This window comes from Mustela nigripes, chromosome 2 (assembly GCF_022355385.1).
Source record: "Mustela nigripes isolate SB6536 chromosome 2, MUSNIG.SB6536, whole genome shotgun sequence".
Lineage (NCBI taxonomy): Eukaryota > Metazoa > Chordata > Mammalia > Carnivora > Mustelidae > Mustela > Mustela nigripes.
In genome coordinates, this window is record NC_081558.1 from 117,017,528 (window position 1) to 117,161,706 (window position 144,179).

Consider the following 144,179-nt stretch of genomic DNA (forward strand, 5'->3'; position numbering starts at 1 on the left):
ATCACCTATTATCTACCAGTGTAGTAGGCACTTTACATACGTTGTCCCAGTAATCTTTACAACACTACTGGGATACGAAGATCATCATTTCTTTTAGAGATAGGGCTCAAAGCAGTGATGGCAATTTCCCAATATAAGATAAAAGGGAAGATTAAAGTTTCTAGTGTAGTGTTGGCACATTAGCAGATACCAAGTAGATGGTAGTCATCATTACTATCCTTGCAATTAGCAAGCTCAGGATTTAGTCTGAGGTCTGCTCAATTCCAGTAAGCCCATGCCTTTTTATAACACCATGCTGGGCTCTGTAGAATCCCAGAAGAAAAAAAAATAAAGATAACTCAAAACAATGTTAAATCCATGTATCATCCACTCACCAGATCTTTACTCAGTGTCTAGTATGGTCCAGATGCTATGAAATGAGCATATAATCATTCCATGTTGCCTTAAGCTAGCTTGGGATCTCACAGGATCCTATAGTGTCATTCTTCCTGTCAAACCCAATGCATGTAACTTCTGCTTTAACATCTACCATTTATTCTGAAGACTAAACTTTTTGGAGGAAAAATGTCTACTGTGATGACCTCTTTATCCCTTGCCTGTGTCATACTAATATATAATAAGCTTAAATATTTGAATTACAAAAGAATTAAATAAAAATCAACATACACAGACACAGACACACACACACACATTAAAATTTCCCTTTAAGAAACACATTCAAACCTAAAAAAAATTCTTATGATCCCAGCTATGTTAAAAGTAGGAAGACTGAATTTCTCAAATTTCTTTATGGATGATGGCATTAAGAGTATTTGCCATACTTTTGATATTTCTATGTTCTGTTTTCTTACATCTGTATTAGTAGAAAGGAGAAAATAAAGAAAAACCTAATAATGCCAGAAAATAACCTGTAAACTCCTAAAAGTGTTAACATAAATATACATACATGTAGCATCATCTACAATTACCATTCTCAAGACCTATCTGCTTCCATTCTCCTTACCCCTCATGTAAACAGAGATTCATGTAACAGATGCTTAGAGACAGCATGCCCTTCCCTCAAATCCTTTGTTAGAATTATGAGGTGGTAATTAGATTGCATAGGGAAACCGAATAAAATCCGAAGTAGTTGGGTGAGGCAGCCCTCTTCTGGCGAAATAAGAAAATGCACCTACTCCAAAGGATCTTGACGGACTGAAAAGGGCACGAAGTGCCTCCAGGGGATGATACTGAAAGATATTTCCTGAAAACAATGGATTTTTTATGCTAAAGGTCATTGTGAAAGCTGAAGTGTAAATATTTATTTCTGTAAATATTGATTACATGTTTAAAATCTCTGAGCTTCAATTTCTTATCCATAAAACATAAGTAATAATACTTCATAAGGTGACTGAAATTACTGTGAAAAAATACGATCATTTAACACAGTGCTCAGCAGACAAACAATGCTTAATAAATGATAGCCATTATTTTAGCTGTTACTCACATTTTACAATCTTGGCAGTAATCATTTTACCTTGTGCAACTTTTCCAGTATTTACAAAAAAAGGACTCTAGGAATCTTAAGAGATTGCATCTAAGAAAACGGGTGCAAGTGTGTATGCATTTAAAAAGCATAATATACTACACTACATCTAAACTAATATAACATTATATGTCTATTATACTTCAGTAAAAATCACTTTAGTGACAGACAAAAGTTTTAAGGCGGAAAGCATGAAAATATTCAACTGAGATTTGTTCACTGAAAAATTGTTTATTAAGATGTTAATGTTTTATATAGTTAGTTCAGTAATTATAGAATTTAAAATTCTGAATCACCTTTGGATAATCTAGACATGTATGTAAACTACTGTATTTCCTGATATTTAACATCATTAGACTTCTCTAACTTTCAATTATCAGACAAAATATTAAACTTTCAAAGTCACATCCTTAGGAGTTCATAAATTCCTATTTGCCCCAGTTTTTTAAATATATGCTAAACCTTAGAGGAAGCCAAAATCCACAAATCCAGTCTTATTCTGCCTTTCACAATGTATATCAATAAACACAATGTACACTTTAAATATCTTCATTTTGTCAATTATGCCTCAATAAGGCTAAAAAAAAATTGAAATCCCACACAAAAGTCTTAATCTGCACCAATGCTGAGAAATAGTGCAATGAAAGATGCTTTATTCATCATGTGAGCAAAAATACAGAATACATTTACTGATTAATTTTCCCCTAAGAGAATATACTTTGTATTTAGAGAAATAAATGGTTAATTGTCGGGAGTTGCTTTTGGAGAATAATCTATCAGTGCCTTATCAACAGTCGGATACTGAAACCAGGGACCATCACCTCTCGCACGCATTAACCTTCGCACTTCCAGCTCCTGTAACCTGTAACAAACAGGATAGCAATATTGTGAGTCCAGTATCTCCAACTGCAAAGTTATCTCCATAAAAAATAACCACTAGAGAGTATTTTGCTTTTATGTAAAGTATTATCTAAAGAATTTATGTATTCATGTACCTCAATAGATCCATGTGTATGCATATATCTGATACACACCTATGAGCAAAATTTGGTACTTATTTTTGACTTTCATTATCTTGCTTAGGTAGTTAGCCAACAAATCCTGTTTTTAATCACCAGAACACCACCTGAGTTGATAATCTATTCTCTCCTCTTGTCCCTGCTCTTTATCTGGACAGATCACTTTTACATGAATAATGGTAATGTGTTTCCTGTCTTCCTGCCTTTGAGAAAACCTCTTGGAAACCACATACTCCTGAAATAGTCCCTCTCCAAAGCAAACCATAAGAGACTCTTAACTATAGAGAACAAAAAGGGTTGCAGGAGGCTGAGGTGCGTGGGGGATGGGCTAAATGGGTGATGGGTACTAAGGAGTGCACTTGTTTTGAGCACTAGGTGTTGTATCTAAGTGATGAATCAATAAATTCTACTCCTGAAACCAATATTACACTATATGTTAACTAGAATTTAGAGAAAAACTTCAAAAATAAATTAAAAAATGAAAGTCTCTTCTCCACCAAACCTTTTTCCTTCCATTTTTACAGATTATATATTAAATTTTTCATATGACTGAAAATTTATCAGTTAAATAATTCACTTTATTAACCTTAACCAGCTCACTAACCCTATCTCCTGTCTATGAGAAATTACAAACCTTTGTGATTGTCATCTAAGAGAGTACACATATTTCCTTTTTTTTTTTTTAAGGATTATGTATCTTCATATTATCCTTTTTCTTTTCTATTCTTTAGAATGTAATTAACCAAGGGGCACCTAGGGGGCTCAGCCATTAAGCAGCTGCCTTCATCTCAGGTCATGATCCCAGGGTCCTGGGATTGAGCCCCGCGTCTGGCTCCCTCCTCAGTGGGAAGCCTACTTCTCCATCTCCATCTCCCCCTGCTTGTGTTCCCACTCTTGCTGTCTCTCTCTTTGCTAAATAAATAAATAAATAGTCTTTAAAAAAAAACCAGAATGTAATTATCCAAAATCAAATATTAAAATACTCATCAAAAGGACTGGTTAAATGACTAATCTTTCCCCCTTGTAAGAGACTACTGGGCACCTGTTAAAAAGAATGAGGAAAACCTATATATAGTAAATACAGATGCTACATATATGGTTAAATTAAAAATGCAGGGTCTATAGTAGCAATGTCCACAATAGCCAGACTGTGGAAAGAGCAGAAATGCCCTTCAACAGACCAATGGATATATAAGATGGGGCACAGATTGCATGTATCACTACACCAAATAATAAATCATGGAACACTACACCAAAACTAATGATGTACTGTATGGTAACTAACACAATAAAAAAAAAAAAAATGCAAGGTATAAAATGAGGGTGTATAGCATCTTCTCATTTCATTAAAAAATAGAAAGTAATTATCTGTGACTACGTAGATGTACACATGCAGAGAGTTAAAAAAAACTGGAGGGTCATAATAGTTATCTCTAAGGAGAGCCATTATGGGAGAAAGTCCCTTTCTATTTTGTATCTTTCTTTTATGCTTCAGTTTTCCAAATACCTAAATACACTTTTTTAAAAAATGTAGGTACTCTCATTCCATCCTCACAATGGCATCGTTTCTTCGGGGATATAAGTCAGGGTTTTGATTTTGTTTTTACTTTGTTTTGTCTGGAAATTTTATCTAAGGAATTCTGGGATTTTTTTTTTAAGATTTTATGTATTTGACAGAGAGATCACAAGTAGGCAGAAAGGCAAGCAGAGAGAGAGAGGAGGAAGCAGGCTCCCCGCAGGGCAGAGAGCCCGATGCGGGGCTCTATCCCAGTACCCTGGGACCATGACCTGAGCTGAAGGCAGAGTCTCAACCCACTGAACCAGGTGCCCCTAAAACATTATTTTTTTATAAGATTTTATTTGGGGCACCTGGCTGGCTCAGTGGGTTAAAGCCTCTGCCTTCAGCTTAGGTCATGGTCCCAGGGTACTGGGATGGAGTCCTGCATCGCGCTCTCTGCTCGGCAGGGAGCCTGCTTCCCTTCCTCTCTCTCTGCCTACTTGTGATCTCTGTCAAATAAATAAATAAAATCTTAAAAAAAAATTTTAAACATATACCATTTGGTTTATCAGTGCCACTGCTAGGAATTTATATTTCAGATACACTAAATAAACATGCGTATGAGGAAATCTACGTATGAGAATATTCACCATAGCACTATGTACATTATCAAAAAACTTGGAAAGAACCTAAGTACCAACAACACGGGACTAATCAAAAAAATTAAGGCACATCCATCCAGCGAAATATATGAACAGCCATTGAAACAAATAGGGTATATATACTATTATAGAAAGATCACCAAGATATATTTAAGAGAAATGAAGACAGGGTGCAGAACAGTGTTTATAAGAGGATTCTATTTGTGTTAATATATTTTTATTTTTTTATTTAAATTCAATTAGCCAACATACAGTATATCATTACTTTCAGATGTAGTGTTCAATAATTCATCAGTTGCATATAACACCCAAGCCTCATCAAATCACATGCCCTCCTTAATACACATCACCCAATTACCCCATCCTCCCACCTCCCCACCAGCAGCCCCCCGTTTGTTCCCTATAGTTAAGTGTCTCTCATGGTTCTTCTCCCTCTCTGATGACTTCCCATTCAGTTTTCCCTCCCTTCACTTATGGTTCTCTGCACTGTTTCTTATATTCCATATATGAGTGAAACTGTGTGATAACTGACTTTCTCTGATTGACTTATTTCCCTCAGCATAATACCCTCCAGTTCCACCCACATTGATAAATGATAAGTATTAGTATTAATTCTTATAAATAAAAATACTAGTGTATTTTTAATGCAAAGAGTTTTTTTTTTTTTTTTAGCAACAGATGTAAGAAATAACTAAATAGTAGTCACTTTTAAATATGAGACTAGGTAGAAGAGGAAAGGAAACTGGGGAACGGGGCAGAGGGAGGGGAGGGCTGCCATGCACTTAAGAGTGGGATTTAAAAAAGAATTCCTTTTATTCTGACAGATATTATCGACTAATAGTCTCTCAGTCTCCAACTTATAAACTCCACTCCAAACAAGCTATTCCCTCCCTATCTTTACCTTCTACATGGAGCATCCTGTGCTGATATAGTTTATTAAATTTTTTCTCATGGCTTGCAACAGTAAAAAAGGATTTTCTTCCTTGCTCCCTTTCCCTTTTTACCCTTTTTTTTTTTTTTTTTTTTTTTTTTACCGTAAATCAGCCTTCTCAGCTTCAACCTGAAGAATAGCCATTGTTTTTTCATAATTCTTTTCAGGACTATCAAAGAAAGTTCGGGCAATCCATCTTGATATAGGATGCTACAAGAGAAAATTTGTTTATTTTTATGAACAGTACTTTGCTCTTCCAGTTTCCTATTCTTTAAAATGGCCATCTCAGTTAAACCAATAATATTTACTAAATGCCAACTACTTTATATGTAGTTTAAATAATTTTAATCCATTACATGGATACTATTTTTGTCCCCATTTTATAGACAAGCAACTTGCACAATGTTATACAGTTACTAAGTGCCAGCATCTGGACTCAAACCAGGTCTGTCTAACTCTAAAACCTGTGCTTTTGCCATTATACTACATGGAGTACCTTAAGTGGCAGATTTAGGAACCAAACCCAGGGTTTGGTGATCAAAAACTGAAGCTCCTTCTCTCAGCACTCCTTCTCTCTGTATGGCCTGCCTTAAGGTGCGATAATGATACATTTCTTTTCTGAAATACAGTTCATTCAGGTAATAAAACACAATAGTATTTAATCAAGGCCATCTCACTACAATACTTATAAAGACAAGTAACAGACTTAACTTCAGGTTTTAGTAGCAGTGATAGCATAGTAAAATGACTAACAGTATAGGCTGTCGGGCCATGCCTACCTAGGTTCCAATACTGGCCCTACTTCTTGGACAGGTCATTTATCCTCTTTTAAGCCTCAGTCTCTTCATCTCTGAACTGGGAATAATAATAGCACATTTCACATGGAATAAGAGAATATTTGCAAATTACTACCATAATGCCTGCTACACAGCAGATGCTCAATAAAGAACTGCTAGCATTAGCACAGGTAACATCTTTCCTCAGGCATTGAACTGAGGATAAATGCTGACTGTTACTCTGCTAGGATAAGAACACACTACAGAGTCATTCTTTAAAAAAAAAAAAAAACCACCATGAAGATTAAAGTAATAAAACACAGAAAATTACCAAAAGAAGTTGCTTGTAAAAAGTTAGGACAAAATGTATCATCTACTTGTTATCGAAAAGAATAAAAAACAGTATTGTAATTGCTAAATTAAGACATTAATCAGTGCACTGACAAGACACCCAACAGAAAGTAACTTTCAATGGCCCATACCCACCTTGAAATATTCCCAGTGTTCTGGGATGTAGCCTTCTGGAATCTCTGCTAACTCAGCTTCACCTAATAAGAGAAAACAGTGATGTCCAATTTTAGTATCAGGAGTTTATAATATTAATTCTTCCCCATTTAAGTAAGAAACCAACTTCTTGTGATTTTAAAGGAACTTCTGTTTGTACCAATGAAGATTAAAACACAGCTGACCCTTGAACAACATGAGTTTGAATGGCATGAGTCTACTTACACATGGGATTTTCTACTGTATAGTACTGTAAATGTATTTTCTCTTCCTTAAGATTTTCTTAGTAACATTTGTTCTCTAGCTTACTTTACTTTTTCATTTAATTTTATTTATCTGAGAGATAGAGCATATGCATAGGTGGGGAGGAGCAGAGAAAGAGGGAGAAGGAGAGAAGCAGACTCTCTGCTGGGGAGTGGCCGAACCTGATGTGGGGCTGGATCTTACAACCATGAAATCATGACTTGATTGAAACCAAGAGGTGGACACTTAACCAATTGAGCCACCTAGGTGCCCCTCTCTAGCTTACTTTATTAATAAGAATACACTATATAATTAAAAAAACAAAGTATGTGTTAATCCACTCTTTATGTTATTGATAAGGCTTCTGGTCAACAATAGGCTATTAGTAAAATTTTACGGGGAGTCAAAAATTACATGCAATTTTTGACTGAGCAGGGGGTTGACACCCCAACACTATTCAAGGATCAAGGAGCAACTGTATTTTAGTCACTTTAATGTGGCTGAAAATCATTTAATTCATTAGATATTTTTAGATGTCTTCTATGTGTAAGGCATTGCCTATAGACGTTATGTAAGAGTTTCAAACTTTGTTTTTATATAGTATAACAAAATATAATAAAGAACACATTCCTTCTGGTTTTTCCTATCACTGCCAGACAAAGCATTTTAGAATTCAAGATGTTAGAAGTACTTTGGGCAGAATTTCCCATGGAATCCTAATGTTAGCTGTCTTTCATAGTTTCATTCTTTATTATTTAGAAGATTATAATTTTATGTGTTCCAAGAAGAATAAAAAAAATTCTTCCATCACTCAGCCTCTCTTCCACCTCTCTTTCTATTTTCCTTATTCAGATTTGTCAAAGCTGGTTTGGAGAAATAATGAGGAGGAGGTTAACAAGGCTTTCTGAAGCCTTTTATAGCCTCTACAGAGTTGATGACCTTAAAGGTTTTTGGAGGGAAAAAAAAAATGTTAAAAAAACATTGTATAGTATTGCAGATTGTTATATGGTTACTGTAAAATAAAATCTCATGCCTATGTTAATATTTAAATAATTTTTCTCAGGGCACTTGGGTGGCTCTGCCTTTGTTTGGCTCAGGTCATGATGCCAGGGTCCTGGGGATCAAGTCCTGCATCAGGCTCCTTGTTCAGCAGTGTCTGCCACTACCCCGTTTGTGTTCCCTCTCTCTGTCAAATAAATAAATAAAATCATAAAAAAAAAGAAAAAAAAAGATTAAAAAACAAATAACTTTCTTTATAATATCCATAACTTCTGTTATTAATGTACAGAGGTCTTAAAATTTTACCAATTCAGTTAGAGAGGTACTTACCAATGAATATATTCACCAGAGTTATACCAATGGCTACTGGAATCCCAGTCAACAAAATGTAGAATTTCTGTTGAGATTAAAAAATGGTTTTCAAATAACCATTTCCTAACTCTCTTTCCCCACTCTCAAACTATCATTTTTTAATTCCTTACACTGTCTTCCTTACAGTTTATTTTACAAAATAAACTGGCCAAATTGGAAATGTGGTACCAAATTACTTCTGAGATTTTCTTTTACTCTAACTTCTAGATGCCTATGTTTGGCACTAAAAATGAAAAAAAAAGGAAGGATGAATTAATTATATAAGACCATATCTATTTAAGTGGTTTTTCATTTTTTGGTTGACACAATGTAATAATAGTTGAGAAGTTTTTGTAGTAAGATGAAAATGGTAAAAACATCTGAGTGATTTCAACCACTGTAAAGTTTGAGTTGGTGATGACAAGAAATGTGGGAGCTCAGCCATGAGGATGAAGAGGGACATTGAGCACAAAGGGCAAGCAAGAGATCTAGAGGGCAGCCACTGCTCAAACGATCACAGCTGAAGGAAGCGTGACAAGAGTCCAGACACTCTTCCATCTTCCAAGACTCTCCTTTTCCTTATAGAACCTTGAAATATAAATATACAGCCAGTAGCCCACTTGATCCTCTGAAATCAATGTTCCTGAACAATACAGAATAAAAAATTATAACCCAAAATAATGGAGTTACTTAAAGAAGTTTTTCAGTGAGTTCCCTGGTAATTTAAAGAATATTTAAGTAATACAGATAACTATCCCCAAGCAAATACATTTTCAAAGTCCTATAATTTATAGATTTTGGGGTGTGTGTGTGTGTGTGTACATGTGCAAGGGACCACAGATTATATTTCAAAACCCTACAATCTTAAGAATAAGGGAATGGCTCAAATTTTACCTCTAATGCATATGAGTCCTTTCTATGAAGAAGTAAAGCTTCACTAATTTAAAAAGAAATTCAGGAACAAATCAGACATTACTACAAAATCTCAGTATCAATTGAGAAAAGAAATATGAATTTACAAAATAACATCTTTTTAAAACAAAAGATGTTCTCTAAATAGACAAAAAAAAACCCCAAAACCCCACATTCCTATTTGTATGTAAAGAGTTTAGTTCAGCAAAATTTTTAACTCACCATTAAACTCAAAAAACGCTTGTCATAGAATGCAGATGGTTTGATGATAAATAGTCTTTTCCCATGGTCTCCACTATGTCGCACAGGAGCTGGAAATATTAAACTACCCTGTTATATGCAAGGCTCAAGTTATACTGTTATATTCTGAGATCAAAGCAGGTTATAAGAAAATATACACGCATAAATGTTTAATGTGTATTAAGATAAAAATACATATTTTTATTTGAGTACTAAAGGCAGAGTAGCTATCTTTAAACAGAGACTGGTGTACTGTTGTAAACTATAGTTCTCTCCATTTTTCAACATTAAAGAAATATCTAAATCATTGTTTGAATTTGTTTCCATTGCAGGCAAGAAGGTCAGATACTCTTGGCAGACTACTTATCTTTGTTTACCTCTACAATAAATATTTGCTACAGTTATTAAGTAAATAAACTTAATTTACATTGTGTCATTTCACATGATGAGACAGTATACATTAGGAGCTCACAGCAAACTAGATAGAAAGACATCTATTCAACATATCTCCAGCAGGAATTTGAACTTGTTCAAAAGTAAACACTCTAACGTATCTCGATAAAATCACTCGGATTGTGAGTATCATCCTCTTCATATTCTCACTCAGATGATATGTAATCAATTCTCACTGGAGAGAAACTGAGACAGAATTTCACTCCTGATCTTTTTTCTACATGATTTCCCTTTCCTGGATGTCTGGAAGGACCACTGCAAACACTGTAAGCCCTTTCTCCTGAAAGCAAGAAAGGATCTTACTGTTACTGGAAAGTGAAGTTACTGTTTCTGCTGAGTGTGACTGTATTCAAGGAAATTTCACGTGAAAGTCATTGTGGGAAAAAACTACTTTCCATTAAAGGAATTTCAGTCATCACAGAGCTCATAAAGATTTGTATCCTTTGTTCAAGCTTAAATGTCTGGAATGCCCTCCCCTCTCCTGAAATGTATTCTTTAGGCCCAGATGACATTTTATCCTCCAAGAAACCAGCCCTCTTTCCAAGCATGTGAGATCTCCACCTTTCAACTGCTGTATATTCTAGTGATATTCATACTTGCTTTCACTGTTCCCACTGAAACATAAACGTCCCATTGAAATATAAATGTCTTGAAGTTAAGAATACAGGAACTGTATTCTTAATTTTGGCATCACCTACAGCAGCTTGTAATGAATTTAGGAGCTTAATTCATAGAAGAATTAGAAGCTGGCATGAATTTACTGGGTACAATTCATACTATTAAGGCTTCTAAAATAACAAGAGCATGTGACAAAGTAATTATGTATATCAGAAAACAATTTGAAAGATACAATGGAATTCTCTATGGACTACGTGGGGGGAAAAGGGCTGGATAACAGTATAAACCACCCATTAATTAAATAAATATCTAAGTGCCTACTATGTAGAGGTCCTATGCTAGGCCTACAGTCTCAAAGGGATATAGATCCCGCTGGGAGAAACAAATAAACATAATTAGACATCTGTAAGGACAAAACAGAGAAGAAACAGGATGCAATGTCAGAGAAAAACAGGCCCAGGAGTTCCTATTTACACAGGATGGTGAGGATGGGGGAGTATGAAGAAGGTGCATATTAAGCTGAGCGAAATAGCAATTTAGGTGAATTTGTAAGGTGTAATTGATTGATTGATTACACCCAAGTGCTGCTTACTTAATTCAGTAACCTGCCAAAAGGCTCTCTCCACAGCCCTGAGAGGTCAAGACGTCTATACAAGGCCTGGATGAGGTGAAAATGACATTCCTGATGACACAAAGCTACTACTACCAGAGTGACTTCTACACTGATGATGAAGTGGGATCCCAAAAGTCTTCATACTCATTTTGTAAAATTTTATTAACATATAATGTATTATTTGCTTCCACAGTACAGGTCTGTGAATCATCAGTCTTACACAATTCACAACCCTCACCATAGCACATACCGTCCCCAATTTCCATAACCTAGCCACCCTATCCCTCCCACCCCCCACTCCCTGCAATCCTCAGTTTATTTCCTGAGATTACGAGTGTCTTATGATGTCTCCCTCCCCAACCCCATGTTGCTTCTTCATACACATTTACAAAAGGCTGATTCTAAAAGGATTAAATAGAGTAAGTGGAGTACCTGACTGCATCCTCTGAAAGTTGCTCACATGTTTAAGAATCATTGGTGTGGTGTGGTTACCAAGAATGCCAAAGACAGTTCAACCTTAATCTTATGTTCTAGAAGCATAGGGTCAAAATAGGAGGAGCACCCACCCCCATCTCCTAACCACACCTGCAGAAGTGTATCCATCCCAGAGCACACTGTTCTAGAGAACAATCTGGAGGACACTCCAATTTTAGCAACCAGGATGGCAAACAACCTGGAAACTGATACAGTGAACCTTAAAGAACTGAAACTGATTGGCCTATAAAAAAGAAGTCTGGGTAGAAACCAGATAAATGTCTTTAAATAGCGAAAGGGAAAAAAAAAAAAGCTAAAGGACTGTCCCATGACAAAGGGCTTATACTAGTCTATGTTGGCCTGAAAGGAAGAACTAGGATCAATGTGTGAAAGAAAAATTTTCAGCTTAATACAAGGAACAAATTTCTAACAATTTTACTGGTTCAAAATAAAATTGGACTATATCTCCAGTTCCCCTTTATGGAGTTATTCAATATCAACAATGGGAGGTAACAAGGATACTCTGGGGGTTGGCCTAGAGGATTTCTAAGGTCCTTTTCCTCAAAGAATCTGAACATATGGCCTATCTTAGAACAAAAGGGCATACCATTGGACTTTATTAGTCTGAATGATTCCCTTCCAACTCCGAGAACTCTTTTTTTGGACTTAACATTTTTGGACTTACTTTCCTCTTTTCCGAAAGGTTTTCCCCCAGGCTCTTTGAATAGTTACCTCCATACCTCATGCTTCAGGGTCAAGATCAAATGTAACCTCCTCGAAGAGGTCTTCTCTGGCTACCCTATTTAAAGCTGGCCTCCCACTTACCCTCCTTAACATCATTTGGTTAGTTCCCTTAGAACAATACACACTAGGCCTGATTTTTTTTTTAAGCCTGATTATTTTGCTTTAGTCCAACAGGTGAAGGTATATTCAGTACTTTATCTACAGTACCTTTAGTGTCTGCCACATGGAAGGTGCCCCATAAATATTGTTCAATTTACATTTCTTAAGTAAACTAAATGTTAGTTAGGATCCTTCCTTGCCTTCTGAAAGTAAATCTACTCAGAAGAGATAGTGTCCTCCCAATTTTCCTTTTCAATCAGGCAGACAGGCAGACAGAAAGACAAACACACACAAACACACATACTCCACAGAAAGTGAGATGGATGACACTCTGCACGTTTTAAGGACAACTGATTATGAAAAACACTATTCATAGATATGGAAAATGTAACAAAAAACTATGGGAGAATGCTTGGTCTGATTGCATTCTAGCAATATTAATGCAGTTAGGAAAGTGAATTGCTTGCTTTTTTTACATATAATACCCTAATGTTAAACAATAATTATTTTTGTCATTAAATGTGGTAAATAACTATTATTACTATTAGCTGTTCTAAAGTATACTTCATAGCACTAAACTCTTTTCAAATATTCTAAACCTTCATGATTTGTTATTGATATAGTAAGGCCATCTGCTTACAATCTAAAAATATTAGGGTGAACATTGCTTACAACCAGGTGACTGCCAGGATTTCTGGAACTCAATTCTCCTTCCACCAAAATACACACCTTCTACCATTCTCTAAAGCCTGAAATTTCTCAACTAGGTTTTCCTTTAGCTTTATGAAACTAATTTAGCTTTATGAAACTAATTTTTTTTTTTAAGATTTTATTTATTTGACAGACGGAGATCACAAGTAGGCAGAGAAGCAGGTCGAGAGAGAGAAGGAAGCAGGCTCCATGCTAAGCAGAGAGCCCGACACAGGGCTCGATCCCAGGACCCTGGGATCATGACCTGAGCCGAAGGCAGAGGCTTTAACCACTGAGCCACCCAGGCGCCCCTCAATAACTAATTTTTTTTAATGCAAATAACCTCAGGAAAGTTATGTTTTTGACAACTGTGGTATTTGTAAGGAACAAATAAGATAAGGTAGATTTTGTGTCTTCATGACAATAATAGAAAACTGGCCATTTTCTTTTTCTCATTCTCAGACTATTCCCAGTTAATGACTCCAACTCAATTACCCAGGATAAAAATCTCACTCATCTTCCTTGCACCTACTCCACGTTCATCAGCTGACAAGGCCTCTTGATTCTAAGATTCAAATTTTGTATTTCTTTCCATGCCGTCTTCACCTCACTCACTGGCTAAAGTAATCAACACCCCCTTAGAAGTCAACCAATATTCAGAAGCATCTTCCCAAAACACTACTGATGTTGCTCTCCCGCTAAAACATTCTCTCTCTGCAGCCTACAAAAGAGTTCAGATACTTTGGTTTCATATTCAGTCCTTCCACTCCTCCAATTTAACCCCAACTTTCCGTTCTTAAGCCTTTTCTCTCAACACTTACCTATCCCGAGAGTCCCACATTCAGATCTATCAGAAAATACATCCTTGGGGCACCTGGGTGGCTCGTGGTTTGGGCCTCTGCCTTCAGCCCAGGTCATGATCTCGATGTCTTGGGACTGAGCCCCACATTGGGCTCTCTGATTAGCGGGGAGCCTGCTTCCCCCTCTCTCTGCCTGCCTCTCTGCTTACTTGTGATTTCTCTCTCTGTGTGTGTCTCTCTCTCTGTGTCAAACAAATAAATAAAATCTTTAAAAAAAAAAAAAGAAAGAAAGAAAGAAAAGAAAATACATCCTCTACTTTTCTGCCAATTGCAATTTTAAAACTATCCAGAATCTAGTTAAAATGTCTCACCTTCTATGTCTGAATTAACTCCATACTCTTTTGTTTATCTAATCATTTAAATACTCTCCTCAGTTTTTTTAAACCATAATATGCACACATCAGTCTTCAAGTTAAAGCTCCTGCAGCTGAGGGAAGAACTTAAGCTTATTTCTCGAATCCTTTGATATAAGACAATAAATAATTTAATAAAATAGAATACTTGCATCTACTTACCTCCTGATTAAGGTTTTCAATGACAGTGAATGAAGATAACGGGACAGTACCAGATGTTTAAGAAAGGGGTAGCCACAGAGCTCTGTAGAAGGCTAATGCTTCTAAATCCAGGTGCTGTAGATTTTCCCACTCTCTCTCACAACTTTCTTATGAGGTAGGTTAAAACTCACCCTCTTTTTTTTTTTTTTTTAAAGCAGTTCTTATGGTAAAATAAGTACCTTTCAAAATGACACTCTAAAAAGACGCAAACTTTTGCAGAAACGTATAAATTCTTGTCAGTTATAAATTCTTTTTTTTTTTTTAAAGATTTTTATTTATTTATATGACAGAGAGAGAGATCACAAGTAGGCAGAGAGGCAGGCAGAGAGAGAGAGGAGAAAGCAGGCTCCCCGCTGAGCAGAGAGCCTGATGCGGGGCTCGATCCCAGGACCCTGAGATCATGACCTGAGCCGAAGGCAGAGGCTTAACCCACTGAGCCACCCAGGCGCCCCTCAGTTATAAATTCTTGTCAGTAGGAAAGAGTTTAGATTTATTTTATTTCTCTTGTCAACAGAATATAAGCATAGGTGTAATAAACATCCTCTTTTTTTTAAAGATGAAGAAACATAGGCTCCAAGTAATTGCCTTCCACTTGGCTTCCAAGATATGATGACCCAAAGCCACATAGCTACTAAACTCTGAAGGCAGGATTTGAACATAGGCAGTCTAGCTCCAGGCAAAACAAATCAAGGCAAGGTTCTCTTCACTGCTGGATCTTACAGTCTCATAGGAGCAGACACAAGCAGTAATAAATTAAAACCTTTTATTCCATGGTGAGAGATGAGACTACCTGCAAAATACCTTGGAAAGCAGGTAGAAGACTGAAACACAGTAACTCTAGCATAGCTATTAGATCCTTTCCTGCTCCCAGGTGTAGATTATAGATCCTTCCAGAATTCCATGAATGGGGAATAATGTATAAAGAGGATTTGGGAATGAGATTTGACCTGAGTTTATCTCCAGCAAGGCATGATTAAATACTATCCCCAGCAAGTATATGAAGAGGATTATTTGTAATCAGAAATGGCTTACAAACAGAATTTATCAAAAAATGTTTGCACGTGTAGTTTTTTAACAGGTTCAAATTTCTGCTGGAAATTTGTTCAATACCACTGGTTCTTCCCATCATTTTTGCAACAAGTCTCTGTATAATGCTTCATCATGTGAAGTGACATAACTCAAATTAAACTGGGAGAAGAAAAAGGGTAAACAGATATTTTGAGGGTGGAGACCTTTTTGGCTTCACTTCCTCTCTACCTGCTTGTATTGCATAGAGCAGATAGCTTATGGTATATTTTTTACCAAGAGCATTAAATGAATTAATACATTTAAAATCTTGGGATGGCACATGGCACATAGGTGTTCGATAAATGTTAGCTACTGTTACTATTATTAAATTTGATGCAGTACTGCATTATTTTTCTAATAATGAAGTCACAGTTCCTTTATTAGTAAAATGGGGATAATAACATTGTACGTACTTTGCAGAGTCTTTGAAAGAATTAGATTGAATACAAGGCATTGAGGCTTTGCTATTACGATTATTCATTCTCCTATACGTCAATACAGTCTCCAAGAAGCTCCAACTAGCCTTACCATGCCCTTCTTGGACCTAGCGACTTTCCTGCATGAGCCCCTTCCTTTCTAAGAAGTTATTAAAACTTATCATTTTATGACTCTGTTGCTATCAAACGAATACAATCCAGGCCGGATTCATTACCACATATCATTAACATTAACCCTAAAAACATGGGTCCCCCCCGCCTTTGGTTTTGAAAGAAATATAAATTAAAACATTCTCATGGATCCTAAAAATATCGTGAAGGCACTGTGCCTACTTAAATGAGTGAGCCCTGAGCCTCTCCACCTACGTTATCTATTACTTAGCATCGGTGGGCTTCTGGGCAACGTGACTTCCAATTTTGTGGGACTAGTACGTGGTGTGGGTGGAACATACAAAGAATCTGGTGCCTGAGAAACAGAGGACTCAGCAATATGTCCTTTTAACCCCTACTTCATCCGCAAATTAGCACCAAGTGGAATGCCAGAGAGGCAAAGTGCTTCACAAATGCTAATTAACAACTGAAACGCGAACGCTCTCATTACTTCAGAAAAACCCTTGTCTTCTCACAAAGACCACGCTCCGTCTCTTCTCTCAAGCCCCAGGCCCTCAATTTCTCCCAGATCTCACCAAGGTCACCAGGGAAGACTTCTCCATCTCTCACCCCACATCCCCTGAGCGCGCTTTCTCCCAAAGCTAGCACCCACCGACAGTCTTCGGAAAGCCACGGGTGAGGAAGCCCCCGAATCCGAGCCGAGTACCAAGCCGGCGGCCGGAGAGAGCAGCCACTGCAGTGACCGAAACCCGCTGCAATAAGCTCATGGCCGCCATGGCTACTACGGGCAGTTGACAAACTGGGGGAAGTAACGGGAGCCGAAAGAGCCAATTTACGAACCAGGACGAAGGCGGAAGGTGACCATGTTGAGTGAGGGCAGAGCCTCTTTCTGTTTTCTCCATCCGGTCGGCGTAAAACGCCGGAAGTGACGTCATGGGAGGAAAAAGGGATGTGCTTCCGTCTGTGGAAATATGGCTGTGGCCAGTTTCGGCCTTCTTTGCCGAAACGTCTTAACCAGCCTGAAGGCTTCCAGGTCACTTATAAGTCCTCAGGCTCTAGCTAGCACAGGGTAAGTGATGTGAGGAGTAGGCTTGTTCTCCTCTCCGGTTTTAGATCTTGTTTGGCCGCCGACATGTTGAAAACCACTGAGAGGTCGTGCGGATGGATGAGACCGAAAACACTAGCGTGAGGAGGGAATGACCTTAGAAAAGTCGCCCACCTCCGACATTTCCGTTCCTTTCTCAAACATTTTGTTGTCATTTACTGAGAACCACGCAGTCCATGGAGTCTGTGGATACCCAGTATTTGTTGAATTGAACCTAAAGGTGCAGACGCATCCCGTTTGGCTGGGTGAGTTGGACTGAAGAGTTTTTGGTTATGGAACGGAACCAGGTTTGGATGGATGAAAAAGAAGGGGGCCTTTGTAATTCCAGAGTCTATCACAAAGAGACTGTTTAATAATGTTCAGTGGATAAATGAAATTCAAATGAACGGAAAGTAGCCCTGCAGGTGTGAAAAAGGAACATCCTACATATGTTCATTATTTCTGGAAAGAGTTTGTTTTTTAGACAGACGAACTAGAGTTTATGGTGTATGGTTTCTTCATTTATTTTGGCTTTTATGTGTAATGAGTTGAATTTTATACATAGTTGGGTATATCGGATTTTTAAAAATTATTATTTTATTTATTTATTTTAAGTAGGCTCCAGACTCCTCTGGTGATGGAGCCCATCGCCCGGCTTGAGAGGAAGTAATGTACGTGCCCTTGAATCCAGCACAATAATGAGCGTCTGTTATGTTCTACAATATTATTGCTTACGCTTTCCTTAGAGATAATACTTTTTTTCATTTTGTAGAGACTCAAAGGTTGTAACTTGATAAAGGTAACAAACTTTGATCAGTTGTCTGTTCCTCATCCTTTTTAAGATTTTTATTAATGAATACCTGTTCATTTGCGGACAACTTTGGAAAATAAGACAAGGTGTTTTGCCACTCATACATAAAGATTTCCTTCCATTCTTTTTAATTTTGCATATATACACATACAATGTATATATACAACATACACATGTAATTTTAGAATAAAGCCAGAATTGTATTTACATATATGCAGTTTTGTGCTTTATTCTTGTTTCCTCAACTTTTTATTTTTAAAAATTTCAAACCGCCAGAGAAGTTGTAAGAATAGACAAAAAATAACCATATGCTCTTCATCTTCATTAAGCAATCCTTAGCAATTTTGTCACATTTTCTATGTCTCTGTATCTCCATGCCTTTATATTTTTTTTTTCTGAGCTATTTGAGGCATGTCAGAATTGCAAACATCATGACACTTCAGCATATATCTCCTAAGAACAAGAGCACTATCTTAACTACAGTGATCACGCTGTAGTTAATGTAATGTAATGTAATATCAATATACTACAATTACTGTTCTTTTATCTAGCATACAGTCCAAATTGAAATGTCATCAATATCTTGCTAATTTCTTTTTCTTTCTTAATTTTTTATTCAGGGTCCAATCAACAATCACAGATGGCATTAGTTGTTATGTCTCCTTCATTATCTTTAATCCAGAACATTTTTTATAAAATCAGCCTTTTTAGATTATCCCTCCATTTGAATTTGTCTGATTGCATCCTTGTGTTTAGATACAGGTTAACTTTTTTGGGAAGGAATACAACACTTGTGATGTAATTTGCTATTGTGTTTTCAGTGATTTCACCTGGTTATTAAATATTCTTTAAAAATATGATTTTTAGGGACATCTGGGTGCCTCAGTCAGTTAGGTGTCTGCCATCAGCTCAGGTCACGATCCCAGGGTTCTGGGATTGATTCCGTTGGGCTCCTTGCTCAGTGGGGAGCCTGCGTCTCCCTCTGCCTATCGTTTCTTTTGCATGTGCTGTGAGTGTGTGTGTGTCTCTGACAAATAAATCTTTTAAAAAAAAAAAGCCATGATTTTTAAATTACTGCACAATAATGTCATAGAAATGAACAGTAATTAAGGCACCTAGGTGGCTCAGTCTGTTGAGTGTCCAACTCTTGATTTCTGCTCAGGTCATGATCTTAGGGTTGTGGAATTGAGCTGCCTCTCCCCACCCACAGGCTCCACACTCAGTATGGAGTCATCTTGAGATTCTCTCTCTGCCTCTCGTCCTGCACAAGTACCTATGTGCATGCACACACTCTCTCTCTTAAATAAATTAAAAAAAAAAAAACCCAAACGCACAATTAATTTTTTAACCATTTCCTGGTTGCATACCTACATTATTATCTACTTTTGGATATCACATATAATGCTTTAATAGACATTTTTACTTATCAGTTTCCAGCTATAGTATTTTTAGTTGAAATTTCTAGATGAGGAATTATTGGATTGAAGGGGGAAGCATGGAAGCTTGTGATATATGTTGTAAAATTAACCCTCACAATGTCTTTTTCTGCTCATAGAACCACTATCAGTGTATGAAAGGCCTAAAAATATTACTTTGAAATATAATTATATCAGTGGGGGGGCTGACTTTCTTAGTCTTTAGAGCATGAGTTTAAGCCCCATGTTGGAGCCTACTTAAAAAATTAAAAAATAGGGGGCACCAGGGTGGCTCAGTTGTTAAGCATCTGCCTTTGGCTCAGGTTGTGATCCCAGGGTCCTGTGATTGAGCCCCGCATCGGGCTTCTGCTTGGTGGGAAGTCTGCTTCTCCCTCTCCCACTCTCCCTGCTTGTGCTCCCTCTCTTGCTGTCTCTCCGTCCAATGAATAAATAAAATCCTTAAAAAAAATAAAAATAGGGGCGCCTGGGTTGCTCAGTGGGTTAAGCCTCTGCCTTCGGCTCAGGTCATGATCTCAGGATCCTGGGATCAAGCCCTGCATCCGGCTCTCTGCTCAGCCGGGAGCCTGCTTCCCCTCCTCTCCCCTCTCTCTCCTCCTGCCTCTCTGCCTATTTGGGATCTCTCTCTCTCTGTCAAATAAATAAATAAAGTCTTAAAAAAAATATATAGTTTTATCAGTATATTACCTCCAAATCATGTGAATATATTAACCTGTGAAATTAAAGGGTAGTAACATCTGTAATGCAGTGTTAAAAATAATTTCTAAAACATTTTATGTTTGTTTCTTGTGCAGAAATTCTGATTTTCTTAACATTACAGATGAGGAAATGATTCCAGTTATTGCTTATAAAATCCAAATGTTGTAAAACATTAATCACTTGTTTATCTATGTTCAGTTGCAGGTTTTCTCTTAGTCTTTTGTCTAAGAACATACCAAATATCACATCTTTTCACCAGTGTAGATTACTTCATACCACATTGTCAAGGAAAGGACTGGAAGAATTTTTTGATGACCCAAAGAATTGGGGGGAAGAAAAAGTAAAATCTGGTAAGATATTTGGGTTGATCAATGTTAAATGTATTTATTGAACCCTTTATCATTTGGGGATTATTTATGCACCTTGGAAATCATTTAGGTATTTCGTTTTTTTCTTTCCTTTGGCTCAAATTATGATCTCAGGGTCAAGAGAGTGAGCCCCATGTCGAGGCTTCCTGCTCTTCAGGAATGTCTTTAGATTCTCTTCTCCCTCTGCCCGTCCCTTCACTTGCATGCACACATGTGTTCTCTCTCTAAACAAATAAAAAAAATACTTTAAAAAGAAAAAAGAAATTGTTAATTGAAGTGAGATTAAGGTTTGTTTTAGATTTCATTTTTTAGAGATAATTGAATATTAATTTATGATGATATAAGATATTTTGGCATTAAGTTTTGGAAATATATTCTTTATTAATACAACATTTTTTGTATGTTTTTGCCAGTCACATTACTAATATTTTCATGTGTTACCTAATTTAATGCAAATTTAATCCTAGTTATGTTTTATACTATAATGTGATAAAACTATTGTATTTTATAGATAAGCAAATAGGTTTAGAGAGTTTAAGTAATTTGCCACAGGGCACATAGCTAGAATATTTTCATGTTGTGAATTTCATAATTTTAATAGGAGCTTCATGGACCTGTCAGCAGTTAAGGAATAAAAGTAATGAAGATTTACATAAACTTTGGTAAGTATACTGAGTACATTAATATGTAGGTGTTCAGGGAGTGCTGGAGTGGCTCAGTAGAGCATGTAACTCTTGATCTTGGGGTTGTAAGTTCAAGCCCAACATTGGGTATAGAGATTACTTAAAAATAAAATCTTAGGAAATACATATGTGTAAGTGTTTGAAGCAGTTAAAGTATAACAGTGAGGTATAAACATTATATATATTTGATGTAAGAAATATAGTAATGTAATTTGTCTTATAATACTATGGGTGATGTATAAAATCATAGATTTTATAAATATGACATGTTAAGTTACGTTAAGACAAATGTAATAGTGTTCTCAAGTATTTGGGGATTTAGAAATTTTACTGTTACTGCTACTAATCATACTAGCCTATTTATACTAACAATTTTAGTAAACTAATGAAATAGAGTTTGTTACATTTAGGCCTTCCTCCTTTTTATTACCTTATGCATGGTCTGTAATCTTTAGCTTATTTACTCTGGGGAGTGTGTTGGAGAGTGCATTTAATTGGGAATTTAGCTAGATACTTCTGGTAGATTTTCCTGATGAATTAGAGAGGGTTGAGAGAATTTAAGATAGGGTTGCATTTTTAATGGATTATTTATTTACTTACTTACATATTTGTATTTATTTTTACTAAGGAGCAATTGACATAACATTGTATTAGTTTCAGGGGTACAACTTAGTGATTTGAGACTTGTATGTATTGTAAAATGATCCCCTTAATAAGTACAGTTCAAATATGTCACTGCACATAGTTAGAAATTTTTTTTTCCTTGTGATGAGAACTTTCAAGATCTGCTTTCCTAGGTATTTTCAAATGTACTGTACAATATTAACTAATCATTATGCTTTACATTACATCCCCTTGACTTACTCATTTTATAACTGGAAATTTGTACTTTTTCACTCCTCTCGCCCATTTTTTTTTTTTTAAAGATTTTACTTATTTATTTGACAGAGAGAAATCACAAGTAGATGGAGAGGCAGGCAGAGAGAGAGAGAGAGGGAAGCAGGCTCCCTGCTGAGCAGAGAGCCTGATGCAGGGCTTGATCCCAGGACCCCGGGATCATGACCTGAGCCGAAGGCAGCAGCTCAACCCACTGAGCCACCCAGGCGCCCATCCTCTCACCCATTTTGCTATTAACCTTAAAAATAGTTATTTTACCAGCAAAATGGGTTTATTCAGGAATAATGGAATTGAATTTAAGGACAAGCAAACTATCAGAAATTACTGCCTGTGCTCTCTTGAATTAAAACCATAGGCCAATCTAACAAAGGAATATTATTTTATGGAGAAAGTCCATTTGAGTGAAAGTCCATATAAGAAAAGTGGAGAGTTCAGGGTGATGGTTTCTCATTGGCTTAGCTGCTGACATAGTCAGTTTCTTATAAGAAACTGAGATGGCAGTGTATGTCTTTCCCTGTTGGGGTCTGTAATTGATTCTTTCCTGTTGAAGATTCTTCTGTTAGGGATCTGTAATTGACATTTTTTCCTGTAATTGACATGGCATGCTATGGCTCCCTGTTTCAGCAACCCCTTCCATCATCTCCAGTCCACTTTAGTTAAGTTTCCTTTTATTAATTCACACTTTCTGCCTTTCGGTCAAGATCTTTCCTTAAAAGCAGTGGTGTTCAAGACTCAGTTTTTCTATTTAGTGGTGTTGTCCTTCAATGCCGGGAAGGATCTTTCCTGGTTGTCATGTCCTGCCTTGGAGGGAAAGTGCCTAACAGTTGGGAACGTCAAAAGCCCACTTTTTTTTTTTTTTTTTTTTAAAGATTTTATTTATTTATTTGTCAGAGAGAGAGAGAGCAAGAGTGAGCACAGGCAGAGTGGCAGGCAGAGTCAGAGGGAGAAGCAGGCTCCCTGCGGAGCAAAGAGCCTGATGTGGGACTCGATCCCAGGACGCTGGGATCATGACCTGAGCCGAAGGCAGCTGCTTAACCAACTGAGCCACCCAGGCGTCCCCAAAAGCCCACTTTTGAGTAACAAGGAAGGTTAAGAGAGAATTCTCTGGCAGTTCCCATCTAAAGTTTATACTTCTCAAGGCCTAACTATTAAAGATCATCTCCTTATTAGGTGCATAATTTTTTAAAATTTAAACTTCAGTGTAATTAAAGTATTATATTAGTTTCAGTTGTACAATATAGTGATTGAACAATTCTATATATTACATAGTGCTTGTCACCGTAAGTGTACTCTTAATCTCCTTCACCTGTTTCACTGTCCCCCACCTCCCTTCTGGGAACCATCAGTTTGTTCTCTATAGTTAAGACTTTTTTTGTTTGTCTCTTTTTTTACTTTGTTTTGTTTCTTAAATTCCACATATGAATGAAATCGTATGGTATTTGTCTTTCTCAGACTTACTTCACACTTAGCATGATATTCTCTAGATCCATCCTCGTTGCAAATGGCAAGATTTCATTCTTTTTTATGGCTGAGTAATGTCTATTGTACATATATATATACCACATTTTCTTTATTCATCTATCAGTGGATAGTTGGGGTGCTTCCATACTTCAGCTGTTGTAAATAATGCCTCAATAAACATATAGGTGCATATATCTTTTTTGATCTGTTTCAGTATTTTTTGGTTAAATACCCAGTAGTGAAATTACTGGATCATATAGTAATTCTAGTTGTAATTTTTTGAGGAACCTTCATGCTGTTTTCCACAGTGGCTGCACCAGATTGTATCCCTACCAACATTACACAAGAGTTTCTTTTTCTCCATATCCTTGTCAGTACTTACTTCTTATGGTTTTTATTTTAGCCATTCTCAGAGGTATGAAATGATATCTCATTGTGGTTTTGATCTGCATTTCCCTGATGATAAGTGATGTTGAGCATCTTTTCATGTATCTATTGGCCATCTGTATGTGTTCTGTGGGGAAATGTCTGTTCATGTCTTCTGTCCATTTTTAAATTTGGTTATTTGTGGGTTTTCTGGTGTTGAGTTCTATAAATAATTTGTGTATTTTAGATACTAAACACTTTATCAGATATGTCATTTGCAAATATCCTCTCCCATTCTCTGTGTTATCTTTTTGTTTTTTTTTATTATTCCCTTTGCTGTGCAGAAACTTTGTATTTTAATTGTCCCAATAATTTATTTATTTATTTTTTAAAAAGTAGACCACACCCAATGTGGAGCCCATCATGGGGCTTGAACTCACGACCCTGAGATTAAGACCTGAGCCACCCAGGCACCCCCTAATGGTTTATTTTTGCTTTTGTTTCCCTTGTCTGGGGAGACCAATCTAGAAAATGTTGCAGTGGTTGATATCAGAGAAATTATTGCCTGTGCTCCCTTTAAGGATTTTTTTGGTTTCAGGTCTCACATTTAGGTCTTTAATCCACTTTGAGTTTATTTTTATGTATGGTGTAAGAAAGTGGTCCAATTTCATTCTTTTGCATGTGGCTGTCTAGTTTTCCTGACACCATTTGTTGAAGAGACTGTCTTTATCCCATTGGAAAATCTTGCCTCCTTTCTTGAAGATTAACTGACCACATAATTGTGGGGTTTTTTTCAAGGTTTTTTGTATTTATTTGAGAGAGAGAGAGCCAGAGAGCAGGTGTGTGAGGCAGAGAGGAGCAGAGTGGGAGGGAGAGGGCAGGATAAAGAATTTTAAGCAGATTCCCCACTGAGCACAAAGCAGAACCCTGAGTTCAGGACCTGAATTGAACCAGTTACAGGCTTAACTGACTGAGCCACCCAGGTACCCTTCATGAGTTTATATTTGAGCTCTGTGTTCTGTTGCATTGATCTAGGTGCCTGTTTTTGTGCCAGTGCCATACTCTTTTGATTACTACAGCTTTGTAGTCTAACTTGAAACCTGGAATTCTGATAACCTCTGGTTTTGTTCTTTTTCAAGATTGCTTTGGGTGTTCAGGGTCTTTTGTTGTTCCATGCAAATTTTAGAATTGCTTATTTCTAGTGCTGTGAACTATTGGTATTTTGATAGGGATTGTGTTAAATCTGTAAATTGCTTTGGGTGGTATGGCCAGTTGAGCAATATTTGTTCTCCAAATCCCATGAGTGTGGAATATCTTTCTGTGTGTGTTGTCTTCAACTTCTTTTATTGATGTTTTATAGTTTTCATAGTATATATCTTTCACCTCCCGGGTTAAGTTCATTCCTAAATACCTTATTATCTTTGGTGCGATTGTAAATGGGATTGTTTTCTTAATTTCTTTTTCTCCTGCTTCATTATTAGCATATAGAAATGCAGCAGATTTGTGTAGATTGATTTTGTACCTGTGACCTTACTAAATTCATTTATTCTAGTAGTTTTTTGGTAGAACCTTTAGGGTTTTCTACATATAGTATGTTATCTGCAACTAGTGAAAGTTTTATTTCTTCCTTACCAATTTGGATGCCTTTTATTTCTTTTTGTTTTCTCCTATGGCTAGGACTTATCGTACTGTGTTGAATGAAAGTGGTGACAGTGGACATCCTCATCTTGTTTATGACCTTAAGGGAAAAGCTCTCAGTTTTCCCCCATTAAGTATGATGTTTGCTGTGGATTTTTCATAGATGGTCTTTATTATGTTAAGGTATATCGTCTAAATCCACTTTGTTGAGGGTTTTTATCATAAATAGATGTTGTATTTGTCAAATGATTTTTCTGCAACTATTAAAATGATCATATGGTTTTTATCTTCTCTCTTGTTGATGTGATGTATCATGTTGATTGATTTGTGAATATTGAGCAACCCTCTCATCCCAGTAATAAATCCCACTTGATTATGGTGAATTTTTTTTTTAATGTATTGTTGGATTCTTCTTGCTAATAGAGGATTTTTGCATGTGTAGTCTGGAGTTCTCTTTTTTTATAGTCTTTATCTGGTTTTGCTATGAGGATAATTCTGGAATCATAGAATGAATTTGGAAGCTTTCCTTCCTCTTCTATAAAAGAATAAGTATTATTCTATAAAAGAATTATTTTATAATAATAGAATAAGTATTCTATGAAAGAATTCTTTTTCTATATATTTTTTTAAATTTTTATTTATTTATTAGACAGAGATCACAAGTAGGCAGAAAGGCAGGCAGAGAGATAGGGAGAAGCAGGCTTCCCGCTGAGCAGAGAGCCCGATGCAGGGCTTGATCCCAGGACCTGAGATCATGACCTGAGCCGAAGGCAGAGGCTTAACCCACTGAGCCACCCAGGTGCCCCTTTTTCTATATGCTTATTCTGTAAAAGAATAAGTATCAACTCTTCTTTAAAAGATAGAATTCTTGGGGCACCTTAGTGGCCCAGTCAGTTAAGCATCTGTCTCAATTTCAGCTCAGGTCATGAGATCAAACCCCACGTCAGGTTCCTCACTCAGCAGAGCGTCTACTTGAGATTTTCTCTCTCTCCCTCTGCTTCTCCCACCTGTGTGCATGCGTGTGGCATCTCTCTCAAATAAATAAGTAAATCATTTTAAAAATAAGTAAATAAAAAAAAATAAAACGTGGAATTCCCCTGTGAAGCGATCTGGTCCTGGACTTTAGTTTGTTGGAAATTTTTGATTATTGCTTCAGTTTCTTGGCTGGTAATCAGTCTGTTCAAATTTTCTATTTCTTCCTGATACCGTTTTGGGAGGTTATATGTTTCTAGGAATTTATCTGTTTCTTCTAGGTTGTTCAATTTGTTGACAGATAATTTTTCATAATATTCTCTGACAGTCCTAGTCATTTCTTTGTTGTCAGGTGTTATTTATGATTTTTTTTTTTTTTTTTTTTATGAGTCTGGCTAAAGGTGTATTTGCTGATCTTCTCAAAGAATCAGCTTCTGGTTTCATTGATCTGTTTTCTCTGTTGTTTTAGTTTCTATTTCATTTATCTCTGCTCTAATCTTTATTATTTTCTTTCTCCTGCTGGTTTTGCGTTTTGTTTGTTGTTCGTTTTTTATTTCTTTGGGTGTAAGGTTAGATTGTTTATTTGAGATTTTTTTTCTTGCTTCTTAATATAGGTCTATATTGCTGTAAATTTCCTTCTTAGAACTGCTTTTGATGCATCCCAAAGATTGTGGACCTGCTGTTTTCATTTTCATTTGTCTTCATGTATTTTTTTTATTTCCTCTTTGATTTCTTGGTTGACCCATTTCAGTTATTAGTAGCATGTAATTTTAACCTCCATATATTTGTGGGTTTTTTTCCAGATTTTTCTTGTAGTTGACTTCTGGTATCATAGCATTTGTGGTCCGAAAAGATGCATAGTATGACTTTGACTTTTAAAAATTTGTTAAGACTTCTTTTGTGGACTCAGTGATCTGCTCTAGAGAATGTTCTGTGTGCACTCGAAGAAAGAATGTGTATTCTACCATTTTAGTATGGAATGTTCTGAATATATCTGTTAGATCCATTTGGTCCAATGTGTCATTTAAAGCCACTCTTTCCTTGTTGATTTTCTGTTTGGATGATCTCTCCATTGATGTAAGTGGGGTATTAAAGTTCTCTGCTAGTATTGTATCATTTCCTTCTTTTACCTTATTAGCTGCTTTATATGTTTAGGTGCTCCCTTTTTGAGTGCATAAATAATCACAATTGTTATGTCTTCTTGTTGGATTGTTCCCTTTGAGATTATATAGTATCCTTCCTTGTCTCCTGTTGTTATAGACTTAAATGTTTTAAAGTCTATTTCGTCCAGTATAAGTATTGCTGCACATGTTCCTTTTGTTTCCATTCGCATGATACATATTTTTCTATTCTTCCACTTTCAATCTGCATGTGCCTTTAGATCTGAAGGGAGTTTCATGTAGGCAACAGATAGATAGGTCTTGCTTTTTTATCCATTCCATCACCCTTTGTCTTTTGATTGCAGTGTTTACTCCATTTACATTTGAAGTAGTTATTGATAGCTAGCTATTTTATCGCAGTTTTATGATTGTTTTTCTCCTGTGTTCCTTTTTTCTCTTGGTCTCTTACAGTTTGCTGGCTTTCTTTCGGGATATATTTGGATTCCTTTCTTGTTATTTTTTATATATTGATTACTGGTTTTTGATTTGTGATTTACTCTTAGGTTTATATATAACCTCTTGTGCATATAGCAATCTATATTAGGTTGATGGGCACTTACGTTTGGAACCCATCCTAAAAGCACTACATTTTTACTCCTCTTCTTCTCATATTTTATGTATATTGTGTCACACTTTATATCCTTCTATTCTGTGAGTTTCTTAACTGATTTTTCTAGATATACTTACTGCTTTTGGGCTCCTTACTTTTATTCCTGCTTATGGTCTTTCTACTCAGAGTCCCCTTTAACATTTCTTATATGTTTTAGTGATGAATTCCTTTAACTTTTGTTTGTCTGGGAAACTCTATCTCTTCTTCTATTCTGAATAACTTTGCTGGATGATACAGGTTTTTTTTCTTTCAGCTCTTAAAATACATCATGCACTCTCTCTGACCTGCAAATTTTCTGCTGAAATCAGCTGATAGCCTTATGGGGTTTCCCTTGTATGTAATTGTTTTTTTTTTAGCTTATTTTAAAATTCTTTCTTGATCACTATTTTTTGCCATTTTAATTACTGTGTGTCTTGGTGTGGACCTCCTTAAGTTGATTTTATTGGGTGCTCTCTATGCCTCATGGATCTGAATTTTTGTTTACTTACCCATGTTCAGGAAGCTTTCAGCTATTATTTCTTCAGATAAATTTTCTGACCCCTTTACTCTGTCTGCCACTTCTAGGATCCCTGTAATATGAATATTATTATACTTGATGGTGTTCCTGAGTTCCCTAAGTCTATTTTCATTCCCCCCACCCCCCCACATTCAGCATAATTGTTTTCCATTATTCTGCCCTCCTGGTCACTGATCTGTTTTTCTGTTTCCTGTGGTCTACTATTTATTCTCTCTAGGGTATTTTTAATTTCAATTACTGAGTTGTTCATCTCTGATTGGTTCGTTTTTATACTTTCTGTCTGTTTTTTGAGGGTCTCACTGAGGGTCCTCCATTTTTTTCTCAAGTCCAGTGATTACCTTTATGACCATTATTTTAAATTCTCTATCAGGGCACCTGAGTGGCTCCATTGTTTAAGAGTCTGCCTTCAGGGCGCCTGGGTGGCTCAGTGGGTTGAGCCACTGCCTTCGGCTCGGGTCATGATCTCGGGGTCCTGGGATCGAGTCCCGCGTCGGGCTCTCTGCTCGGCAGGGAGCCTGCTTCCTCCTCTCTCTCTGCCTGCCTCTCTGCCTACTTGTGATCTCTCTCTGTCAAATAAATAAATAAAATCTTAAAAAAAAAAAAAAAAGAGTCTGCCTTCAGCTCAGGTCGTGATCCCAGGATCCTGGGATCAAGCCCCGTATCAGGCTCTCTGCTCAGCAGGAAGCCTGTCTCTCCCTCTCCCCCTGCTTGTATTTCTTCTTTCGCCATCTTTCTCTTTCTGTTTCAAGTAAATAAATAAAATCTTTAAGTAAATAAAATAAATTCTCTATCAAGAAAATTACTTAACATCTGTTTCATTTGGGTCTCTTGCTGTGATTTTTATCCTTTTCTTTCATCCTTGCCCCTCCAGCATAGGTCCCAAGATTAAGAAACAAATCTCCCTCCTGTACACTCTAGGATTCTTTCAGACTGATGCTGTTTTTCAGTGGAACTATTTGTTGTACTGTCTCTTTAAGAATGGGGACTCTAGGGGCACCTGGGTGGCTCAGTGGGTTAAGGCCTCTGCTTTCGGCTCAGGTCATGGTCCCAGGGTCCTGGGATCGGGCCCTTCATCGGACTCTCTGCTCAGCGGGCAGCCTGCCTCCCCCTCTCTGCCTGCCTCTCTGCCTACTTGTGATCTCTGTCTGTCAAATAAATAAATAAATAACCTTTAAAAAATATATAAAAAAAAAAGGGGGGGGGACTCCATTTTCTCTCATCCTCAACTCTCTTGGACCTAACCCTGCTGCTTTTTAAAGTTTAAAGTGTTAAACTCCAGCGATTGTAAGAATTCGAGAAATTAAGCCTCTCTGCTTGTCAAAGGCAGATGTTACAGGGATTCATCTTCCCAGTGTGGGTCCTCCATGCCTGGGGTGCCTGGCATAGGATGCAAGAGTATGCAAGCCTGGTCTGGGCATGTTGAGAAAGCTGTCTCATCACACATCTGCTTCAGTTCCAGGAAATTCATACCTTCAGGTCACTGAATGGTGTGCAGGTCCCAGGGTTTAGTGCTTTCCCTAGATGTGTCATGTGAATCCAAGATCCTGTTCCTTGGGGTTTGGTGGCACAAGGTTGAAGAGAGTCTTTCTGGAGGTGTGTTTTTCAATAGATGAAATCTTTAGGTTACAAAATATAATACTTAAGGTTGCTTCCTCCAGGGAGTGCACTGTGAAAAGCATTTTTTTTTTAAGATTTTATTTATTTGACAGAGAGAGACAACACAGGCAGCAGAGACAGACAGAGAGAGGGAACACAAGCAGGGAGAGTCGGAGAGGGAGAAGCAGGCTAAACAGGGATCCTGACACGGAGCTCAATCCCAGGACCCTGGGATCATGACCTGAGCCAAAGATAGACACTTAACTGCCTGAGCCATGTAGGTGCCCCTCCATTACTATGTCTTCAGTGGCCTTAATTAAAGGGATGGTGGCAGGAGTGGCTCTGAGACAAGGGGGATCCCCATGCCACAGGGTCTAGCTGTTAGCTGTAATACCCTATAGGTTGTTGATGGTCCCCATGTTTTGGCGTGAGTACTCTCAAGGGCATTTCCTTCTCTTTTAGAAAGATGATTAGGATGTCCAAGGGCAGGGTACATTACTAGGCTTTTTTAAAGTTCCAAAGGTTACGTTTTCCTGACCTTCCCAAATAATAAGGTCAAATTTGTCATCTTTTAGTAAAGCATATAGAGTTTGAGTCTTAAGAGAGAAGTTTGGGATGCCATTTCCAACAGTAACCAGCAAGTCCAAGAGAGCCTCATAGTGGATACTTCGTTTTAGGTTTGGGGAAGTTCAAGATGTCTTGAAGTCTGCCTGGATCCCAAAGTCCTTGTTCTAAGATCCGGTGCCCTAAGTATCAAACCTAAGTTTGAGTAAACTGCCGTTTATTTTGGAGAGTTTATGTCCCTTTAAGGCCAAAAGTTGCAACAGTTAGATGTTTTCGTCCTGTGAAGAGTTTTGAGAAAGGGAGCAAAGAGGCAAATCATCTACATATTATAACAACATACAAACTATATGATAGTTTACAGCAAACTATATGATCTAAATCAGTTTTTAAGGTTTGTGAGAGTAAGAAGGACTCTCTGTAGGCCTGGGGCATTTCTGGCTTGGTATATTTCCCATTCTTCCCAAGTGAAAGCAAAAAAATTAACTGTCCTTATCAGCTGGAATACTAAATATGTACAGCAGAGGTCAGTTACAGTGAACAATCTGCTTTCAGTGGAAATGAATGTCAGTAGCAGATGGGGGGCGGGGAGCCCTTAGGAACAAGGTGCCAAGGGATAACGATGTTATTTATTGCTTGGGCTAACCTCCATCCTTAGCCATTGGGTTTTCTTACAGGTAAAATAAGGATATTACAGGGACTAGTGTAGGGATTAATGTACCCGAGAGCCTGGTTATCTATTATGGGCTTCTTTATTTACAGGTTATTCGTTAATTCCGGGGACAGATTTTGAGGGATCTTTTTGAATCTTGATGGGAGATGCACTGTGGATTCTGCCAATAACAGTTGAAGATCTTACTCATAAAGAGGATGGTAGGGGTGCCTGGGTGGCTCAGTGGGTTAAAGCCTCTGCCTTTGGCTCAGGTCGTGATCCCGGGGTCCTGGGATCGAGCCCCGCATCGGGCTCTCTGCTCAGCGAGGAGCCTGCTTCCCTTCCTCTCTCTCTGCCTGTGTCTCTGCCTGCTTGTGATCTCTGTCAAATAAATAAATAGAATCTTTAAAAAAAAGAATGATCAGTGTCCACAGACTCAGTTATAGTGCTGTCAGAGATGGAGCAAATAATAGATGTCAGAGGGCCATTTAATTTACCTAGTTGGCAATTTTGATTACTATCTTCAAATTCCAGAATTATTCCCCTGTTTTGGAAGAAGAGAATTCTGGTATGGTATTTTTCTAAGAAATATTGGCCCAGTGGGGGCATTGGAACTAAGGAGAAGGTTGTATCTCTCAGAGTGCCTAGACAAATGGGAATCGGTTCAGAGATAGGAACCTATTGAGGTGTATTAGCCATCCCTACTATTTGAGCTGTTTTAGCTCTGAGGCAGTAGCTGCTTTATAGCGGTGGGGTTGAGCACCTAGAGTGTAGCTCTCATATCAGTAGAGACAGATTCATTCCCAATCTGGAGAATGGTTTCTCTGAGCTGATTAAGAGGGAGGATTGGGAAAGCTCTTGTTCCTCAGAGCTCTGTCATTGGGAATTAGGAAGACATTGGAAAGGCCGGCTAGGGGGCTGAAGGCTCCTGGAGCATTTCAGTTGGTGATGGTTTTGTTTGTTTGTTTGTTTGTTTTAAACATCCTGGCTCTTTTGCAATAATGAAAGTAGGAGGGGTTTTGTTTTGTTTAGGGCCCTTATTTGCAAAAGTTGAAAAGTAAGAATTTTAGTGGTCTTATGGGTGTTTCCTCCAAGGATGCAAGTACGGTTATTTACCAAATTAACTAAATCTGAATAGTTTCCCTTTCCATCCTGGTCCTTGTAACTAAAACACAAGTATCTTGGTTCATTCCATTAGTAAATATATTGTTAAATGTTACTCAAGTGGATTCAGCATATTAAAGGAAGACCAAATTGTCTTTAAATTTGCTTTAATTTAGAAATTATAAATTAGAAATAATAAATTACTATTATAATTGACTCCAGATTGTCTTAAAGAAAATTTAAAGACAATTTGGAGTTGGTTATAATAGTAATTTAATGACAGATTCATCAAAATTTTGCATATAATTCATTCATTTCATTCTTTCTAGTCAAGGGGCTTAGAAAAAAGTTCTGTATTGCTTGGTGGAGAATTCCAGTGAGGGTTCTAGCATCTTGCCAAAAGTTAGGGATCTGTTTCTCTAACAGAGATGTTTTAGGATGTTTCCATCAAGTTTCATCTAGTGTTTGGTCTACCCCTCACCAACAAGGATATAGAGTAATCATCAGTCTGAGACACCAGGTTGATGAGTTTGAATAACTGTGCTGAATTCTTCAGCAGATCCCTTGGTGTCCCCAGTCACTTTAGGGAGCTCTTTAACTATGGCTGCAATTCGGCCTTTGTTCAGTGACCATAATAGGTGGGGTTTATTTAGATCCTCAGAAGACTTAATTTTAAAGGGGCAGGTTTTAATAGGTTCAGGAAAGGAAAGGACAGAATAGGAAAGGTTTAGAGGAAGAGGGAAGTTTGGTGAGAGAATCAGCATGGGAAAGCTGGGGGCGTGGAGGGTGAGGCAGTGCAGAAGGGAAGGAGGGTGATGGCACCAGATGTGCGGCCTGAACACAGGTGGCTGCTGTGCATCCTGAGACAAAGAAGATAGGAGGGGAAAAGACCTTATAAGCCTTTTTGTCTTTTTAATTGTCTGCCCGTTAGTCTAGAAATTATTTTTTGCAGAGAGGCAGTTTTAGATTGCTAATAATGTTTGGCAGTTTCTAAATACCAGCCAATCCCATTCCATCTTGGCGGTTTTAGAGCCTTGGCTGTCCAGTTCAGTTTTGAAAGAAGTAAGTTCAGGCAGATTGAAAGATCTCCCAAACGGCCACTGAAATCCCAATTTATAGTTGTTAGCTATCTCGGGGGCCTGGAACTTGCTATTGGCCTGTAAAGTGGGGGACAGTTTTCGGGGACCGGAAGCCTTAAATCTGTACAATCTGGCTCTACGGGGAGTGTCTAAGTGGTGGAGAAGTTGTGTTGGAAAAGTCAACACGTATTTGGCCTCAGGATGGAAAAAACCTTTCGTTTGGCATCAGAAGTGTTATGTATAGAACAGCACAGCTTCATTATAGAGCAATTAGTTGTACGAAAGCACTGTTACTTAGGTTATTGGTAAAGGGCTAGGCAGGGCTGTTCAGTGTTCATCTTGGCTAAAACCAAACAATTTCTCTTCTGCAAAATCATCATCTTCCACAGCTTAAGATACTCCCGTGCCTTTGTGTCGTTTTCAGTGCCCTCCACATTTATTACCTTTCCTTTCTTCCAGCTGTAAATCTCAAACAGATTTATTCATAAAACCTACACCCACACTTCAGCTCTGCCACTTCAGTATGTTTGGTCATGTTTGCTTTGCTTTCCTTTCTAGCCTAACAAATCCCATCTCTCTGAGGCTTTTCTTATCATCCTAGTAAGAAGAGATGTGTCCCCTCTCTTTCACTTAATTCTTTTGGTATTTGTCTATACCACTTAATATACACATTACATTACAATTTCTGAGGCAGCATAGTAGAATGAAAACAAAAAGAATTAATGCACAAAAGGAGTCCAGAATTTGAATCTTGAATTAGCTGTGTGCCCCAGAATAGCTTACTTCTGTCAGCCTTACTTTTTTCTTTCAGAAAGTGTTAATAGTACCAACCTCAAAGGGTTGTTGTCAGAATTAAATGAAGTAATATATGTAAAATGCTTAGCGCATTGCCTGTCATATAATAGGCACCAAATGTTATCTTCCATCTTCTCTTTCTACTTGGAATATAGGGAATTTTTCTTATGCTTTTTTATAAACTCTCTTGGTACTTAATACAGTATATGGGGGGAAATTTATTAAACAAATGAATGAGTAAGAATCAATTATAGCTTTGTTTAAAGGAAATTCTTCATTTTTTTTTTTTTTAAAGATTTTACTGATTTGACAGAGGGAGATCACAAGTGGGCAGACAGAGAGAAGGCGGGGAAGAAGGCCCCCTGCTGAGCAGAGAGTCCCATGCAGGGCTTGATACCAGGATCCTGAGATCATGACCTGAGCTGAAGACAGAGACTTAACCCACTGAGCCACCTAGGTGCCCCTAAAGGATAATTCTCTGTAATGATATTTTATAAATCGACATTTCTAAAGGACTTTTGAATACAGATCATCAGTTTTGACGTCAAAAATTACAACCTTAGGGGCACCCAGGTGGCTCAGTTAGTTTAACATCCAGCTCTTGGTTTCGCATCAGGTCATGATCTCATGGCTCCTGGGATCAAGCCCCAGGAGGGAGTCTGCTTGAGATTCTCTTCCTCTGCCCCTCCCCCTACTCTCTCGCTCTCCCTGTGTCTCTCTAAAATAAATCTTTTTAAAAATTTACAACTTTAATGTAACCATAGACTAGCATCACAAGTTTTGTATTCTATGCTATAGGTATGTCCTACTGAAAGAAAGAAACATGCTCCTGACTCTAGAACAGGAGGCCAAGCGGCAGAAATTGCCAATGCCAAGTCCGGAGCGGTTAGAAAAGGTAACATTTATGGGAGGCTGAAGACTCTTGGGTGGGATAAAAGCCAAAAGATATGTGTATGGTTCTTATTTTTCTTGGCAAGTGGATTTCTTTTTTTTAATTTGTTTGATCTTTAGTAAATGTACAGAGAGGTACAGCCTTCACTATTTTAGAATATCTCCCTCACCGCAGAGTGAAGTGTCATGCCTATCTGTAGTTACTCCCCATTCCCTGCAAACCTCATTAGATAAGTGGACATGTATTTTTATTTCTCTTGGGTAGATACCTAGGAGTGAAATTGCTGGGTTGTATGGTAAATCTGTGTTTAATGTTTTAGGAAACAGTCCAGCTGTTCTCTAAAGTAGCTGCGCCATTTTACATTTCTAATTCCAGTTTAACTACTTCCTTATGAACAAGGTCAGAGTTTTAATACTTTTTTTTAATTGTGGTAAACAGATACCATAAAACTTACCTTTTTAGTCATTTTTAAATATATAGTCCAGTGGTGTTAAGAATATTCACATTGTGGGGCACCTGGGTGGCTCAGTGGGTTGAAGCCTCAGCCTTTGGCTCAGGTCATGATCCCAGGGTCCTGGGATCGAGCCCCACATCGGGCTCTCTGCTCAGCAGGGAGCCTGTTTCCTCCTTTCTCTCTCTCTGCCTGCCTCTCTTGTGCCTACTTGTGATCTCTGTCTGCCTACTTGTGATCTCTGTCAAATAAAAAAAGAATATTAACATTGTTGTGAAAAGGTCAACTATTGTTCAAATTAGGTTTTCTTCATTAAAAAAAAAATTCCCAGGGCGCCTGGGTTGCTCAGCCAATTGAGCAACGGACTCTTGATCTCAACTCAGGTCTTGTTCTCAAAGTTGTGAGTTCAGGCCCCACGTTGGGCTTCATGCTGGGCGTGGAGCCTGCTTTAAAAAAAAAGTGCGCTGGGTTCATTATTTCCACTCCTAGAGGTAATCATTATACATATATCCCATTTATTCATCAGAATTTTTCTCTGCCTGTTCTAGAAGTGTGCCTATTTTTATTTACATTAGATAATTCCTCTAATTTGGTTATACTGTATAAGCTTTTCTGACATTGGCATTTTCCCCTTACCTAGTATATGCTGGCTATCTTTTCCTATCAGTATATGCAGATCTGCCTTTCCTTTTTCGTGGCTGTACACATGTAAGCTGGCTCTTCCATGTGGAAGTTTTTTGTTTTATTTAGTTAGATCTCTCAGGGTTTTTTGCCTGGATTGCTTGCGAGTCAGCTCTTTGTTAATGTGTCTGTGCCAGAGTAGATAGTGAGAACAGAGCTACCAAGGAAAATTTTTTTTTAACCTCAAATGTATGTGACATACTACCAAGGAAAATTTATCAAGAAGAATATTTTTTTTTTTTAAAGATTTTATTTATTTATTTATTTGACAGAGAGAAATCACAAGTAGACAGAGAGGCAGGCAGAGAGAGAGAGAGGGAAGCAGGCTCCCTGCTGAGCAGAGAGCCCGATGCAGGACTCGATCCTAGGACCCTGAGATCATGACCTGAGCCGAAGGCAGCGGCTTAACCCACTGAGCCACCCAGGCACCCCAAGAGGAATATTTTAAAAGAATTATTCTCAATTTAAGATGTAAACTGAAGATTTGGAAGTATGTTTAAGGACACTCTTGGCTTTGGAATAGTTAAACTAGAAAGTTCTTTGAGGTTGGCTTATTTTGAATAAGATGTATCTAATTGATACTTCCAATTTTCCTTCTTATCTGGTGGCATGAACATGAGTAATCAGGTGTTAACTCTGTGGATTGGATAACCATTTAGCTTTCTTAGTGAGCTAACATTCGATTTCAGTTAGGTGCCTCAGAAGAAACCTTGCATGGAAGAACTCTAATGTAGTCGGTTCACAGCCAGGCTTACTAAGTTCCTAAGGGCTGCACAGCTTCATATTAGGCTCTGACCAGTCTGGTTTCTTCACTCTTCTAAGTTTGTGTGTTTTCAAAATAGGATTCACCGTTCTCATCCATCTTTTATTTCTCAGAGATTTTGTAGAAATTCATATAGTTAAGAGGAAGTACATGTGGCTGCTCAGTGTGGCTTTGATTGAAGAAGGGAGAATAGAAGCACTGAGTGTGAGCTGAGTGTATGGGTTATGAGGTAGTCTATCTAAATTTGTGGCTTTCATATCTCTTTTGGGTCCCGCAGCTACCTGGAAGACCTTTTTTTTTTTTTTTTTAAAGAGTGCACACACCTGTTTATGTTGGGGAAGGGCACAGAGAAAGAGGAAGAAAGAATATTAAGTAGGCTCCATACCCAGCATGGAGCCCAGTGTGGGGCTCAGTCTCATGATCCTGAGATCATAACCTGAGCCAAAGTCAAGAGTCAGACACTTAACCAACTGAGCCAGTCAGATGTCTCTAGAAGATTATAATCTAATCTGTCATCTCTCCACCCCCATGTGCCCCCCCATTTTTGAGAAACAAAATGTGTATATGCAATATTTCTATTTGTTACCATGGCTCACAGATAAAACATAGAACCAGCTAAAAATGCCTCTCTGTTATTTAGTTATGAAAAAATTCAGCTTATCTGTCTTATAGTCCCCAAATACGAATATTTATTTATAAAGATAATATGTATTGCCTTACCAATATATCATATGCATTGTAAAACTCAATAGAAATGTAAAAAGAAAAAGATAAAAATAGAAGTTCTAATAGGATCTTCTTGCTTCATAATGGATCTTTAGAGATTAGGATCAGGGTAGACTGATATTCTGTTCTCTAGCAGCTGCCAATTAGGTCAAAACATCAGTGTCTGTGTTAGGCACACTGATTAGTTGAGGCCAGAACATGGGTTTTAATATTAAAAAGTAGCAAACTTTTATCACTTAATAGTTCATTGAGTTTTGAAATAACAGGAGTCAGCTTTGCGCAGTGGCAGTATCGTAGCCAATGAGGTTTATCCGAGGCGCGATTATTGCTAATTGATTATTGCTAATTGAAATAACAGGAGTCAGATGGGGTCTCTGTAAGGAATCTCTACAAGTGTAGCCCACTCCAAACAAAACTAATACCTATATATATATATGGAAATTTAAGTAGATCTTCATTTAAATGAAACTAAACTTTTGGGGCGCTTAGGTGGCTTAGTCAGTTGAGCATCTGGCTCTTGGTTTCAGCTCAGGTCATGATCTCATGGGTTGTGAGATCAATCCCCGAGTCAAGCTCATCCTCAGTGGTAGTCAAGAATCTCTCCCTCTACCTCTCCTCCAACTTGTATGCACTCGAAAGTTCTCTCAAATAAATGAATCTTTTAAAAAATCAGTGAAACTAAACTTTTTAAAAAATTACAAAAAGTGATACCATAAACGCTCATGTATGCCTACCTGTGCCAAAAAGACTCTTAGGAAATATTTGGCAGAGTTTTTTTTTTTTCCTTAAAGATTTTATTTATTTACTTGAGAGAGAGTGAGCGCACGTGCGCACAAGCAGGGGGAGAAGCAGGGTTCCTGCTGAGCAGGGAGCCCATTGTGGGGGTTGATCCTGGGATCCTGAGATCATGACCTGAGCTGAAGGCAGACGCTTAACTGATTGAGCTGCCCAGGCGCTCCCAGAATGGTTCTTTGACAAAAATATTCATTTTCTGTAGCATTGTCTTTGTACGTTCTCTCTTCTTTTTTGGGCGGGGGGAGTAATTTGTTGTAGGTGATTGTTCAAATTCTGTCTTCTTATTCTCTTACCAGGTAGTAGATTCCATGGATGCAATAGATAAGGTTGTCCAGGAAAGAGAAGATGCCCTAAGACTTCTTCAGACTGGTCAAGAAAAAGGCAGACCTGGTGCTTGGAGAAGAGACATCTTTGGAAGAATCATCTGGTACATAGTTTCCATTGTGGTTTTTCTAAGATGAGAGTGGCAGTCTCATGCCTTATTCTCCTGTCCAGTATCTTTTATAAAAACTCTCACCATATGAAATCTATTATAGATGTATCTAATGTAAACAGAGGTCCCCAGGCCCCTTTGGGGCCCCAGAGTATGAATGAAGATAGCATTATCTGATAGGCCAAGCACCTCATTCTCATGATTCAGTTATTTGTAGGTTCTTTATAACAGTAGTTCCTAATCTTATGTCAATCATATGACTTTTTGGGAATTTAATTAAAGTTATAGATCCTTTCCCTAGCAAAATGTACGTGTGCACATACAATTTCAAGGGGTTATAAATACGAATACCATGAAGCTAATTTTAGGACACATGCCTGCCCATTAAGAACCTGAGATTTTAAAAATTCTAAAAACAACCAAACAAAAACAAAAAGAAGTTCTTAAGGAATGAAACATTGAAACCATTTCACATGAAACCATTTCAGTGTTTGCTCGCATTGCCATCAGGATAAGCCCTAGTCCAAATTATAAAACAGTTTATTTTCATTACATCTTTCCACCTTTTGTCCCTCTAGTTGCCAAAGTTATGTCAGACCTTGGGAGAGGATATGATAATAAACATTCAAACTGTATAAATAATTGAGAAGACGACCCAGTGTAGTCTGTCTCTTCAGGGCTTTTTTGACATTTGGACTAAGCTGCTTTTAGCATACTTAGTAGAATTTTAAACAGCAGTCAACAAAATGAAGAAGGCATTGTGTGTGGTTGGAGACTTTCCCTGTACTCTTAAAATTAAACCACATAATACTGCTTACTCAGTAGATAGGATCTTTTAATGGATTTTGCAGTAATGGGGCTGCTTGTAGCCAAATGTATGGGAGTAGCAGTATGTCTAACTGTGTAATCCAATACAGGAAAGAGAGAAATTACCAAAACTAAAAACTTTATTTTTTACTAATATTATTTGGATTAATCCAGTTGAGATCAGTTAGGAAAGGGTGAGGATAAAGGAGAGAATCTCTGTTGATACTAGAATCTAAATGAGTTCTCGTCTCCAGATTCTTTTAAAATTTTGCTTTTCATCTTTTCCAGGGCTAAACAAAGTAGTGAACAAAGCAATTATATCATCTTTCTGATGTAACTTATTAACTCAAACATTATAATTCCTGTGCCTTCTCCCTAATTTTCTGTTGCATGTTAAAATAGTTAAGATAGCCTTTTAAATGCAGAGCTCCTTCTTTTTTTTTTTTAATTTTATTTTATTTTATTTATTTATTTGACAGAGATCACAGTAGGAAAGAGGAAGGGAAGAGATCACAGAGAGAGGAAGGGAAGCAGGCCCCCTGCTGAGCAAAGAGCCCGATGTGGGACTCGATTCCAGGACCCTGAGATCATGACCTGAGCCGAAGGTAGCGGCTTAACCCACTGAGCCACCCAGGCGCCCCTGCAGAGCTCCTTCTTAAAAACATTTCATCCAAGGTTTTTTTTCTGTCAAAAAGAGCATGTGGCGGGGCGCCTGGGTGGCTCAGTGGGTTAAAGCCTCTGCCTTCGGCTCAGGTCATGATCCCAAGGTTCTAGGATTGAGCCCCACATCGGGCTCTCTGCTCCACAGGGAGCCTGCTTCCCCCCCTCTCTGCCTGCCTCTCTGCCTACTTGTGATCTCTGTCGAATAAATAGATAAAATCTTAAAAAAAAAAAAAAAAAGAACATGTGGCATATTATATTAATTATATTAATATTGCAGTGGGGAGCAGCAGAGGGAAAGAGAATCCTAAGCAGGCTCTGGGCTGAGCATGGAACTCAGTGCAGGGCTTAATCTCATGACCCTCAGATCATGATCTAAGGTGGAATAGTCGGATGTTAACCAACTGAGCCACTCAGGTGCCCTATAAAATCTTTTAAAAGCCAGTTACATCTCATTTTATTGAAAACATATTTAGCTCAAAGATGGCTAAAACTGTTCATAAAAAGTGAAAAATATATTAAATATTTTCTGTTAAGGCAGTATCTTTTTGTTTTCTTGGCAGGCACAAATTCAAGCAGTGGCCTATACCTTGGTACCTAAATAAAAGATACAATAGGAAACGATTCTTTGCAATGCCCTATGTGGAACGTTTTGTCAGGTAAGCACAAATACCTTTAATAATGAATCTTTAGAGGACACAAGTTAAACTTCTACAGAAGTAATATATGCACACTGTGGGGGGAAAAAATAGAAGAATCAGGTAGAAAAGATGAAATTAAAGTCATCCATAATCTTACCAACCAGCAATAGCTGCTGTTGACATTCTAGTGTGTATCCTTTCAAAAATTTGTATTGCCAGAATTCATCAATCTGTATGTAAGTACATGGTTAAATCCCTCTCTACTGTGAAAAAGTCCAAATACTTCAACTGAGTAACTTGTGAGTTCATGTTATTGCATGAAAAGGGGCGGGGGTGTCTTTTGTTATGTTAATGGCATAACTTTTTGAGAGCACCTAATGATGGGGAACCAACTTTGAATAGATGGTTGAAACTTTCAGTCCCACTCCCTGATTTCTGGAGAGGGGAAAGGGACTGGTGGTGAATCAGTTGCCAGTGGCCAGTGATTTAATCAGCTTATGCCTATGTAATGAATCCTACATAAAAACTGAAGAGGCCAGGGTTCAGGGAGCTTCCCCATTGGTGAGCAGCACCTGGAGACTGGAGGAGAGTGGGACACCCCATTCTTTGCCCTGTGCACCTCTTCTGTCTGGTTGTCCTGAGTTTATATTCTTTTATAAATCAGTAATGTAGTGAGTAAAGGGGTTTCCTGAATTCTGTGGGCGACTCCAGCAAATTAATCAAACCTAAGGAGGGTTATAGCCTGTCAGAAGTACAGATAAGAACCTGGACTTTAACTGGCATCTGAAGTTCAAGGAGGAAGTTGTGGGAACTTCCAGTCTGTAGCAGGTTCTTGGGCACAGATGATGGTCTCTGATGCAATTTTCATGTAGGTAGTGCCAGAAGTGAGTTGAAGTCTCAGACATTCTTCTGGTGTCTGAGAATTGCTTGGTAAGAGGGTGCTCTTGGGGGGACCATCACCAGTGGAATTAGGTCCAGAATCCTTTAATATAGTACATCCATTCTGCATCGGCATTAAGCAGCACTTGTCTTTTTCATCATCAGTGCTCTAGATGCAGTCAATCCTTGATTTAATTCTTTCTGCAGGTCTCCAGAATCTGTCCTTTGTACTCCATCTCTACCCTAGTGCATTCCCCTCTCATCAAAATGAATTATTGAACATCTTCCTCACTCCATTCCATTCAAATACAGCTTCCTGGCTCATTTTCCTCAAACCTTTCATCACACCAGTGCTGTTCTGAAATCTGCAGGAGCTCCATGTCCACAGAACAAATCCAGCTCCTTCCCACCCAGTGTTTCCACAACTTAGTGTTACTGCATATCCTTCATAAAAGTCAGACCCTTCTCCTTATTTCCTGGACAGTCTTGCTTATTTTCCTTTTGTTGCTTCTTTATCTATTTATCTATTTCAGACCTGTAGTCTGAAATCTCTCCACCATTCACATTTTAAGGCCCAGTTCAGATGCTAAGCAACTGAAGAAATTCAACTGCACTGTTGTTTTTTTTCTTCCATAGCTTCTCCAAACCTAATGTGCCATTTGGTTCTTTTGTCCCTTAATCATGTAAGGTGAAGCTATAATTGACTTCTAAAATAACATATGAGAATTTATGAATCCAATGTCACTCTTACAGGCTTTATACATGTTCTAATTATTGTTTTTGAACCTTTTTTAGCCTTACCTTCAGAGCATGAAGCATAATCGTTGTGTTCTTAAGAATAGCAAACCTTTATTCTTTCATATGGGTTTATTGATTTTTTTTTTTTAAGATTTTATTTATTTGCCAGAGAGAGAGAGCGAGTACACACAAGCAGGCAGAGAGGTAGGCAGAGGCAGCGAGAGAAGCAGGTTCCCCGTCGAGCAAGGATCCCGATGCGGGACTCGATCCCATGACCCTGGGACCATGACCTGAGCCGAAGGCAGTGGCCCAACCCACCGAGCCACCAGGCATCCCTATTGATTTTTTTTTTAATGGCTAAAATTTAGTTGGAGCAAAGACTGATGAATAGAATGGGTAATCTGGTTTCAGCTTTGCTTAGTATTTATACTATATTTGCAAAATACCTTATATTTTTAAACATTTGTACCTATTTTGTTCTTCACCCAGATAGAACTCTTATCTCAAATTTCTATGACCTCTCCCCCAGCACTGGCATATTAAGTTATTCACTACATATCTCTTAATTCTTGTTATATTTTATATAAACTTATGCCTAGTGACCAATAAAATATCCTGGAAAATAGCAACTTAAATACAGTAAAGGGTTGGCATCATGTATTTATCATTTGCAATTCTGATTCATAAGTGACCCTACAGAGCACAGTAATTTAGTTGAGGCACAAATGCTTCATGCTCCAGGATGCTGATGGGTATCCACAAACTCACATAGAGAGTAGTGAGACTAACTAGCACCCAAGTATCATCTCCTTGTGTAAGTTTGATTCTCTCCATTGTAGGGAAAATGATATGGTAGACTGAGTGTGCTGTTTGGAATCAGGGAATTCCTAGAAGTCTCATGATAGATTTCAGGTAGAAAAATCTCTGTTTAATAAAACTAGTGCTTTTAAAATAAGCTATAAAAGGCAGTCCAGTCTGTTACAGGCTCACAAAATCTATTCATTCTTTTCAGATAGGAAATAGAAGAATTGCTGTAGGTTAACAGATGGTTTTGATTTCAAGTTTATCTTTGACTTGTATCAGTTTACAGTGATTATTCAAGTTTTATAGTTTATATGACATACCTAAGATGGAGGCTGGCATGATTGAAGCTTTTAAGTAACTGATTTGGACATACCTTGATAGTATTGAATAACAGGGGAGTAGTTTTATATAAATTGTTATGCTTTTATATTCTAGATTGAGACTTGAGAAACAAGCCCGGATTGAAGCAAGAAAGAAAAGCTTAGAGAAAAAGAAAGAAAAATTTCTTCAGAAAAAGTTTCCACATCTTTCTGAAGCCCAGAAGTCAAGTCTTGTCTAAATGTCTGAATTCTTAAGTTGGCATTTTGTTTTCCCTTGATAAGTCTATATACAAACGTAAATGTGTATTACATAATTTTACAAAGAAATTGTGTTTTTAATCAAATAAATGTCAGCTCTTTGAAGGGTTAACATGGCATGCTAACTCTGGAAGTGGTCATGCTTCTGCCAAAACTTTTTTAAAAATCAGGTACAAAAGTTCAGACACCCACTTTAGAAATTCTGACATCTAAGCAGAGTTTAATTAACATCCCCTGTACCTTAAGGTGGGAAAGTGATGTCAACTGCTACAGCAAAGGCAAGTAAGGTCATTTTGGAATTCATGTAACATTTTTACTGTTATGTTAATAGCATATGAAGGGGGTGTGAATATTACTGTTAATGAAGAGTACTTTCACTCAGAATCGTGACAAATACATTTAGTCCTTAAAGTAGTTGTCATAACAATAATCCAAAAAAGTATTTCTGGAATGGCTAATAATTTTTATTTAATTTTGCAAGCCTAAGGTAAAAAGCATAGGCAATAAGTTTTACTAGTCAATAAAAACCAATTCTACTAATCACTGGTAATTAACATACTAAACAGTTGGAAAGCATTTACTGAAAGCAAAATATTTAGAGAAAATAGACATTTATACAAAATTATAAAATGCTTGTAATAAGAATAAGTGCATTTCAAGGAAAGCACAAACTTATCTTAATTTATAGAGCCAGTTAAAGCCTTAAAAAATTTAAGTGGAAATTGAAATATGCAAAAATGTATAAACATTCTACAAAAGATGGTCATTCTTTTCCTGAGTATACTAAAGCTATGAAACTTAAGGTGACAATAGGAAGGCTGAGCTCTGGGAACTCTTTTCAAGGGCATTTCCTTTCTACACACTGTTTCCCTCCTTCTTCATATTCTTGTTTGGAAATCCACATCTGTTGAAAAGTACCCTGTAAAATGGAAAGAAAGGTTATACATTGTGCCTTTTTTTTTAGAAAAAAAAAAATTTTTTTTTTTTAAAGATTGTATTTATTTGACAGAGAGACACAGTCAGAGAGGGAACACAAGCAGGGGGAGTGTGAGAAGGAGAAGGAGGCTTCCTGCTGAGCAGGGAGCCTGACATGGGACTCTATCCCAGGACCCTGGGATCATGACCTGAGCCGAAGACAGATGCTTAACAACTGAGCCACCCAGGAGCCTCTGGAAGATACTTTTTAAATATCTTTTCACAACTCTTAATCTTTAAAGAACCTCTAAGCCCCTCCCCCAAGTAGTTTTCCATTACTCCCCTATTACAGCCCTCCTCCAGAACACCCAAAGAGACTATTTAGAATGAATATTAAGTCTTCCTATTCACACTTGTCATGAGGCCTTAGAAAATGGCTGTGACAGGAAGACTGGAGGTTTAGCTATGATGGCTTGCTGCCAACCTATGACAACAATAGAAACTGTTGTTGAAGCCTTGATCCCAGTACAGAATTGAAGAGCTATCCTAGCACTTGACTAATGGCAGCATTTGTATCTTGAAAGTGCTCATCCATCAGGACTAGGATAAAGTTTTGCAAGTACACACATGATAGTACACAGGCACTAAAAGGAGGAAAGGAGGAAAATGAGCCAAGGAGGAAGCCTATGCTACATTAGTAAAAAAAAACACTTGTTAGTAGGACAAATTCATTCCTTAAGACTGACTCTATTCAAGTGGATTCACACATGGTATTCCATTTCAATCTAAGATTTTCTTTTTAACTGAGACACAGCAAGAGAGGGAACACAGCAGGAGGAGTTGGACAGGGAGAAGCAGGCTTCCCATGCGGAGAGCCCAATGCGGAGCTCAATCCCAGGATTCCAGGATCGTGACCTGGGCCAAAGGCAGACGCTTAAGGACTGAGCCACCCAGATGCCCCAATCTAAGATCTATTAAAAGATTGCGAATAGAACCAATACATTAAGTAGACACTTACTACCTTAAAAATGTCATGACATTTACGTTGGCTGCTCTGAGGTGAAAGGGAAATTCTGAGTCTAGGGTTGCAGAAAGTACAAGGACTTTTTCTCTTAATTCATAGTAATCACCTGTCTAAGCAAAACCCAGCACCATGACTTCACATCTGCCCCAAGAGCCAACTCCTGATTTCCTCCATTTCACCAAGAGGTGATGACTTAATTTTAAGTGCTACAGAGAAGTCTTGACCAGTGCCAGTGGGAGTATGAGAAGAGGCATAAATTAGTAAATTCCCACCTTTGTTTGAGAAGGGAAATTGAAATTAGCTGACAAATAGCCACTGATAAGGCACTGAAGCATTTTGTTAAATTAGAACATGTGAAACTGGTATTATTAGGTCCTCTACTCATTCATTTGATAGTTATAAAATACAAAGATAAAGGATGCACTAGAATTATTTTTAGTCTTTTTACTAAATTTACTATATTCACTGGTAGATTTAAGTTAAATCATTCAATAAGACTATTTTTCAAAGTAGTTTAATTACTAACCAAAGATGCTAGAATTGAGCCACCAATCCATGAACTAAACCTCCGTTCTACTGTTGTATTATTTGCAATCAATTTCAACCGCATACTCTAAAACAGAGGGAAAAATAAATATTAGTATAATCAAAAACAGATGTCTCCACTCAGAAAATTCAGTTTTGACGACTGCCTAATGACTCTTTAAAACACCAATTATACATGATTATTTTGAACACCTAGGCTAATAGTATGCATGGGCTGAATTATTATATAAAGTACTTTGACTAAACTACTCTTATTGTGGCTTTTAATGTATAGTATTTAATAATATCTATAAACCTTAGAAACTGCATATAAAAAGTATAGCATTTAAAATTTATATTCTCGAATAGCAAACATATTAAATACTTACCTGTAAATCACGTACTATGCTAAGTGCTTCATAAATTTTATTTCTTCCAACACCAAATCTAATTATCATCCCAACGTGCTACCACCCTTTCTATAATCCTCCTCAACTTGCTTGCTACTACTTTTTTAGGCCTTCACACAGTCCCTCCTACCTAAGGTAACTCCACACCCCCGCCCCTCCAACTTCCAAACCAAAATGCGGACATCAGATTTCAGGTTAAATTTTCAGTATATGTGCTGCCAAAGCGAGCACTCTGGCTAAGTTTTTAATTCATACTGATTTCCTCCCAAATCAGTGTTTATTTTTGAACTCTTAATAAACACAGTTTATGGCTCAGTATCGTCCCTACCTCCCTATATCGAGAGTTTTCCCCTACCTAGGACTTTGTTTCTGGGGATAGTTCTCAAATTGTTGATACTTCCCTATTATTTTATATGAACACATAGCTTGAGTCTTTCTCACCGTGAATAAGTATGTATGTTTTGGGAGTGGAGTATGTACTACAGAAGGGGGTGGGTGCTGGGAGTAGGAGGGATGAACATGGATTTTTTTATGTGAGGAACTAGTTGATATTTATTGCAATGAATTTTTTTTTCCTGTTGTTGCACTGATTTTTAATTGCCTCCTAAATGACAAGGATAATACCTAACTGCTCTTGACCAGACCTTGGAGAGCCCAGGTCTACATATTCATTATTTTGGGACTTCCTATAACATCTAATGATTAGTACTATAGTTAAGGTCTTTTCCAGATCAGACTATCTTTAAGAATGTAGTAAATACAAGTCAGGTGTCAATCCTATGCCTGGATCAATATTTAAATAACAAATAACAAATTAAATAACAATTCTAAAAATGTGCTGTAAGTAAAATGTTTCTTTATATGAGAAACAAATAAGATTACCAAATATACAAATTCTATAGATACAATTAGGGCCCATGTAACCCTTAGTAAGTTTTTTTAATGAAATAACTAGTACAGAGTAACATACAAAAGATACTTGAGAAGGTTTTAAAATCTAAAATTAGGACTACTACTGTTATCCATGTGTACCAGACCTTCTCCCCAAACCTTCCCCCCAAACCTTCTGCCTTCTTTTTAAATCCTTTTTAAGTTGTCACAATGTACCCAGTGATCTTTTTAAAACAAACACAAGAGCTCTGTAGTCCTCTGCCGGATTTTATCCCAGAAGTTCACTACTTAATAAGCAACAAGACCTGGTACCTATCTGTGTGGGTGGAATTGTGTCCCCCAAAGAGAGATGTTGAAGTAGAATTCTAACCCCTGGTACCTGTGAATGTTACCTAATTTAGAAATAGGTTCTTTCCAAGTGTAATTAGGATGCAAATTAAGATAAGGTCATATTAGAAGAGAGTAGGCCCTTAATCCAACAGGACAAGAGTTTTTAAAATGAAGAGAACAGACCCGTAAGAGAGGATTGCTCTATGACAATGGAGACAGACTGAAGTGTTGGGAGCTGCAACCAGTGATCCGTCAGATGCTAAGAAGAAGGAAAAGAAGAATTCTCATCTGTACATTTCAGAGAGAGCAGGGCCTGCTAATATGTTGATTTCAGACTTTGAGCTTCCAGAAGAGAGAAGAAATTCCTGTTGTGATAAGCCACCAAGTTTAGTTTGTGGTAGTTAGGGCAGCCCAAGGAAATTAATATACCATCCATCTTCCCAGCCACATCACTCTTCCCACTTCTGCACAGACTAAGCCAGCTATGTTGAAATACTGGAATATGCCATCTTCCCTTCAATGGTTTGCACATCACATTCCCTCAACCTAGACGTCCTTCCATAAATTACCAACCAGATGAACTCCATTCAGTTTATTCATAAGGGACTTAAGTGCCTGCTCTACAGTGTCCCCCAGAGTGCCTGGTTCATGACCTACTAAAACCACTTAGCATGTTATAGTCTTTATGCACGTCCACTCCTGCTAGCAGACTGAGCCCTTAGAGGGTAGGAACTATAGTTTATATCCCCAGTGCCTAGCAGACTATAGATACTTAAATGTGGAATCAATGAATAAAAGATTCAAGTACAAGAGTCATCTAGGAAAAGATGTCACCTATGAAAATTTTATTAACAAGGGCTATTATACTTTATTAGGCACACACAAAAATATCAATCTACTACTGAAAAACCTTATCTATAAGATGATAGCAGTGATAAGGACACACATGACTGAAGAATACCACTGAAGAACAAACAAAACTTACTGGTGGAGTTTTCTGAGAGAGCTCTCTATTCAACCTGTCAGTAAAGCTCTGTATTAGCGTGTTTCCTCCTGCCACTATAACACTTCCATAGAGACCCTAGGATAAAAAAAAAAAAAAATTAGTTCCAAATGTTTCCAACAGTTTGTTTTTTTAAAAGATTTTATTTATTTTATTTAAGTGAGAGAGCACAGAGGGAGAGGGAGAAGCAGGCTCCCCGCTGAGCAGAGAGCTCAATGGGCTCAATCCCAGGACCCTGAGATCATGACCTGAACTTAAGGCAGATGCTTAACTGACTGAGCCACCCAGATGCCCCTTTCTTCAACAGTTTTAAATACAACTACAACTAAAACTACATCATCCTCTACAATTTTCCCTTTCTTTTTAAATTTTTTTACTTCTATATACACCTCGTACCTTAATCCAGTGGTTCTCAATCCTCACTGCACATTCAGTTCATTTAGGGAATTTATAAAACAAAATGCCAGAAGCAATTAAAATCTGGGGATGGGGCACAGGCAAAGGTTTTGTTTGCTTAAAACTCCAGATGATTTTGGGGGCCCCTGGGTGGCTAAGTCAGTTGAGTGTCCAACTCTTAGTTTTGGCTCCTGTCATGACCTCATGGCTTATGGGATCAAATGCTGCATCGGGGGCTCTGCACTCAGTGGGAAATCTGCTCGAAGATTCTCTCCCTCTGCCCCTGCTCCCACTCATGTGCTCCCGCTCTTCCTCAAAAAAAAAGAAAAAATAATCCAGATGATTTCATGAGCATTTAAAGTTTAAGAACCACTAACCTCAAGCAATTATTCTAAAACTAAAACCCAAACATAATTTTTTGGCAGAAAGCTGCCAGTATTTAGAGGTTTGTTTTATACCTTCATCTTAGAATGCTCAGCTAGAAGTTATAGTATTTAAAATTAGACAATAAAGATTATTTAATGATTATGATGGACAATGCATAATCATAACATCCCTGGCCAAAATGACTGCTACCTTTCTCCTGGAGGGGTATGCATTAGAACCACACGGGAAACTTTTTCAAAATCAACATGCTGATTCCTCCCCCAAATAAAAATAAGCCCCTACTTACATGGAGTATACTTACCTCTAATTTGCCTGTATGTATCAGAAAGCTAAATGTCAGCCTGCCTTTTTCTGAAGTTTTTATTTGAATTCCATTAGTTTACATACATGTCAGCCTGTATGCTTTTTTAGTGGCTAAGTTCCTACTTTAAAAATTTATTCCAAATATCTAAATCATCTATCTTTTAAAAGATAAAATGGAATACAGAATAATTATGTCCTCTGTAATCAATGTAAACATTAACTAAGGGAGGTATCTCACTAAAAACAAAAAGTTATCACAATCTTACAGTAAGTATAATTCAACTCAATTGCCTTCTCCTAAAGTGGCCTTGAGTTTGTGCTAGAAAATTCCATTCTTACCTCACTTTTGTCCTAGAAGCAGCAAATGCCTGCTACATGGCTAGCTGAAATAAAGAATATTTTTTTCATAGCCGCCCAAAAGTCTCTTTTGAACATGTTTCTTATACATCCCTAGCTATCAGCACTATGCTCTAAGCTAATGAGTTAACTCAAACAATTTTTAAGGCAGTATGTAGGGTACAAACTGAATCTAGGGGTTTTGTGTTTTTTTTTGTTTTGTTTTTAAGATTTTATTTATTTATTTGAGAAGGAGAGCACATGAACGAGCATGAGCAGGGGGTGGGGCAAGGCAGAAGGAGCAGCAGACTCCTGCTAAGCTGAAGGCAGCCATGTAACTGACTGAGCCACCCAAGCATTCCTGAATCTAGGATTTAAATAAGATATAATCAATCTCATAATTAGTATGTATATAATATGTAGTTATTATTTAAAACTTGGCAAAGCACAAAAAATATGAAGGTTCATTCTAAACTCCATGTAAAAGTTACAATTTAAACCCATACCTTCCTGAACAATAAAAGTAGCAAAATTATGTAAGAAATATCACCAATAATATATATTTTGGTTTGTCACGTTTTAGGAAATCTCTAGAAGAGCAATGTCCAAAAGAACTTTCAAGAGGCACCTGGCTGGCTCAGTCGGTAGAACAAAAGAACTTTCAGTGATGACAGAAACGTTCCCTATCTGCACTATCAAATGTAGCTATTAGCTATATTCTAAAAAACGGAATTTTAAATTTTTACTTATTTTAATTTAAATGGTCACATGTGGCTGGTAGCTTCCACACTGGACACCACAGCTCTAGAGTTTGGCATTTTTCCTTTTCTAGTATTTCACAATTTTACATATTCTTTTTTTTTTTTTTAAAGATTTTATTTATTTATTTGACAGAGAGAGATCACAAGTAGGCAGAGAGGCAGGCAGAGAGAGAGGAGGAAGCAGGCTCCATGCTGAGCAGAGAGCCTGATGCGGGATTCGATCCCAGGACTCCCGAGATCATGACCTGAGCCGAAGGCAGCGGCTTAACCCACTGAGCCACCCAGGTCCCCCAATTTTACATATTCTAAAATGGATTTCGGGACGCCTGGGTGGCTCAGTTGGTTAAGCAGCTGCCTTCGGCTCAGGTCATGATCCCAGCGTCCTGGGATCGAGTCCCACATCGGGCTCCTTGCTCCGCAGGGAGCCTGCTTCTCCCTCTGACTCTGCCTGCCACTCTGTCTGCTTGTGCTCGCTCTTGCTCTCTCTTTGACAAATAAATAAATAAAATCTTAAAAAAAAAAAAAAAAAAGTAAAATGGATTTCAAAGTCAATGGCCAATGTTGACAACTTAAATACTGAACTAAGGGGTACTTCCTTACCCTAAAAAATACTTTTATACCATAAGCAGAAGGCTGACACTTACTGGTCTGATATCAATATCACACATTCCAACACTTGTAGTGACAACGTGACTAACTCCCAACATAGTATTTCCTGATAAGCCCTAAAACAAAACAAAAATGAGTAGTCAACAGAAGAACTTCAAACAACGCACCCAAAAATATCTGGTCAGTCTTACTTAGGTTTTATAATTAAACAAGATATTCACGTGTATGGGACAAGCCAAGCTAATTATGAAAAAAGCTTTCATACCTTTACATTGGAAGGGTCAAATAATCCTTCAGGAATCTTTAACCGTTCTGCTCCAAAGTCACAATTGTACCCATTGGGGAATTCATAATGAACAGTTGGCATCTGTGCAGCTACTCTGAAAACATAGTAAACAACATTAAACAAAAGAAAAAAAAATCCTGCCCAAAATTATAAACTAAGAAATTATCAACTTGTAAGAAAGCAGAGTGAGAGTATCTTTCTTTTATAATGTTAGTCAGTGTTTCTTAACGTAACTTTTTACCTTTAGACCCGTTATGCATATTCTGCAATTCTTTAACTAAACAAATCAATTTCTTTCCTCATTTATGAAGTATTCAGTGTTTAGAAGATTAAGATGAAGGTTTTAATGAGCTATTATAAATCTTGTAGATAAGAAAACATACTGTTCATCGTAAGTTGAATCTGATACTTGAAGTACTGAAGCTTGAAAGTCCTGGATAACACACTATGGATTAAAAAAAAAGTTTTTAAGAAACAAGGTTATAGAGATTTGTCTCTGCAATCTATACTTTTTGTAATATTGTATTTAAAATACTTTTCTTAATGAAACTGGATCATGATCCTGGATGGCAAAGTCATTTCAGGGGTATAAGTCTATCCAGCAAAGACTCAAGAGTATCAAGAAACCCAATTCTAAACATTTTCATCAGAAACTATATTATACCACATTTAAATTAACAATAATTTTTAAAAAATTAATAATTACGGAAAAATGATGAAATAAAAACAATTAGGAACCTGTTCTGCGTAACAAAACTGGTTTCAGAACACTTGTTTTTTCCTTAAAAATAAGCCTAGACTTAGAAGCAAGATTTTGTTATCTGGGTGAGTACACATGTGCACGTATGTGGCATCTTATATAATTTCTAATGACTGCACATAATGTAAAATATTTTAAAATTATGCTACAAAATACATACAACCTCTAGGCTGCTAAGGAAAAAATCTAATATCTACGCAAAATTGTTAATCATCTCAACAATTTTCCCATCTACTGAACACCCACAAAAATCTTTATCGTTAGATACAAAAGGTATCAGAGAGAGACATCCCTGGCATAGTAAATTATTACTTTCATATCCTTTTATGTTAGAAATGAATATACGTCTGTGATGTGAGAGGTTTTACTAACCTCTCTTCCTTTAAGTTGTATGTTCAGAGAGGGATTTTTGATAAAGAAAATCTTACTGGCTCCTTACTAGAATAATGACACATTTTTTTAATATGGCTGACTGATGTTAAATAAGAGAACATTATTTAGCCATACTCAGTTCTCTATAGACTGAAACAATTATCTTAGATTAAAAAGGTACAGAATAGCATAATATTTGTTTTTACTCCAAAACCAAAGTTCCTTCCAGGTCTTAATGTAATCCAAATGAATATAGTATTTTGTTGAGATAATTTGTTTGACAAATATGAAAAGCACCCCTTCCCTCTCAAAATAAGCTATTATTTTTGTTTGTAAAGTACCATTAAAACTATAAAGTGCTCAGGGTGCTTGGGTGGTTCAGACAGTTGACAATCCAACTTCGGCCCAGGTCATGATCCCAGGGTCCTGGGAGTGAGCCCCGAATTGGGCCCTGCACTCATCAGGGAGCCTGCTTCTCCCTCTGCCCCTCCCCCCACTCATGCCGTCTCTCTCTCTCTCTCAAATAAAATCTTAAAAAAATATAAAATATTTTTCTAAATATTTAATATATACAAACTGCTCAAAAACTACTCTATTAAAAACTTATAGCCTACTATAGTTTTAAAAAGAGAATAAGGGTACTTACATTACACATATAATTGTGCCAAGACCTTGTAACCTGTGGCAACTTCTCTTTTCTTTTCCAGTTTGCTGGAGATCCTTCACGAACAGCTTCCTGAGTACCAAGAACATGCGCTAGAGTTCATTCACAACATAGGAAGTAGGGAGTTAGAGGTAAATTCCAAAGAGAAAATTCAAGCATCCCTTACTTTTGATGCAATCATATACGGAGGAATCAGTTCTATATTCATTTCTTGGAAGAGTTCTCTGCATTGCATAGTAATGAAGTCTCCAGCAAGAGGGGATTTCACAATGCCTATGAAAACAGATTAAACAAGGCTAAGACAGTAGTAAATCCAAGTGCCTTGAGATAAATTCTTCTGTGTATTTATATATGAGTAATTTTTTCAAGTAGGATTATCTGAACCAACCCTTTAAGCATGAATGAAGCCATGCATCAGTTTTAAATACATATTATGAAGATTTTTTAAAACCTCTTAACAAAGACATTTTTTGGACACTGATATGACTTGATAGTCCAACTCACTGCTCTGTTATCCACATCTTCATGACAGCTAACATCATCTCAGCATACCCACATTAAATCCACTTACCCTGCTGAAGAACATAGCCATCGTGAACTGGAATTGCAGTGGTATGAGTGGCTCCACTGTCCAAAATAAGCCCAGTAGAACGACCATTAGCAAATCTAGTTTAAAGCATTAAGGAAAAGAAAATATCAAGGCTCCCAAAATATATTTAATTGTAAATGCTTACTGTAAAGGGGAAGTTTTATTAGGGCATTCTTAAACAATGGCTTAAAATGTGTTAAAGTTAATCCAGGGATGAAAACTAGTGTCAAATATCTGGCTTAAAGAGAAATGACATCAGGTAGGACTTCCAAAATGATCGTGAAAGGAAGTCAGGGAAACCTTTATCCCAGAGAGATACCTATCGAACTGGTCAAAATTAGCACAACCATTCCAAGTCTTTGGAGCAGATGAAAGGACTTATATTTAACAAAATCTACAGAAATTCAGTAAAATGGTAGGAGGCTTTGGCATTTGAGCTAGGAACTAAAACTGTTCTCCACACAGGTTAAAGAAAAATCATTGTAGCAGTGTGGCAGCTAAGTGGCAGTTCCCACAACTCAATGGGAAAGCTATTCCAGGTGGATTCAACAGCCAACAGATCCCATCTTCCACAGCTCTGTGCTGCAAATGGCCTGTGTCACGTCAACCTCATACACCAACACGCAGGAGCAGGGCTATTCATTTGGTCATCAAATATTTACTGAGCACCTATTATATGCCTAGTGTTAATTCTGGTACTGAGTAAGGAACCATAGTTAGTCTGGTCCTGGCATTCGCAAGCCCAGAAGGCACAAGAAGGTGCTCTGAAACAGACTTTGCCCTGAATATCTTGTTTAGTAGAGATCAGTAATGCTGTGAAAAGAACAGCTTGGGGTGCACTGGGGGTATAATGGAGAGACCACCTAACCAACCCTGGGGAAATCCAAATGTAAGCTAGCAAGGAAAACACGGGAAGATATAGGAATATGTGGAAAATGCAGGCGGCAAGAGGATACAGTAAGGCCAGGGTGCAAAGTAGTTCAACAGAGCCTGCAAGAATGTGGAAGATGATTCTAGCTTAAAGCAGCCTGGAAATTAAAGATTATTAGAGGGGCAGTGAGAAGAGTGGGCAAGGTTAAGAGGAAGGGTTGCAGTAATTCCAGAAATAGCTTGCACCAAAAGCAGTGGCAGTGGAGAGAGAGAAATCAATGGATCTGAGAGGTCATGGGGAAGAAAAAACACAGGTCTTGATGACTAACTAAATTTGAAGGGTTAGAGAGAAAGATTTTGGGATGTCTGGGTGACAGTTAAGTGGATTTTTTTGGCTCAGGTCATGATCCCAGCGTCCAGGGATGGAGTCCCACATCTGGGTCCTTGCTCAGAGGGGAGCCCGCTTGTCCCTCTCCCTCTGTCTGCTCTGCCTGCTGCTCCCCATGTTTGTGTTCTCTCTCTTGACAAATAAATAAATAAAATCTTAAAAAAAAAAGAGAGAGAGAGAGAGATTTCCAGTCTGGGCAACTGGGAGCAAGAAGATATAAAGAAAGAGAAGGAATAAATTTGAGGGGAGAGAAGATTAATTCAGCTTTGGACATAATTTAAAGTGCTTCAACAGATAATTAATACAAAAAGTTCTAGTAGGGCAGGTGGATGTCAGCCTGGGGCTCACAAGAAAGATCTGGGATACAAAACAGATACATATTTGGATCTTGTTAGTGTAGAACTGGTATCTGAAGTCAAGAAAATGGATAATTTAAACCAGAAAGAGCATGTCAAGAGAAATGAAGGGCCAAGGGCAGAAAACCAAGGAATGTGTAAGAATGATCAGAATCAATGAGGATCAATGGCCAGAAAGACAGGTTGGTGATTTATCTTTGCTAATTCTGGTACTCTATTGACCTCTGGTCAACTATATACATAAACATTAATTTGATGCTCTGTTAGTAGAAAACAACAGATGCAGTAATACCAAACTAAAAAGTGGCATAAAGGTACATGGATCTTCTTATAAATAACAAAATCTGGACAAATTATCTTAGATGTCCATTTTAAGATACTGAAAAGTGTTTAAATGCAGTCACAATTCAGCCAAAATTTATTCTCATAAAACTGCAACTGGAAGGGGTAAGAAGGTAAAGTTTGTAGCTTCCTTGCCTGAAAGTACTCCCCAGCTCACAGCTACAATTGGGAAAGCAATGGTGGAAAACTGCAACTTTACCACCTTGAATGAACAGAGAAAGGAGTTCAGGGCTGGAAGAAAAGCTAGACAGGTAAGGCAGAAACCCTAGAAGTCAGAGAACTACAGAAGGGATCAAACCTAAAATCAGAGTATAAAACGTACCCACATCTCTGACTGACTGCTAAACTCTTCAGGGGCAGAACTTCAGGGGGCCCAACAAAAACAGAGAGAACAAAGAGTAATCCACTCTTCAAAGAGCAGCACCTAGGAGCTCTCTGATTTTCCTACACTTTTAGCTAACTGCATTCTCCAACAGTGTGCAGCTTGGACAGAAGGCCCTCTTTACTAGCTTGAGGTGTCAAGAGGACAGAGCCTGAGGTCGGCAGATATGAGAATCCAGCTATCAATTAAATCAGATAAAATAATGCTACCCTTCTAATATTTTTGTTTTGGAAAATATATTTTTTCATAAAAATGTTATTTATGTTAACCTAAATGGGTCTTTTGGGGTCATTTTTAAGTTAATAAATGCTAAAACAATTTTCAGTTGTGGTGCCTGTGTAGCTCAGTCAGTTGAGCATCTGACTCTTGGTTTTTGCTAAGGTCATGATCTGGGGTTCCTAAGATAGAGCCCCACACACATCAGGCTCAGAGCTTAGCTGGGAATTTGCTTTTCCCACTCCCCCTGCCACTCCCCCACCTCACACATATGCTCATTCTCACAAATAAAAATGTTTTTAAAAAACAGAACAATTCTTAGTTTTTTTCTTTCTTTCTTTTTTTTTTTAATCTAACACCTATTATTTTTTTCCCAAGATTTTTATTTATTTATTGGACAGACAGAGATCACAAGTAGGCAGAGAGGCGGGGGCGGGGGGGTGTGGGGAGCTCGATCCCAGGATCCTGGGATCATGACCTGAGCCGAAAGCAGAGACTTTAACCCACTGAGCCACCCAGGAGCCCCAGAACAATTCTTAGTTTTAATTTCTCACAGTAATCCTGACATACAACCCACATAAACAAAATCTTTACAGTCCTCAGAAACTCTTTAAAGTGTAAAGGAGTCCTAAAGCCATACATAATCTTTGAGGTCAAAACAATTTCTAGAATAATACTAAGATGTTAAATAACATAACTGCCCTTTTCACTGTCATTCTCTCATAAGTGTATATATGCGACTTTTCCAGAGACCACGTTATGTATGATACAAAACAGACTGAACGCAAAAGACAGATATGGGAATCCAATGTCTGTTACTAAGCCTGATGTTAAAGAGATTTGAAAAAATGTAAAATAATTCCACTCTTCTCAATTTTTTTGGTTTTAGAAATGTTGATTTTCATTAAAATATATTATGACTTATTATTAATTTACTTGGACTAAGAAATCTAATTTTTTGGTTTCTATTTTAATTTCCAATATGGTAAACCCCACCAAATACAATCTGCCACTAAGTAAAAGCTGTAGATGTAAAAGGTTGAGATCCACTGGCTGGAATAACAAAGCAAAAGGACACCAATCATCTAAATCCAGAAATGTAGGAAATTCTACATGACAATCTACTTCCTTAACAGACAAATTACAAGGGAAAAAAAGGGTCAGGGGAGTAGAACCTACAGATTAAAAGAGACCTAAGAGACATACCAAAGAAATACAATGTATGATCTTGTTCGGGTCCTGACTTATTATATATACCACACTGTTTTGTTTTGATTTTTAAAAATGTTATTGATATACAGAGAGCCTGATACAGGGCTCAATCCTAGGACCCTGAGGTCGTGACCTGAGCCCAAGGCAGAGGTTTTAAACCACTGAGCCACCCAGGTGCCCCTACCCTATACTGTTTTTTTAAGAAGTTGTTATTACTTCCTTTTTTTGTCTTGAGATGCAAGGTAAAATCTTTTAGAGATACATGCCAAAGTTTCTATGGATAAAATTTTATCAAATCTGGAATTTACTTCAAAATCATAGTGTGAGGGGGAGAGGCAAGGGTTTTAACTACTACAAGTTAGCTATGTTTTGAAAATTGAACTGTGCGATAGGCACATGGAGGTTCAATATGACATTCTATACTCTTCTGTATTAGAAATTTTCCGTAATAAAAGGTTAAAAAATAGAACAATGCCCGATTCTGTTTACATACTCCTTGCAAGGAAACAGCCAAACAGACCTAAGTTCAAATTCAGTAAAGCCACTTTCAAACTATGGACTTGAACTAGTTTGCTTACTTCGGCCACATTCCTGAGAGAGTTATTATGAGTATTAAGTGAAATAATGCACACAGTGCTAGCTAGCATTCTCTATGTTCTACTCAAAAACCTGCAATGGTACAGTAGAGTCTAAAGTTCAAATTTTTAAAATCTGACAGGCAAGGTACGTACAGTTTGACCCAAACCTATTTCCACAACTCCTTCTGAAGTCTAACAGAAATTCAACTATAAACTAAGTCACTAGAAAGCACTTATACTTCCTAGCTCCACACTCTTGCTAAAATCATCTCCAAAACACACCATTACAGACAACGTTAGATTACCACAGTGATTCTCATATATATGTAGAATTTACTTGACTATTACAGCAATCCAGGGAGGTACACAGCATAAGTGAGTAAAAAGTGAAGCTAGGTTTTTTTTGTTTCTTTTTTTTAAATAGTTTGCATTTTTTTTTAAGATTTTATTTCTTTATTTGACAGAGAGAAATCACAAGTAGACAGAGAGGCAGGCAGAGAGAGAGAGAGAGGGAAGCAGGCTCCCTGCTGAGCAGAGAGCCCGATGCAGGACTCAATCCCAGGACCCTGATATCATGACCTGAGCCGAAGGCAGCGGCTTAACCCACTGAGCCACCCAGGCGCCCCAGTAAAGCTAGGTTTTAAGTACTTAATTCAAAATCACACAGTCTGTAAGCATATCAAATTAAACCCTAAATACAAGGCTCCTTCCCCTATATCATACAAATAAATTCTATTTTCTTTATAAAGATTTTTTTTTTAAGATTTTTATTTATTTATTTGACAGAGAGGGAGAGGGAGCACAAGCAGGCAGAGCAGCAGGCAGACTCCCCACAGAGCAGGAAGCTTGACTCAAGGCTCGATCCCAGGACCCTGAGGTCAGGACCTGAGCCGAAGGCAGATGCTTAACTGACTGGCCACCCAGGAACCCCTTTAAATCTCTTCATAAAGATTTGTCAGGCTATTATTTTCCTCTGATGAACTTCCACCATTATTATACGAAAAAATCAAATTAATATGTACTTCTTCATGACTTTTGCCAGTTATTTTGAAGTACTTTTTTTTTTTTTTAAGATTTTATTTATTTGTAAGAGAGTGAGAGCACATGTGCACAAAGAGGGGGAACGGCAGGCAGCTCAGGGAGCTGCTGAGCAAGGAAACTACCCAGGGACTCGATCCCAGGATCCTGCCATCATGACCCAAGCTGAAAGCAGACACTTTACCAACTGAGCCACCAGCATCCCTTAAAATACTATATAAATCTGTTACTTACCTTTTAACAAGAATATTACATTACAAATTCTTTGAGATAAGGACATAATATTTCCTGGTCTGTCCCTTAACATGTCTACAATAAATATTTGGTGATTTTTTTTTTAAATTGATGATTAAATCTTAAGTGAACTTACAGCTAATTTCCACTTTTCTATAGTAATGGGAGAAGAGAAAGAAAATGGCAATCTTTGAACTTGTTTAATCCAACTGGCTTAAACACTACCCTCTATTCACATTCCCCTTCTAAAAACAAATGTTTTAAAAACCTTGATAACAAGCAGGATTTGAGCATTTCTTTCTTATTTCCCTCTAATAACTTCTGGCATATTTATTCCAATAAGAAATACTAAAAGACAGCCAAAAATTAAGGAGAGAGGAAAAAAACCCAAACTTTTGAACAAGCAAGAACTGGCTCATGTCTTCCTGCTGGGGGCATTCCCTTTAAGGGCACCACATTTACTTTGAAAGAAAAGCTGAGTATTACTCTTTAAAGGATACGCTGTCAAAACTGCAGTTTTGCAAAGGAAGAATGCAGGGATATTGTAGTGTTCAAACATTAATTCTGTCAGTTTCTCTCTCTTTGCTCTAGTATTCCACTTGAGAAGAGGGGAAAAAGAAATGCAAGTTATTTACTGTTTAAAAACTAAAAAGTTGATTTATTTCAAGATTCAATATAGCACTATATTAACAAAGATATAAATATTAAAAATAGAATAGAGTACCACAGAAAATAATCCTCATAAGAATATATATTTTTGTTTGTAAATAAATTTAGTAAAAATCAATTAAAATTTACCATTTAATAAAAAGTAAAACTGTCTGTTTCTATGAATTCTACAAGTTATACAGACTTTTCAAAGTACAAGAGAATCATGATTCTTATAAAGTATTATTAAATCTTAAGAGTGAATCTAGTAATTTTAAACCACCAAATTTTCCTACTTAGAGCTGGTACTCCTAAACGAAACTAGGTTAAAAACAGTAACAAAATGTTGATAATTTATGATTGTTAGCTAGCCTGCTAGGCTCTTTGGACTCTGTACCAAATTTATTTCACAAGAGACTTCAGTCTGGTAATTTCCAGCCCTAGTTCCACATTGGACTTCTCACTTGGAGAGCAGAGTATACAAGCAGATACACCCTGCCTCTGGAGCACAGGGGTAATTCATAAACCCAAAGGGAAGCAGCCCAAGGAAGTCAAATGTTAAACAAATCCCTGAAAAATAAGGAGGGCACAGACTGCATGGAGCACTGGGTATTATACGCAAACAATGAATCATGGAACACTACATCAAAAACTAATGATGTACTGTACAGTGACCAACACAGCACAATAAAACAACAACAACAAAAATCCCTGGTGGCGGGGGTGGACCAAACCCCATTTAGGGTGCTTTGTTATTGTTCTCTGAATATTTTACTTACTGAGATAATAAAAATTATAATAGTATGTAAAAATTAATCCCCTTTCCCTAATTTTCAAAATTCAAAATATGAACTTCTATGCCTCTTTAAAGAAAAAGAAAACATTCTTCAAATGAGTTTAAAAAAACAACAACTACAGAAACTCAGAAAACAAAGTCTGTCTTACCGGTGCTTCTGACATGAGAACAGGATGCAGGCTGGCTTCTGATTTGACATGCATTTTGTAGGTATGATCCAAAATAGCCTGGAAACTATCCCAGTCTTCAACTACAATATAAGATTAACACCCTGAAAACAATGCTTAGTTGAAGATGAATACAGAATCTTAAGAGACTGTTTCTACAGTTTAGCATTAACAACAGAACCTACTTATTTCATAGATTTACTTCATAATATAGTACTTTAGTGCTCACTTTGGCAGCTCATATACTAAAATTAGAAACGTAATACAGTATTTATATAGACATAATCTTTGTTTTCTACGAATATGGAAACTCTTTTTGTTTCCTTCAGCCCCCACAGTATCACAATCTGTAGACCTGTCCCAAATGTAATTGGTGTATCTAATAGACCTAAAATACCAAAAAAATATTATTCAGTAAGTACATACTAGAGGCATAGTATGCAATTTAAATGGTAGGAGAACATACAAAAGAATGGTATGATCTAGATCTGATATTCAAAAAGCTTACAATCTACTTGAAAAAACATTAAAAGATACAAAAAAAGAACCCTCAGGGAATTTAATATGCCTTAATTTGGCTTTCACCTAAACGTTCCATCAAAACTACTTGCATAAGTCACTAATGACCTTCTAACGGACAAATCCAGAGGAAAATTCCCATTTGTACTATCACTTGACCTCTTTTAACATTATCTGACACTACTGACTGCTCACCAGTTTAAAAATTTGTTTTGCCACTGTCCAAAGAAGAATGGCATGACTTGTACAACATACTCCCACAGGTGTAGGAGGATTTTGTTTGTTTTGGTAAATGAACTTTGTTAGTCACTGTAACTTTTCTCTTCCCTTCTTAGTGTAAATCTCAATGTCACAGCTGAGAATGAGACTTAATCACTTCCATGCTTCCAGAACTTGTTCTTCCCTTGGCATTCTGCTGAATATTAATTCTCCTACATCCCTAACTATTCCTCCTTCAGGGGCACCTTTTCTTTTCTGTTAAATACAGAACAAGTTCTGACAAGGAACCCCATCCTCAACCCGTGTCTCAAACCTCACATTCTTTCTGGCTAATATAATGCAACTCCATGTCTTAAAATTTTCCTCACCCACTTGCTCTAACAGCACCTATATTCAAATACTTTGAACGCAGTAACAAACCCATTTACACTCTGTACAGAAAAACACCTGTTTGCAAGGCTGATCCCCAGTGGTATCTGGGAATTTGACTGACAACCAGTTCCCTACACTGATATAAAATTTCCCCTAAATAATAAGAGTAGTTCATTGTGCCTAAACTGTTTGTACAATGTCGTTTATGCTGAACACTTTCTTTCCCTCTGGGAGCCTTGGATTTTAGTACATGCAAGGCGCAGGGTCCCTATGTGACCACCACAGTAAAAATCCTCTCCAATGAGCTCCTCTGGTAGACAACACACATTACATCTCATCACTAGAGGAATTAAGTACATCCTCCCTGACTCCATTGTGAGAAGACTGGGAAGTTTGCACTGGTTTCCTCTGGACTTCACTTGATGTCCTTTTTTCCTATCTATTTTGCTTTGTATCCTCTCAATGTAATAAATCTTAGCCATGAATACAACTATATGCTGAGTCCTGTGAGTCCTTCTCGTGAATAAATGAACCTAAAAGTGATCTCATGTAATATACTTGTCTGTTAAGACTGTAAAACTTGCTCCTTCCCATTCTATCCTACTTCAACGAATGGTACCCAATCACTTCCATCAAAAATTGAAGAAACTTTTTCAACTCATCTCTTTCACCTCTTTGATATCTCTCCCAAAGCCACCTCAGGATCTCCACCATCAGTGATAAAATTTCAACCCTCTTCACTTTTCATCTGAATTCTCACCTCCCTACCTGATCCTCCTGTTTCTATTAACACCTTCCAATCTAGCCTACATACTGCTTTTACAATCTCTCCAGCTGGCAGGTATGAATATTTCACACCTCTGTTTAAACTCCTTTGGGGTTACCTTTCAGAGCTGCCAGCTTAATACACCCTTGGCATGGTTTACAAGCCTTATTATTACTGCTCCATGCTCACCTTTCCTGCAACTGGTCCTAATGCATCCACTGTTAAAGCTATACTTAATTGATGATCTTTCTAAACAGGTAGGCTTTTTCCACAGCCCCACCCCTTTACATACGCCAGCCTTCCAGTCAGGCTCATCTTTACTTATTGATCAAGATCCGATACAAACGTTACCTCCTTTATGAAAACCATTACTGACCCCCAATGACAGAGTTAAATACCCCTCCTTTCTAATCCCACTGCTTATCAAACATAACTATAGAAATATACAAATATTTGTATATTTATTATATATTTATATCTATCTACCCTACGAGTCTCTTAAGGAAGAGGAACATGCTTGATGCCTCTTTGTATTCTTGGTGCCGGAACATCAGTTTGTGGAATAAAAATAATAAAATAACCGATAGTCAACTTACAAGTTTTATGTCTAAAACACAGCATGTATATTCTATAAATCAAATCCACAGAAGCAAAGATCGTACCCATCCCATTTTTTAGTGGTGAAATGGCCTCCGTATTCTCCCTGGGAACACGCAGGGCATTAGTATCTATATAATAGGTGGGGCCACCCTGTTTGCCTTTATCGCCGTCGATTTCCATCAGGGTGCTTCCATCATCTCTTTCTACCACCATACCAATAGCTGTGGGGAAATCCACCTGCAAGAGTCAAGAACATGATAATACAAGTTTTACCTGCTTTTTTTTTTTTTTTGAAATCAGTTTTGCGGGCTTTTATCAAGTAGTCATTTTTTTCCAACTGAAGTCTTTTACTGTAATTGAGTCAGAATTTCTGCATGAATTTAATTCTACATAAATGGACTTTTCATATCCAATTAACTAATACTACACTTACTTTGGGACAGTCTTCACCAGCATAACCAGCTCTCACAGTGTAGGATCCAATATCAAAAACAAGAGCTCCAACTTCATCTGAAAAGATGAAAGGATAATTAACATTAACAACCCACAGGTATCATATGAAAATTAAGAGCACTTAATGTGCTTAAAATGAGAAAGTATATGAAACCTCTATTACAAATTAAAGCAGGTATTACATTCATATTATTACTAGCTTGAACCTAGTTTTAAATACATCTTAAAGATTCATTTAGTTAAAATATAACAAGTCATAATTGTATCAGTATAAGTTCAATCAGCAATGAGACAGTACACTAAAATTGGGTAATTTGCAAGACCTTACTTCTCAAACGGGCTATTTACAAAGATGTGGGGATAATACAGGAAAACCAAAAGGGATAGTATGGTACCCTAGCACTAATAATACCATCCTTAGAACTGAAGAAACATGGAGAAGAACTGTTACCAGAACCCAGAGAAAGTTGTGTTTGGAGGGCTACCTGACAAGGAGCTCTGACTTCAGTTGAGGAATGCAGTGAGCCATGGCTAACCCTGAGGGGATGGAACCAGGCTAATAAATATGCCAACCTCTCTCTCCCCCACTCTCCATCGGCTCACGTCATCTCACAGTTTATCACCCAATTGGGCCACTTCTGAGTGCGAAAAGGGCTCCCTATTAATAGTTCTACCAGGACAAGAGGCATAGAGTAGGAAATACGATCAGCCTTTCCAGGCACAAAGAGGATGAATGGGTGGAAAGTAGATCTGGAGGGGCAAAGGGAAGATATTCAGTATACTTAGGTACCATTTTTTCAGATATTAAGGGAAATTACATCCCATGCAATTAGAGAAGAAACTTAGCAAAACTCCAAGAAAAAGAGGGACTCCGAAGAATAAGAGTTTAAGATGTAATTATACTGGGGCGCCTGGGTGGCTCAGTGGATTAAGCCGCTGCCTTCAGCTCAGGTCATGATCTCAGTGTCCTGGGATCGAGCCCTGCATCGGGCTCTTTGCTCAGTGGGAGCCTGCTTCTCTCTCTCTCTCTGCCTGACTCTCCACCTACTTGTGATCTCTCTCTCTGTCAAATAAATAAATAAAATCTTGGAAAAAAAAAAAAAAAAGATGTAATTATACAGACCAAGTAAAAATCATGAAAATGAAGTTATCAAAGTTTGCACATTTCAAAGATTTTTAATAAAGTTTAATGCTGAGGAAGAAAGCTGGTAATTTTTTTTTCACATTCATATCCAGAGAATAGCCTTTAATTATACTTTAAAAATATTTCACCCAAAACAGCATGCCTCCAAAAACAAAACACCTGGATTTTCCAGACACTAATTGTTCAAGTAAGAATTTTTTTCAATCCTTAAAAAGTATAAAGAACTATTATTTATCTCCATTAAATTGGCAAAATCCACCTGATAAGATCGAGTGTTGTCAAAGATATAGGCAAAGAAGAGCTCCTACACATTTGCTTATAAAAGCTGTAAACTGGTAAGACCACAATGTACAATTCAGTCATATGCATTAAAGTTTAAAATGTGCATACACATTACACTTTTATCTTCTCTAGAGAAACTCTCACACACATACCAAAAGGAGACACATTTTAGAATGTTTACTAGCTATGTGACCTTGGGTGATTTCTAACTTCTCTGCCTCAGTTTTCTCATATGTAAATGTGCATAATAATAGTTCCTATCTCACAGAATGCTTGAATAATTAAACATGTTAAATGCTATAATGCATGTAATCACCTGGAACAGTACCTGCACATAATAATCACAGCAGGTGGTAGCCACTATTACCATTATCATCATCACACCGCTCGTCACAGGAAAAAATAGAAATAATCTAATAGTCTCTCAGAATGGAGACAGATAAACTATAATTTATTCACACCATGAAATATTATACAGCAGGTAAAATGAATGATCTAGATCTACATATATTAATACGGATAAATCTCCAAAAAATGGTTAGTTTGAACAGCTAGTTAATACACACACACACACACACACACATATACACACATACACACACACGTTATCATACTATTTAATTCATTATGGACACATAAACTGAGTAAAAGCATAAAATCTGTATGGGGTCTGGGAATGTTACCTACAACTTCAGTTCTGTGGCTTCTTCTATGGAGGGAGAGGAAGGGACTCTATATCAATAACGTTCTACTTCTTAAAATATCTCAGGCAAATACAGTAAAATACTACATCTATTTATCACACATAAACTTACACATTTTTAGTATGTCTTACGTACTAAAAATTAAGTTTTAAAATAAAGAAAAATCAGTGGTTATACAGACATTCGTAGTTTAGAGATGGTGTCCTTACAGAATAATGATCTCATTTTTATTCAAATAAACTGAAGAGCTACCTATTTTTACTTCTAATTTGAAAGGAGGTTTCTGCACTTACTACGTTTCACAAAGTAATTCCATTCTCTATACAACCTTCTGATCCAAATAATTTTGTCTGAAAGTAGGGGTGCATTTGTTATCACCATAGCTGTACATTCAGGAACAAAGAGTAAAGTTACCCAATGAATATGAATTAAGAAACGTTAACACTGACTAATCAGAATACTCGCTAAAGAAATATCCTAACTAAACAAATGAATTACCTTTCTCAAGGATCAATCTTTTGTCCTACGACAGGGCTCTTAACCTTTTCTGTATCATGGACCTCTTTCACAAAGCTCTGGGCTGAATTGTTTTTCCCTAAAATTCCTATGTTGAAGTCTTAACTCCTAGTATCTTAGAACATGACTCTATTTAGAGATCAAGGTCTTAATTTAAAGAGGCAATTAAATTAAAATGAGATAGTTAGAATGGCCCCTAACCCACTATGACTGGTTTTGGCATGAAGAGGACAATTGGATACAGATATGCAGAGGAAAGACCATGTGAAGACACAGGGAGAAGAGAGTGCTTATGAGCCAAGGAGAAAGACCTCCAAAGAAGACAACTCGGCCAACACTTTGATACCAGATTTCTTGCTTCCAGAATAGAGAGAAAATTAATTTCTGTTATTTAAGCCACACAGTCTGTGGTACTTTGTTACAGCAGCCCTAGCAAACAAATACAGCACATCAGGACACTTATGACTCCTTTCTTGTAATGTTTTAAAATAGATCACAGGGGCACTTGGGTGGCTCAGTGGGTTAAAGCCTCTGCCTTTGGCTCAGGTGATGATCCCAGGGTCCTGGGATTGAGCCCCACGTCAGGCTCTCTCTGCTCGGCAGGGAACCTGCTTTCCTTCCTCTCTCTGTCTGCCTCTCTACCTCCTTGTGATCTCTTTCTGTCAAATAAATAAATAAAATCTTTAAAAATAAATTAATCAATTAAATAAGATTCCATCTCAAATCTCTCAAGTCCTCACCTTCATCTAGATCCATATCTCAAACTTTTTAAAAAATGTTACAAATAAGATTTTTTGTTACCATTAAATGTCCAAATTTTAAACAGATTCTTGGCCTGGTGGCTCATATCCAACCAACTATATCGGGGCACCCGCATGGTGCAGAGGGTTAAGCATCAGGTTCTTGGTTTCTGCTCAGGTTGTGGTGGATTCCCCCACTTCCCCCAATGCCACCCCTGCTCCATGCTGAGTGCAAAGTCTGCTTAAGACTCTCTCTGCCCTACCCTACACCACTCCCCGCTGCAAAGCGCACACACTCTCTCTCAAATAAATAAATCTTTAAAAAAATAAGCAGTAAAAATAAATGCAAGTTCGTCATTCTGTAGATCAGCAAGGCTCACTTCAAAAACATGATACCTAGGCCTTCAGATGCGATTTTGGCTCCATTAAGTTCTCTTGACTAGTGTTTTTCCTGTACTTCTTAACACTGAACACAGGTGGTACTTTCACATAATACCAATTTTTCTTAGAAAACAGATCAACTGCTTTTTTCTTGGGTCCCCTTCTAGCCCCTTTACTAAGGCACTTGTTCTTAACAACTGCTGTGGTGCTACTCAGAGAGCCAAAAGGTCACATCTCAAACTTCTTAGTGTACAACATCAATTCCTCCTGATGGCCCACTGGTACCTCAAACTCAACATATCTGAAGCACTGTCTTCTGTTCCCCATCCTACCTAACCTAGTCTCAGCCGTGCTATCATAATTTGTGGCCTAGTCAGCAGAGGCAAAACGCTGAGAATTGTGAATGCCTTCACATTTTTCATACCTCTCAAAAAGTTTTGTTGGGCGCCTGGGTGGCTCAGTGGTTAAGCCGCTGCCTTTGGCTCAGGTCATGATCTCAGGGTCCTGGGATCGAGTCCCGCATCGGGCTCTCTGCTCAGCAGGGAGCCTGCTTCCTCCTCTCTCTCCCTCTGCCTGCCTCTCTGCCTACTTGTGATTTCTCTCTGTCAAATAAATAAATAAAATCTTTAAAAAAAAAAAAAAAAAAAAAGTTTTGCAAAACATTTATGCTAAATATTTCTCAATTACCCTCTTCTTTACTACCATTGCCACTGTCTTGGGTCAAGCTCTTCTTTTAAAAAATATGGGAGTGCAAGTGCATGGGCAATGGACACACACACACACACACGTAGGGGAGGGGCAGAGAGAGAGGAAGAGAATCTCAAGCAGACTCCTGAAAGCACAGAGTCCAAGGTGGGGCTTGATACAACGATCCCAGGATCATGACCTGAGCAGAAATCAAGAGTTGGATGCTCAACCAACTAAGCCACCCAGAAGCCCCCCGAACCAAACTATCTCAACAGGGAATTATTACGATTCCCTATAAGTACCGTTTCCCATCTCTTCACCTTCTCCATCCCCAATCAATCTGCTGCACTGTTATCTTTCAAAATTGTAACTCTGAACATATGGGTACATAAATCCTTCAATAAAAAGAGTATCACTCAGTGGTTTCCCAACATCTACAAAATAAAATTCAAATCATTCCACTGAGTTCATATTCAAGGCTTAGCAAAATGTGACAGTAGTCCTATATCCCACCTCACATACTAGCATTACCACCATGTGCGCTCACTAAGCTACCCTTTGCATATGCGGTCCTTCTCTACTCTTCCTCCACCATCCCCAAAACCTCTCTTGTTAAGTTCTCTGACTTCCCCATACTGAGTTAACAACTTTCTTCTATGTTCTACCTTTGTAACTTCTACATATTGTCATTACTGAACGCACTATGTTGAATTAGTTACCCTTTCTCACCATGTCACCCAATTCTCATCATATGGTATAAATAAGATGCACCATTATTTCACGCATCACAAAGAAAAAAAAAGCATGCTGCCAATTAAACTCTGCCAAACCATCAAGAAATGTTCCATGTTAATTAGACTGGAATTAAAATTTTCTAAATTTTAAATATGTAAAGTAGAAAAACCCACAAAAGGAGAGAGAAATATTCCAACTTCAGCTCTTTAAAATTTGGGCGGGGGAATATACAACTAAAAACAGGTAAAATATGGTGTTTATTTATTTGACTGAGTCACCTATAAGGCTAAGCATCGTAGAGGCTATACCTGCCTGGCACATAATAAGCACTCAAAAACTGTTTTTTGAGTGAAATGAAATGAAAAAAATCTAACAAATCTATTATGCTCCTGTCCTAATTAGATGGCAAACTATTTTGGGGGGGGGAACTAGACAGAGTAGAATTTTAATCTGAGTGACACTCTTGATTCTTGGAATTTTGCATCTGCCTATTTTCCTTTTTCAAAGGATGGGAAATAGATCTATTTCCTGTATCTTGTACTAAGTGCCAACAAACCCAAAATAGGAGAATGGCAAAGGGAGATAGGGGACTTAAACCATAACCATGGAGGTCTGGATATTTAAAAACCAGGATACAATTTCTAACGGAAAAAAATCCGCTGGATCCCTTTGCTTCAAAAAACACTGTTTTCACTTCTCTGAGGATATTGATGTTTTTCCACAAAGTAAATGGCTTTCATATTTAGAGGTGTGGTTATTTTTCTGGGAAAATGTGAAGCAATGGTGGCAATTTTCTAACCTGGTCTTAAAACATTCCCATATAATACTGAAGGCAAATGACTTTGGAAGAAAGCATTTTATTTATTTTTTGTTTGTGTGTTTGGAAAAGGATGCCCCAACTCATGGGGATGATGGTCTTGAGAAATTTTTAAGATTAGAGATTTGGGAGTGAGAGGGTGCAGGAATGATGAAACACAATTTATCAGGAGTGGATTGCTTCTTTTTATAATGCGAGTTTGAAGAAAAGAAGAACCATGAAAAATGGTCAAAGGAGCAATGAGTAGGCCCAGAAATCAGTTAGAAAGTATAGAAATCTGCATTTCCATATTTTTTCCAAAGTATGAATTATGCATTATACCCAAGCTAAAGATCAATGTCAGATCTAGTCAGAAATCATTATTAGAATAAGATAGTTATAAATTTTAATATTTAAACTGCTAAGATCTTTTAAATAAGCAAGCAAGTTAAAAATACAGGCTAATGGGGCGCCTGGGTGGCTCAGTTGGTTAAGCCTCTGCCTTCAGCTCAGGTCATGATCTCAGGGTCCTAGGATTGAGCCCTGCATCTGGTTCTCTGCTCAGCGGGAAGCCTACTCCTCCCTCTCTCTCTGCCTGCCTCTCTGCCTACTGTTTTGAAACACAAAAATCATACACTTATTTTCTGAGTTTAAAGTATTTTACATACAAAATAGGCTTTAAGACATATTCCTCTCCATAAGCCTATGAGACAGAGGATGTTTATTCTGAAGACCTAAAACATACGTGAATATGCTGTGGCTATATAACTGAAAAATGACCTACGGAGAAAAAACCAAAAATTTTTTTTAAAATAGGAAAGGGTTTTATTGAAATGCCTTTTTCTTCATCCCAGAGATTCTTGTTCACCACTTATTCGGAAGTTATGTAACTCTGGGCCAGTTACTTTGTCTTTTCCATACCTTATTTTCTTACTCCATTATATGAGAATAGCAGTATCATTTCCTAGGGCTACTGCCTATGGAGTTCATGCACATATTAAACGCAACACATGAAAAGTCTCTGGAAGAGCTCTTAGTACAAAGTATGCACTCAAAAAATGTTTGCTACTGGGCGCCTGGGTGGCTCAGTGGGTTAAGCCGCTGCCTTCGGCTCAGGTCATGATCTCAGGGTCCTGGGATAGAGTCCCCCATCCAGCTCTCTGCTCAGCAGGGAGCCTGCTTCCTCCTCTCTCTCTCTCTGCCTACTTGTGATCTCTCTCTGTCAAATAAATAAAATCTTAAAAAAAAAAAAAAGTTTGCTACTAGCATTTGTTGGTATCCATTTTTACCTCAGTCAAATTAAACAACGCCTTCTAAGGAAAAACTCACTAACAGTTTCTAGGTCTTTGGATCAGTGAACCTAAAGGTCAAAACAAAGCCAACAGCCTCCAAGAGGCAAAGGCATAAACACCCAGTTTTTTGGTCAGGATGGCATCTTCAGATGGGAAAGAAGTAAATCATGAAGATCCACTGGGCTTTCTCCAAAGCAAAAAATGGGAAACTACTGACTCTCACATTTGAGAAATCAAAACCAAGAACATAAACGGGGAAGAAAAGGATGAGGATCAGCATACTACCGCAAAGAAACTCAAGCTACATTTCAAAAACTACTAAGAACTTTGGAAACCTCATTTCTATCCCTTACCTGTAAAACGCCATCCTCTTCAGAAACAATAACCTTAACAGACACCCTAACAAAAGCAACGCTCTAGATCTGTCTTGTTTTCTAAACTCCTCGAACACAGCAAAAACCAGAATCATATACATCAGTGCTTCCTACCCCTCTAGCAAGAACGAAAGCTCTGATTCAGTGCGTTTCGAGTGGGGCTTGAGATGCTGCATTGCTCAAAAGCTTGCAGGTGACGCGGACACGGCCGATCCATGGGCCACACTTGGTGTACCCAGGGTATCGTTATCTCACGGAACCTTCACAACCAACCCCACTGGGTAGGAATTCCCATTCCCAAAACGAGGAGCCTCAAGTTGGGAAAGGCTAAGCAACTTGGCGAACGTCAAAGGGCTCCATAAATGGTGAGACTGGAAGGACAAGCCAGGTCTGTGTAACCCCCAGGCCCGCGCTTATCCTTCCACTACACCACAGCCGACCCAAGGCTACAGGTGTTCCCACCAGGAACTCCGGGGAACCCACAGGCAGCCAACAGGCAGGAGTTACTGAAAGGTGTGAGGCAGTCGAGCGCGGAACCAGAAGAGGCTGCGTCCTGAGTGGCCGCCACTCCTCCCATCAGTGGTACCTCTCGCAGCTCGCGCTACCCTCCACAGGACGACGCGGAAACCCTCCGTCCCCGCTTACAAACTGCTGGGACCTCCCAAGTTTAAACGCGCGCGCGCGCGCCCCGAGGTAGCCGAGTTGTGGAGACCCCCGGGGAAGATGCGACCCTACGCCCGGCCACTCAAGCCGGGGCTCCGGGCCCGACCCCTCAGGATGGAGTGCCCGCCCAGGCGGAGACCGGCACGCACCCCCAAAACCCTGCTCCTTCGGGGGCCGAGGAACCGCAGGCGGCGGCGACTCCCGGCGCCCCGAGGCTCTCGCCGAGCCGGGTGGGCTCCGGGGGCGGGCAGAGCACGGGGCGGGGATGGGGCGGAGAGGCTGGGGTCCTGCGCGGGGGAGACCGGAAGGGGCCGCCGGGGAGAGGAGGGCTGGGGGCGGCGGTTACAAATCCCACACGCTAAAAAGGCGCGCTCTCTCGTCCGGCCGCACTCACTCACCTCCCCCGTACACCCCGCCGCTCATGGCTGTTGTCCGCGCGACTCCTACGCTAAAGGCTACCGGGCGAAGTGACTGCGACGGCCGCGGGTGCGGGTCCTGAGAAGCACTAGCCCCCTACCCCCTGAACTTCCACCGCCACCCCCCTCAGGCAACAAAGCGGCGTCCACACACCCCGGAGCTCAGTCACACTTGCTGTCTGGTATTATCGGCCAATCATGAGAGGCCCGGATACCCTTTAGCCAATCAGAACGAGTCTCTGCTGCATCCCTGCCGCGGCATAGCCAGTTTAGCCAATCGAAGGTAGCCAGGGAGGCGGGGGAAAAGAGAAAGCGACGGAAGGAGGGTAGGAGTTGGGTTGCGGAACCGGCCGCAGGCTGGCGGCGTGGGAGGGGGTTGGGGGAGGCTGGGGCGGAGCTTCCCGGGTGGGCGGGAGAGTAAGCCTGAGGGAGCCGGAGAGGGAGGAGCCAGACTGCAGGGAAGTGTCGGGGTGGGTCCAGGGGTGTGGCTGGTGGCTGAGTACAGGAGGGAGTCCTTTAACCTAAAGTAAACCTCTGGAAAACAGTCTAGGAATAGAAAGTGTCTCCACGCAGCAATTCCTAATTGGACTGTGGAGAATGCAGAATTTTTTTTTCCCCAGGAAATGTACTTTCAGCTAACCTTTATGTTAAAAAACTTAAAATGTTATGCTCAACTTTAGGGTAGGGAACAGTAAATCAGACAAACCAATAGGATCCCGCAATTTTTGAAATGGTTATTAATAATTAAAAGAAGAGGGGCGCCTGGGTGGCTCAATCGTTGAGTGTCTGTCTTCGATTCAGGTCATGATCCCAGGGTACTGGGATGGAGTCCCGCATTGGGCTCCCTGCTTGGTGGGAAGCCTGCTTCTTCCTCTCCCACCCCCCCACCCCCCCACCCCCCGGCTTCTGTTCCCTCTCTCGCTGTGGCTCTCTCTGTCAAAAAAATAAATAAATAAAATCTTTTTAAAAAAATAATTAAAAGAGGAAAGAGATGATATGCTATATACTTCCCCAACTAAATTTAGGTAGCACTTTAAATATTATTTTTAGAGGTATCAGCAATTTCTTTTATCTTGTGAGACAAGTGTGAAACAATCCTCATCCAAGCAAGTACCTAATACAAAATACATACTCAGTCCGTCTACTGTTCTTACTCTCCTATTTTTACCAGACCGGTCCAGGTCACTATCATCTTTCCCCCCTGAATTACTGCAATAACTTAATTGCCTTGCCTGTTGGCCACATTGCAAGCAGCTCAACCTATAAAAACGCCCAAATGGGGTCGTGTTACTCCAACTCAAACCCTTAAGAAGGATTGTATATTCTTGTAGTTGAAAGCAGTTCTTCAGTTGGTTTGTCTAGAGTCTAAGACATAGAGGCTGCTCTTAACCTTAGGAACAATGGAATAAAGCCTGGTAAGTCTCAGTGCCAGCAGCTGGCAGAAAGTGATAGTAGGGTGAGGAACAATGCTAGTGAGGAACTTTCCCATTCACTTAACAGTATAATCACAGTATATCTGATCATTTAGGAAACCCCCATTAACCCAAGGAGGTAATGCAGAGTTCTATAAACCATTGCCCATGGCCACAACTAACCTACTTTCTGTTTTCCTGTGGTCTGTGAGCTAAGAAAGATTATTCCACTTTTAAATGGTTTTTTAGAGGGGCACTTGGGTGGCATAGTTAAGTGTCTGACTCTTGTTTAGGCTCAGGTCCTGATCTCAGGGTCAGGAGATGATACCCTGCCTGGGGCTCTGCTCTGAGTGCTGAGTTAGGTGGAGTTTCTCCTTTTCCCTCTGCCCCTCAGGCTTGTGCACGCTCTCTATCTCTCTCTAAAATAAATAAATCTTACAAAATAAACACTTTTTTAAAAAAAAGAAATTATTTGTTTGTCAGAGAAAGAGCATAAGCAGGGGGAGCAGTAGGCCCAGGGAGAAGCAGGCTCCCCACTGAGCATGGAGCCGGATGCAGAACTTGATTCCAGGACTCCGGGATTGTGACCCAAGTGGAAGGCAGATCCTTAACTGATGAGCCAAACAAGTGTCCCTAAGATTTATTTTATTTTAGAGAGAGAGAGTGGGCACTTGCAAGTAAGGTTGGGGTGGGGGGAGGGGCAGAGGGAGAGAATTTTAAACAGACCCCAATCAGGCTCCATCTGAGGACCCTGAGATCAGGACCTGAGTGGAAACCAAGAGACTGACCTTCAACAAACTGAGCTACCCAATATTAAAAAAATATTTTTTAAATATTTTTATGAATAATATTTTGTGACATGTGAAAATTATATGAAATTTGCATTTTAATGACCATAAACTAAGCTTTCCTAGAACATAGCCTGGCTTATTGGTTATTCACTTATGGCTGCTTTTGCTCTGTAGAGACAAGTTGAGTTGTTATGACAGAGACTGTGTGACTAAGCTGGAGAGCATGTTTACCATTAGACCCCTTGTAGAGTTACCAACCCCTAAGATAGTTCATCTAACACATCTAGCACAATGCACTAAATACTCTATGTTAACTGTTGTCCCATCGTTACAGCTCTCACTACATAGATACATATCAAATCCTAAACCACATTTCCATTTCCACTCTGTGGTTTTATGCTGTGTTTGACTAATAAAGCTGATGAGCTATAAAATATGTGATACTTTGGTAATAATTAAACATTGAAGCAATACTTTTGTGTTCATAATACAGTAATCCATTTAAATCTGTTCACAATTTAAAAGCATAGAAATTTATATATACCAGCTTAAGTAGATTACATGTATTGCTATCTCTCTTCAATGCTATCTCCAATCTCTTCCATACATGTAGAGTTGGGTTGAAAAAGTAATATATTTTTCCTACTATTTCAGAGTTCATCAGAAAACAGAACAGCTCAGTAGGGTGAATGAGAACGATACTTCTAGCCTTCAGGGAGGCCTGAGATACTGTGAACGTCTCCACCCATAAAGAACACAGTGGAGTGCAGGGGGGTCGTCAGTAGAACAACACAGAGAAGACAGCTTGAGAAAATACTGGAAGCTTATTCTTGGCTGTTTTTGTTTAAAATAAGGGTTTTGCTTCATTTGATAATTTGAAAAGATATTATAAAACAGATCATTCATTCATTCATAATTTTAGGTTAGCTTATTCTCTTGATAAATCACTGGACATGTTACTTTATATGATAATAAACCATCATAATGAACTTCAAACAAACTGAACTTCAGAGTTACTTGGTATGTCTTAACTAATGGCTTGTTAATGCAGATAACAGTACACACTTAAGTCTTTCATAATTTTATTTTACTTTCTAAAAAGATTTTATTTATTTATTTGACAGAAAGATCACAAGTAGGCAGAGAGGCAGGCAGGGAGAGCGAGGAGGAAGCAGGCTCCCTGCTGAGCAGAGAGCGTGATGTGGGGCTCGATCCCAGGACCCTGAGATCATGATCTAAGCCAAAGGCAGAGGCCCAACTCACTGAGCCACCCAGACACCCCAAGTCTTTAATAATTTTAATCAGCCAATTGTTACAGGGCGCTAAGATTGTTGGCCTTAATGTATGAATTGTCAGAGGAAGAGACTGTTGAAAGAGGAAACCTATTTAATATCCCAAGAGAACAATGTCAGGGAACTGCGCATCCTCAGTAATAATGACATTGTTTCCTTTGTGGTGAGACTTACACTGTGGCAGCTTGTCTTCCATTCTTCATAATTAGGAAAATTGGTAGAAAACCCATTAAAAGAAAAACACTGACCCAGCAGAATCTACTTTGTAAAATATAAAATATGTGAGGGTTTTGGTTTTGCTTTTGGTTTTGGTTTTTTTGGTGTTAATATTTCTCCTCTGTAGCCTAACATGTTTTCCCTTAAGTCTTGGTTCAGCCTACATTAACATTACTTATAGCCAGTCGGGTTAAAAAAAAAAAAACAACAAAAACAACAGCAACTCAAGGTTATTGTCTGTCTGCCAGTTCTCAAGGGCATAACATACCCAAGCAATCAATGCTTGCAATTTTCCCGCCTAAGCCAGCATTCTCCTCCTGTCTATCAACCTAAAAATAAAAAGATATTGAGTTAACATATATGTAAACTTATTGAGCCCTTAGTAGATGCTCAGTGGTTGCCTCTAAATCCAGATCAATAAAAATAAATGCCCTTTCAGAAATTCTTTGTAATCTCCAAGCTGCAAGAATTTTCTGCATAGCCGCTGCAATACTTGGTTTTTCCTCACTGGGTCGCTGGTCTTCCATTCTTGCAATGCTGCACCGGCCTGCAGGAGATGCCCTACCTCGCTTCCGTATTCACCAGCTCTGTCAGATTTCAGATGGAATCACAGCAGGTGTTATAAAATATTATCCATCTTGTCCTGTCTCAGGCTTTATCAGTCTCAGAGTTGAAAAAAAGTTGCAACTTACTAATGTAAGTTAGGAAACACATTCAGGAGATTATCATTTGTTTAAAAAGAAGGATACAACAAATCCTGTACATTTAGAATTACTTTGTTTCATGCAGCAAAATACATGATATTAGCAATTACCAAAAACTAATTTCAATGTAAATAGTTTTGTGGAGATACGTTTGAAAAAAGGAGTCATTGTAAGTACCAGTCTGTTCAGTGAAATTCCAAAAAATATAAGCACTACTGGGATAAAGAATAAATATCTGGAGTTTTTCACCAATAGAAATATGATTGATCAGATTTATATGTCTGTTTGCCATTGAGTACTAAGAGCTCTGCTAACCATTCAAATAATACGACATAGAGAGGCAAATGAAAAATATGTGGTTACAGCTGGTACCTTTATAACAGGCCAATAGATTTGTCATAGTATTAACAATGTGATCCTGAAAAAACAAATAAGGAAAGAAAAGAAGATGAAAGTGCCAGATGTTCTGTGGATTTTATGTCTTTGTTGCTTTTTTCATAATCTCTTTAAAAATCTCTTTGCTCATTTGATAGTGCTCTTTTCAGAAATCACAGCACAAGCACATACTGTCAACATTTAATCAACCGGTGCTATGAAGTGGCACCATGCCACCTGGGGTCACTTCAGGGTCAATGCTGGGCTTCCCACTGATCTAGGTCAATGCCAGTGCCACGTTATGGGACTTTTACACACCCCACATAGCAACACTGAACCGAGTCCAAGGTTCTTGTACAGTATTGCTTCCTTAAAACCCTTGAAACTGTTCTTTGGAATACGAAGTTCATCGACCATATAATTATGACTACAAATTACTGACCTCCTAATAAATGCTGTCATAGGAAATGCCACTTTATATGTTGTATTTTCTAGGTAATCCACACAACATTCCTCTGAGGCTTTTTTCACAAGAGGCCTAGAGATTTCAGCAAATTGCCCAATATCACACAGCTATTGAAAGAGTCAGAATTTTAGGATGTCTAGGTGGCTCAGTCGGTTAAATGGCTGCCTTTGGCTCAGGTCATGATCCCAGGGTCCAGGGAGCCTGATTCTCCCTCTGCCTCTGTCTGCCTGTGCTCTCTCTCTCTCTCTCTCTCTCTGACAAATAAATAAATAAAATCTTAAGAAAAAACAAAAAGGAAGAAAGAGTCAGAATTTGAAACTAGAGCTTTCTGATCCCAGCAAACATGCTATTCCTATTTTCCAAGATACCTTTTCTTTCCACTTCCTCTATACCTCTCATAAATTTTATCTTTTTTTTTTTTTAAGATTTATTTATTTATTTGAGAGAGAGAGTACACAGGGGAGGGGCAGAGGGAAAGGAAGAGAGAGAAAGAGAGACTCTCAAGCAGATTCTGCACTGAGCAGGGAGCCTGACACAGGGCTAGATCTCACAGCTCATGAGATCCTGACCTGAACCAAAACCAAGAGTCTGACGTTTAACCAACTGAGACATCCAGGTGCCCCACTTCTTGTAAACTTTAAAAACAAAAACTATATCTATATATATAGATATATCTATATATAAATATACACACTTTTTTTTAAATCAAAAGGTACAAAAAGACATACAGAAATTCTCCTCTACCTGTGTCCCCAGCTGCCCCATTCTCTTCAGCTCTCCAGAGATGTTCTATGCTTCTATGAGTAATTATGCAGATATATCACTCCCCCCCTTGCAACTTTCCTGATATAAATGGTAACTCTCACTATGGTAAGTGAGTTTTAAAAAGCATTCTCTTTGGAAACTAATTTTAAGATGTTTACTTTTGAGCATTTTTATTTAAAATATCTTAGTAGCTAGTTTATACACAGAGCTAGAAACTGAAATAATACAGAAGGGTGAAAAAAGCAGGGTGCCTGGGTGGCTCAGTCAAGAGTCTACCTTCAGCTCAGGTCATGATCTCAGGGTTCTGGGATTGAGCCCTGTGTTGAGCTCCCTGCTGGGTGGGGAGTCTGCTTCTCCCGCTCCCTCTGCCCCCTCCCATGCTCGCTTGCTCTCCCTCTCTCTCAAATAAAATCTTAAAAAAAAAAAAAAAAAAGAGTGAAGAAAGCAAGTTTCCCTCCCTCCACTCCTTGAAATTCTATGGTTTCTCCACCCACTCTTCACCCACTCTTACCAGTTTCCTTTCTAACCTTCCAGAGATGGTTTTTTCAAGTAAAGACTTACATGTGCATCCTTTCTCCTACTTTTTTGTTTATTTACACTAAGCAGTAGCATACTGAACATGCTGTTTTGCACCTTTTTTCACTCAACCATGTTATCTTGGAGATCATTCCATGTCAGTATGTGTAATTCTATCTTACTCGTTTTGACATCAGACAGAATTCCATTATATGTATATACCATAATTTACTTTACCAATTCTCTATATACAGATATTAAGTTGTTTCTAGTCTTTTGCTGGTATAAAGAATGTTGTGATTGCTATTCTCTTCTGTATGTATATGGGAGCGAGTTCTTATGCAGGATGAATTCCCAGAAGTGGAATTGCCGGATCACAGGTTATATGCATTTCTTTCACTGGTCATTGCCAAATTACTCAGAGGTTGTACAACTTACATTCATTCATTAACATGTTCGGGAGTATACTTTTTCCTTCAGATCTCACCAGCATAGAACTGTATCAAACTTCTGTCAAGATGGAGTTTTTATATAAGATGTTTCATTCATTTATTAGCTGTTTAGGCAGAGCCCCTGATTATACTAACTGATTATACCAATGGCATACCAGAATCAGGAATACATTTTGCAGGCTCTAGACTCTGGATGGCAAAAGCAAGCTGAATCTTTTGACACCTAATTTACTGAACACCCAGTGCCTCTAGAGCAGGCACTGAGAATACAAGGAGAAAGGAGCTGTGGTTCCACTCAAGGCCTGTAACAGCTCTCACATCCTATGAAAATGGCTGCGAACACAGTCCAATTGCTACTTGGAGAATGGATTCCAAATGTTTACTTAGCCTTCGGCTTCCACCAAAGCTTGCAAAGATGTGGGTGGTGGTTGTGCAATCCTTTCATTTAAAGTCTTTTATCTCCACCCTGACATATGAATAAGACAGTCTTAAAGAAAAGGGAAAGCACTCGGCACACCCGGCCGGTGGTCCTCCCATTCTAATTGCAGGAGGCACTCTGGCTCTAGCCAGGGAACAGTTTCTAAAGGTTTGTTTAGTTGGTAGGTATGAGAAGGTATTTCTTTTGTTCTTGTTCTTCTAGAGGTAGGGGGAGATCCAGGTGTTTTAGAAGAAGCGTATCAGAAACAGAGGAATCCTTAATTACAAAACCATCAGTCTTTGCTGATAATTCAAATAACTGCCATCTTCCAGCGCTACCTAAACGACTAGAAGAAAACCTGTATTTAAAATTACCATTATGTTTGTTGATTTCTGATAAAAATGTCAAAAGGGCCCATACCCAGAGGGGGGGAAAAACAAACATTGAAGAATTTGAGCATGAAACTGGGTCATAATTAGCCTATTGTACATCATCAGTACAATGAGATGTGATTCTGGAGTCCAGCCTCTCCTTCCCACACTCCCTTTACCTCACATAGCTAATATGGAATCACATTATGCTACTCTAAGATTACTCACTTTATCAACTGTCAGACTTTGATAAATTCACACAGGGATTAATAAGCCCCTGATTTTACTCCTTGTACCATCTGTGGTGCACCAAATCCGGGAGTACATTTTCAGGGCTCTAGACTCTGAATGACAAAAGCAAGCAGAATAATTCACAAGCTAAACCTTTGATCATTTCATATCGTTCTGTCAGCTATTAGAAGCATCAAAGTCATTCCCACTGTACCAACTGGGCTAAAGTAAGAAACAGAGAGATAGCAATGCTCTGGGAAACTTTTTAGTGTCTATCCCCGGGGACATCTGAACAAAGAGATTAGGAAGGATTTTATCCCTTCGGAAAGGTTCGACAGTAACCTTTGTGAATGCAATTGCTAGTTTTTCCCAAGAAGCCTTGTTAAAAAAACTTTACCTAAAATTGCTCTACTTCACATCGTTATCACTATGATCATAATCACAGCTGTTAACTAATATTTATTGAACTGTGGTTATTGCAAACTGCTGACTCTGAGGATACAATAGGAATAAGGCAAAGAAAATCAGGAAAAAATACACTTTGACAAACATATAATGCAGATAAGGATTGAAAGAGAACACAGAAATGAAAACAGTTATACATAACTAGTAGAGTCATGTGTACATTTTTTAATGTTTTGTTTTGTGTCATAAATTTGTTTTAACCATTATTATTTTTAAAAAATCATTTAAAATTTTACACTAGGAAAATAATTTTACAATCCTAAATTGGGATATCATTCTCCAAGTTAAAATTGGTACATATTATTTTAGGCTTTTTTCCTTTGCTTGAACTATCTCTTTATCTACATAAGGATATAAATATAATTTTATATATAACTATAATACTTTAATATATAATCATATATAGTCACACATAATTTTATTAATATAATTTGATGTATAAAATATTTAATAAGATAACATATTTGTACATACACATTCTGTTCTAAATTATGCATTTTTTGCTTAATATAAGTTAAACAGGTTTCCATAGTATTATATATAGATTTATCTAGTTTTTATAAAAATTATTATTTAGAACACGGATCAGCAAACTATAACCTGTGTGTAAGCTGCATATTTTTGTGAATAAAGTTTTATTGGAACATCTTATGCTTTTTTGTTTCTTGATTGTCTATGATGGGTTTTGTGCTATAACTGCAGAATTGAGTAGTTGCAAAAGGGACTTCATGGCCCACAAGCCTAAAATATTTATTATCTGGCATTTTAAGAAAAAGAACGCCTTCAAATTTCACTGTCAGAATATTTCATAGTTTCAGCAATTGTCTTTTGATCAATGTTTCAGTCATGTCTGATTTTCTGCAGTTATAAATATTCATATAGATTAAACGATAGTTTTATCTTGCATTATAAATATCTTGTGTGCTTATGTCTTTGCATCTTTGTGAATATTTATTGACATATAGAAGTTTAAATTTCCTTATATTGACATTGATATGACTATATCAGTCTTTTCCTTTATGATTTTTTTCCTTTAGTATCTAGCACAGAAAGGTGGGTCATTCACTTTTGTTAAAATATCCAACCCAGAGCTATGAGGACCTGGTAGGTTTTGTTGGGTTTTTTGTTTGTTTGCTTGTTTGTTTCAGAATATCTAACCCTCAGCTGTATTCCTCAATACTTGGGTGGGTCTGTTTACCCTCTTTCCATTTACATCAGGAAAACCGCTCAAAACCAAAGCAAGGCAGGGCCACTGCCAACCAATAGCTCAGTGGTCCTGTCCTGGTTGTGCTCCAGCTGGTGACTGAGTTGATCTTCCCAGGCTCTGTCTGAACTCCTTTCTTTTTTTTTTTTTTTTTTTTTTTTTTAAAGATTTTATTTATTTATTTGACAGAGAGAAATCACAAGTAGATGGAGAGGCAGGCAGAGAGAGAGAGAGGGAAACAGGCTCCCTGCTGAGCAGAGAGCCCGATGTGGGACTCGATCCCAGGACCCTGAGATCATGACCTGAGCCGAAGGCAGCGGCTTAACCCACCGAGCCACCCAGGCGCCCCTGAACTCCTTTCTTTATCTCCCTGCTAACTCCGAATTGTGACTGGCACACCCGACTTGGAGCCCACAGGGGGGCTTTCCCCCTGGGCCTCCCTGTGACTCTACCTGTGCCCCTGATTAGCTGGACACAGCTGAATTCTCCGAGTGCTTACCTCTAGGACTCCGTACTTGCTCGTGACTTCCAAACTTGTCTGCAACTTTACCTGCAACTTTTTAACTCAGCTTGCCTTATTTGTTGTGTGGTCACCAGCCTGGAAAGGTGAACAGAATCATTGCCCAATTAAACTGCTCTTCAGATAGTTCTCAGTGCATGGAGTTTGTATATATGCATATTTGTTACTCAAGAAAAAAAAATCCATCATCTAAGAAAAACCCAATTAGCCCTCTGGAGTACCACCTCTCAGGCACTTGAATGAAATCCCAGCGAGCCTCGATGCCATCCAAGAAAAGATCTGGGAGCACCGGGGAAAGAGGTGAGAAGGACACATCTATATTAATGAAATTAACTCTTACAATTTGATGTTTTTCTTTAAATAATCTCTATGTGGGGCTCACACTCATCACCCCAAGACCCAGAGTCACATGCTCTACTGACTGAGCTAGCCAGGAACACCTACAATTAGCTATTTTTTAATGATTCAGAAGACCTAGAGGTTGACACTACAGTATAACAATTTATAGGACAAAGTGGAATCTTTCTTAAATTTTTAAAAAATACTCTTTCTTGAAGTTTATGAGAATTTACCATCACAAGTTTTATTGGTGTTAAGAATTCATTTGCTGGGGCACCCGGGTGGCTCAGTGGGTTAAAGCCTCTGCCTTCAGCTCAGGTCATGATTCTAGGGTCTTGGGATCAAGCCCTGCACAGGGCTCTCCGCTTAGCAGGGAGCCTGCTTCCCTTTCTCTCTCTCTCTTCCTGCCTCTCTGCCTATCTGTGATCTCTGTCTGTCAAATAAATAAATAAAATCTTAAAAAAAAAAGGAATTAATATAATTTTAAAAAGAGAATTCATTTCCTCATAACTGTACAGAATTACCTTACAAACATAAATGCATGGAATAACTCTGTTGTTGTTGTTTTTAGAATAACTATTTCTATTAAAGATTTCATTTATTTATTTGACAGACAGAGATCACAAGCAGGCAGAGAGAAAGGGAAGCAGGCCCCCGGCTGAGCAGAAAGCCCGATTCAGGGCTTGATCCCAGGACCCAGAGATCATGACCTGAGCTAAAGGCAGAGGATTTAACCCACTGAGCCACCCAGGCACCCTTAGAATAGCTATTTCTAAAATGCAGTATTTATTTTCTTTTAAATTCTTTTTCATCATTTACAACTCTCTTTCACTGAATCTTTTCCAGGAGGAATTTCCAATTCTCTTTGCAAACTAACAAACATAACTTCAAAACACCCTGGAATTTGTGTAGAAGCATAGAGCGATTGCATTTTTTCCTGAGAAAATTTAGGTATTACTTCTATTGGATTTTTTTTTTTTTAAGATTTATTTACTTACTTGAGAGAGAGAGCGAGTGGGAGGAGGGGCAGAGAGAGAGAGATAGAGAATCTCAAGCAGACTCCCCGATGAGTGTGGAGCCTGACCAAGGGCTCAATCTCACAACCCTGAGATCATGACCCGAGCCGAAACCAAGGGTCAGATGCTCAACCAACTGAGCCACCCGGGCATCCCTACTTCTATAGAATTTTAAAGATGAGGAATAGCAAATAATTCCTCATTATTTTCCCACCTAACTCCAGCCATTCTTTTCTTGCCTTTTCCAAACATTGTGAAATCAAAGTCTGGATTCTCTTCAATAATCTCATTAGATATTGTATTAATTTTCTATTACTACTATAACAGAGTATCACAAAATTAGTAGCTTAAAACAGCACATTTTTTTTTCTCTTACATTTCTGAACGTCAGAAGTCCAAAATCAGGTCTTAGGGGGAACAGATCAAGGTGCCTACAGGTCTGTGTTTGTTCTGGAGGCTCAAGGGCAGAATCCATTCCTTGTCTAGAGGTTGCCTGCATCCCTTGGTTCATGGTTCCACATCACTATGCTCTGTTTCTATCAACATAACTCCTTTTTGAACTCTGCATATCTTGTAAGGATTCTTGTGTTAACCCAGGTAAACCTGGATAATTTCCCAATCTTAACCTTAATCACATCTGCAAAGTCTGTTTTGCCATGGAAGTTAATACATTCCCAGACTTTAAGGATTAAGTCATGGACTTCTTTGGGAGGACCATTATTCTATCCACTACAGATGGCGTTCTAATCTAGTCATCCACTTGATCTGCTTTATAATTTTGTCTGGATTAACACACTAACAGAAAAACACCATTAATATTCTCTGCCCTTAAAACTGAAGTATAGGGGTGCCTGGGTGACTCAGTTGATTAACTGTGCAGTTCATAATTTCAGCTCAGGTCAGGATCTCATCGGTCAGGGGATCAAGAAAGACCTGTGCTGGGCTCTGTGCTCAGTAGGAAGTCTTCTTGAGAATCTCTCCCTCTACCCCTTCCCCCCCACTCTCTCTCTCTAAGATAAATAACTTAAAAAAAATAATAAGGTAAAAGACAACAGCTATGCCCATGAAAAGAGAGAGAAAATCAGAGATTAGGGCAAACTAATCTTACAGAAGATTAGTTTCTTCCATAACCTTCTGTAATGATCTATTTCCATAATTATATAACCACATATCCTCTCTGCTAGTCCCCTGCTTTCATATGTTGGCTCTGTTCATTCTCATATCTCCCATGCCTGGCCTTTAAATAGTATCTCCTTTTGGGCAGTAGGAACTCCCTATTCTAGGGTCAACAAGCTTCCCTACATCCTTGAACACAGTTTCTCTCTTTTTTTTTTTTATTTTTTTTTTAAGATTTTATTTATTTATTTGACAGAGAGAAATCACAAGTAGTTGGAGAGGCAGGCAGAGAGAGAGAGAGGAGGAAGCAGGCTCCCTGTTGAGGAGAGAGCCCCATGCGGGACTCGATCCCAGGACCCTGAGATCATGACCTGAGCCGAAGGCAGCGGCTTAATCCACTGAGCCACCCAGGCGCCGGAACACAGTTTCTCTTAAATATAGTTCATGTCTCACTATGATTAAACATTGGTTTTCCCCAGGCACCTGGTGGCACAGTCAGTCAAGTATCTGACTCTTGATTTCTGCTCAGGTGGATCTTAGCGTTGTGGGATCAAGCCTCCCTCCACCTCTGGGCTGCACAATGGACATGGAGCCTGCCTAAGATTCTCTCTCCCTCTCCTTCTGCTCCTCCCCACCACACACACACACACACACACACACTCATTCACTCTCTCTCTTTTTCTCTCTAAAATAAATAAATAAATATAGGGTACCTGGGTGGATCAGAGGGTTAAGCTTCTGCCTTTGGCTCCAGTCATGGTCCCAGGGTCCTGGGATCAAGCCCCACATTGGGCTCTCTGCTCAGCGGGGAGCCTGCTTCCCCCACTCAATGCCTACTTGTGATGTGTGTGTGTGTGTGTAAGTGTGTGTCCAATAAATAAATGAAATATTTTAAATAAATAAGTAAATAAATAAATCTTACAAAAAATTTACCAAAGAATAAAAATATTTTTCATCTCTTCCCCATTAATCCCTGGGACAATGTTCTGTCCCTGTAGACCTCTATGGGTCCTGACCTATCTCCTTTATTTATTTTTTAAGTTTATTTTTATTTTTTGTCAGTAAACTCTATACCCAGGATGGTGCCTGAGATCAAGAGTTGCATGTTCGTCCAACTGAACGAGCCAGGTGTTCCTCCCACTTTTTAAAAGTTTATTAATTTTTTTTTTGTAATAATTGACCTCTCTTCTTTAAAACTGCAATCCAAGGCTGGGGCTTTATCTGTGACCAACCTTCCTGGCCCTGAAAACCTCTTTTATATTGTTTCAACTCTCTGAATGTTACCTGTGTCTAGATCCTGGCACTGCATCCATCCTGTGGCTGACCATTCACTGGGAACCTGAATTATATAGGTTCACATAGTGCCTGACTACTGTATTCTGTCAGCTTGACTGGACATTCTTCCAGTTCCAACAGCTGGATCTTTATCCCTGGCACCTGTCCACAAAATTAGTCTGGCCCAGCTTTAGCTCACCAAGCTGCAGTGAACTTCTCTGTGACCAGCTATGAAATGAGATACAGTAATATCTCACCCCCCTAGCTTTCTACCACTCTCTCACCCTTTTCAAACTAGATTTTCCATCTCCCTTTGTTCTCCAGTCCCTTAATATCTACTGGGCTGCCCAGATGCTCTCCTTCCTTGCATCACTCCAGAACATTCCAACCATTTAATTTTTTTTTTAAAGATTTTATTTATTTATTTGACAGAGATCACAAGTAGGCATAGAGGCAGGCAGAGAGAGAGATAGGAGGAAGCAGGTTCCCTGCTGAGCAGAGCGCCCGATGTGGGACTTGATCCCAGGACCCTGGGATCATGACCTGAGCAGAAGGCAGAGGCTTAACCCACTGAGCCACCCAGGCACCCAATTCCAACCATTTTAGATTCTCTTATGTCTCTTATTCTCTCTGCCAATATTCCAAACTTGGTGGGTCCCTGGGGTAATCATTCAGACCATTTATAAAACTTTCAGTTCTCTTCCCTCCAGGTACCTGGTAGGATCATACTTCTCCATTCCCCTACTTTGGCCAATGAAAGGTGAGTAATTTTGAGGAGTCATACATCCAGGTAGAAACTTTAAGAGATAATGCTTCCTTTGTCATATTCTCTTTCCTTTTGCCTATGTGACAAACAACACTCTCTGAAGTGGGGAAAGTGGTCCCAAACTGACCTACAGTGGATGTAGTATTTTCTCTACTGCTGTTCTCTGTCTGTAATGGACCTGGTTGTTTTGCCTAACTGGCATTCCTCTGAAAACCCACCCCTTCCTCAATTTGGGTCCATGGGATTCATGGTTTTAGGGGTGAGTTTATAATTAAGATTCAGGCAATCAAACTGTCCCAGCCCCTAAGCCCCCGTGAGTGGTCCAGCATGGGGCACCTTACCCAAACTGGGCCAATTAGAGTCTATATCAGGATTTGGTGGGAAAAATTGGGAAAGGAGGGCTCTTTTTGTGTGGGCTTACTAAAACAGGTAGACTATGTTCTTGGGGCTGCCAGTGGCTATCTAGGAAAGCAGAGCCAAACAACAGAGAGAAACATACTTTTGATGACAATTGTTTGAGGCCCCGGATTTAGCTGTCTTAAGAAACTCTAGACATTCTTCAAACTTTGCTGTTATTTAAGCCAATCGATTATCATTAGACTCTAATCTAGTTTGAGTTGGGATTTCCATCAATTATAACTGAAAAAGCACTGACTAACATAGCTTGAAGTGTTAATGGAAATGTCACAAAAAACTGCAGAATTTTTCCTTCCACTTTTATGCTGTTGAGTCTCTACTGAATTCTCACTGGGCTCAGCAGTCTTTTGTTCAGCTTTATTTACTTCCTATTACATTCCTTATGGTGCTTATTTACCAAACACTTTCTATTCTCCTTAATTCCTTTCTCACTCTCCAAGATGAACTGGCCTTTCACTCCTCTGAAATCAATTTCATCTGTCTTGACCACCTCCGCTTTAACCCCATTCCTACATATTTTCATCTATCCATCTCTTTCCAAAGATATCCACATCCCTCATTCCTCCTGGTGGCTTCCGTTTCGGGGCTCTCCTCTCCTACCTCTGACCTCTCCCGTGCCTTCACTTCCTTGTACTGCAGCCTGGGAATGGTTATGCATAGCCTCTACCTCTCTTTTCTCACAGTACACATCCCTGATCCCTTTGACTGTATCTGCCAAATAGCTCTCAAATCTGCGTATTCCAGTCTTGGCCTGCTAGACGTTGGCATTCACACATCCCAGCTGGGAATGTTCTTCAAACCTGACATGTCCAAAAGTGAACTTATTCTGCTTTTCCAAAACTCAAGCTCTGAGTTATTCCCAGCCATCCCAGTGACTGCCTGGTACCCTCAGACCCAGTGAGTTGCTATGTCCTGTCCGAATCGCCTTACAGCGCCTCTCTAAACTCTACCCTCCTTACGACAAACACAGCTACTAGTTCGGACTTTTATTACCCGGTTTTCCCTTCCGGGATCAGACTCCAAAAGGCCAGAAACAAAATGATGTAGAAAAATACACATTAAAGTAAGTTTTAGGTTGCTACTTCTTGTCCAGGTGCCTACATCAGTTCAGGACTCTCAGTTGAATGCCTGCTAGAGATCTCCTGTAATTCATGAGTTGGGTCTCAGTATTTCTTATCCCTGATGATATTCTTGGCACACTTGGAATTAGCACATCTTATGCTCAGCGAACACTGCCGCAAAATTCTTTTGTCGTCCTCAGGGCTCCACTGAAAATGTCCAACATGCTATTGTGAAAGGTTTCCAAAACTCATGCAACATAACTGTTTTCTTAGAGCATTCTCCCAGCCTTGTCCCAGACTCTAATCTTCTTGTTCCACTACTATCCTTTTGTATCAGAGCCTAAAAATATGCAACATTATATAAGCCTCAAATATAAAGACATAAACCTGGAAGAATTAGCCCCAACAGCACTGATCTACCCAGCATCCCTCCTGCCTTCTTTTTAGCTCATTTGCTTCAGAAGATGCTTCCTTTCTCAAATGGGTCTGAGACACCAGGCAAATGAATTTGGGTTGGATTCTGTAGTTAGTGTGAGCAACTAAACTTTTTGTTTGTTTGTTTGTTTTGTTTTTTTAAAGATTTTTATTTATTTATTTGTCAGAGAGCGAGCGAGAGCTAGCACAGGCAGACAGAGTGGAAGGCAGAGTCAGAGGGAGGAGCAGGCTCCCTGCGGAGCAAGGAACCCGATGTGGGACTCGATCCCAGGACGCTGGGATCATGACCTGAGCCGAAGGCAGCTGCTTAACCAACTGAGCCACCCAGGAGTCCCTGAGCAACTAAACTTTTTAAAGGGTCACATCACCCCCTTTAAAAAGTTTAGTTGCTCACACTAACTACGGAATCCAACCCAAATTCATTTGCCTGGTGTCTCAGACCCATTTGAGCTGTTAAAAAAAAATGCCATAAACGGGGAAGCTTATGAACAACAGAGAGGCTGGGAAGTTTAAGATCAATAGGGTCAGTTTCTTCTGAGGCTTCTCTCCTTGGTTTGTAGATAGCCATCTTCTACCTCTGTGTTCACATGGTCTGTCCTCTGTGTGTATATGTGTCTGTGTCCAAACTTCCTCTTCTGGTAAGGACATGAATCATTGATTAGGGCTTACCTTCAAGACCTCATTTTTATCTAATTATCTCTTTGATGAGTACTCACTAATATGCTGGTCTTTGAAAGGTAGATTTCACTTGAATAGGCAAAAATAGGGGATGCTGTAAGGATGTCATCTTGTGAGAAAACCCCAGGTGCAAGGAAACTTCAGGGAATGCCGTGTGGCCAGTTTGGCTGGCTGGAGAACCTGGTCATGGATGGATAGGCTGTGCTATGGGTTATATTGGGTCCCCCCAAACTTATATGCTGAAGTCCTAATCCGTGGTACCTCAGAATGTAACTAGTTGGAGATAAGTTCTTTTTAAATTTTATTTATTTATTTGATAGAGAGAGAGAATGCCTGTGCAGTGAGGAGGAGCTGAGGGAGTGGAGAAGCAGACTCCCCGCTGAGCAGGGAACCTGGTTCAGGGCTGGGTCACAGGACCCTGGGATCAGGACCTGAGCCCAAGGCAGATGCTTAACAACTGAGTCACCCAGATGCCCTGGAGATAAGTTTTTTAAAGAGGTAATCAGCTATCCTCTGCTATCCTACCTACCCCTCCCTTGCAGTGTATTCAGTAAACTTCTATCTCCTTAAAAAACGAACTAACTAAATAAGGATGTACTTAAATTAAAGTGAGGTGTTTTTTTTTTTTTTAAGATTTTATTTATTTATCAGAGGGAGAGATGGGGAGAGAACGAGCACAGGCAGACAGAATAGCAGGCAGAAGCAGAGGGAAAAGCAGGCTCCCTGCTGAGCAAGGAGCCCAATGTGGGACTTGATCCCAGGACGCTGGGATCATGACCTGAGCCAAAGGCAGCTGCTTGACCAACTGAGCCACCCAGGCATCCCTGAAGTGAGGTTTTTAAGAAAGATAGCTAGGATTAGGATGGTGGCCCACCTTAAAGTGAGGTTTGTAAGGTGGGCTACCATCCTAATCCTAGCTATCTTTCTTTGAAGTCTTTGCAGACACTGGATTAGTTAATACTGAACAATTGCTACTAAAGAAAATACAGGGTTATGTTCCCGTGCAAACTGGTCACAACATTTTCGTCAATCGATTAATATATAATCTTGTTTTTATGTGTTTCTGTTTAAAGGTGTTTTATTTAATATATATAGTTGATTCATTAACATTGACCTCAGAGCCAACAGCGCTGTAACACATGCCTGAATGAAGCTCATGGAACCTACAGGTCTGTTTCTGTAGAGCACGTGGCAGCCTTCTCGTGCTTGAGAACACCAGGTAGCACCTCACCACTATGCTTGGGGGTCATGTTAAATGGCAAAGTCACCAAGAGAAATCACAAAAATGCAAAACCGTGGCCCAAAATAGACCTAAAGACTCCTTGTTTACAGTGTGGTCTGAAGCCAGAAGGCAAAGTATCACCGTGTTTAAACTTGGCTGGGAACATGCCTGTCAGGTGACTCAGATTGTTCATTGGACCTCACAGGTACACGAATGACTCCAAAAGGGCTGTGAGTAATCATTCGGGGATTACAAACAAATCCTTGCAAGCAGATGAATTCGCACATACAGGATCTGTAAATATTGAGGATCAATTGTGCTACGAATTTCATTTTATAGGTAAAGAAACTAAGACTCAAAGCCGTTGAAAACTTACACAAAGTTACAGTTGGCACCGCCAGGATTCAAATTCCATTTTGTAGAAGAGGGAGATGTTTTTCACCTCTCCTGAGTCAGGATAGGATGAAGAGACTTGAAGAAATAGTCAAGCACATTAACATGGAGGCAGCAAATAGCAAACAGCCTTTACCAAAACTTGCCAATTACCAGAAGCACGCTTTCTGGGAATGGCAAGATATTAGTGGTGAGCAGTTTTATACTTTAAACAAAGAGGATGGTTGTTAAAAGTACAGTGTTATACCCGAGTTTTTGCATCTGAGAGACCACCAAGGAGCCAACACCAACGCAATCACACGAGGGTTTATTCGACAAGCTTAAGCTTGGGCCCAAGGATACCTGACACAGTGGAGTAGGGACCTGGACCCTGAGCTTAATTAAGGCAGGGGTATTTATGGGTTCCATTTACTAAAGCAGGGTGGGGGGCTCTGGAACTAAAGTAAAGTTGGGGAAAGTTCAGCCCTTGGGCACAGGGGTCTGAGATGGCTGCGGGAGCTAAGATGGCTGTACCTATGCTAAGGCTAAACCTGAGGTGGGATGGCCTTAATTTTTTTCGGCCTCCACATACAGGACTAATATATTTGTGTGATGGCCCTAGAGCCCAATGGACCAAAACCCGTAGCCTTCACGTCTGCAGAAGTTATGTTGTCATCTTCTCAATACAATTCTGCTTAAAAAAATAAAAGGACATTCACACCAAGGCATTATGGGATAACAAAAGCATAACTGGGGCCATATTATAATAGAGCAATTCAAGGAATTCATTGTCAAGTCTATAAAGGAGGTTTCATGCACCAAAAACTTACCATATCACAGTAAGCCATTTAAAAAAAAAAAAAGCATTTATTCATAAAAAAAAAAAAAATCTGTTGAGGGACGCCTGGGTGGCTCAGTCTGTTAAGCAACTGCCTTCAGCTTGGGTCATGATCCCAGGGTGCTGAAATCGAGTCCCACATCAGGCTCCTTGCTCAGCTGGGAACCTGCTTCTCCCTCTACCTGTTGCTCCCTCTGCTTGTGCGCTCTCTCTGACAAATAAATAAATAAAATCTTAAAAAAAAAAAAATCTGTCGCGGGGGATGGGGTTATGGACATTGGGGAGGGTATGTGCTTTGGTGAGTGCTGTGAAGTGTGTAAACCTGGCAATTCACAGACCTGTACCCCTGGGGATAAAAATATATGTTTATAAAAAATAAAAAATTAAAAAAAAAAATCTGTCACGTTGCCACCATGTACTGAATGCTAGGTTAGGTACTAACATCAGTGGTCCATATGAAACCACTTCTGCTTTGGCCATATTCACAGCATAGTACCTGAGATATGTGTAGAATAATTGTGTGTGCCCTTGTGTATGAACTCCTTGGCAGTGCCTATCCACTTCCCTCTCCCTCTGCATTTAAAGCATCTGTAGATTTGTGCAGCTGAGAGCCTCCCAGGAAAACTCAAAACCACATCTTTTCGGGCTGAGATACATACAACAAATGGGTTGATCTGGGGATGTCAGAAGTCAAATTACAGGGACGCCTGGGTGGCTCAGTTTGTTACGCGGCTGCCTTCGGCTCAGGTCATGATCCCAGAGTCCTGGGATCGAGTCCCACATCGGGCTCCTTGCTCAGCCGGGAGTCTGCTTCTCCCTCTGCCTCTGCCTGCCACTCTGTCTGCCTGTGCTCACTCTCTGACAAATAAATAAATAAATAAATAAAATCTTTAAAAAAAAAAGAGAAGTCAAATTACAAAACAATTTCAAGACACCAGAGAGGCAAAAAAGAGTCAGGAATGGTAAGTGAGGGCAATAAGAGATTCTGGGAGTGCCAGGTAAATGGTGCCTTGGACCACTTCAGAAGGACTCTTTCTTGAACCTGTCTTCACTGAGCCACCACATGTTACTGATTTTCTTCCCCTGTCAATGACCTCCCCCTTGTGGAACTCACCTCCTCTTTCCAGCCCCCATGTAAGAGTCAGTCCTCAAGTCTCTTTTCTTTTCTATCTCTTCTTACTCCCTAAGTGATCTCATCCAATCTCTGATTTTAAATTCAGTCAAGGCACCGACAGGAAACAGATGGGACATTCAAGTTAAGGTAATTCAAGCAGGGTCCACTAAAGGAGTGTTTATAAAAGCGTAAGGATGGGGCACCTGGTGGCTCATTTGGCTAAACCTCTGCCTTCTGCTCAGGTCACGATCCCAGGGTCCTGGGATTGAGCCCTGCCTCCAGCTCCCTGCTCAGCGGGCTGTGTCTCCCGCGGCCCTTCTGTCTCCCACCCTGCCCCTGGCTCTGTGCTCTCTGCTCTCTCATTATTTCAATCTGTATCTCAAATAAATAAAAATTTTTTAGAAAGTGTAAAGGTATCATTACTCTGAAGCTAGTGAGGGGAGGAGCTGTCCCAACCATAGTCCTGCAGGGGTGAAGGGAGGGAGTACTTACGGCATGGGAGAGAGACGGTTGTGTGACCTGCCTGACAAGTCATGTATTTTCATGGAGGGACTCAGGCCATTGAGGGAAAAGTGCAGGGAGGGTGCTGGGGGGATGAACCACCCCATCTTACTCTCCTCCCTTCTGATCTGAATCCAACCCAAACCAGAAGTCTGGAGTCCATCCACATAATCCATACTGGTTAGTCAGTATGGAGGCAGAAAGAAGAGTGGACAGGCAGGGAGAAAGAATTTGGAAGGCCTATAAAGAAATCCAGCACACTGTTATATTGTAAACCCCAAGTTTGTAAGCTCCGATCCTAACTTTTTGAGCTGAGTCTCAGTAGCCTACTTGGACATCGCCACCACCTGAACTTTAACTTGATTTTTCCCCCGCTGCAGCCTGGTCCCCTCCTAACGGGTTCCTTTCCCACTCCCCTCCAGTTTTACTACCATTCACTTGGTTGCTCCGGCCCCAACCTAGCTTTCATCCCTGAATCGTTTACTTCTCTTACAGCCAGTCCATGAGCAAGCTCTGTCGGCTCCACTTTGAACAAGTGTCCAGAATCTGGATACTTCTTGTCACCTCCACGGCTTCCATTCCAGATCATGCTCGTCTCTTTCCTGTATGACTCCAGTAGACTGCTAATTGTTTTCTTACTCCTACTAGGGTCTATTCTACTTTTGGCCCCAGCAGGTCTCCACAGTCAGTGTCTAACCCAGTACCCTGTTGACATTTCTTCCCAGCAGCTATCTCAACTTAAATGCCTGTTACATGTTTATTCCTTCATTTCTTTCTCATTTTCTCTGTTCAAGTGTAGGCTTCATGAAGGCAGGGGTCTTCTTTACTACTGAGTCATCCCCTAAGTTGAATAGGGTATTTCTTGTTTTGTTTTACGATTTTACTTATTTATTTGTCAGAGAGAGAGAGATTGAGTGCGCATTTGTGCACCAACCTGGAGGGGCAGAGGGAGAAGTGGGCTTCCTGCTCCCCAACACAGGACGTGATCCCAGGACTTTGGGATCATGACCTGAGCCGAAGGCAAACACTTAACCAACTGAGCCACCCAGGCGTCCCAAATAGGTTATTTTTTGAATGAAAAAAGTGGATAATGCTCCTGTGAAAGATGTTGTGAAGAGAATGAGAGGACACACTTCAGACTGGGAGAAATGTTTTGTAAAAGACAAATTTGATTAAAAAAAAAAAAAAACTCTATTATCCAAAATATACATAGAACCTTTAAATTCCAATAATAAGAGGGACGCCTGGGTGGCTCAGTGGGTTAGGCCTCTGCCTTCAGCTCAGGTCGTGATCTCAGGGTCCTGGGATCAAGCCTGCATCTAGCTCTCTGCTCAGCAGGGAGCCTGCTCCCCCACCCCTCCGCCTCCTCTCTGCCTACTTGTGATCTCCGGCTGTCAAATAAATTAATAAATAAATATTTTTTAAAAGAAGAGAGAAAAAAAGAAAAAAGAAGCACAAACAACTTGATTTAAAAAAATGGGCAAAAGTCCTGAGCAGCCCGTATCACCAAAGAAGGTATACAGACATTTACCCCATTCTCCATCACGGCACAGGATCAGGTTGAAAAAAGAGAACCCCATGTGGGAACCCTGCATGCCACAATGTCTGTGTTGAGAGAGTGGAGACAGACTGATCCTGGCAGCCATAGCGCTAGAGCAGTGGTAGAGCCCTGTGTTCTCCAAAGCTAGATATACCATCAGACGCTTGGGGATCAGGACAAATGAAAAGATTGCATGGTCTGTGGGGCCAATGCAGAAGAAATTCCAAAGGAAAGTCTGAAGGCATGAGTGTATGAGTCAAAAAAAAAAACTTCTCAGATACTAGAAACTTTGGTTTGGGGATCCAAGAACACATTAATCTCGGAATCAAGTATGCTGTAAGCTTTGGTATCCATGGCCTGAACCCCTATGTGGTGCTGAGTAGGCCAGGTTTCATCACCACAGACAACAAGCGTAGGGATCAAACAGAATTAGCAAAGAGGAGGCTCTGTGTTGATTCCAGTAGAAGTATGAGGGGATCATCCTCTTGGCAAATAAATGCCTATTCCTATCCAAAAGGCCCATAACATTTTTTCAAAGAAAAAAAAAGATATACAGATGGCAAACAAGCATATGAAGAGATGCTGAACATCATATGTCATTAGGGAATTACAAATTAAAACAAGATATCATGGGGCACCTTGATGGCTCAGTCAGCTAAACAGTTAAACTCTTGGTTTCAGTTCAGGTCATGATCTCAGGATTGTGAGATTGAGCCCTGTGTCAGGCTCTGCATTTGGTGGAGTGTCTGCTCGAGATTCTCTCTCCCTCCCTTCCTGTTCCTCCCCTCCCTCTAAAATAAAAAGCAACAACAACAACAAAACAAGAAATTACTACATACTCGTCAGAATGGCCAAACTCCAAAACACAGCCAACAGCAAATGTTGAGAGGGCTAGGGAGCAAAAGGGACTCTCACAGCTGTGGGTAAGAATGCAAAATGGTGCAGCCACTTTGGGAGACAATCTCGTTTCTAACAAACCTGAATATATACTTACCATATGACCCAGCCATTGTGCTCTTTCAAATTCACCAAAATAAGTTGAAACTTAAGTCTACACAAAACTTGCACACAGATGTTTATAACAGTTTTAGTCATAATTGGCAAAACCTGGAAGTAATGTCGTTCAGTAGGTAAATGCGTAAGTCAACTGTGGTATGTTTAGACAATGGAAATGAGCTATCTAGCCATGAAAAAATATAGAAGAACCTTAAATGCATCTTGCTAAGTGAAAAAAGCCAATATGAAAAGATAACATCCTGTATGATCCCAGCTATATGACTTTCTGGCTATGGTTAAACTATGGAGATAGTGAAAGGATCAGTGGTTGTCAGCGGTGGGAGGGAGGGACAAACAGGTAGGACATAGATTTTTAGGTCAGTGAAACTATTTTGTGCAATGCTATAATGGTGGGTATGTACCAATAGACATTTGTCAACACTCAAGAGAATGTACAACACCAAGTGTGAACCCTCATGTAAACTATGGACTTGAGGTCATAATGTGGGTTCAAGGATGGCAACAAATTTATCCTTCCAGTTTGTGATGCTGACAGTGGGGGAGACTGCATGTGTTGGAGGAGGATATACCCATATACCTCATATGGGAACTCTCTGTACTTTCTGCTCAATTTTGCTGAGAACCTAAAACTGCTCTAAAAATAAGGTCTAATCATGCCTGGGTGGCTCAGTCGGTTAAGCCTCTGCCTTTGGCTCAGGTCACAATCACAGGGTCCTAGGACTGATCCCTATATCAGGCTCCCTGCTCAGCTGGAGCCTGCTTGTCCCTCTTCCTCTCTCCCAACTTATGCTCTCTCTCTTTCTCTCTCTCATTCTCTCTCCCTCTCAAATAAATAAATAAAATCTTAAGAAAAATAAAAATAAAATCTATTTAAGAAAATAAGAAGAGCATATATAGAGATCCTAAAGAAAGTAATCAGTACCACGAAAAATCCTGGTTTGTTCCTCTTGTAAAAATGCACTACATAGTGGGGACCTGGAAGGGGGAGATGGGAACGTACTGTTTCTGCAGCTCCGAATAAAAAACTCATAGTCCAGCTTGGGTTAAAACCTCCTTCATGACGTATTCAGGGGCATGGCCTGCAAGAAAAGCTGTCAGATTCACTTACTAGGGCCTGGGCTGATCAGTCTGTGGACACCAGTGGGGCCATCCCCAAAGGCTGAAATCCTGATACATCCTTATATATTTGTTATATAACCACTGCTGGAATCCCCTAGGACCTGTCTGCTGCCCACTACGTTGGCACATGCCACATCCCCTGAATCTCCCCTCTTCATCACTAAAAGAGAAACTCTACAACCTGCCTTAACTACTATGGCTGGCCTACAATTTGATCAACTGGTCTACCTCTTAGCAGTTGTTAAATATTTTGATCAAGGCCAGCTTCATGAGTGTACAACCTGTGCAACTTAATTTAATGCCCAATTGTCACCATCTTGAAATTATTTTTTAAAGATTTATTTATTTAGCGCTCGCTTCAGCAGCACATATACTAAAATTGGAACGATACAGAGAAGATTAGCATGGCCCCTGCGCGAGGATGACACGCAAATTCATGAAGCGTTCCATATTTTTTATGGACATTGGGGAGGGTATGTGCTATGGTGAGTGCTGTGAAGTGTGTAAACCTGGCGATTCACATACCTGTACCCTGGGGGTTAAAAATATATTATTATATGTTTATAAAAAAAAATTTTTTTTTAATTCCTAAAAAAATTAAAAATATATATGAGAAAAAAAATCTCTGTATTTTTATCACCGTAATAAATGTTTTAATATGTGTTAAAAAAAAGATTTATTTATTTATTTATTCAAGAGAGAATGGAGGGGAGAGGCAGAGGGGGAGGGAGAGAGAGTTTTAAGCAGACAGTGCAGAGTGCAGAGCTGGACACAGGGCTAAATCTCACATCCTTGAGATCACAATGTGAGCCAAAACCAAGAGTCAGATGCTCAACCGACTGCGCCACCCAGGCACCCCACCATCTTGGAATTCTTAATATTGAACAAGGGTCTTGCATTTTCATTTTCACTGGGCCTCGAGAATTATGCAGCCTGTTTTGATTTTGCCCTTGTCCCTGAAAATGGGGCATTATGAATACATGGTTGGAGTAGGGCGAATGCTAGAACAGAGCAGAAGTAAATGCTGGCCACACTAATATTAAATGTCACTGAACATGTAAACTTGCAGTTTGAGGGATAAATGAAGTCCTTGGGACAGTGCAAGGGAGGAGACTCTTAGAAGTAATAAGCTCTTAGGGTGCCTGGGTGCTATGGTCAGTTAAGCAACTGACTCTTGGTCTTGGCTCAGGTCCTGATCTCAGAGTTGATCTCAGGGTCATGATCTCAGGGGCGTGAGATCAAGCTCCACATCCGGCTCAGCACAGAGTCTGCATGGGGCTCCCTCCCACTACCCCTCTGCTTCTCCCCTCCTTGCTCGCAGGCTAAATAAATATATCAATCTTTAAAAAAGAAGAAGTTAAAAGAAGAAGAAGAGGAAGAAGAAGAAGAAGAAGTAGTAGTAATAAGCCCTAAAGGAAAGCTCTAAAAAATACTTTCCGAAATAGGGAGGATGGTTGGGTTGGGATTGAATGGGAAGAGGCAGATGGGAACTGAATAGGTTGATAGTGGTGTTTTACGTCTTGGCAGAAATTTATAGGCATTTTTTATTTTTTATTTTTTATATGCATTTTTTAAAACTCAGCAAATGTACATTTAAAATTTGTGCATTTCATTGTTTGTAAATGTTAAATCAAAAGAAATATTGAACTATAGTTAATGATATGCATGATGAACTATTTAGGAAGTATACTCATGCCTGCAATTTTGATGTTTATATCAAAAAACAGATGGCTTAAGGTAGGATAAAAGGACCAATATATGGATGGATGGATGGATGGATGGATGGATGGATGGATGGATGGAGAGTAGATGAATATGTATGTGATAGGGCCAGTAGAGTAGAATGGTAATGACTCTGGGTGATCAATGTACAGGTGTCCACTGTAAAATTCTTTCGAATTCCTATGTTTGAAATTTTTCATACTAAAATACTGGGGAAAAATACTTTCAGAAGCAATGGACAGCTTCCATTTGTTTTTGAGACTTGCCAGGCCCCCACTTTTTTATGGATTTGACACCTACTGTGAGACACAACACCCAAGTGAGTAACTGAATTGTATTTTGCTTAAATTAAAAACTGAGAGATGATCTTTTCAGATCTCACAACCTTAATAAGTTTATGAAGAATGTTTGTAAATGGAAGATTGCTTGTGCTCCTCTTAAAGCCATGTAGTGCCTATATGAGCCTAAGAATTCGAAGTCTTCAGAATGATCTCTAATGTATGGAATGTATGCTCTCGGCAGTGTTTTTCCTCTTTTTTTGACGTCAGTGGCCATTTGTAAGGGTTGCCAAGGTAATGACCAGACACAGCTAAAGACAAGCCTACAAGAAAGGACAGCATGCTTATTTTTTCCCTTTTAGCATCAAATATATTTAAAATTCATAACACATTCAGTTTGATGAAATTCTATTTCACAGAGAACCAAACTTCACAGTACGGAAAAGAACTCTCCCCTCCCTTGTCCTTGCAGCTCTGCCTTAAAAGACAGGATTTGTTCAAAAACTGCACATAGACATTTATATATGCCACAGGTTTTGGTTTTTTTTTTTTTTTTTTCTGGGAAAAAAATGTGAGGCGTGGTTGTATTTCATAAAATCATCTTGGTAAAGTCAATAGGAAAAGCTAGTTTGGCTCAAAGGCAGGCATGCGAAAATCTGGGATCTGTTCAAAAAGGGAATATTTCACGTCCCTTGTAAAGCGGTTGATTTTTTAAAATGTCTTAAGAAATAATACTTGATGGGGCGCTTGGGTGGCTCAGTGGGTTAAGCCTCTGCCTTTGGCTCGGGTCATGATCTCAGGGTCCTCGGATCGATCCCCACATTGGGCTCTTTGCTCAGCAAGGAGCCTGCCCTCCTCTCTCTCTCTCTCTGTCTGCCTCTCTGCCTACTTGTGATCTCTCTCTGTCAAATAAATAAATTAATTAAATCTTAAAAAAAAAAAAGAAATAATACTTGAGGTTATCTATCCACATGTTTAATTAATATGTTTCAAATGGGATAGATCTGTCACATCATGCTAATTCTAAGTTTTCTATCCATACAAGTGTAAGTTTTACAACTTTACACATTAACAAATATGTTTTCATTTTGTGGCAGCAATAAGTAAATCATTCTGGGTTGAGGAGAAACCCCATTATAGTTAAGCTGAATTTCATTCTGTTTTGAAATGCACTCAATCTGGGGCACCTGGGTGGCTCAGTGGGTTAAGCCGCTGCCTTCGACTCGGGTCATGATCCCAGGGTCCTGGAATCGAGTCCCACATCGGGCTCTCTGCTCGGAGGGAGCCTGCTTCTTCCTCTCTCTCTTTCAGCCTGCCTCTCTGCCTACTTGTGATCTCAAATAAATAAAATCTTTAAAAAAAAAAAAAAAAGAAATGCACTCAATCTAATATTAGAAAATCAAGCTCTCCCCTGCACTTCAATATTCTATTTCTGTTGGTGGCTCTTTCATTTCAAAATAAGTTCTTACTATTGTATACTCTTAAGAATGTATGTTTTGTTGTCATTGAAATTCGTTTATTTACATTTCAGATGAAATTAAAAACATTGGGCAAAAGTTGTTTTCTAAGGAAATCCTTTGCAAAATGCTGAAGTCATTTTATGTCTGAGCAAATACTGAAAACATGTTTATATTAGATACAGGGACTTTTTGTTCTTGAGCATGCTTGCCTTGAGGATGCCAACCATAGAGGATCAGAAATATATCTTGTCCTCAAACACCCTTAGAATCTCTTAGATTCTCTGTGAATTTGATGATCAAATATATTTACCTCTTTGGGGAGACACATTCTATTTTCAGCCTGAACCACTTCTTGAGCAGAAGATACCATAAAGTTGTACCAAGTGTGTCAGATTGTAGCATACCTCTTTTCAAGCTTCAAATCGTGTGCCCTTTTGGTATGGAGTCTGATGGAAAATTCTGTCTCCATTCACATGGTGCACTCCTTTCCTCACTTCAAGGGCCTGAGTCTCCACTTTCCTGAGTCTCCACCACAGTCCCACGACTCAGAGTCCACACCCCTGGAGGTCGTTCTCTCGCCTTTGGTCATTTTGGAATTTCTGCTTTGGAACTTCCCCAGCTCTGTTATGTTCTCCTTGAAAGCAAACACCATTTCATGGAGTGTGCAAATGGATTTCAGTCTGATTCTCCTTTTTTTTTTTTTTTTAAAGATTTTATTTATTTATTTGATGCAGAGAGAGAGATCACAAGCAGGCAGAGATAGAGGGGGAAGCAGGCTCCCTGCTGAGCAGAGAGCCCATCCCAGGACCCTGAGACCATAACCTGAGCTGAAGGCTATAACCCACTGAGCCACCCAGGTGCCCCTTCAGTTTGATTCTTAAAACAAATGAGTGCCTAGGGGCACGTGGGTGGCTCAGTGGGTTATAGCCTCTGCCTTCAGCTCAGGTCATTATCTCAGGGTCCTGGGATGGAGCCCCGCATCGGGCTCTCTGCTCAGCAGGGAGCCTGCTTCCTTCCCTCTCTCTCTCTGCCTGCCGCTCTGCCTACTTGTGATCTCTCTGTCAAATAAATAAATAAATTCTTTAAAAACCACCAACAACAAATGAGTGGATAAATATATTTTGAATGGTTAATGTCTTCATGGAGTGGGGACTGCTGGTGTGGGAAATGGGGAGGGAGGAGGAAAAAATACAATTCGAAATATCCACTGGGTTGCATTAGTGTTCTCAAATTTTCTGAACCTTTGTTTTGCTTGAATTTTTTTGGTCAAGATTTAATTTACTTATTTGAAAGATTTTATTTATTTATTTATTTATTTATTTATTTGAGAGAGTCAGGGAGAGAGAAGGCACACAAGCAGAGGGGAGGGCAGAGGGAGAGGCAGGCTCCCTACTGAGCAGGAGCCCTATGTGGGACTTGATCCCAGGACCCTTAGATCATGACCAGAGCTAAAGGCAGACGCTTAATGACTGAGCCACCCAGGTGTCCCTTATTTACTTATACGAGAGAGAGAATGCATGTGTTTGAGCAGGAGGGAAGGACAGAGAGGGAGATGGAGACACACAGACTCCCCAAGGAGGCTGATGAGAGACTTGATCCCAGGACCCTGGGATCATGACCTGAGCAGAAGGCACATGCTTAGCAGACTGAGCCACCCAGGCGCCCTGTTTTGCTTGAATTTTAAGGGTAAGAAACATCCATAAGTGAATCTCTTATGGTCACATCTGTGACAGTTAATTGGTCAATGACTACCCATGGAGCCCTGCTTTGGCACCTGGCACCACCCTGGGATATTTTAGTATTTGTCCCTTCCTGGGATTTCCCCAAGTATTAAGCTTCAGAGCCCATGCAAAGAGAACCTGTATGACTCTGATGCCCACACAATCCGCCCCTCCCTAAGTTCCCATCCCTCACAGATTCTTTCTGGCTTTGAGCTTTGGGTTCTTCATTCTAGCTCTTCTGGCAGCGAGCCTGCTCAGACCACCCGTTTTGTTCCACGGACACCAGTGCTGCACCTCCGTGGCCCAGTTGCCTGGTTTGCTCCATTCTGGCAGGCTCTCCTACTAAGAGACCCAGACCTCCTGCTTCTCCCTCTGCTCCTCACCCTGCTCATGCTCTCTCTCTCTTGCTTTCTCTCTTGCTCTCTCGCTCTCTCTCTCAAATAAATAAATAAAATCTTTTAAAAAAGAGTAGAGTGGGAGCTGCTGAGCAGAACTCAGAGCATGAATACTAGAGGCAATGGAGTTGAGAGCTGTGTGAACTTGGGCAATTCACTTAACAATTTTGAATCTGTTTTCTCGTCAGTAAAATAGAGGTGATAGTGTTAACTTCCTTGGGTTACTGGAGGGATTAAATAAGATCATATAGAGAAAGAACCTTTTACATAATGTGCTTTAAAAAAAAATGGTAGCTTTTTTTTTTTTTTAAAGATTTTATTTATTTGTCAGACAGAGAGAGAGAGCACACAAGCAGGGGGAGTGGCAGGCAGAGGGAGAAGCAGGCTCCGGACTGAGCAGGACTCAGGACATAGCAGGACTATGGAGGAATCAGTTCCAGGACCCTGGGATCATGACTTGAGCCCAAGGCAGGTGCTTGAGCCCAAGGCAACTGAGCCACTGAAGATGGTAGCCATTATTATTTTGAGATTATTTTTGAATTACTGTGTGTAATACTTGTGTGGAAGCCCGAGCCTAGGTTTAAAAACAACAGAACAGGGCGCCTGGGTGGCTCAGTGAGTTGGGCCTCTGCTCTTGGCTCAGGTTGTGGTCTTGGAGTCCTGGGATCAAGGCCCACATCAGGCTCTCTGCTCTGCGGGGAGCCTGCTTCCCCTCCCCGCCCCCACTCTCCCTGCCTGCCTCTCTGTTACCTGTGACCTCTCTCTCTGTCAAATAAATAAATACAATCTTTAAAACAAAACAAAACAGAACAACAATAAGGAAATGAATCCCTTTGGCCCACAGAAGTTTAAAGTGAAAAAAGAAATGGGCCATAGCAACTCTGTCTAAGCTTCTCATTTTTATGCATACTCATTCAGCAACATGTATGAAATGCTTTCTTTTTGCTAGGCGTTGTGCTGGCAATAGATAGCTGAGTAGATGTCCTTCTCCTCCAGGGACTAGCATTCTCGCGAAAAAGAGAAACATGTAAATAACCGTTTAGCCATATGTGACAAATACTGAAAGGGTCATATTGCTGTGAGAAACCCTTGACTCTGCCTAGAAAGGTCTGGAAAGACCAAATCCCTGTTTTCAGTTCCCTGTAGAAGCAGTGAGGTGAAAAGAAGAAAACTTTTACATTGTCGATCTAACCAGGGTTGAAAAATGGTGGTTTATGGCCCATCTTAGGACCACAAACTTGTTTTTGTGTTGGTCCATGCAGGTTTTTGGTTTTGTTTTTTTCAGATCTATTAATTTATTTATATAGAGAGAGTGTGCATGCCTATGGTGGGAGGGGCAGAGGGAGAGGGAGAATCACGAGTAGACTCCCCATTGAGCATGGAGCCCAGTGCAGACCCCCTTTCAAGACCCTGAGATCCTGACCTGAGCAGAAATCAAAAGTTGGATGCTTAACTGACTGAGCTCCCCAGGCACCCTGGTCCATACAGGGTTTTAAAAATCAAGATTGTCTCACATAAAAGTCCAGAACTGATTTTCTGAAAATTTATAAGATCTGGAAATTCTGGACCCAAATCAACTGAATCTTGACTAGTTGCTTTCAGTTTGCTTTATAACCAAACCATTAGATCCCTCTGTTTGACCTATTCAGTCTCTGTAGGCCATTTGAGATTTCAGCCTTTCAACCAGGCACACTTGGGCCAGAATCCCACTTTTACCACTGACTAATTGTATTGCCGTCAGCAGTTGACTCTCTATTACCCATCCCTTAAATGGGATCTATACCACCACCTTTTCCTCTTACAGAAAGTGGTTTCTAGAAGGGCATGGATTTGAACAGCATTTTTCAAAATGTGGGCAGCAAACACTGTTTGTCCGTATCACCAATAATAGTGCTTCTAAAAATTTACTGGCACTTGAGTCACGCAGGGACTCTGTAAACTGTGCTCTAAGTCTTCGAGCTGTGTCATCTAGCACAATCCAGTACAGTAGTCACTAATCATGTATGACTCTCAATTTAAATTAATTAAAATTTAGTTTCTCCAGTAGTCACATTTCTAGTCAAGTGTGGCTTGTGGCAACTTGACTGGACACTGCAACTATAAGAACATTTTCAACACCATGGAAAGTTCTATTAGGTACTGCTGTAGACAACCTTGTCTAATGAGTCCACCTGAGAGCACCTGATTACCTCAGGGATGTAATTTTGTTTGATCTGTTATGTTTTATTAATTAGGGCTCCAAGTCTTTAAAAGTAGATGTTAGTGGAGAACAAACTGATGGTTGCCAGAGGGGAGTGGGGTAGGGTATGAGCAAAATGGGTGAGAGGGTGTGGGAGATACAGGCTTCCAGTTATAGGATGAGTAAATCCCAGAGATAAAAGGTACAACATGGGAAATACAGTGAATAGTATTGAAACAGTGTTGTATGGTGACAGATGGTAGCCACACTTGTGAGCCCAGCATAACATACAGACTTGTCAAATCACTATGCTATACACTTAAAACTAATGTAACATTATGTACCAACTATGTTTCGGAAAAGCCCTCCAGAAAGTAGATAATGTTCGGGGAAATTGGAAGGGAAGGTGAACCATGAGAGACTATGGACTCTGAAAAACCATCTGAGGGGGGACGCCTGGGTGGCTCAGTTGGTTAAGCAGCTGCCTTTGGCTCAGGTCATGATCCCAGCGTCCTGGGATCGAGTCCCACATCGGGCTCCTTGCTCAGCAGGGAGCCTGCTTCTCCCTCTGACTCTGCCTGCCACTCTGCCTGCCACTCTGTCTGCCTGTGCTCGCTCTCGCTTGCTCTCTCTCTGACAAATAAATAAATAAAATCTTAAAAAAAAAAAATCTGAGGGTTTTGAAGGGGTAGGGGGTGGGAGGTTGGGGGAACCAGGTGGTGGGTATTAGAGAGGGCACGGATTGCATGGAGCGCTGGGTGTGGTGCAAAAATAATGAATACTGTTATGCTGAAAATAAATAAAAAATAAATTTTAAAAAAACTTCTCAAAAAAAAAAGAAAGTAGATAATGTCTAGAAGATTGTTACATTGCAACTTATTTTTGTCCTATAGAGATAAAAATGATTTATGTCCCATAGAAAATAACCCTGAATGTTTGGTTTTATTGCTCTGTGGAACATTAGTCAGTTTTCTATTCTGTATCTTTTGCAATCTTGTCCGGCATCCTTTTCTTCCACTGGTGAGACATGCGCGCGTGCGCGCGCGCGCGCACACACACACACACACACACACACACACACACACTCTTAGATCCTCCCCTTTGAAACAGCTGGTTCTCTCATAAATGAGGTAAGTAAATCTTTCACATTATATGTTTGTATAGAGATCACGTAAAAATTTGTACTTTGACAGGGTCAAACTTTAAATTTATAACCTTGGGCAAATGATTTAACCTACAAAGCCTCAATTTGCTCATTTATAAAACGAGGAATAATTTCGAAAACAGGCACATTCCTCATTGGGTTCTTGAGACATAAATGGGATAACAAATATGAGACAATATAGTTCTTCGCATGTAAAAATGGCCAAATAAATGTTAGGTATTATGCCTATTACTTAAGAAGGCTTTATCAACAGTATTTCTAGATGTCTAGGCATCTCAGTTCCTACTCTCGTGTAGTTCCATTCAGATCTGGAAGTTCCAAATGTATTCTGATCACAATGCCTGTATCTCCCGACTTTGGCTTCTCTCCATGTGCAGTCAGCACCTTTTCATCCTTTGTGCAGCCACGGGAGTAGTTTTCTGGCCTATATCTGGTTCCAAACTGTGCAAGAAAGTCTTCCAGGCTGAGAACAACTTAAAATCCGGTGCCCTGCTCTGTTCTCCCTCTGCCTTCTCTACTCCTTCCTGCCAGCAGAAGTCACTGACTCCCCGCTTCCTGCCTCGCACTATAAAGGCTTCTTCCAGCTGCTGCCTGCATTCACTCAAGGTTTAACTATTTAATTGCTAAACGACCCTTTCTCCAGAGCAATGCACACTTAACAGTCTTACCCTCTACGTTAGGGAATTGTTCACAGAAGTTCCTTCCCCTTTCCCTTAAACCTCCTTGTGGTTCTACCATGACCATTTGTACCAGTCCTATATAAAAGTAAATTTTGTGATTAATTCTGGGAATGATGCCAAAAATAATTTTCCTATAGCTCAGTTTATTGAGGATCTTTGATGTGTGTAACACTGTAATTTATCTATCCTGTAAGGGACTGGCAACAAGGAAAAGAGAGAGGAAGATTTTTGTTCTCTATTTTTCAAAGTTTATGCAAGCAGGTGAAGAAAACTCAATCTAGAGTACAACTTGACAGGGTCTTGGCCCAGAAGCAGATCAGAGTTCAGATTTGCAATAAAAATAATACAGACAGTGTTGAGTTAGAGAATAAAATAGAGATGTCCAGGAAAGATCAGCAGACAATTCAAACAGAGCCGTAAAGAGTGGCCCTCCAGGGACCAAAGGGTAGCTCTCAGCTTTGTAGGGTCAAGAAACTCCATTTTTGGTTCAGATATTAGAATCTTATGAGAAAGTTTGCTCAGATATCTGCAAATTTTAGTGTAATATGTTTTCTCTTCGGTGATAATGGAGTGGAGAGAGGTAAGGAAAGCTTGAGTGTAGTTTGAAGCCAAATACAACCTGCCTTTGACTCACACAGCACCTGGTGTTAACACTTAGTTTCATCACAGAACTTATATTCTACTTACATTTTGAGTTGCATCTGAAAATAAACAAATTGTCCTCAATGCATTGTCAAATGGCAATGTCAAATTAATATTAGAATGTTAATATATTGATCGATATCTAGGTATTACATCAATTCCAGTTTATCAGCCTCAGTTCATAGCTATAAAACCCCTGGGGGCAGGTCACTTAGCCTTCCTGTGCTTGCTTTCCTCCTCTGCGAAATGGGCATAAAAATAGTAACTACTTGATGTGATTGTTTGAGGGTTAAATGAATCAATACCTGAGGAGCACTTAGAGTGGTGTCTGCTACATTATAAGTACTCAGTGTTAATGATGTTACTGTTGTATTAATTTTATTGTTATGTTTATTATTAGGTCATTTTACTGAAATCACTCAGCGTGACTTCTGAATATTTATATAGAAGTTAGCATACTCCTATATGATCCTGGGTGGCTCTTCGGGGAAACTGCTTCTCCCTCTCCCTCTGCCTCTCCCTCTGCTTGTGCTCTCTCTGTGTCAAATACATAAATAAAATCTAAAATAAAAAAAAAGAAACATACTGTAAATATGAATGGGGGTGCTCAATATCAGGTTATCATACTAAGTAACAGCAATGGAGTCGCTGTTTAAATGCAGAAGCAAAGCTTGAAGGGGTAAGAACAATTCCATTATTTTAAGATATGACTATTTTGAAGTCCATTCTTTAGTAAGAACCAAGAAATATTTGGGGTGTCTGGGTGGTGCAGTTGGTTAAGCACCTGCCTTAGGCTCAGGTCATCCCCCAGGGTCCAAGGATTGAGCAGCACGTAGGGCTCCCTGCTCAGCAAGGAGTCTGCTTCTCTCTTTCCCTCTGCCTGTCCCCCTGTTCAGGTGCATGCACATGCTCTCTCTCTCTCAAATAAATAAAATTTTGAAGGAAAAAAAAAAAAAAGAACCAAGAAATGCCCTAAACCAAATGTTAAACTCTATGTCTTTGTCTGCTAGGACTGTCTCAACAAAATACCACAGACTGGGAAACTTCAACAACAGAAACTTTATTTTTTTTCCACAGTTCTGAAGCGTGGAAGTCGAAGATCAAGACGCTGGCAGCGCTGTTTCTGGTGAGACCGTTTGATGGCTTACAGATGGCCGCTTCCATGTAACCTTTTCCCAGAGCACACACACTCCTTGTCTCTTTACCTGACTCCAGTCCTATTGGATTAGGACCCCACCCTCACGACCTCATTTAGCCTTAACTACTTCCTTAAAAGTCCTATCTCCAAACATTGTCTCACTGGGTTAGAGCTTCAACATATGAATGGGAGGAGAGGGGTTTCACAATTCCCTCTGGCAACACTCTGCCTCCGTCCCTTACTTTGAAACTTTGAAGGTCTCCTCACTGGCTTCAGAGATGATCCAACCTAATGATGCCTGAGGCTTGCTTCCCACCCTGCTTCCCCATAAGCTCCTTCAATGTTTTAAGCTAAATGCTTCAGGTTTTACTTGAGGCATATTCCTTTTTGTCTGTACTTGTGTAGCTCCCAGCATCTGAGTGCCAGTCTCCATCTTGGTCCACGTCATACCTACATCTCACAACTCAGTCTAGATGCAGTTTCTGCCCGGAAGCCTGTCCCCATCCTCCCTGAAGGAAATTCTCTTTTCTCAGCTGAGCTCACAAAGCAGGGGTTCTCTCTTTCATAATTTTACATATTCTCCATTTTCTATCAGTCCATGGCTCAGTGCCTCTGAGTTCCGTGGAGGCCAGATAGTTCTGATTCATCTACCATCATCCTTTCCCAGTACAGAGCCTTATTCTACATAGATCTATCCCAAAAAAGTGTTGAATTAAAATGTTGGTTTCATGCCAATGACAACCAGGAAGGGGTTGACAGAGCATGAAGAATCAGGAAGGAAAACACCAAACTTGAGCTGTGGTTATCCACAAGAGAGTGGAATTTCAGATGTCTTCAAACATTTTTTTAAAAGAGGTAGGTGGGAAAGAACAGACTGATGTTGGGAAACATGGCTCTTACACCTAAAGTGCATTGTCTTGTGGCCAAAGTAGTGAAGAAGGAGGACTTTGGCGGCAGCTGCACAGGTATGGACATTTGCAGAATTGTCCTTCCTAAGAAATAATTCATAAGGTTTACAGAATGACTTGATTACTTAAAATATGTGCATGTATAGCTGATGACAAATGCCTTATACCTACTTTATATGGTATTGAAAAAATATTAAGTATGTATTAATTCAATCCATTTAAAAAAATATATATATATATAATTTTTTTAAACCACAAATTGAGCCTGCAACTTGCCATTTCTTATTTTTCTCTTCTGGTCTTCACCATCCAATTCTGGTCTTCTCCCAGAGTGCCAAGAGAAAAAAAAGAGTTGGTTTTTTTTTTAAAGAATTTATTTATTTATTTGAGAGAGAGAGTGTGTGTGTTTGTGCATATATAGGGATTGGAGGGGCAGAGGGAGAAGGGAAAGCCGACTCCCTGCTAAGCAGGGAGCCTGACACAGGGCTCCATCCCAGGAGCCTGGGATCATGACCTGAGCCCAAGTCAGACACAACCAACTGAGCCACACAGGCTCCCTGAAAACAGAGATTGTTTTTGAAATTAAAAAGAATAAAGTCTTTTCAGTGATAAATGGGGATGATACATTTTAGTAAAGTAAACAGTAATATGTTTGGGGAAGAAAAAAAAGTAAAATATATTTCAGAACATACCTTCAGGATTACCTACACAAAGCTGAATTACATACACACACGGAGATTTATGCTCATTATACATAACAATGCATATGTATAGCACTTAAAACGATGGTTGGTTACTTTTACTCTGCTTTGAACACAGCACAGAAATGAGTCCAGAGAAAACATAAAGTGTGCTTTTCCAGAGTCCAGTCCTGCGATCAGACACAGTGAATGCTGTCCTCTGGGAGAGAAGCAAGCCATTTAAATTCAGAGGACAGATCCTCAACACTAGCAAGCTATTTTTAGCTCAAGCTGTAGCTTAATTTGGAATCCAACCAGTTGAGGTCTTGCCTTTTCCTTGGATTGATTTTTTTTTTTTTTTAATGGCAGGAGATATCTATACATATGGAAGAGAAGTTCTCCAAAAGTAGCATTTTAAATGTTCTTGAAGAATATGTATTCTAAAACTGGTTTTAAAAATGTTCACATTAGACCTTTGAAAGTTTTTGTTTATTCATATATTGTTGTTGTTTTTAAATTCATGGTGTATGTCCTTAGAGAAAAAGAAAAAGGCTCTTAATTGGTTTACTCTACCACAGTTCTGGGGGGTGTGCCAATCTGCCCAGCTACCTTGATAGAGGGGCAACACTGCCTTGATGGCAGGTGTCTGGCCTGGGAGGCCTGACCAAAATAAAGATGTGGGGGAGGAGTTTACTGGCTTCTAGGAGAATGTGCTGCTGGTGCTCAGAAGGATGTTGCTGGGCTTAACGGGCAGCCAGACTCTTGTCAGCCATGATGACTTGGCCGCTGTAAGAATTCCTGCTCCTGACTGGCTGTCAGAGTAGCCCAAATTCAAATTCTAATTAATTAAAATTAGACTAAATTAAAAATTAATTTCCTCCATCATGCTAGCCACATTTCAAGGGCACAGCAGCCCCATATAGCCAGTGGGCTATCAGATTGAACAGTGTGGAGCCTTTCCATCATGACAGAAAATTCTATTGGACAGCACTGGTCCAATGACAGAGTAACATTAATCAGTTTGGGGAAAAATGCTGGATAGGGAATCAAGAGACCCAGAATTTGGCCCTATTCCAGCTTCTAACCAACAAATATGTATAATGCTTACTATGTACCGAGTATTTGAAGCTCTTTATAAATATTATTTAATCCCTATAATAACTCTGTTGGATGGTACAATCATCCCCATTTTCCAGATGAGGAGATTGAGGCACAGAGCCATTAAGTTAATGTAGACACTCCTGAGCCAGTAAGTGGTAGAGCCTGGATTGAACCCAGGCATTCTGCATTCAGAGTCTATGGGCTTAACCCCTGCTTAATGCTGCCTTTCTGAACGCCCATGGGATTTTGAGAAATTGCTTCACCTCCCTCATCAAATAAGGAAAGCAGCGTGGGTATCTTCTAAGGTTCTCCCTACTGGCAAATTGTCTGGGATCCACTCACGCAGTTGAGTACCTCCTCTGGTTGGGGAGTATATTAGGTGCTGGATGTGCATTGGCAGACAAAGTACACGTGGTCCCTGCCCTCCGGGGGAAAGAAGCAGACATGAATCCAACACATCATTATGTGGACAACTGCAATGGGGAGCAGGTGTGACAAAGGATTGGCTTTGGGGGCTGAGAGTGCTTACTGAGATGTGACCCAGTCAGAGGCCAGATCTGACTCTGTTGAGCAGGTGGGATGTGAGCACTGCAGCCCACCCGCAGAGAAGGGAGTCTTACCTTGCTGGCCACTGCCACCCAATGAGGTTCAGCTCTGCCCACCATTCCCCCAGGGGGTGTGTTCACCTGGGTCTCTGTGGTTGGTGGACGGGAGTGAGAGGGTAAGAATGGAGGCTGTGGGCAAGCAGGACCACAAAGAAACAAAATTTGCCCTCCCTCAGGGCACTTCTCTCCAGGGTTTGCCCAGATTCGTGTCTCCTGGGCAACCAGTGCATGTGCCTACGTCAGACTTAAAAATGGAACACAGGCTAACATCTGTAATGGGGACCAAAAATAATTTGGGTTTCAGCCTATGCACAGCTCACACACAGGGGATAGTCAAGTTCATGCCTATGTCAGTAATGTCAGTGTGTGCAAACCGACTCAGCCATAGACAGGAAACTTCTGTTAGAGATTCACTTCAGGGCTTCTGATTACCGGGTTTTGCTTCAGAAAGCATACTGATTCTAAACTCCTTAAGTGGACAATGTTGTTAAAGGAAAAAAGTGAAAAAGAAAGGAGCAAACAGGAACCGCCTTCTGAAGAGACTACTTCTCTACCTCTCACTTTTCTACTGTGGGGTACCCCCTGCCCTCCGCCGACCACTTAGGCTTGGGCCTCAGTTTCCTTCTCTTTGGCCAATTAATTCTATTGCATGGCAGTAACCACCTCATCAGTAGCTGGTGCAAATGCAGATGGGAGGTCACAAAAGGTAGCCTGTTCTGGCCTTGAACCTGGATCCTAGGAATAAAGACTGCCTTCTGAGAGTTAATGACCCAGCAGGGGCAGTGGCTCAGGAGAGTGAGTGATCCTACAGAGGCAGCTTAGTACCTATGCTGTTTAGAGCACAAGAATCCTCTTCAAGTAATAGGTGCATGTTGCGTCACTTATGCAGCGATGGATGCCTCAGAAGATCCCGCCTTGACGAGATCAGCCACTGGGATTGCCCAGCTACCTCTGTTCACTCTGGCTTTCTGCTCCCCAAACTACTTTTGCATAATTTGCTCTCCTAAGATCTGTCCACAGATAGAGAATGCAAATATAAATAGCCAGTTTATTTGATAGTTTTACTCCGCCTTCTAAAATAATAGTCATTCTGATTTTACAAATGAACCTCTTTTGGTTAAATCAAGTGCATCCCCCGGGACCTTTTCACCTAAGACATGCTAGGTAATTAAATGACTATATGATGAATTTTGTACACACACACACACACACACACACACACACACGTATCTCAGGTCCTAGATCTGGAATCACTCATTTCTGCAAGGAGCCTTGGCTTCTTGAGTGGGAAATGGTATTTAAAGGCCACAATCTGTGCTGTCATTACATCTAGGCCTTTTCAGTGGTCAGAGCTGTAAAATACGTATTTCTGGAAATTAAAAAAATCACAGGCTCCTACTGATATTTCCAATTCAAATTTAACATTATAAGGGAGATATATATACTACTGTGGGAAATCTTGATTCCTGACAACATTAACATAGTTAACATTTGCTTTATCCTGAAATGTAAAAAACAGTTTCAAAATAATACTAATGTGACTGTTAACAAACTATTCAATGCATGAAGTTCATGCTTTCTTTGCAGCTCTGTTTGTCCCTAGAATACATTCCGCTGACCATATATAGTAAAAATACCGTGTTAATAACTTGAAATCATTATTTTCTCTGTGCAGTTCTAGCACCAAATTGATATGGAGCTAAAAATAATGAAACATGCATTTCATTTTTAAAAACTTACTGGGGATTGCTTTTTCAGTTATCTTTTGGATGTGTAAGATATTGATAAGATACAAACCCTAAGACTGTGTATCTTTGCAGTGTTTATTTTTACGATATTTCTTTTTACAATTATAAGCAGGTAGGTATCTATTTAAACCCAGTCCCCTCACATGATACTGAAGGACGGAGCCTCACATCACTCTGGTTCCTGCCACTCCATGGTAGGTCAGCAGTATCCACACGTGCCCTCATGGCAAGGTGTTTGCCATGGGTCTGTATGCGTGAGAGTACTGTGGTCCTATCAGAAAATGTCTTTAAGCAATCTGATTTAAAAATGGGCAAAGGACTTGAATAGATGTTTTTTCCAAAGAAGACATACAAATGGCCAACAGGCACATGAAAAGATGCTCACCATCAGTCATCATCAAGAAAATGCACATCAAATCCCCAGTGAGTTGTCACCTCACACCCGTCAGACTAGCTACTATCAAAAAGACAAGAAATAACAAGTATTGATGACGATGTGGAGAAAAGGCAACCCTCATGTACTACCCACGGGAAAGCAAAGTGGTGCAGCCACTATGGAAAACAGTATGGAGGTTTCCGAAAAAATGAAAAATAGAGCTATCATATAGTTCAGCGATTCACTTCTGGATATTTATTTGAAGAAAATTAAAACACTGATTTGAAGAAATATATGTACCCTTATGTTCATCGCAGCATTATTTACAATAGCCAAGATATGGAAGCAACTTAAGTGTCCATTGACGGGTAAACAGATTAAAAAAAAAAAAAAAAGGGCGTGGTATATATATACTGTGAAATACTGTTCAGCTATTAAAATGAATGAAATCTTGCCATTTGCAACAACATAAATGGGCCTAAAGGGCATTATGTGAAGTGAAAAAGTCAGACAGGGAAAGACAAATACCATGTGATTTCACTTATATCTGGAATCTAACAAAACAAAACAAGTGAATAGAAATAGACTCATAGATACAGGAAAGAAATTGTTGGTTACCAGAGTCGGGAGAAGATGGGGGTGAGGGGCAAAATAGGTGAAGGGGATTAATAGGTGAAAACTTTTAGTTATAAAATAAATAAGTCATGAGGATACATGAGGATATAACATACAGCATTGGGAATATATAGTCAACAATATTGTTATAACTTTGTGTGGTGACAGATGGTGACTAGACTCATCATGGGGATCCTCTCATAATGTATAAAAATATCAAATCACAATGATGTCCACCTGAAAAAAAAGAGAAAATGCCCATATTTCTCTTTTTCCTTAAGATACTGTCAGTAAAAATTCAATATGTATAAAGTCAAAGCATTGGCCCTTTCCTCAAACTAGCTCTGCCTCCACACTTCCCTGCATCTGTTCTCAGCTCCTAATCACCCAGTATCAAAACTATGGTTAACCTGGACATCTCCATTCTGTTTAGTCATCATCTTCTATCAATCACCAAGACATTTGATATCCACATTTTTTGAGCATCAACCCTATGCCCTGCATGTGATGGATCAGACCTACTGGTGATTCCAAGGAGCTGACATTGTAGTGGGAAGACACAGAGTAACTAATTGATCCCAGTCTAGGAAATGCTATAATTAAAACAGGCAGGAAATGGTTTGGCAGGGCAAAGGGAGTACAGAAATCTCAAACTAAGGAAGACTTCACAGAGGAGGTGATGCCTGAGCTGAGTTTTGAGAGAAAGTGGAAATGGGATTTAATCATAAGAAAGGGATGAAGATGGGAGAAAGAACATTCCGGCAGAGAGAGCTCAGAGGTAAATTAGGATAAGACATGTTCCAAGAACCACAGATTTTTGTCAAAATGTGTGGAGTGTCATAGTTTGGTGGAAGAAGAAAGATAATTAGTGACCTGATGGTGAAGATTTTTGTCCATTCACCATGTTGCAAATTTTGTTGTTTTTATCTGAACTCTCAGTTTAAATTGTATGGTTATATAATCAGAATTACATTTTTAAAAAAATCACCATGGATGCAGGACAGAGAATGAGAACAGAATGAACGAGGGAAAGTCTGAGGGAAGGACTAACATAATAATTCAGGGCAGAAATGATAAGGGCCTAAACTAAGGGCAGTGGTGGAAAAGATGGTGGGAAGTAAACTAACTGGGAGGCATGACGGAGAACTGGTGAGACTTGAAGTGGATGGGGACTCTGGGACACTCTCAGACTTCTGGTTTGGCCACTTTCATGAATAGTGGCCCCACTGACTCAGAATACAACACAAGAGAAGCCACAGATTGGAGGATGGGGAAAAAATCATGAGGGTATCCACATCATTGGAATAACACTATGAAAAACATATTCATCTAACAAATATCTATTAAGCATCTACAACATGAAAGACACCATATTTTCTGGGGTGTGAGGAACAGATTGTAAGATAAGGACAAAGTTGTGCAGGTGTTTATTTAAAAGAGGGACAGGATGAGAGAGGGTGTCCTAAGGAGAAAGGAGACAGAAAAGAACAGAGGGATGAGTGGTACTAGGAATGAGAGTAGGAGCTTGCATTTGAGAAGCATAAAGGAAGTAACTGATCTCGAGGACCCAGACAGTGTGCTGACCTAAAATTGCTTCCATAGGAATGAATGCTGAAGCCCAGGAGAGTTTCAGAGGCTGGGCAGCTGGTTCCTCTCAATTCTGTTTTTATAAAGCTTCTTGCATCTTCCTTTTCCTTCTCATTGCTGTCATCAGAGCTCAGACACTTTCCTCCTATTGCTTTACTTTGTACATTTCTCCTCATTTTTGTTTGTATTTTTCATTTTGCTTGAAAGTATTTTCTATCACTCCAACTCATATTTGATTGGCCAAAGTAAGCAATATGGTCAAGCCTGATGTCAGTAAGTGGTGGAGTATCACCCTCTTACATGGAGAGACAATCACTGGAAACAATAATAAAATCCAACTCAGCTCTAAATTCCAATGATACATGTATTTTGCTCATTCTTGATGTATCATCTTTATGAACTAGCTGGATTTGTAGGACATAATTTTAAATAGCTTCTTTTTTTTCACCATCTGAAAAAATATATGCCGGAATGACATCTCCTTCCCCAGCGATAGCGATTATCTGAAGGAGATCCGGAAGATTTTCTTAACACTGTGAGGTATTAGCACACAGTCTTTGTAACTTAAAAAGCTCAATTTGATCAAAATAAAAACTGTGATTCTGCATTGAGTGTAAAGCTCCTTCTCTCTTCCAGAACTCTCTATTTTTAAGATTTTATTTATTTATTTGACAGAGAGAGAGACAGTGAGAGCAGGAACACAAGCAGGGGGAGTGAGAGAAGGAAACAGGCTTCCTGCAGAGGAGCAAGCCCGATGTGGGGCTCCATGTGGGGCTCAATCCCAGGACCCTGTGATCACGACCTGAGCCGAAGGCAGATGCTTAACCAATTGAGCCACCCAGGTACTCCTCTCTTCCACAACTCTTAATCAGACCCAGGTTTGGACACGTGTAATGAGAGGGTCTGCCTTTCTCTACTTGTTCTACCTCTCCCCCTACCCGTTTAGCTTGACTGGTGTCACAGTGGTATAGAATCTCTGTCCAACAGATGCAGAATTGCTGGCTATTTCTCCCAGGGGATGTTGTGTGGGTTGTTTGAAAACTCCTTGCTAGAGCCACCAGCTGCCCTGCTCTTTGATGTGGGCAAGCATCTTCCTGCCGAACCTGCACCTGCTCCCATAGTGCTTACTTCTGGCTTTACATCCCAGGACTGTTCTTTCTCAGGAGGCCATCTTTTCAGGCAGACAGACCTTCAGAGTGAAGATGCTTTTTAAGACAACTCATGCTGGCTTTCTACTGCCAGGGAACTGCATGTCCGCTCTGGTTCATGGCAATACTCACATTTTTGCTCCACCAAATTCTGAAGGTGCTGGCTCTTCTCACTAATTCTGACCATGCCAGAGTGAGAGCGTATACTCACTGTCATCAGGGGCAGCTCTAGGTAGCCCTTGTCTGTAGACTTTTCGGGTGAAAGTCAGCATTTGGATCCTCCAAACACCTGAGGACACATGGCAAGCTCTCTGAGATGTTCTCCTACTGTTCCTTATCTCAGCAAAGGTGGGGAGGGGATGGAAAGTCTGCAAAGCACAGCACTCCAATAACTGTTTCCAAAAGTGATTCTCACCTCCAATGGTCCTCATCTCATCAATAGACTGGAGGTGGGAGATGGACTTAGACTCACAAAGTGAATTTTACAACCTCCTAGCAGGTCTTAAACGTTAGGTCAGCACCTCCTTTGGCTTACTACTTGGGGCAATAGCCAAAGCTAAGACAAAATGATATCATATATATTCAGAAAGTATATTTTCCACCTGTCACATACGTTATGCCTAAACCGATTAGCATCAGGCCTGAGGGAGAGATGGCAGAAGATGATATATAAAACTCTACCCCTTTCTCATATCTAAGGTAGCTGCATAAGGGAATTTCACCATTTTTTTTTTAAAGTAGAGATTTGTGAAACCTCAGGGAAGACTAGAAAGTTCAGAATCATGATTAATACAAATGAAAGGGATTATAATACCAGAGGGAAGCTTATCTGTTCCCATTTATCCCTGGAAACTGTGATGAAATGGAGGAAAAAAGTACACTTAGAAAGATCTGGGAATTCAGAACTCAGAACCATTCCTCACTTTAATTCAATGTAGCTTTATCTGTTATTAGTCTTAACATGCAAAAGAAAGCAATTTGAAGACCTAAAGTAATATTTCAAATCTTGGCTTCTAGCAAATTAAAAACAGATTGAACATGTTTGGCTTGTGATTCATCCCACAATTGAAAGCCATTGCCCTTTAATTTGATCTTTTGAATGCAACTATAGTAGGTTTGCATCCTTGTATTTGGATAATAAGCCAACCCCCCATGAATGCTGAAGGCTGTGTTTGGGGCTGCTTGCCGGCACTACATAACTCTGAGTGCTATGACATTATGCCTCCAACAGTGTTAATTATAAGGGTCTTAGAATAGAAACACAGAACAGAAAATCAAAGATGTTCTTACTTCACCGTTAGTAAACAAATGGCAGGCCACATATGGCAGAGGCTCTCTTTGTTGGAGGTAACACTACTGAGATATTGACCAGCTATTGAGCCCAGAATACTGTAATGAACTGTGTGGTCGACAATAGGATTTTTCCCAGACATTTTATTATAATAATTTTCAAACATACCAAAAAGTTGATAAAATTGTAACCTCTCACATATTTACCACCTAGATTCTATAATTAACATTTTATTATATTTACTTTATTAGACAGATTATCTAATGATCTCTTAATCTATCCACCAATCCATCTTTTTTTAAAAATGCACTTCAAAATCGTTGTTGACATCAGTCCACTTCACATCTAAATACTTCAGCATGCCTATTATTATTATTTTTTAAAGATTTTATTTATTTATTTGACAGACAGAGATCACAAGTCGACAGAGAGGCAGGCAGAGAGGGGGGGGGGGGGGGGAGCAGGCTCGCCGCTGAGCAGAGAGCCTGATGCAGGGCTCGATCCCAGAACCCTGAGATGATGACCTGAGCCAAAGGCAGAGGCTTTAACCCACTGAGCCACCCAGGTGCCCCAGGTTCAGCATGCCTATTATTAACCAGAGTTCAAAATTTGTTCTCTTGTGTGTGTGTGTGGTAAAATTTACATGTGGCAAAATAGATCTGAAGTGTACCATTTGACAAGTTTTAACAAATCCATACACCTGGAACATGAGTTTTAATCTCCAGTTAAAATGGCTGTATTTTGGGACACCTGGGTGGCTCAGTTAGTTAAGCATCTGCCTTCAGATCAGATCATAATCTCAGGGTCCAGAGATCAAGTCCCATGTCTGGTTCCCTGATCAGTGGGGAGCCGAGCCTGCTTCTCTCCCTGCTTATGATCTCTCTCTCACTGACAAATGAATAAATAAAATCTTTTTTTTAAGATTTTTAAATTAATTTATCTATTTGACAGATGGAGATCACAAGAGAGCAGAGAGGCAGGCAGAAAGAGAGAGAGGGAAGCAGGCTCCCTGCCGAGTAGAGAGCCCAATGCGGGGCTCAATCCCAGGATCCCAGGATCCCAGGATCATGACCTGAGCTGAAGGCAGAGGCCTTAACCCACTGAGCCACCCAGGTGCCCCAATAAATAAAACCTTTTTTTTTTTTTTAAGATTTTATTTATTTATTTGACAGACAGAGATCACAAGTAGGCAGAGAGGCAGGCAGAGAGAGAGAGAGGGAAGCAGACTCCCTGCAGAGCAGAGAGCCCGATGCGGGGCTCGATCCCAGGACCCTGAGATCATGACCTGAGCCAAAGGCAGAGGCTTTAACCCACTGAGCCACTCAGGCGCCCCTAAATAAAACCTTTTAAAAAATTAAAATAAAATGGCTGTATTTTACTCTCAGGACTGTATATTTCATCTTATCAGAAGATTATTGAAGTTCAGGGTTTTTTCCAAAATCTTGAATATCAAAGACCCCCAGAAGGCTAAACTATAGACTACAACCACCCACTCAGTTACTTCTCTCCACTCATTAGACAAATATGCCAGCCAATAGCAGGCTAGAAAACACAGTAAGAACAATGCCATTCCTGACAGCATCCAAAATGCACAAGTTTATAAGAGAAATGTGTGACATAAATAAAGGACACTGTAACTCTTGAAAGATAGAAGGCTTTAATAATACAAAAAATTTTCTTTATCCCTGAGTGGAGATATTAACCATTGTAACACTGTCAGTTCTCCCCAATTTAGTTGATGGGCTTTAGACCATTGAAAGTGAGATATCAGTGGGAATTTCTCTATATAACAAAATGAATATGAAATTTATGACTGAAAAGTTTAAAATAAATAAGTAAATTTTTTTAAGGTACAAACTTCCATTTATAAAGAAAGAAAAGAAAGAGAGAGAGAGGGAAAGAGGAAGGAAGGAAAGCAGGAAGGAAAAAAGGTAGGAGGGAACAAAGGAACTCAAGGGTGATGCCTATTTTTTTTTTTTTTTACCTGAGTTATTTTTGGAAATGTGAAAGACATCTCACTAAATACTCGGAGGGAGAAGGAGGGACTCAGAGGTTCGATTTTCAGCTTTTGATGCTGAATTTTATTTTATTTTATTTTTTTTTTTTAAAGATTTTATTTATTTATTTGACAGAGAGAAATCACAAGCAGGCAGAGAGGCAGGCAGAGAGAGAGAGAGAGGAGGAAGCAGGCTCCCCGCTGAGCAGAGAGCTCGATGCGGGACTCGATCCCAGGACTCTGAGATCATGACCTGAGCCGAAGGCAGCGGCTTAACCACTGAGCCACCCAGGCGCCCTGATGCTGAATTTTAGATGCCCATTATATACCCAAGAGGAAACATGAAGCAGGTAATTGGATGTTTGGGTCTGGAGATCAGAGAAGGGAAGGGGCCCATGTTCAGGCTAGAGTTTTAAGTGTAAGATCAGATCACCTAGGGAGGAACTGTGAAGGAAGAGGAGAAGGGGTCTGAGTACCAAGAGCTTCAGAGACAAACACAGGTACTGTCCAGACGCCCCTTCTGTGAAGGACTTGCAGCCCCACTTTTGGGACAGTGGTCAGCAGGAAGCCTCAGTTGTTGTTAACTCCTTTAGCAGCTTCCTCGGCTGAGAAAGCCACCTCAGCCAAGGTCCCACACTTTCTCAGGCCTCCTAAATCCATGAAAGTACAACCATTTACAAACAATTGTAGGACAACTCTAACAAGTAGTATTTGTTCTAGGCACCCCACTGGGTAGACCACAGCTTTGTCGAGTTTGCACTGAAGTTAACCTTTGTCTGCCCATTTCTGCTTTCTCTTCCTTTCTTTCCTAGATTTTGAACCCTATGATACATCTACATACCAAATTCAGTGTCTGCTTCTAGAGAACTAAACCTAGAACAGAAAAACAAGGGGAGACCAGATAAGAGAGACCTTGGAGCAGGAGAATAACCAAGAAAAAAAGCGGGGGGAGGTTAAAAGCCAAGAAAAGTTCAAATGCTTATTCCATGAAGCCTACTGTATCCGAGATCTCTGGGTGTCCCTCAATATCTGCTCTTCTTTCTCCATTTGATAATTCCCAGCTTTCAGATGAGCAGCTGGCTGTCTAAAATAGAGAGAAAATTTCACAATTTCCCTGAGAGCGAGGTGTCAAGGACACATGGCTGGTTCAGGGAAACTTCCTTATTAAACAAACAAATAAACAAACGAACAAAAAACAAACCAACTGGCAACACCTCTGCCTTTCCCTGCCCCTCCCTCCCTGTTACTTGGAACAGGGATATCTGAGATGGCTACAGCTCCATCCTGGACAGGGACAACAAGGGCAGGACAGCGATGCCAGGACAGAAGGTAACAGTCAATCCAGGATCCAGGGATGGTAGAACCTCTACCCAGCTCTGGAATGCTTCCATCCAGACTTTTATAAAAGCAAAAAAATAATGATTTTTTAAAATCGTTTTGAGTCTGTGTCACTCTTCGGCTAATCTAATCCTAAGTAATATGTCTACCCCAATCCTTTTTTACCCCTTCATCCGCCAGGTTGGGCACTCCCTCTTTCTGGCACTGCTGCTCTTTTTTGTGCCCCTATCACAGCACTTTCTTTTCTTTTTTTCCCCCAAGATTTTATTTATTTATTTGAGAGACAGAGCACAAGCAGTGGGGAGAGGGACAGGGTACCCGCTGAGCAGGGAGGATCAATGCAGGATTTGATCCCAGGATCCTGGGATCATGACCTGGGCTGAAGGCAGGTGCTTAGCCAACTGAGCCACCCACGCGCCCACAGAACTTTCCAGAATGCTACTGTTATGATTTAGGTGTGTTAGTAAATGATGTGGGTTTATTGAAATCTGTAAATGGATTTCAACCTATTGATTTGGTTCTTTATTCTCTTATGTATTATTGTGAATTTAATTTTCTTATCTTTTCAGTTAGATTGCATAGACTGTAAACAGAGGAATCTCTTCTTATCCATCTTTGTAAAATTTCCATTTGGTTCTTTTTTTCTTTTTTTTCTTTTTTTTTTTTTTTTTTGGCTCTTCTTTATATTTTCTATTTCTTTGCTGAGAATTTCCATCTTTCTTTTTGTTTCAAGAGTGTTTATCCTTACTTCTTAGAGCATTTTTATAGCAACTATTTTAAATATCCTATCATAAAATACTGATTATATGTCATTTTGGTATTGGCCCTTAATGACTATCTTTTCCCACCAGAGTTAAGACTGCTTCTTCCAGTGCTGACTAATTCTGTATTGTGTCCTGGACATTTTTAATATTACAGGGTCTGGGGTCTTACTGAAATCTTAGGGAGGGTGCTAGTATTTTTCTTTTAGCAGTAATTGACCTGGTTGTGTTCAGGCTACAAATTTTGACCACATTTCTGGGTGTGAGGCTACCTTCAGTTCAGACAAGGGAATATTGAAGGGGTGAAAATTGGAAAGTCGCTGCCAGTTCAGTGGTTCTTCAAGTTCTGAAATTCTTCTCTAATTCATCTTCTACTACTTGCTTTGTCAGAGTGCTAAAACAGCTACTGCTCTCTCTAGATTCTGTAGTTATATTCAGTGGCTGAAACTAAGTGAATTGTGTTTATCTTACCCAGGACAGAACCTTAATAAGTCATTTAAAAAATGTATGCCCTCAATTTCTACAGAGCTTAACTAGAAGAAGTTATCATAAAAATGGTTCTGAGAATATTTCTGAGGGTCCAGTAAAGTCCTTACGATGTATCTGACACTTTATAGGGTTTTAAATGCTCTGTGCCATAAATAAATAAATAAATACTAAACTAATTAATTAAGTGCTGTGTATAAAGTGGCCCGGAAATGTGGAAAAAACTTAAACCTTGGAATTAAGCAGTCCTCGATGTGAATCTACATCTTGTAGAATGGAAAATGGATTAATATGATGCTCACTGAGATGATTAATGCATATCATATATGTAAATTCCCCAGCATACATAAAATTTTAAAATGAACATTAATTCTACTTCCTTTTAGAATTGAGTATCAAAAAAAGATTGCCTGAAGAAATTTTGGTCCTATGGTAAGAATTATGTAACTTGGATCTTCCTTTATTCTTTGGCTCATCGCAGGCCCAGAGCTAAGTGTAATAAGCAATCAGTATGTTCATTTGTGGATTAGTATATTCACCTTTGTACAACAACACAGCATTTGTTTTCTTTAAAAAAAAAAAAAAATTTTATTTATTTATTTGACAGAGAGACAGAGAGAGCAAGAACACAAGCAGGGGGAGTCGGAGAGGGAGAAGCAGGCTTCCAGCCGGTGCAGGGCTTGATCCCAGGATGCTGGGATCATGACCTGAGCCGAAGGCAGATGCCCAACGACTGAGCCACCCAGGTACCCCTATTTTCCATTTTTTAAATTTCAATATCCAAATTGTATGGTGTGATTTTTATGGTAAAATATTTTAAGCTTTTTGGATGTATATAGAACATAGCCATAAAAAACTTGTTACTTGCCTTTTCGTTATTTTTTAAAAATTTTTTAAAAGATTTTATTTATTTATTTGACACAGAGAGAGAGATCACAATTAGGCAGAGAGGCAGGCAGAGAGTGGGAGAGGGAAGCAGGCTCCCCGCCGAGCAGAGAGCCCGATGCAGGACTCAATCCCAGGACCCTGAGATCATGACCTGAGCCGAAGGCAGCGGCCCAACCCACTGAGCCACCCAGGCACCCCAGTTCCTTGCCTTTTAATTAATTAATTAATTAATTAATTTTTAAAGTTTTTTTTAAAGATTTTATTTATTTATTTGACAGAGAGAGATCACAAGTAGGTAGAGAGGCAGGCAGAGAGAGTGAGAGGGAAGCAGGCTCCCCACTGAGCAGAGAGCTCCCTGAGGGACTCAATCCCAGGACCCCGAGATCACCACCCGAGCCAAAGGCAGTGGCTTAACCCACTGAGCCACCCAGGTGCCCCTTTGCCTTGTAATTTAAATGGTATTACTAAAGGTTTTATATCCTTGGGATTCCTGGGTGACTCAGTCCATTAAGTGACTGCTTTCATCTCAGGTCATGATCCCAGGGTTCTGGGCTGGAGCTCTGTGTCAGGCTCCCTACTTAGCGGGCCATCTTCTTCTCCCTCTTTCTCTGCTCCTTCCCCTGCCAGTGCTTTCTTGCTCATCCACTTTGTCTCAAATAAATAAAAATCTAATAAAAATAAAAATAAATGTTTTATATCTCTTAATTGAAAGTTTTCAGTTGTTTCCTTATAAATCACTTTGAATTAAAATATAGCTATTTTAACGTTATGAACACTTCACAGAATAATCACATCTTTTATATTTTATAATTAGAGCTGTCATTTTAAATCTCAAAACCAGTATTGCTCCTCTATGTGACCCATTTTTAAAACATTTCATGTAAGATACTGGTAACACATGAAGAATATTTTTCTCAGCAAATATGAAGTGAGATGCAGTTGTATTATCTCCTTTCCAATGTTATTAGCACATTCATCGCAGTTAACAGTATGCTTTTGTTAAACACTGTAGGAACTGGTTTATCTTCATCTAAAGACATTCAGAATAAGCACATGTTGCATTAAATGACTCTTGTTTTAAATGGGCTTGGTTAGATTTTGAAACAGTGAAGTGTCTCATGCTTCTAATGAAAGCGTTCTCTTTTTTTCTTTCAGATTTTCCTTAGAAGGAGCCATTTTTAAACAGAGTGTTTTCTGATTTCAGACCCAGGGTCTCCAGCCTGATTGATGCCAATATGTTTTTAAAAGAGTGGTTGAATTATGTTGTGAGGCCAGATGTTTAGACAGTTTTGTCTGGCTTTTAATTTTCAGGCTCACCGATCCCAAGGCAACACAACTTCCTCATGATTGATTGGGAGCTCTTTCTGAGGGCTTAGAATTTCCCTAGTAATTCGGTTCATGGCAGGGCAGCAGAATGCTGAGGCACCCACTTTACCGAATTTGAGGCAAAACTTTGCTTTTTAAAATGAGGTCGCCATTTAAACAGAGCAAACAAAACAAAACAAAAACAGGCTCACAAATACGGAGAATAAACTGGTGGTTGTGAGAGGGAAAGGAGTTCGGGGGGGCTGGAAGGAAGAGATGAAGGGGGTTAAGAGGTGCAAAAGAAATAAATGAATGGATGGATAGATGGACGGACGGACAAATGGACGGATGGGTGGGCTGGCCAGCTTCAACCTGTTCGGATCTCTTTTGGACTTAAATGTGCATGTAATTTGCCATCAAGTAAAAAAGGAACAAAACCTTTCCTATGTAATAGAGAATTCTTGAAATTCAGTTAGAATCCTAGGACAGCTTATTGACTTATTGCAGGAGATGTCAGGAATCTACTTCTTTTCTTTCATATTTTCTTACCCTTTGGCTGAAAAATATAAATACTCTTCAACTTTAGGCAAAGATTAATGACTGTAGCTGGGAATTGGAAAAGCTAGATTAATAGCTCTTCAAATCAGGGCGCCTGAGTGGCTCAGTGGGTTAAGCCTCTGCCTTCCGCTTGGATCATGATCTCAGGGTCCTGGGATTGAGCCCCACATCAGGCTCTCTGCTCGGTGGGGAGTTTGGTTCTCCCTCTCTCTCTGCCTGCCTCTCTGCCTACTTGTGATCTCTCTCTGTGTCAAATAAATAAATAAAATCTTTAAAAAAATAAAAAATAAAAGCTCCTCAAATTAATATCACAATTTTAAGATGGAGAACAATGCAAAATAAACAGGGAAAGTTCACAAAATAGGGGATTTATTAAGTACATATGTGGGGTTTTTTAAAGATTTTATTTATTTGACAGAGAGATAGCGAGAGAGGGAACACAAGCAGGGGGAGTGGGAGACGGAGAGGGAGACTTTTTGCTGAGCCGGAGCTCGATGTGGGGGCTTGATCCCAGGACTCTGGGATCACAACATGAGCCGAAGGCAGACACTTAATGACTAAGCCACCCAGGGGCCCCAATATGTGATTATTTTAAATTATTCAACAGAAGAATGGTTGAAGAATATTCACGGTTAGTAGAAAGAAGAGGGTTACAGAGGACACCTGGGTGGCTCAGTTGGTGAAGCATCTGCTTTCGGCTCAGGTCATCATCTTGGGGTCCTGGGATCGAGTCCTGCATCAGGTTCCCTGCTCCACGGTCGGGGGGATGGTCTGCTTCTCCCCCTCCTCTGTCCCTCTCCTCCACTCATGCTCTCTCTCTCTCAAATAAATAAATAAAATCTCAAAAGGAAAAAAAAAAAAAGAAGAAGAAGAAGAAAAAGAGGGGGTTACAGAACCCACATCCCAAACCAGCCTCACTCTGACCTGGTGGGCCCTGCGTTCACACTGGGTTTGCAGTTCCTAGACCTGAAATACTGCCTTCCAGAAGAGCCTTCTCACCAACGATTCCTTTTCTTCCCTTATTTGCTTCAAGTTTCAGCTTTAACATTACTTCTTGACCTCTGGGACTAGGTTGGACATTGTTTGCTCTAGGCACTACTAGTTGGCCGCTAAAACAATAGTGGGAGGTAGGCAGGTTAGGTAGTTATTAACCTCATCTAGAGACGAGACGGAGGAGGACACTGAGGCCCAGAGCAATTCGATGATTTACCCGAGATCACACAACTCCTAGAGTGAGTGATACAACTTGATGAAACATCTTCTGAGGCTACTACAGCAAGTCTTTGAAATTAGCCAAATGGTTCTTCTCATTAACAATACTTCCCAAAGAAGGACCTTGAAACTTCTAAAAAGAAACAAATCTAAGGGGAGTCTTGTAAAAAATATTTTATTTATTTATCAGAGAGACAGAGATGACGAGCAGGGGGTGGAGGGGGAGGAGAGGGGTAGAGGGAGAAGCAGACTCCCTGCCGAGCAGGGAGCCCAGTGGGGCCTCAATCCCAGGACCCTAAGATCATGACTTGAGCTGAAGGCAGATGGTTAACTGACTGACCCACCCAGGTGCCCCTAAGGGGATTATTGTAGTGTGAATCACCAGTTTATATTTGGGTTAGGAGCAAAATAATGGTATCATAACTGTATAACTGAAATACTAGTTTCCCAAATTGTTGGGATAAGAGGAAGGGATTTAAGAGTAAGTGAGTGAGTGAATGAATGAGTAACTATAGTTAATTCATTAACATTGAACTCTTGGCCAACAGCACTCTAATCATGTCTGAATGAAACTTACCTAATACACACGTAAGACACACCATAGCCTTCTCACGCTAGGAACACCTCAGCGTGATGCTTGAGGGCCATTTTAAACAGAGAAAGCACCAACAAAAAAGTACAAAATTGAAAAACAAAACAAAACATGGCACTAAATAGACCACAAAAGGGACACTGAGGTACGATGTGAGAGCTGAAGCAGTGAGTGTCACTTTGCTTGACCTCAGCTGGGAATGGGCACGTCAGACTACTCACATTTGTTGCTGCTCTGTGCATGTCCTCAAATGACCATGAAGGCGGGGTGAGTATTGATTCTGGAAATCCAAATAAATTTTAATGAGCAGGGCAATTTGCAGATATGGAGCCTACAAATAACGAGGATTGACTTTTTATCTAGCAGAAAGCAAATGATTCCTATCCAGTGGAACAGAACCCTGTAGGTTATGATATATGGTCCTGCCAGAGTCAATTTTATACTTAAGACAGAAATCAATTAGATTACCTATATAAATCTAGTTTCTCAACTGCCCTTCGAACCGGTTTTAATATCCTACTGGTTCCCTCACTAGTTAACAAGTTAAATAGGGGAGCCTGGATGGCTCAGTCAGTTAGGCGACTGACTCTTGGTTGCGGTTCAGGTCATGATCTCATTGGTCTTTGAGTAGCAGCCCCAAATGCAGCTCTGTGTTCAGTGCGAGTCGCTGCTTGATTCTCTCCCTCCAGCACCCCCCCTCACTCACACATGCGCTTTCTCTAAAATAAATAAATAAATCTAAAAAAAAACCAAGTTAAATAAAATTTTTGATATTGGTTAATTTTTTAATTTATTTGAGGTTTTTTTTCTTACAATTTGAAAATTGTACTCTCTCCATTTCCAAAAACGAAAACACTGAGAAAATATACCCATAACTACTAAATGAGGAGATGAACTACAAGAGTTCTAAGGTCCTTGCTTTCAGGTCTGAATTCTGCAATTTTAAGAGACTGAAAGGCTTCCGAAAGGAACAGGTAAGGGATAAGTTATTACTATTTATAATTTTCTCAATCCCGACTTTTTACTTCCTATTTCTATTTTAAATTTTCATTTTATATATCTTTTGTTGTCAGCCAGACAATTCTGGAATTAGAAGGGAAAACATATTCTTCTTTTTTGTGGAAGGAAGCAGAATGTACACAGGAAAATAGCAAATAAAGGAAAATGTTAGATTTTCATTTGGAGAGAAAGAGAATGAGCCATTACTTTCCTGCAGGCAGAACTATGTCTATGACTTCTCCTATATGGGGACATCATGGTTTTATTATCATGAACCGGGGGTGACCTTGAAAGATAACTGGTTAATGGGTGGTAACAATCCGTGAAGCCTCAGCTTTTCATTTCAGGTCAGGTCATGATCTCAGGATCGTGAGACCCAGCCTGTATCAGGCTCTTCATTCAGCATGGAACATGGAGACTGCTTATGGTTCTCTCTCTTCCTCTGCTCCTCCCTCCCACCCCAACTCACACTCTCTCTCTTGCTGAAAAAAAAGTAAAAAAATAGGTAACTGGCTCACTAGCTGATTATCACTAGAAAAAGAGCTTCAGAACAACACCTTCTTATACTTGACATGATAAAAAATAGAAACCAAAAAGGCTCACCATTTTTTAGGGTGAAGAAGGTAGGATGCCTTATATCTCAGGACTAACTTCACACACTGAGGCCAGAAAAATCAAATCCCAGATTATATTTTTTTTTTAAAGATTTTATTTATTTACTTGACAGAGAGAGATCACAAGTAGGCAGAGAGGCAGGCAGAGAGAGGGGGAAGCAGGCTCCCCACTGAACAGAGGGCCTGATGCAGGGCTCGATCCCAGAACCCCAGGATCATAACCCGAGCAGAAGGCAGAGGCTTTAACTCACTGAGCCACCCAGGCTCCCCTATACTTTTTTTTTTTTTTTAAGATTTTATTTGTCAGAAAGAGCACAAGCAAGGGGAATGGCAGGCAGAGGGAGAAGCAGGTTCCCCATTGAGCAAGGAGCCTGATGCCAGAGTTACCCCAGGATTTTGGGATCATGATGGGAGCCCAGGCATATGCTTAACGACTGAGCCACCCAGGTGCCCCTAAGATATTATTGACTGATTGATTTGTCAGAGAGAGAGAGAGAGAGATTGATTGAGAGAGAGATGTTTAACTGACTGAGTCACTCGGGCATCTCGAAACTTGACCTTTTAAAGAAGCAACTAATGAAAGTAAGTTCGTTTTATCCTATGTTGAACAAATTAGGTTGTGATTGAAACTATGCATGAAGTCTTAGAATGAAACGAGTCTTGGCTTTGTTTTGGAGCAGCTGATGGAAGAAAATATACTCAATACTTGCAAGCATGATTAAAAAGATGATTCATCCAGGGGCTCCTGGGTGGCTCAGTGGGTTAAAGCCTCTGCCTTTGGTTTAGGTCATGATCCCAGGGTGTTTGGATCAAGGCCCGCATTGGGCTCGCTGTTCAGCAGGGAGTCTGCCTACTTGTGATCTCTGTCAAATAAATAAATAAAATCTTAAAAAAAGAAAGATGGTTCATCATTTTATGAATTAAAGCATTCTTTTAAAAAAGCCTACTGTGCTGCTTCTCCCTCTACCTCTGCCTGAGGGTCTGCCTACTTGTGGTCTATCTCTATCACTCTGTTAAATAAATAAAATCTTTAAAAATAATAATAATAAAAATGCCTACTGTAGGGGCGCCTGGGTGGCTCAGTGGGTTAAGCCACTGCCTTCGGCTCAGGTCATGATCTCAGGGTCCTGGGATCGAGTCCCGCATCGGGCTCTCTGATCAGCAGGGAGCCTGCTTCCCTCTCTCTCTCTCTGCCTGCCTCTCCGTCTACTTGTGATTTCTCTCTGTCAAATAAATAAATGAATAAATAAAATCTTTAAAAAAAATGCCTACTGTGTTATGATTCTCATCTCATTTCTTTAATTAGCAAGTTTAATCTTCTTAAACTTTGTCAGATCCTCATTATCAAGAACACTAGCTATCTGAAAAATTAGAGGGAACAAGGTAATAATCTTTATTTCTCAGGACTAGTTTTACAAAAAACAGACCTCATGTAATTCTGCCATCTTTTACCAGGACTTTTACAACTTCAGTTTTCAGTTTGCATTGTGTTCCCATTATTTTAGCAGAAGGTTCCCATATCTAAAAATCAGGTAGAGATGACTGACCAAGTTGTAAATGCCATGGGTAAGGAAAGGCCATAGTGTTAACCATGTGGGAGTTTGCGCAGTCATTTCATTAGTGAATATTTTCATGAAATAGTAAGTTGTGCTTCTTTACACTGTATCTTATCTGTGTGGACAATAAACACAAGCCCTACTGTAGTTGATGACAGTATCTAGTTGTGGGTGGGGATGCACAGCCTATGAGATAAGAGCTAAGCAGAAGACAAATTGTTTCCCAGGCTCCTCCTAGAGGAAGCGGAGACCTTGGTAATGACTTGCTGATAATGGAGAGAAGGAAAAATAAAGACAATGAGAGTGAAAGAGAAACAGCCTATGAGAAGGTGCCCAGAGCTAAGGCCCTGAAAATTGTTATTGCTGTTATGACAGGAAAACAGAATATCTGAGCTCAGCTCCAGGCGTATTCAATACCTTGAAGCCACTAGTTTCCACTGGGGACACTTAGGGTTCTTTTTTGAAATGAAGGGTTGGGCTGCATGATCCTTAGGATTTCTTATGGTTCTAAATTCTATGATTCTATGACCTGGAAATATGCAATATTTCTAAGGGATGCTCTAGCACATCCTGATATTTTCTATGTCAGAAGAGATAGTAGCTGAGGGTTTTTTTTCCCTAGTATGTATTCATACATTTGGCACTTAACTGTTTCTTCTACCCTTTTTTTTTTTTTTAAGATTTTATTTATTTTCTTGACAGAGAGAATGAGAGAGCACGCAAATAGTGGGGAGAAAGAGGGAGAAGAAGACTCCCCACCAAGCAGGGAGCCTGACGCCAGGCTCAGTCCCAGGACCCCAGGATCATGACCAGAGCTGAAGACAGACACCCAACCATCTGAGCCACCCAGGTGCCCCTGTTTCTTCTACCCTTTTTTCAAGATTTTATTTATTTATTTGAGAAAGAGAGAGAGAGAGGCAGAATGAGAGAGGAGAAGGTCAGAGGGAGAAGCAGACTCCCCATAGAGCTAGGAGCCCAATGTAGGACTTGAACCTGGGACTCCAGGATCATGACCCGAGCCGAAGGCAGTTGCTTAACCAACTGAGCCATCCAGGCGGCCCAGTTTCTTCTACTTTTAATTGAACTAATTAGTTAGCCCACAGGTTGCCTTTATGCGGATTAGAAAATGTTCCTCCATTAGCCCGGAAAAAGTAACAGGAATTTTTTTTTTTTTTTCAACATAGGCACGCCTTCCATTGGCTGTCAAAGACAAATTATACCTCTCCTAGGCTCTTCACCTGAAAAGTGTGGCCCTACGGTCAATAATCTCACTTTATTTTCTCCCAAATACCTTTTCAAGATCTACGTGCAGTGAACATAAAACAATTAAGAGGTCTGAATAGGTTTGGGAGACAAACACAAGTGTTAGACAGGAAATCGGGTGAGTTGGGTACTTGGATACGTGTGTTGAGAGAAGAGAGTTCCAACCATTTAAAAATAAGTGGACACCAGGGATCGTGGAGAATCATTTGCTTGAGTCTAAAATTGAAGTGTATCTTCGTATCCTGTAAATTGACAGTGTTATTGTATATATGCAACTTTATTATCATTTTAAAGATTTCTTGATTCCTAGAAACATACAAATTACCAGGAATGAATCATGAAGAAACAGAAATTCTGTGCAGATTGATGACTAGTAAGCAGGTTGAATCAATCATCCAAAACCTCCTAACAAATAAAAGTCCAGGACCAGGTGGCTTCACTGTTGAATTTTACCAAACATTTAAAGAAGAATACAGTCTTTCTCAAACTCTTAAAAAAAAACAAAAACCAGTTTCCTGAATTATGTAAGTATGTGAATTAAATGTTTATAATTTCTACAGCAGAAACAAGAGCTAACACTTCTTGAGTGCCTACTATGGACCAAGCAGATAAACTGAAGAACAGAAAGTCGCCCAGGGCCCACAGCTCATCAGGGACACAGCCACGATGTAAATCCCAGCAGTGTAACCCCAAGCGTCTCCTTTGTACGGTGCTGATTTTACCATCTGCAATTTGGCAAGAGAAACAGTCAGATTTGGTCTTTTTGTTTCATTTTAATATCATAATCAAGCAGATGTCATCAAAGAGTGTTATTTTTTTTTTCAGTCCTCAATGTGCTGAAACCTCAGCACATTAAAAATTAGAGAAGTTTATGTCAATCAAGAGGCTCTTTTCTGCCCTCTCTCTCCTCCTCCTTCCGCGAGCTAAGAGGAGCAGAGGAATTTCCAGAACCTGGTCATTCTGTACAAAGGCGGACACCCAGCACAAATGTGCTCGTGAACTGAAACTGCAACTAAGTGGTTACATTTACAAATCCATAGGAGAGAAGAAAGGATACAGTATAGCAGTCTGAGATTTCTTTTCAAGCCTGGGACTCAAAGGTCAACCATGGGTAATTAGGGAAAAATTATTACCCTGTTTTCAAAACAGAGAAACCAAAGGGACTGGATTTGCCTTTACAACTTAAAACACAGCTGCTCAGCATGACTCTCATTCTGGTAGAATAAAGAAATTAAATCCAACAAATAATTTTGTGTTTAAAAGTTGCTTGGAGAAGAAATTGGGTTGGTTAAGGGCACAACAGAGCTCTCTGTATTATCTTTGTAATTTCCTGTAAGTCTATAATTTTTCCAAAATAAAATTTTTTTAAGTTCCTTCAGTATGGGTAATGAATTTTTAACCTTGGAAAGAATTACTGTTACATTCTTTTTTTTTTTTTTTTAAAGATTTTATTTATTTATCAGAGAGATAGAGGGGGAGAGAGCGAGCACAGGCAGACAGAATGGCAGGCAGAGGCAGAGGGAGAAGCAGGCTCCCTGCTGAGCAAGGAGCCTGATGTGGGACTCGATTCCAGGACGCTGGAATCATGACCTGAGCCGAAGGCAGCTGCTTAACCAACTGAGCCACCCAGGTGTCCCTACTGTTACATTCTTGAATTGAGCAAAAGAATAGGGAAAGTCAGACCTTTGTCATTTTCAATGACTATATTTGTGTCTGTCCATGGAGGGTCCCCTCTTCCAAATTGGAGGCAGCAAGTAGAAAAAATTGATAGAATGTTTGATCAAAAAACATGCTCCTTCCTTTCCAACTCAATACTTGAAATCAGAAGCAGTATTCAAGGAAGAAAAACTATATATTTTGCTTTTATTTAAATTTTTTCCCTAATGATAGAAATAATACATGTTGAGGGGCACTTGGATGGCTCAGTTAGTTAAGCCTCTGCCTTTGGCTCAGGTCATGATCCTGGGACCCTGGGATGGGCTCCCTGCTTAGCAGGGAACCTGCTTCTTCCTCTCCCTCTGCCTGCTCCTCCCCCTGCTTGTGCACTCTCTCGCTCAACTAAATAAATAAATAAATGATCTTTTAAAAAAAAGGAGAAATAATACATGTTAACTACAAAAATATGACAAAGAATGAAAGTCATAAATAAGTTAATTGACATTTCTCACAATTTAAAAATGAGTAATACTATTGATATTTTGATGTATCTTTTCATTTTTTTTCTACTAGTAAATAGTTTGGTTTTTTTGTTTGTTTGGTTTTTTGTTTTTTTAATTTATTTGACAGAGAGTAATCACAAGTAGGCAGAGAGGCAGGTGGGGAGGGGCCGGGGAAGCAGGCTCTCCACTGAGCAGAGAGCGGAATGCGGGGCTCAGTCCCAGGACCCTGAGACCATGACCCCAGCCAAAGGCAGAGACCCAACCCATTGATCCACCCAGGCACCCCATAAATAGTTTTAAATACAATTTGGGTCATACTCCATTTTTATTTACTTTTGCACTTGGTATAAAATTTGGCATATTATGAACTTTTCCCAAATCAAAAATAAGATTTTGTTGGCTGCATATTATTCTAATATTCGGCTACATCATAATCTAGTTCATCATTTCATTATTATGTTGAATATTTAAGTTACTTAAAATTTTTCATGAATATAAATAATGGCACAAAATTTTTCAGTCATCAATCTTTCTGTGCATCTTTGATTGTGTATTTTACATGAATTCTTAGAATTGGTACCATTGGGTCAAAGAGTTTTAGTGTTTCCATACTGCCAAATTCTCCTGCAAAAAGGCTATACTAACAAATACCCAACTGAACTTGAAATTCTGCAAGCGATGGCCTCTCCCTTTGATTTTCTCAAAGTCTATTTTACCTGTCCAAATCACAGCTTTTTCAAGAGACTAATACTAGGTCACCCTAAGGTCAGCTATACTGACTAGGAAAGAACTTTTTTTTTTTTAAGATTTTATTTATTTATTTGACAGAGAGATAGTAGAGAGCTGGAACACAAGTAGGGGGAGTGGGAGAGGGAGAAGTAGGGGGCTTCATCTCAGGACCCTGGGATCATGACCTGAGCTGAAAGCAGGTGATTAATGACCGCGCCATCCAGGCACCACAGGAACTTCTAATTCTATGCTGCCATTCCTCAGCCTCAGTATAGTGCAAGCGGAAAAGATGCCATCACTTCCAGAACATTCTTGCAACCATATTATATTAGTATGTGGTTCCATTTCTCAAACCCATGTTAGTCCAAATTATTCCTGGATGCTCAAGAATCTCAAGTAACTAAGATAGGTGAAAAGGGAGAGGAAAAAAATTATTTCCCAATGTTAAAGATCTTAGAATCCTCATGGAAAGGACTTTATTTATCAGGGCTTCTCTAACTTTAGTGTACCTAAGAAATACCTGGGATCTTTCTTTTAATTAAGGTACAGTTGACATATATTACATTAGTTTCTGGTGTACAACATAATTATTCAATATTTGTATATAGTGTGAAATGATCACCACAATAAGTCTAGTTACCATCCATCACCATACGTAGAGAATTTTTTCTTGTGATGAGAACTTTTAAGATCTATTCTCTTAAAAACTTTCAAATATGCAACAGAATGTTATTGACTTTAGTTATCACGATGTACATTATATCTGCATCATTTATTTTATAACTAGAAGTTTGTGTTTTCACTCATTTCACCAACCCCTACCCCCCATCTCTGCCAATTTGCTCTATCTGTGAACTTGGTTTGTTTGTTTGTCTCTAAAGATTCTACATATAAGTAAGATTATAAAGTATTTGTCTTTCTCTTTCTGACTTATTTCACTTAGCATAAGGCCCTCAAGTTCCATTCATGCTGTTGCACCTGGCAAGATCTCACTCTTTTTTATGGCTGAATAATATTCTATTGTGTATATACATCACATCTTCCTTATCCGTTCATCTTCGATTCCACTTTGGGCTCCCTGATCAGTGGGGAGCCTGCTTCTCCCTGTGCCTGTCACTCTCCCTTGTTTGTGCTTGCGCACTCTCTCTCCCTCTGACAAATAAATAAATAAAATCTTAAAAAAAAAAAAAAGGAAATTGTCCTTGAAAAATATGAAAAATTTCCTCTGTTTTGAAAGACAAAATAGCTAATCTCTTACCATATGCTGGATAACACTATTTCTTTTCATTGTCTTATTTCTGAAAGATAGTACAAGATGGACAGATTCAGGGAGAAGTGAGCTTGACTTCTATTTGGTTTCCAGTAGCTTTGTTGCTTTAAATTAATACATGCATTGCTCCCTGACTCAGTGAATGCACTATCCACTAAATAAAACTCCTTCAAGAAACTGGAAAATAAAGGCGCCGGGCGCTGAGTCGGTTAAGGGTCTGCCTTAGGCTCAGATCACGATCTCAGGGTCTGAGATCGAGCCCCACATCAATCTCTCTGCTCAGTGAGGAGTCTGCTTCTCCCTCTTCTTCTGCTGTTCCTCCTGCTTGTGCTCTCTTGCTTGCATGCTCTCTCAAATAAATGAATAAAATCTAACAAAAAAAAAAAAGAAAAAAAAACCTATTCTTCTGCTCTTTTCTCAAACACCTTTAACTCATCATTTTTCTGCAAACCTCAGACTTTCAGAAAAAAACTTTCTCTTTTCATTCATTGACCTCTGTTCACTCTATTTCATCTTGAGCACTTTTTTTTTTTTTTTTTTTTTTTTGTATATACAAGTGGGATTGGTCTAGGTAGAAGGGATCTTCTTTTTACTTACAATGACTTGCAGAAGAGAGGGGAAGTAAGTCAATTACTTTTACATAGATTTTTTTTTTAAAAAGCTCAGAAAGATAAGTTATTTGTCAAAGTCACACAGCTCATAAGTGAGAGGCACTATGTGAACTTATAGAGTTTTCTTTCTTTTTTTTTTTTTTTTTTAAGATTTTATTTATTTTTACTTCAGAGAGAGAGCACAGGCAGGGGGAAGAAGAAAGGGAAAAGCAGTCTCCCTGCTGAGCGAGGAGTCTAATGCAGGGTTTTATCCCAGTACCCTGGGATTATGACCTGCGCCAGAGGTAGATGCTCCACCAACTGAGCCCCCAGACCAAGAGTTTTATAATCTCATGTATAGCTTCATGTTCTCTCACGCATGCCATGCTTACTCTCAAATCAGAGAGATAAAAGAAGCACACAGATGATTACAATTTAAGCCAAAGTGAATAGTAGTGATGTAAGTACACAAGAGTGGTATAAATCAGGTCCTGAAAAGATCAGAAACAGGGAAAGATTTTTTTTTTTTTTTCAATTGGTAGGATCAAGTGTGGCTCTGTGGATGTGTCTCTGTGTGAGGTGAGGCACTCTAGTTGGTGAGAAAGCACGAGAAAAATGGGAAATCCCAGGACTTCTCAGAAGTAGAAAGAGCCAAGTTTCAATGGAAAATACCACAGAGATAAAAGCTGGAAAGGACAGGTTTGGGCCAGATAATGGAAGATTACACATACCAGGTGAAGCAGAAGTGCATAATTCAGTTAACAACCCGAAATTGTTGTAGATTCTTTTTTTTTTTTTTAAAGATTTTATTTATTTATTTGTAAGAGAGAGAGAGAGTGAGAGCAAGCACAGGCAGACAGAGTGGAAGGCAGAGTCAGAGGGAGAAGCAGGCTCCCCGCGGAGCAAGGAGCCCGATGTGGGACTCGATCCCAGGACCCTGGGATCATGACCTGAGCCGAAGGCAGCTGCTCAACCAACTGAGCCACCCAGGCGTCCCATTGTTGTAGATTCTTATCCAAGAAGTCACTTAAGCAGAGCTGAGCTTTAGGAAAATAAATTTAGTTGTATATTGGATGGATTGGGGCAGTAAATGTCAGAAGCTCTCTTTGGTGCCATGAAGGAGCCAAAGGTGGTTCAGACTTGGTTTCTATATTAGGACTCTTCTTACACAATCACTTACTACACAATTACACAAATAACTTCAATAAGAGGCAGAACTTAATAACTGTCATTGAAATGTGCAAAATGACATGGTAGTTGTAGGTTGAGGATGAAGAGGATCTGGAAAGCTACTACATTTTTAGTTGGTCTAGGATAGATGTTTTGACAATCATTGTCAATGAGGATAAAAAAAGAACAGGTCTGATTTCATGGAAAACATTTCAATCAGGGGCATTTGCTTATTTATTTTTAAGATGTTATTTATTTATTTATGTGACAGAGAGAGAGCACAAGTTGCAGAGAGGGAGGCAGAGAGGGGAGAAGCAGGCTCCTACTGAGCAGAGGGCTGGATGCAGAGCTTGACCCCAGGACTCTGGGATCATGACCTGAGCTGAAAGCAGACAGAGGCTTAACCCACTGAGCCACCCAGGCACCTCACAATCAGGGACATTTAAACTTCTTTGAAATTTGTATTTCAGCTCACATGTGGACCCAAACAATTAGCACACCATCTCAAACCAAACAGTTTCTTCCAAATACTAATACTCAAAGTCATTTAAAAAAAATTATATATTATTTAGGTATGCAAAAAAGCAAAGTTAAGAGTTTGGTGTTTAACATAAAAAAGAACAAATCTACAGTAAGTTTTATTTTTGGAGCTACTGCTTTATCAACTAGACCAAGATGAAACAGTTACTCATTAGATGACAAGGTTCTTTTTTTCTCCTTAAATTCATTTCTGAGTTAATACAAATCTGACTCATTGTCACCAAAGAGGAACCTTCTTGCAGAGACGCGTGCAGCTGCCCCACAGTCAGTCTCTACAGAAGATATACTTACCTTCAAGTAAAGCTAATAATGTAAAGGCCGGTTAATTGAATTCTGGGTTTGATGATAACGAAGTCAGATTTTTTAAATTAATAAGTTGGACTAGAATTTTCTTTGAAAAAATGAGATTTTTAAAAATGAGGCAATCAATCGTGTTACTTGGGAAGATGCAAGTTCCAAAACACTGACTCATGTGCAATGAGAAAGTCCACGAAATTCTCAGAAAGCAAGACAGAGCAGTATAGTGTAGTGAGCAATAATGCCACTTTGCAGAAAAGGTAGGATTAATGTCATTCTTATTCAAAGCTTTTAAGCTGGGAAATCTATCTGACAGAAGGGATAAGAGCTCAAGTTTATTTCAGTTGAAGCAAAACAGGAAGAGCAATAAGTAGCTAATCCTGATAAGGGAGAGCCAAAAAGGAGCAGCAAAGAAGTTGATGTTCCCAAATCAAAAGAATTTCTGACGTCTCTGGGGTTCGGTAAGTGTTGGGGCAAGTTGGATGAGGGTGCAGTGGCTCAATTCTCCACCTGCCAGGTTTTTATGTACGTGCTACAACTGAAGAGAGAGAAAAACTTCTGAGGTATTCATTAGCAAGAGGTTTTGCCCTGATTTATCTAGAAGGAAATAGAACATTCAAAGTGAAACCTAAGTGAAAGCAGTTGTGTTACTGCTCGGAGGGTAGGCTCCTAAAAGCAAGGACAGAACACAACCACATATTAAGTAAGCCAGGAAGTTCTGGCTCCATTATGGGAGCCCCACCATTTATTGGATGCTTGATTGGCTGTAGGAGGGTCTTAGAGGCATTGCAGAAGGAGGGGCATGTTTAGGAGCTAATTTGTATACCATCTGTTTAAACCTTTTGTTCTAGATTGCACAGTTACCGGGTAGCTTTTTTTTTTTAATAATTTTTTTTTTAACATATAAGGGGCCACAGTAGCTTTAAGGGCTGTTGGAGTTGGGGCTGAGGGAGGCAAAAAAGCATGCCCAACCCCTGATAACCTTTGGCAAGATTTTGCTCTCTCTGAGCCTCCTTTGCATCATGAGAGTAGATATATCTCCTCATAAATCAGTTGTCAATAGTCATTGAGGTAGATAATGTGAAATCTAGTCTCCTGAATACCCAATAAATATAAACCTAAAATATATCAAAGGGGAAATACTGTATTATGACATCTGTTCCAAAGACAGTTGTTTTGGTTAAGAAAAGTCTTAACCCTGCCTTGTTCCTAAAGCATTTTAGACATGTATTCTCAATATTTTGTTCCAGTGGTTGATTCCCCTCTGCCCCCCAATATGTACTTTAAAAGGAGAAAAGCAGTTTTGTTTAAACCATCAATACCCTGCTAATATTCTGGCTCAAATCAAAGGGCTGGGCTTTCCCCTTTCTGTTTTTAAGAGCCCTTAAAAACAGGTGATGATATCATTCCCATTAGTACACTTAGCACAGGCTATGAGAATAGAAGCTGGCTTCTGCCCTGTGGTTTTCTCCCATGCTTGGTCTCTGAGGAGAGTGAATTGCTCCAGAAGCCCTTATCAATCTCTGTCATTAAGATGGCAAAGTGTTAGAGCAGCCCTCTTGCCCCTCCCCACATGACGTTATGAACCAAAATGACATCAAAAAGACATGTAAGCTGCGAAGGTAGCTCATATGTGACCGCAGATGAAGGAAAAGTATAAAAACTGTTCCAAGCCCTAGAACTTGTGCTTTACTTCCACCCTAGCTTGACTTCCTCACCTGTCAGGAGAAGACTCCACTTCCTATAAATACTAATGTTGAATCAAGCATTTTGTTAGCCTGATTCAATTCATTCCTAAATAGCTACGAAGATATCTTTTCTTTTTTATTTTTATTTGAATTCAATTAATTAACATATAGTGTGTAAGGGCCTACTTAGCCAGAGCGACTCCATCTTGATTAAATAGCCATTTTGTCATTTGTGCAGTAAACTTAAACTGACCCTGCCCCCCCCTCCTTAAGGAACTTACTTAGAAGCAAGTCTGGGAAACTAGTAAAATTTGGTCGACCAGTCCCTGATAACAGAGGCTAAATACAAGGACAGGTCAGGTCAGGTGGAGATAACAGAGCCCAGAATACAAGGACGAGTCAGGCCAGGTAGAGACATCCAATCAGTAAAGCACACATACTATCTCCCTACCCACCAAGGAATGTAAACCCCGCCTTTTGGGCACCAAACTAGAGCGCCAATTCTGATCAGAGTGACAAGCTAGTTCAAACAGCTGCTATAGGGTAAACTGTAATTCAATTGGCTACCTGCGTGTGACCTAACATGACTATGCAACTTTCTCTGTGCGTTACAGTCTCATTGGCCAGGCTCAATTACATGGCCTTTGCTCTATAAAAGCTAGTCTGTGAGTCTGGGGGGGTTGCTCTCCCCTAAGAGACAGCCGCGGCTGGTTGGTTTGATTCTCGGTGCTGGTGCAAATTAAAGCTTTGCTTGACCTTCGCTTTGTATCAGTCTTGCTCCTTTGATCACGGACCCTATCATAGTGTATTACTAGTTTCAGAGGTAGAGTTCAGTGATTCATCAGTTGCTTATAATACCCAGTGTTCATTACATCATGTGCCCTCCTTAATGTCTATCACCCAGTTACTGCATCCCCCACCCTTCCCTCTCCAGCAACCGTTTGTTTCCTATGGTTAAGAGTCTCTTATGGTTTATCTCCCTCTCTGATTTCATCTCATTTTATTTTTCCTCCTTCCTCTATGATCCTCTGTTTTGTTTTCTAAATTCCACATATGAGTGATATCATCTGATAATTGTCCTTCTCTGATTGAGCATAATACCCTCTAGTTCCATCCACATTGCAAATATTAAAATTTCATTATTTTTGATGGCTGAGTAGTATTCCATCGTGTGTGTGTGTGTGTGTGTGTGTGCGCATGTACACATACCACATCTTCTTTATTCACTCATCTGTTGATGGACATCTGCATTCCTTCCATAGTTTGGCTATTGTGGACATTGATCCTATTAACATTGGGGTGCACGTGCCCCTTCAAATCACTACATTTGTATCTTTGGGGTAAATACCCAGTAGTGGAATTTCTGGGTCTTAGGCAGCTCTATTTTTAATGTTTTGAGGAACCTCCAAGCTGTTTTCCAGAGTGGCTGCACCAGCTTGCATTCCCACCAAGAGTGCAGGAGGGTTCCCCTTTCTCCACATCCTTGCCAGCATTTGTTGTTTCCTGACGTGCTAATTTAGCCATTCTGACCAGAGTGAGGTAG

At 39.4% G+C, this 144,179-nt stretch overlaps 3 protein-coding genes, 1 non-coding gene and 1 pseudogene across 6 annotated transcripts; 3 read left to right on the plus strand and 2 right to left on the minus strand.

The window, feature by feature from the left end:
* Positions 1 to 2,158: 2,158 nt before the first annotated feature.
* NDUFB5 (NADH:ubiquinone oxidoreductase subunit B5) lies at positions 2,159 to 17,281 on the minus strand. Of its 3 annotated transcripts, none has more exons than XM_059391492.1 (6): positions 17,034 to 17,277; positions 9,643 to 9,731; positions 8,488 to 8,554; positions 6,898 to 6,959; positions 5,739 to 5,845; positions 2,159 to 2,387 (listed from the first exon to the last, which is right to left on the minus strand). In XM_059391492.1, the coding sequence occupies exons 1-6, from the start codon at positions 17,155 to 17,157 to the stop codon at positions 2,267 to 2,269; spliced, it is 570 nt and encodes a 189-aa protein (XP_059247475.1). In that variant the 5' UTR covers positions 17,158 to 17,277; the 3' UTR covers positions 2,159 to 2,266. The 3 variants fall into 3 exon arrangements, with proteins under 3 accessions (XP_059247475.1, XP_059247477.1, XP_059247476.1); XM_059391494.1 differs by having other exon boundaries at positions 9,643 to 9,750; positions 17,034 to 17,109; XM_059391493.1 differs by lacking the exons at positions 8,488 to 8,554; positions 9,643 to 9,731 and having other exon boundaries at positions 17,034 to 17,281.
* A 17-nt stretch (positions 17,282 to 17,298) lies between these two features.
* Positions 17,299 to 44,832, plus strand: MRPL47 (mitochondrial ribosomal protein L47). The gene is made up of 7 exons (XM_059391491.1): positions 17,299 to 17,450; positions 20,607 to 20,758; positions 21,378 to 21,438; positions 35,666 to 35,762; positions 39,472 to 39,602; positions 41,639 to 41,734; positions 44,573 to 44,832. The coding sequence occupies exons 1-7, from the start codon at positions 17,353 to 17,355 to the stop codon at positions 44,694 to 44,696; spliced, it is 759 nt and encodes a 252-aa protein (XP_059247474.1). The 5' UTR covers positions 17,299 to 17,352; the 3' UTR covers positions 44,697 to 44,832.
* LOC132012610 (U4 spliceosomal RNA) lies at positions 38,652 to 38,779 on the plus strand (annotated as a pseudogene).
* Positions 44,833 to 45,099: 267 nt separating the features above from the next.
* On the minus strand, positions 45,100 to 74,330 carry ACTL6A (actin like 6A). The gene is made up of 14 exons (XM_059391489.1): positions 74,145 to 74,330; positions 65,413 to 65,489; positions 65,042 to 65,216; positions 62,486 to 62,586; positions 61,393 to 61,490; positions 55,259 to 55,353; positions 54,854 to 54,960; positions 54,670 to 54,759; positions 53,275 to 53,336; positions 52,871 to 52,985; positions 52,641 to 52,721; positions 49,796 to 49,891; positions 47,181 to 47,267; positions 45,100 to 45,634 (listed from the first exon to the last, which is right to left on the minus strand). Exons 1-14 carry the CDS (start codon positions 74,167 to 74,169, stop codon positions 45,554 to 45,556), a joined length of 1,290 nt encoding a protein of 429 aa, XP_059247472.1. The 5' UTR covers positions 74,170 to 74,330; the 3' UTR covers positions 45,100 to 45,553.
* Positions 74,331 to 99,535: 25,205 nt separating this feature from the next.
* On the plus strand, positions 99,536 to 99,642 carry LOC132012647 (U6 spliceosomal RNA). Its single transcript, XR_009402652.1, has one exon. It is a non-coding gene; the product is annotated as a U6 spliceosomal RNA (small nuclear RNA).
* The last annotated feature ends 44,537 nt before the right edge of the window (positions 99,643 to 144,179 follow it).

Bases quoted from the DNA above. Each gene is read 5' to 3' on its own strand.
- MRPL47 (XM_059391491.1), top strand. From the start codon at position 17,353: ATGGCTGTGGCCAGTTTCGGCCTTCTTTGCCGAAACGTCTTAACCAGC. The intron at 39,603-41,638 runs GTACATAGTTTC...TTTTCTTGGCAG, and splicing joins ATCTTTGGAAGAATCATCTG to GCACAAATTCAAGCAGTGGC. The intron at 41,735-44,572 runs GTAAGCACAAAT...TTTATATTCTAG, and splicing joins TATGTGGAACGTTTTGTCAG to ATTGAGACTTGAGAAACAAG.
- NDUFB5 (XM_059391492.1), bottom strand. From the start codon at position 17,157: ATGGCGGCCATGAGCTTATTGCAGCGGGTTTCGGTCACTGCAGTGGCT. The intron at 6,960-8,487 runs GTAAGTACCTCT...TTCTCTTATTAG, and splicing joins TCTGGTGAATATATTCATTG to GTGAAGCTGAGTTAGCAGAG. The intron at 2,388-5,738 runs GTAAAAAAAAAA...TGTTTGTTACAG, and splicing joins GCTGAGAAGGCTGATTTACG to GTTACAGGAGCTGGAAGTGC.
- ACTL6A (XM_059391489.1), bottom strand. From the start codon at position 74,169: ATGAGCGGCGGGGTGTACGGGGGAG. The intron at 52,986-53,274 runs GTATGTTTTCTT...CTATGTTTTCAG, and splicing joins GATTCAACTTACGATGAACA to AGTAGCTGCACAGATGCCAA. The intron at 49,892-52,640 runs GTAAGTGTCAGC...TTTTTATCCTAG, and splicing joins GTGATATTGATATCAGACCA to GGTCTCTATGGAAGTGTTAT.